Source organism: Gallinula chloropus (assembly GCF_964237585.1).
Source record: "Gallinula chloropus genome assembly, chromosome: Z".
NCBI lineage: Eukaryota > Metazoa > Chordata > Aves > Gruiformes > Rallidae > Gallinula > Gallinula chloropus.
Window position 1 is genome coordinate 82,139,918 of NC_140089.1, and position 144,179 is coordinate 82,284,096.

The following is a 144,179-nucleotide window of genomic DNA, read 5'->3' on the forward strand; positions in this document are numbered from 1 at the left end:
AAATTCCTTTGATTAGAAGAGAAGGGCTCAGATTCCACACAAAATACTTCCAGACTTGTAAAAATGTAAGAAGGTTTAATTCCTTTACTGCTTGAGGGGCAGGGAATATATCTCCAAAGAATGAATAGCTGAATGAGAGTTCCTTAATGAATTTGTAATGAACAAAGCCTTTTCAATTCATACCCAAGGAAGATATTGCTGGAGTTGATGTTGAAATTTTAAATAAGAAATTGTGTGTCTGTTCTCCACCTTAATTATCTCCTAACAATATTTTTTGCCATGGGAATTGACTATAAGATTTTAATCTAATGATTTGTTTAAGACAGAAAACTCTTCAAATAAGATTTTTGGTTAATTTTTGAGTGTTTATTATTTCAGTTTAGGACTATATTTAGCTAGCTGCAGTTGTGAATGCAAGACTTCCTCTGTCCAGATCTCTTTTCAAGATCCATCAAATTTATTTTTCAAAAAGAATTAATACAAAATTATGATACTGACCTCATGTTATATTGAACTCATATTATGTTAAAGTCCTGCTGTGAGCGAAGGGTTGGGCCAGACGACCTCCCACCCCACTAACATAAATTATTCTGCTTGTTTGGCAGTTATTTCATCTAAAGACTTGTCACCTATTCTATTTCATTTTATTATTTCTTTTCCTTTCATTCCATTAGCATCAGTAGCGGTGTTCTGTGAAGAAATAAGGGCCTGATAGTGAATCATTAAATTTTGAATGATTTTTACATCGTGCATGAGAGGAATTAATTTGAGTTGCAACTGGTCAAAAATAAATTGGATTTTTTTTATATTGCATTTAACACTTTTTATAAAAAAAAATAAAATCCCCCTAACATTAAGTTTCTCTCAAAAACAAATACATGAAAAATATTTTTCCAGATGATAAATTTATACACACATAGATCCTTACAAATACACACACACACATTCAAAGATCTTGAGATAAACAGTTTTTCGGTCCAAAGAAGTTCTGTTTAAAAAGTCAAGTACTTAAAGGCTTTAGGGGCCAATTTAACTTGTATTCTTGTCTTTCATGCTTAAAAGTCTCATAGTAATTGAAATGCAAGGGATTTAGAATTCTGATTACAAGACTACCACTGAAAATTAAATTTAGGCTCCTAAATCGTTTATGCATTTTGAAAAATAAAAGGAAACCAAACCCTTTGATACTTTAAAATGCACATTTGTTTATACAAGTTTAAAAGATTTAAAATTAAGCTCTTCCATTATTAAACTTAAATGCTCTGACTATACCTGTTTAATGAAATCAAGAGGGAAAAATATTACATTTTAAACTGGTCCAATTACATAATATTTTTTAAAGAAAATAAAACCATTTTTTCTAACTTCTTTCTAAGAAATTAATCAAAATCACTGCCGAGTTTATGATGTGTTGAAGCAGAGAATACATACATATAAATATATTTGGTTTTGCTGAGCTACTTCTGTGCATGGTAGTCCTCTACCCACTCCAAACCCATGGTGTCTGAGCTAACTTGAAATGCAGTTCGTGAAAGTTGAGCAGTCCAGAAAACATACGATCCATCTAATGTTTTATGCATACCTATAGGTCGATAATGTTATTTATCATTACAGCATACTGGCATGTAGACAGAGCCCGAGAGAGGACCACAGGGCTATAAGCCGAAGGGAAGTAGAAACAAATGACAGCCCAGCACTGCAGTGCATCTATTTGGTAGCAATTATCAGTTTGTGAGTAACTACCAGAAAAGCTGTGGAAGAAATGACCTAATGACCACAGGTGGTGCTTAGAGACCTTTGCAAGTTGTGTGGAATAATACTGGAAGAAACTTGCTAGCTACGGGACAAAGTAAATTATTGTGAACTAAGCAGTACCAAAAAATTCTTTCAAAGCTCATGTGTTACTTGCAGTGACATTACACAATATCAAGAGGTGCTTCAAAATTAACATAAGAAACAAGTGTCCAATTATTTATGGCCATCATCTCAAATTTCAATCATATAAATCAGTTGATGTTTTCCCATGGAAGTAATAATAAACGTACTCAGGTTATATTACCTAATGTGCCACATGTGAAAGAATTGATCACTGCAAATGTCCCTGCTGTAAAACCGTGTATCCACCTCCTGTAAGCATAACTACATGCAAATTCTAATTTGCAGTATCAGCCATAATGATCACAATCCAGGGCTGGACTCAAGTTATTGCTTGAGAGTGACATGGGATGCTTTTCTGGGTTTCTTTTGGCTAGTTATTTCTTTGGCAGGACTGTGACTGCACTTTGTTATACAGAGGATTTCACATTTGAAGGAGAGTCTATGAAAGAGGAAAAAATTTTAAACATGGTTGTTGGACAAGTGAAAGATTCAAGCAATCCGGAAGTCCTTCCTTCAGGAGGGCCCAAATAAATTCTAAGGAGGCCTTAAAATTAGAAAATTCCCTGTGTATAATTAAAAAAAAAAAACCTTTCATTTTGTTAAAGTCATTTTGGTCATGGCAATGAGTAGTCTAGTTGCCACAGACAAAATATGAGGATAAGCTCCTACCCATCTTGATAAACAAAACTGCATTGGCCCTCTGGATTATAGGATCTATACAAACTAGTTGTATTTCTGAAAAATTGAAGAGGGATTAGTTCTGGTATTACAAGAGGATGGTTCATGTCTTAGCTTCATGCTGACTGTCTATGTTTGTCAGTCTAAATAGTAAGTCTTTACTGATTTCACAGAGATTGGAAACATAGCTGCCTTTGGCTTTTTCAAATGACCTGCAATGACAGTAGTTTATGTGCTTCAGTTATGTGCTTAAATTAGGATGGCCTGAATTGAGCCAATGAGAAGAGGTGTCTGGACCTTACTTCCACCAGAAAGGACAGTTTGGGAGAGGATGTGAACCTCAAGCCATGGCTGGGCAGCAGTGGAGGGTACACAGTAAGCTCGCTACCCTGGACTTCAGGAGAGCAAACTTTCCCTGTTCTTTTCATGGACCTTCTTGGCAGATTACCATGGGACAAAGCCCTGAAGGGAGGAGGAACCCAAGGCAGCAGAAAATTTTGTATTACGAAGATTTTGCATGCTTGCATGGTATCTTCTGTTTGATATTCTCAAATCCTTTTGTAAAGACAAACCTCAAAATCGCCTCTCACTCCTAATCCATTAATCAGTGCTTTTGCTCCACTTGCAAATTTGATCGGTTTTGGTTTCAGAATAAATAGCAACAGCACAGGCAAGAGTTTAGTACAGGAAATGCACTCCTTAGAAGACATTAGCAAGCTGTGAAAATCAACTTTTTGGCCTGGAGTAAGAGTTTACTTTTCTAATTCTCATTTTATATCACGGAAGGAGGTGAGGCAACATTTCCCCCAGAACAGAAGAAGATAATTTATCAGCTGGATTCCTACCGACTCTTCAAACAGCCTATTGTGACCTTTGGTTATTAAACCTTTGACTGTTAGTTAATTTCAGCAGTGGGGAGGCTATTAGCTGACCGGCTAGATTCCCTGCCCAGCATCTGCTAACCAATGACCTGTGATCTTGGCAATAAAACTGAAATTACATCTGGACAATAAATATATTTTGGCTTCTAACACAATGAGAGGTCCCATCCTGCCTTGATTTCTTGATTTTTTAAAGGTATGCCAGAAGACATTTTGCTGTGTCTAATGAAATAACCTGATTTTGGCCTTTATCCATCCATGAAATCTCTTTTTACATAGGCAATTGATGCTGGGGATTTGTGGCAGTCTTGGGATAGAAAGGAGGGAGATAAGTAGAGAGAAATACCAGTAGAACACAATGTGCAAGTCAAAAGAATAAAAATTATAATTTCAAACTTGTTTCAAAAGAAGAAGAAAACTTAGTTTTGGAAACACCATGTGTTTATCAACAATCATTTTAATGATTATGCCCTGAATGTGCAATTGTGTATTAAAAAGTGGGTGTAACCTGGTTATCAGAAAGGACTCAAACCATCTGTTCTATACTGAAAGAATAGTCTTTTAGCAATAGAACTAGAAATTATTCCTGCAATGTAAGAAACTCATAAACTGTGATATCTCTTCTAGCAATGTTAGGGGCTGTCAGGAAGGAGAGCAGGGGGTAAGATAGAGCTTCTTCTCAGGTCTGGCACAGGAGCATTCTTGTAGAAAGAAGACTTTGAGTTGTTGCCCAGATGGTTTTTGTTTTAAGATGAAAATGCTTATTCAGCAGCCTGACATGTTCATAGATGTGTAATGAGAGCTCAGAAATTTAAAGAAATCTACAGAAGTGTAGTGATCCAAATCCTTTTGAAATCCAATGTGATTTAGCAGCCCGTTTTCTTTAAACCTCTCCTCACATGCTTAACTACTATAAAATGTGCCCACAATTATCTCTACTCAGAATAGAGAAGCAACATTTTTTTGTACTTTCTGGATGACAAAATGCTTTAAAGAAGCTTTTTATATGTTTTCTTTATCTAATTTTTTATATATTTATATAGGAGTTTTTATAGGAAACTAAAAATATTCACATATTTCTATACTTTTTTTAGAAAATTATTTTTTCAAATAATTTCTCTATATAACTGTATGGTTGCTACTATGCTTGATGCTATTATATTTTTATTTGTTATCATCTTCCTTGTCACAAATACTTCTCTGAGCGATTAAAAGAATATTCTATGTAGATTTCAAAGATTGGTAACTAAACAGCTCCATTTCTTAGAAAACATATGAGTTTTTTAGAAAAATAAATTTAAAAAGAAAATTATTTTTAGGTGAAAAAGTTTCACTTAAAATTCACTTAAGCTTCACTGAAGTTCAATTTTAATTCCTAAAATACTAGGCTCTTTTTTTTTTTAAGTTACACTCTCAAACAAATGCCAAAAATACCCAAACTAGAAAGTCCTAAAACACAATCAGTGTAGACTGAAATAGATTTCCTGTTTTTTCTTGGTAAGAACAACACTGAGATATACACACAAAAGATATTTAGACCAACTTAATAGCCCCAAACGAAGTATTCACTTCTTCCTGCATCTACATGGCCAGTTTTTTCTTATCTCTTAATTTTGATTTGCTAATTTACATTAAAAGTTCAAAATCAAAGCCCAACACTTGATTTGCAAGACAGCTAAGAAGCTTACATTGATAACAAACAAACAAAAAGCTGCAACATTTTAAGGAACTCCTGTGACTAGGTATTGAGTCTAGTTTTATGAATATTTCAAATCACACATTTGTTTAAGAACAGACAAGGTAAAAGCTGTTCTTGAGTATTAAAATGTATTTGCTCAACCATCTCGGGTAACCCAAAATCTTCTAAAACTCATTCACAAAGCAAATGACACAGAGGAATTGAGCAGCTCAAGACCTTAAATCAGGGCCTGGCAAAATAAGTCTGACTTTAGAAAACAAAACAAGAAAATTGATTGCAGGTTGCCATGCTACATTTAATAATCAGTGCTTAAAACTCTGCAGTCTGGTTCCTCTTGTCTAATCTGTTTGTCAAAGTTCTCCTTGCATTTAGAGAGCACAGATGGAGATAGCCTTCAGTCTAATGAGCTTGTGGTTAAATTTAGAGGTAATGTATTTTCTTTTTGTTATAAGAAGTAAGATTGGATTCAAACACTGTAAATATAATAGTGACAGGCATGGGTACTGTAGTCCAAAGTTCTTACAAACCTTCCCTTTTAAGAATTTAAGAAGCTGGGGAAAGAAATAACAAACCAAAGAAATGCAAAACAAAGCAAAGCAAGAAAAAAAATCAGAAAAAGTATTTTAAAATTATTTTTCTATGCATTTTGTGATTCAGATATGTCACTACTGTGTTTTAAAGTGAAGAGCTCAGTTTTAGGTAGCAGGCTCTAAAGACTAATAGGCCTTCACTGAGTTCTGACATTTCAGAGAATGTATGAGACTTTGCTATATAGCTCTTTGTCTGTGGTATGTGCATAGCTATACATCTTCCACTGAGGCCTTCTTGCGGTATGTTTAAACTGTGGTGATTCAGCCAGTTTCACTAGAGTTGACTCCTTTGTGTGACAGCAGGATGGAGCTGTAACCTAAATCCAGCCAAAATAAGTTTAAGCTTTTAAAGGCATGGTTTAAGACAAAAGTCCAATCAACTGAGATTCCTTTAATCCGTGTTGGAAGAAAGTTAAGTGTTCAACCAGTTCAGCCAACCTAAGATCTCTGTGATGCAGAAAGAGTGTAGATTTTTCTCTGTTTGAAGAAAGCCAATTAAATTGCATCAGGTAGGCAGATGGTGTTTTCAGGTTAGGGGAGATGATTTCAGGCCCCAGTATAAAACCAAACCAAAAAAACCAAAACAAGCTAAGCCACACCAAGCCAAGCCATGCCAATCTTGACCAAGCCTTCAAAACTACGAGTTGAATTATCTCTACTTTTTTTCCTATGGAGAACTTCCCTCCCCCCCGCTACTTTCTTTGCTTTGTACTTTTCAGACCTTCCCCTAAGTTCAAGGTTGATGATGCAATTGTGACTGAAGGAAATGCAGCAGTTAGCTTCACTTTAGAGGTTTTTTTGGTAACACACCACATTACATTGGTTGCTTGTCATTGCATCCTGCCAGATTTTTGGCACCATAATTTTTTTACTTCAAATTTACTAGTATGAATTATTCATTAGGGGAAAAAAAAAAGAAAAAAAAAGAGAGAGGGGAAAAGAGGAAAAAAAAAAGAAAGGGAAGAATAATTTGCATTTCCTGATTGGAAGCCAGGGATTATTCATCATTGCCCTGTACATCTCTTATAAAGATGATAAATGAATGTATATTAACTGAACCCTAAAACAAAATAATGTGTTTTTCTAAAAGTTTTGCAAAGCTGCATTTCCATTGTAATTAGTTTAGTTTTTTTAATCAAGTGCTGTTAAACCACCATCAAAATGAAAGCTGAATTCTAAACTACTTAACAGAGGTGGGGTAAAGTAATAGACAATTATTTGGTGTGGTTTTCCTTCCCTTTTTTATACTACAGAAAATAAATAGATTTATCCTCTCTCTTTAAAATGAAAAAAAAAAAAAAAAACACAAACGTACCCACATGCACACAAAACCAAACCCAACCAAAACAAACCAAACAAAAAAAATCCCGAAGTAAACATGTGACCACCCCCCCCAAAACCCCAAACCCAACACAAACAAACCAAAACAAGTCAAACAAAAGAACAACAAAAACAAAGGCTTATTCAAGGAAAGAAAAAGCTTTTCTGATAAAGAGTTATGACAAAATTGCTTATTCTGGGACAAGTGGATGACTACAGCAGCAAGAAACTTACTACAGAGTTTTCCCTCACAGGAGACTTAATAACCATTTACAGTCCTCAAAATGTAAAATACATTGTCTTTTTCATTATTATTTTGCTGCCCACAATGCTGTTTTTCTTTCTCTTCAGCTATGCCTCTCTTACCATGAGGCGTAGTTGAGTTTTGCCTTAGCTAAACAAGAAACTACCCCACATAGGATGTGATCTTTCAATATAGTTAAGCTTCCTACTGGTAGTGAAAGTGTAATTAGGAGACAGTTGGACTGACTGTGAACCCAGAACAAACCCCCCTTTTTTGTGGGTAAATGGTTTGAAGAAATGTGGCTGGTTTATTTAAAATTAAAATTAAAAAAAAAAAAATTGCATATAATATTTACTGTTTCCTAAATGTTCCTATTTTCAGCAAACCACAACTATAGACATCAAGATAACCATTCAAAACAGGGCAACTGGAATTTCTTCAGTTTATATTTTCTGGAAGTAACTTTGTATTCCCTTTTATTTTATTCAGATCTTCGCTCTTCTTCCTTTACTTTTCCTTTTTAAAAGGGGGACTGTATAGTTTTAAATTTTGGGGGTTTGTGGGTTTTTCAAAAAATGACAAATATTTAAATTCTAAAAACCAAGAGCCAGAATTTTCATTACCAATATCAGTCAAGACAGAGCCTAAATTATTTCTTCTCAGATCATGATGTCAAACTGCTGTAATTTATTATTCTTACTATGATACAGCAATTATACCCTAGAAAGGAGGAAATCATGAGAAATTTCACTGACAATGAAAGAATTTCTCTGTTTTCATTCTTTCACAAAGAATAAAAAAGAGACTCAAAGACTGGGTTCCCAGCACCCAGAGGGAGAAATTGCAGTTGCAATAAATGGTTCCCTGGAGAAGCTCAGATCAGTACTCTCAGAAAGCAAGACATTTGAAGACTATTATTTCCATTAAACACCAAAGTAACTGCCTGTAAACTTGTTCAGTTATTTGTTTTTACTGGCCTGTAAAAGCATAAAATATAAATACATAAATAAATATTTATAATGCATGGATAACAGTACTAACACATGCCATAAGCCATGCCAGCAAAAAGAAAAAAAAAATCAAGCTTCATAGCTGAAGAGATGTCACTTGGCTTGATTTGTAATAAACAAGTTCAGTTATCACTATGCAGCTCATTATGACATACTATTTTCTATTAAAATGTTAGCCCTTTTAAATTGTACTACTCATTCCACAAGGGAAAAATCACAAACTTTAAGGACTAGATCCATAGAATCACAGAATCATAGAACTGTTTTGATTGGAACATCCCTCAAAGCCAACCCAGAGTTGCAAATACAGTTCCAATACCCCTGCCATAGGCAGAAACACCCTCCACTAGCCCAGGTTGTCCAAAACCCCATCCAACCTGGCCTCAAACATATCCAAGGAGGGGACATCCACAACTTCTCTTTGCTAATGTCTAATGTAGATCTGCTATCTTTACATTTAAAGCCAATTATCCTGTCACTACAATCCCTGGCAAACAGTCCCTCTCCAGCTTTCCTCTATACCATTTCAGGTACTGGAAGGTTGCAACAAGGTCTCCCCAGAGCCTTCTCTTTTGCAGGCTGAACAAGCCCAACTCTTACAGTCAGTCTTCCTAGGAGAGATGCTCCTGCCTTCTGGTCATCTTGGTGGTCCCCCTCTGGACTCACTGCAACAGTTCCATGTCTTGCTTCTACTGAGAGTCCTAGGGCTGGACACAGTACTTACTCCGTGGGGAGTCTCTCTAGAGCAAAGTAGAAGAGCACAATCACTTCCCCAGTCATACTGCTCTTGATGCAGCGCAGGACACAGTTGATTTCTGGGATGCAAATACGTATTGTTGGCTCATGTTGAGCTTTTCATCAACCAACAGCCCCAGGTCCTTCTTGGCAGGGCTGCTCTCAACCCATTCACTGCCCAGACTGTAGTTGTGCTTGGGATTGCACCAACAGATGTGCATGATCTTGCACTTGGCCTTATTGAACTTCATGTGATTCGCTTGGGCATAATTCTCAAGCCTTTGAGCCCAACTCTCAAAAGTTGGGCCCAACTCTCAAGACATTGAGCTGTTGACCACAGTTCTTTGACTGCAACTGTCCAGCCAATGACTAAGCCACCAAATGGTCCACCCACCAAATCCATGTTTCTCTGATTTAAAGACAAGGATGTCATGCAGGACAGTATCAGTTTTGCACAGCAGTACTGTTTTGCACATAGTAAAGTAGATGGTGTTTGTCACTGTTCCCTTATCAACCAATGTTTTAACCCTGTCCTAGAAGACCACTGAATTTGATAGGCATGATTTGACCCTAGTGAAGCCTCTTGTCAATCATCTCCTTCTTTTTAATGTGCCTGTGGCATAGTTTCCAGGAAGTGAATTTATGTTTTCATTTCAATTATTTCTCCAATCTATCATGATAGAGTTAACAAAACCTACCATAATTATGATTAGAGCCCTCAAAATGATTATGATATAAGAACTAACTATCAAATTATACCAAACCATCAGTCTGGAATCTAATTGCTAGTGTCAAATAGAAGTATATTTTGTTATGTCCCATGTTAACTTCATCATTCCCATCTAAAATGCCAAGAAAATGACAATCTGCAGTCTCAATAATTTGCCAGATTTTTCAGTAAAAAATGACCATTAGTGAATAATGAATGCTTTGTGCTTATTAAAACTACTCTATTTTCACCTTTAACTTTGCCATGAAGTAGGCTGAAGCTTATTTTGCACATAGGTAAACATGACTTCACAAAACATCAGGGTCTGAAACAAGTATTTCCACAACGAAGTTGTTTCAAACACTGAGGAGAGGGATAAAACTTTTCTCTACTTTCCCTCCATTAACATCATCCCTCATTGTCGCAGTTTTGTGTAGCTGTGCTGCTGAAATGGCTTCTGCAGGCAGCAGCCAGAAGCTCTCTGCAGACCCCAGACTGTAAACATCGGCCAATTCAAGGCCAAAGATGCTGCTGACCAGGGCCGATCCAATCGGACATGGTCACAGTGCCTCTCTGAATCATATTTAGGAGAAAAAAAAGCTGCAGGCAGGTGCATTTTGCCACCAGAGAAGGGAGTGAGAAGATATAACAAGAAGCACGGACACCAAGGCCAGGGAAGAAGAAGTTGGAGGGGGAAGAATGAGGCTCTCCGGGTGCCAGGGAGAGAGATTCCCCTGCAACCCTTGGAGAAGACCATGGTGGAGCGAGTGTCCCCTCGCAGCCCATGGATAAGGACAGGGAGCAGAGACCACCTATGACCTGTGAAGAGATTGATCCATGCCTCAGCAGGTTTGCCGGGGGACTTAGGACTCTGGGGGGGACCAGGTCACAGCAGTCTGGGCCTGAAGGTCAGACCCCATGGAAGGGAGCCCTGCTGAGGCCTGTGGGGAGGAGATGACTCCTGAATAGAGAGGACTCACACTGCAGAAGTTTGTGGAGGAACATCTCCTGTGGGTGGGACCCCACGGTGCTGCAGGGGAAGGATGAGTGTGTGGGATGGCCCCCAGATAAGAAGGAGGACAACTTGGGAGAAATGGACTGAAAATCCCCATTCCCTATTCCATGCCCCTCCCCACGCCACGATGGGGGGAAGAAGGGAGCTAATTTATGATTAAAGTAAGGTCTGTGAAGAAGGGAGGGGTGGGAGGAAGTAGAAGTATTAAGATCTGGAGGAGGAAAGCAGCTTGTGATGAACCACCTGAACCCCACTCCCCAGTCCCTGTCCCTCCCTGCGCCATGCTGGAGGGGGAAGAAGGGAGTAAAATCGTGATGGATGAAGTTTAAGTCTGCTAAGAAGGGAGGGGTAGGGGGAAGGAGCTTTAAGAACTGGCTGCACTTCTCATTACCTGACTCTGGATCACTGTGTATGTAGTTGTAGTAGTAATAAATTAGTTTTCTTTCTTTTATTCTGTGTTGAGTCTGTTTTGCCCATTGCACTAATTGGAATGTGATCCCTCTGTCCTTATCTTGAATTCTAAGCCTCCTAATATATATTTTCTCCCCTTTTCAGCTGAAAAGGGGAGTGAGCAAGAAGCTTTGGTGGGCATTTGGCCTCTAGCCAGGACCAAACCACCATACTCCTTCATATGGCAGAAAGCCACCTGTCCATGCTTTGTCCACACAGAAAAGGTCCAAAATTAAAAAAGCATTAAGGCTATACTGTTAATGCTACCGCACAGATGTGCTAGTCCTAGGCTTGAGCTAGGTCTGAAAACTGACTTCCTATTAGTCATGCCCATACTTCCGACAGGGAGAAGCGTTTACATCCAGATACTCACACCTCGGTTAGATGCTTGTGCCTGATTTTTCCTATCTGGATGACCTCTTTACTCATCGTAAATGTGAATCAAGATATCATCAGTTTGAATAACTGATGACTATGGTCTAATGTGTGAGCCTAAGTACAAAGAAAATGTAAAAGCAGAGCTATACCCTGAGAATGCAAACATGATTAAGTAACAGGAGTGGGTTTGCACAGCCAGTTTTCAATGATGGCCTAAATTCAGTCATTGAGATTTGATTTTAAAGAACAAAAACCTTCCCTGGTTGGAGAAATTTCATTCATAGCCTGTAGGATCACACCTTATTTTGTACTTTTAATATTTTCTCATATCCCTGTGCTGCACTCAGGCTAAAATAATCATCTCCTTTTCATTTCATATTCATGCCCTGCTTCAAGGCCTCCGAGGGAAATGAAATAACATGTGAACCACAGGACTAGTGCTGCAAACACACATATAAAGGAGAGCATGACCATCATTGCAAGTAAGTATGAAATACTGCAGTAAACAGACAAGCCCTTAGCAAAACATAGAGTGAACTCAACACACCCAGGTGAGCAGGCAGGGGAAGATTTATGCAGAGACCACAGGACTAGAAAAGAAATTAAAACCAGCTACGGGACAGGGATTGTTATATTGTTGCTAAGTACTGTAAAAAAAAATTCAGGTTTTCAAAGTGTTAAAAAAGTGATCCAGTGCAAAAAGAGAGTGAGAGCCATTGATCATTATGAACTGCAGCTCACAATTGACAAAAAGTCCTTTTTCTTAAATATGCATGGTTTAAAGTTTTCAGTCCAAGGGATTCATGATACTGAAATTCTCCTGACACATACATGTTAGAAGAAAAATGGCAATTTGCTGTGAATGACGTCTGGGAAAGAAGGAAGAGAAGGGATGTAAAAAGAAATAATTAAAAAACTATGTTTCTGATGGAACAGTTTGGATTCCTAGGTGGGACTCATTTGTCCGAACATAGATGAACTGATCAATAAATGCTTCTAGGAGTGATTCGCTCACTTTAAGATATATATCAAAGCTAGATTAATATAAATCGATCTCTCAAAATGTCTATCTCTCTCTGTTCTTGACTCTCATGAAGGAAGGCTTATGTAATGAGACCAGACTTAGGCCTCTAAATTTTGGACAACTGAAGTTAGATGAGATGAATCACATCCTTACTTATTTGTGATAAACTAGTCCTCAAATAACCCAGCTCAAAGACACACACACAATACATTCAGGTGATACCACAGTCAAGTGTAGGGGGGTTATTCTATCAAAGAGAGGAAGATATTGAGTAGTTTTGCTGCACAACAGAGTATCTAATAATTGATTACCTTTATCGATGTTGCTTCGATAAGCATAAATCCCACAGAAAGCATTGGTACTTGTTACTTGTTGCAAACATTATGTGATTTTTTATAAACTTGGGTGATGTGGCCTCAGTTTCCAATTTAGGCAACAGCTTCACCTACTGAAATGCTGTGAAAGACTTCAGAAATGGGAAAGATGTAGACCTCTCAGGCGGGTAAAGAGCCATTCCACATTCAAAGACTTTGTACTTGCACAGCGATTTTGGTGCAGGCTCTTGAGATGAATGTTATGTAAGAGTCTCTTTTTTTTCCTAGTCAGCAGTTTTTCTCTGTTAGTCCCACACTACCCCTGACCAATTACATTAATGCATGTTTGTCAATACTGAATTTCATTTGCTGCATAACAGCTCAAAGCCCAGCAAATCTTGTTGAATTTTCCTTGCCTCTTAAGCCTGAGTTCTTGCGTCTTCCCAGCTTTGTGTTGTCAGCAAAACTTAACACATTTACAATCGGTCTCTTGATCTAGGGCAATTACAGTGAGAAGCAATAGCAGGTGCAGGAAGCTTAACAAGAGACGGATGTTGTACTATCATTGTGGTCTCCAATCCTGCACTAGTATCAGGATTGTCAAATTGGTTCAAATTAAATTGACATGGTGGTAAAGTAGGTATCGCACAGTTGTTATAAATCTGAGACTTTCTTGTCTCTAATGGTTTGAGAGGAAACAAGGAGAAGGAGACAAGCATGTGCAGAGGCAGCAGCAGAAGGCAAGAATGAATAAAGGGAACAAAGGGAGAAAAGTAAAGGTATTGATAGGCTACCTACTATATCTGTGGACTGTCACAAGAAAACAATTGGTGAGGACGTGCAGAGTTCAGAACACAGGAAATGCATGCATTATTATTCAATATTTTTTGTTATTCCCAAGGCAGAGAATGAACAGGTTAGAGTTTATAAAAGATTAAAATCTTGGTAACTTAGTGACACGTCACCCAGCTTTTCCCAATCAGGCCAACCCCTGGAATGCAGAACCCTGAACTCAGAGCATCTGGAGCACTTTACTGGAATAAAGTAGCTTCTAGGTGAAGAAATTTCATGAAAGTTTCCCATATCTTAATGATTAATCTGGGTCATTATGCTGCTATAAAAGTGGCATTCTCTAACTGTAACTGAACACTTCGAGAGATTTGAATCTTTTAGCATTCAATGGACTCTACATGAGTATTTTTAACACATGGAACTCTTCAAAGGACTTATGGAAAGGATATTCCTTCTGTCAAGTAGAAAAACAGTAAAGAGCCTTCCAGACTGATACATTCTTGGGCACATGCGGTGAGAAAAGTCTTGTCCTTCAAATAAGCCTGATAAACTATAGACTACTGACAAAGTTATTCAAGTTAGGAAGATAGTCACCTTAAAATCCAGATAAATAAGTATTTCTAGAATAGGAAGAAGTTACCATGTGGCAGCTAAAACTTGAGTCTTGCAATTGTGGGAAAATAACCCCAGGTACCAACATGTGCTGGGGGTCAATTGGCTGGAAAGCAGCTTCAGTACAGAAGGACCTAGGGGTCTTTGGCATACAAGAAATTGAATATGAGACAGCAATGTATGCTTGCAACAAAGAAGGTCAACAGCATCCTGGGCTGTATCAGGAAGAACACTGCCAGCAAATGAGGTAGGTAATCCTTTCCCTCAGCACTGCTGAGACATCAGAAATACTGTGCTTGGTTTTGGCCACTGCAGTACAAGTGAGATATGTGCATATTGGATGAAATTCAGTAAATTCTGATGAAGACATTGATGTTAAGCTGTCCACACAGAAAACGCATGTTTAAGTTTCCACAGTAGTTAACAGATGTTGATTTAAATACAAGTTGTTCAGAAAGCTACATACTTAGTCCTAAACCACACTTCTAAACTTTGTAAGCTCAATAGGTCTGTAGGTTTTATTATGCTTGTTTACTAGCTGTTTGATTCAGCTATCTGAAATGCAACACCTACTATAATTTGAGAGAATGAGATTGCATAACGCATCCACGTGGGTCTTGCAGGGCTACACGATGCCTATACTCTACTGGACTGGAACTTGGAAGCCAGAAGCAATTATCTAGAGCATGTTGAATGGCATTAGACACCTCTTTTTAACAGTTCAATCTCTTATTCTTTTGATTCTAACAGGAATTGAGAAACATAGTACAGCGGTATACCTTTACAGCTAAGTATCTAGATGTAGATTTTCAGTTTGTAAGTTGAATCCTACCAGTCTGTGAATTAAATCTCACTGAGGATATGATGGAATGAGTGTGTCCAAGGTAAGAACATATATTTCTCCTAAAATAACATAAGGACAAAAAAGGCATAAAACCAGACAACCTTATGCCATGTTCTTCACAAAGAAAACTCTCTTTTCTTTATCATTTGTTTACCTGAAAAGTTTACTCATATCTCTTGTTCTAAGACTTTTTGTAGGATGAAGTCTTTCTAATAGTGTTTTTTTTTAAGAATCAGTTTCCATTGAGAACTATAAGCATTAGAATTTTTTAGAAAATTCTATTTTTTTAAACTCAAATGGAAAATCAAAAGGAAATCTTTACAGAAATGCTTACCCATACTAATGAAGAGCAAACTTTTTAGTTAAATAAAGGCAATACCAAAAAAAGTAAATATATTATGGTAGATAAAGGAATGTAGTCATGATAGAAGACACAGGGGACTACATAGGACAAAAAGTAGCTGAAATGTATACTGTAGAAATACTTGGATGGCTTGTTGATTCTCCCAGGGAATGCTGGGATATTCTCCAGCAGATGTTTCATTGTTCAGACATTTAAAACTAGATTACAAAAAGCAATAAGACAGAGAATGAATAATCACTCAAAAAATGGATGAGATTGCCATTGGAACAGATGAACTAATTCAATGTGCCTTATTAAATATTAAGTATTTGATTGTTATGATCGTAACATACCCTATAATTCTTTGTAACTTGTTTGTATGTTCTTAAGACATTACTGAATGGAATAGTAGAAATGTGAATTTAATTAAAATCTGTCAGAATATTATATCTTTTAGATATTTAACTAAGAATTATTAGATCAATGTTCTGATGAGTTCACTGTCCTATGACACTAGTACCAATAAACTTCATATTGAATGTTATATTAAAAAAATATATATTTACACAAATGCAATAGAGGAGTTATTTCCTTTTCTTCTTCAAATTTTCTTCCCCTACAGAATATATCCTTACAACATTGACCTCAGCAAATCTTTTGGTTTTTCACTCCCCCCATGTCATCTCTAGGATTCTAGAAGACATTATAGTCTCTGTCCCCTGAAAAATAAATGTAGACCAGTTACCATGAAATGGAAGCAACTCAGGACAGACCACTGAAGCATAAATGATTTTTTCCTCTCAGGCCACTGTGATTTGTGTGCGTATGTGGGTGTATAAACTGCATGCGGTGTTACGGGAAAGCTGTAGACTAAGGAGAAGAAATGAGACTGCACTTGAAAATTAAAATTACAACCCCACCAAATGCAAAACAGAAAGATACCAGAATTTTAAATAGGTTGGTAGATAACATCAGCTCATTAGCAGTTCTATTACAGCTTACACTGGTTTGTTTTCTCTGAGCACAAAAAAAAAAAAAAAAGCGATATGTTTGTGTCTATGTGTCTGTTTGTGTATGGAAGTAAGTAAATTAGGCAGACATAGCACAAATTATTTTAGAACAGTCTGAAAATTTAAATGTACCCTTCAAGATAACTGGGAAAGGGTGTGGGGGGAAGACTGTTGAAACTGATTTTGAAAAACGTTGGTATATCTCAGGTGGACTTTTATCTTCAGAAGAAAGACTTCTACTGCCTTGAACTGATCATAATTTCTTCCTATTTTAAAACCATGGAGTTCAAAGTCAAGCACAGTTCCCAACAAATAGATGACAAGGCCTTGTTCTTGAGTCTTGGCCACAGCAATCAAGGTCAAGAAAGCAGAATAAAAGAAATATTATGCAATATAATTATTTGTATTTATAAGTAACAATACACCACACTGAAAGTCGTGGTGGTTTTTGTTCAGTTGGTTGTTTGGGGTTTTTGTTTTGTTTTGTTTTTTGTTTACTTTCTAAATTTCCTTAGAAGAAATGAAGTAACCACAAGGACAAATTAGAGATGTTCCAGCACCAGAGAGAAAAAAGCCTTTCCTACTTTAAGACTAGAACTTTAATTTTTGTTAATAGATGTTATCATGAAATGTTGAAGAACTCTGTTTGCATAAGTTCTTATTGGTATTGTCTCTGTGATAACAAGTCAATATATATCAGCTTAATAAAATGAAGACTGAACAACAGCCGAATGCAAATATTAAAGGAAGATCACCAGGAGACAGAGAATTGATTGTGGACAAAAGAAATGTGAACTGAACCTGAAAGAGTTTAATGGGATACTAGAAGGAAGAAGCAGTGAAGTTTCAATGATAGGCTCAAACAAGATGAAAGTCATATAATCTATAATGAGATGTAACTTTTAGTTATTTATTTGATTTCAATTCATGGGAATGTTGTTTAAAAACTTTAAAAATATCTTTCTTCAAAGTTTTTTTCCATTTAGAATTCTATAAATTTATATAGCTGTATGGAGTCTCATCCCACTGTTCATGCATGGATTGATGCATCTCAGAGTAGCACAAGCAATTTAAGTGTCCTCACTGCAAAATTTAATTTTTAGAAACAGTATTTCCTTTGGTTTGGGGAAAACAAATGGAATTGAAGACATGACCCATACTATGTATATCCATTTTTTTCAAAAGTTCTTTTGTACCTTGTTCACATTGAGTCAACAGAAACTGAAGCTAATTCTCTTCACTGGCTGTTGCTCATAAAAGCAAACTCTATCCAAGGTGAGAAAGTCAGGCAACCTCAAATTTTACATAAAACCATTTTAACTGGACTAAATATGTCCCTGCCTCCATTTACTGCCAGTTTTGTTGGCTAATACACACTTCCTACTGAATATAGACACCAGAATGAGTTTCTATGATCAGAGTAATACTCTTAATTGCCTTTGAAGGTTTGTTTTGTAGTTTTTAAACACTGGTGTGATGGACACAAGGCAATAAAACACACTGGCTGCTTCACACTCTCAAGGACCCAGGCAGATTTTCATCTCCTGGGTCCTACATGGATATGAAGGAGTCCATTTAACTATCCTGATTAGAATACAGGGGAACACTCAGCAAGTATGAAATGAAATATCTGTACTGGGTTTGTGAAATGACACTGTCCAAAGTTGCTGTACAAACATTAAATAATACACATTTTCTTGCTACATAAATAACTGGGAGAATGAATAATCTCCTTTCATACTTCTAAGATTAATTCAGGACATTAGAGACAAAGAGACATGAGAGAACTTCATCTAGTGGGGTGAGATGCATCTGTGTATGTGCATTGCATTTGGTCTGAATTATCCTTTAACCAAGCCAGACCCTTTGTAATTCATGCCACTGAAGCAAAGAATTAGATGGTAGTCAGAGTGTCAAAGTTAAGGGACACAGTATTTGATCTGCAACACATTTCTCTCCTCTTTGGATGATAAAAGGTGATGTCAGTTTATGGGAAAGATTGGACAGATTTACAGGAAAAAAAAAGGAAGAGAAAAGAGAAAATGACAGGAAAAAATAGAAAGAAAAATGAAGAAAAATAAAAAGGAAAAGATAAATGAAAAAAGAGAAAAGGAAATGTTTTACTAAGTACCTGAAAATCACTTCTTGCTCAGGAACTCCCTGAGCTTAAAGGGTTTGGAGGCCAGAGAAATACTAAAGAAAACATCATGTTTAGTGGCATAGCTTACCATAGAGACATCTGTAAAGTGAAGACCTTGGTCATCTGTTTAGGAATTGTGTTGTATGGAGGGTTCTGTACAAAATTATAATTAATTCTTAGAAAATGTGTTTCCCTCAGTTATCATGTGCCTGTGTCATGTGTCATCCAAAAATAAGCAACTTATATAGGTCTAGGTACTCTGAAAATAAAAATATGTTCTTCTCTCAATGAGTTACAAGGACAGTTATGGATAGTATAGACTCAAGTTTGATGAAGTAATTTACTATTACTCACTTATCATGGAAATGTTGCTAAATCAGGGAATATTTGCAACGTTTCATAGCAATTATATGCAAGAATCTGATTTAGGTCTCAGTTCCGTATAATCAATAGAGAACATCTCTACACCTGGGGTTTATTTCGCCAGAATTGGCTGTTATCCAGTGGTAGTGAAAGACAAGTCCCCTGTGGTACTTCAGGAGGTTGAAAAAAGCAAATAAACAAACACTGTGAAGCATTCAACACAATGATCTCAGTCTTGTCGTACATAAGTAAAGTCTACTATTCCATAATTTACCACTAACTATTGCACCTTATGCACAACAAAACTTCCCTTCCTCACCAGTGTAGTCTGAGACAAAGACCAGAGCAAATAAATAGCAAACTTAAGATGGTACATATTGAATCAACCCCCCACCCGCCAAAACCAAAAGCATCTGGAAACCCTAATTTAAAAAAAATCTATTAGAAGAAATATTTCTTGCACTTCTTTTTAATAGAAGCTATTAAAAAAAAACCTGCAATCAAAGGCAGGACAATAATGATAGGAGAAAAGGAGACAATGTGGGTAAAGGTACCAGAATGTTGACTTCTTTTATACGTACAACAGAGGGTTTCTTTCCTAGTAATGGTCAGTCTGAATACTTCGGCACATTGCACAATGAACTTTAATCCTATGATTTCTGGTGCCAAGGTATTAAGTTCAAAATATTGCTAGTTCAAAATATTGCTAGTTAGAAAGAAAATACTCCATGATTCTCAGCAAAGTACCATTTTTGCAAATATGTACGTTCTGCTTTATTAAAAAAAAAACCCAACAAAACAAACCTGTAAGTTTGTTTTAAAATAATATTAGCAAAAAAGGGGCAGGGAGATGAAAGTCAGGAGAAGCTTTGTGGAAACTGAAATAAGGCTTAGAAGGTGTGTAGAACCAAAGACAAGAAATGATGATGGGAGGAAGGATCCGGGGTAAATCTTTCTTTGTATTACTCATATATACATACCATCTGTTTTGTTGCTGAAACTTTGCTATTGGTTTGATTTTTTTTTCCTAAAGAGAAAAGGGGATAGTCATAAATATATGAGTAAGTACTTTACATGAAGTCCTTTACATACATTCTTATGTCTCATTTCTGCAGAAACATGACATTGAACAGACCCCTGAGGATGTAGTAATTCTCATTTCCTCAATCTGAACACACTAAAATCCCTTTCTTAAGTCCGATTCTGTACCACTCAGGTGAAATATTTTCCCATGAATTTGTTTGCAATTTGCTTTTAAAAATCAACATCCAGATTAATCCATTTTTAAAACTGCTGAAAGAAATCTTGTTCAGAGATAGGCAGAGAATTTCAGTGGATCTGCATGAACTCATATCATCCAGAGTTTGCATCTTGAACCATTGGTATCAAAAAGGACAAATTGTGTAGAAATGCAGTGTATTTCTACAGTGGCCTTGAAGATCCACTACTGATACTGACTGTGCAAATTACATCTTAAAGCACTGTTCAGGTATTATTTTTCTATCAAATATCTGTAATTGGCAATAACCTCTGAACCTTATCTTTCCCTTCTTTCTTTCCCTTCTTCCATTCTGCCTCTACTTGTGCATTCTTATACATGTAACTACATTTGAACATATTCTTGCCATGCAGAAATACTGCTTTAAATTTCATAAAAAATCCATTTTTGTTGACTATTAACTGAGATTGTCTCTGTAGTTCTTCACAGTTAGTTTAATTCTGTAGTATAAAACTATGGTGATAAAATAATCCAACTCACCAGCTTTGAAACAGTGTAATTGAGAGGAGAAACTGGTTAAATGGAATTAGACCACTTTTACATCAGGATAGATAAGTTTAATCTTCTGATTAAGATTTGAAGCTGATAGCATACAGATGACTCTTGTACTAGCAACCAAATTATTTAATATTTGTATTGCGTCAGAATTCAGTAGACACAGATACTCTGTATGTTACCAGAATTATAATCTTCTTAGAAAGACAAAGTAGCTCAAAAAGTCTGGAGATGTTCTCTGCAGACTGCAATGATGATAGTCATGTTTGTCAGTGCTTACACACAAACACAACCTGTGACCTGAATACTTATATCAGAGTAGCTAAAATAAATCAGCCTTGAGGTCTGCCCAGCTCAGTGTCCTGTCTCTAACAGAGGTGTAAAGTGTGGTGTCTCTAAAAGAGGTGTCTTGTGAGGGTGAGAGATCAGGACAAGTAGATGAAGTAAAGGAAAGGGGCTAAGTCCTTTCTGAGCTCCTTAGTGCTTGGGGCTCAAGAGATTCCTGAACTGGGGCACTGCCTCAGTATGCAGTGGTCTGAGAATGATTTATTTGCCAGGAGCTTTTCCAGACTCCCTTGAAAATGTGTTCTTTGTCAGTATTTAGCATTCAAAACAGTTGTGGCAAAGAGTAACATATTTTTGTGTTTCTACAGCAGTCATTATCTTTGACAACGCCATAGAGAATGAAACAGACAAATCTGGAAGAGGAAGAAATTCCAATGTTCAAAAGCAGAGCTACAGATTAAGTGTCTCCAATATTCACTCTTTAGCTGCATCTCTGAGAAGTCAAACTTCTGTAGATCTAACAAAGAGGAAGATATATGCTCATATGTTACACTGAGTGCAGAAATAAGGAGTTCATATTCTGTCCATAAACTAGCAACTCTCCAAATGATTTGAACACTTTTTGGAGTGTTCTTTAAACAAAACATAAGCCCAACAGCATCCAGACATTTTGAACCATCTCTACTGTTAAAAAATAAAAAAGGTGGAGAAGTAAAGCCATTGACTTTGACAAAAAAAGGGGACAGATTGTCTTCTGGTAAAAAGCAGTGGCATTCACTGAAGTTTATGAACAATCCAGATTGCCCTAGACAGTCATCTGGCCTGGTGATGCCTTTTCGAACTATTTTAGGCCAATGTAGATGCTACACTCAAAGACCATAACGCAGGCACTGGCTTGTTCATAGACATCACAGTTCATATCCAAAGACAGTAGTAGAAATAAAGAACAATTTTTATGGGATAACTCATTTGAACAATTTGAGACACCTAAGGGAAGGTAGCAAATCAAATCCCAGGGGAGCCTACTTCACTCCACTGAGTACAATGGAATCTTGAGTGATGAGCTCGGCATCAAACAGGATTTGCTCAGCACTAGATGTTTTTATCTGTCTTTCAGTAATGACAAGCCTGAAACAAAGTAAAGTTTAACTAATCTGGAACGAAACCCAACTTGGCAAAGCACCTGCACTACACCCTCTCATGCTGAAGAACACAGTCCACAGTGTCCCACAAGTCTGACGTTACCCTGAAACAAGTGGAGTCTGGAAAGAGCTTGCCTAAATACATGTTTTACTTTGTTTATTTTTTTCCCCTTCTTTCAAGAATGGCATTCAGAGTTGCTCTTTCCATTAACTTTGTGAAACAAGCATCAGTTTTAATAGAGCTTGACATGTTTAACAACCAATGTAAACTACGCCTTCACATTGATTATATGCATTTTGGACAATTTTCTTTCAGTGAGGACTTTATGGGGGGAATAACATGCTTCTTATTTTTCTCAGTGTGATGCAGTTACATCCTGTAGGGCTTTGTATAACATGTGCACATCAAAACACATTTGGCTTCCTTAGCAATAATATATTTTGGGTTGGAAGAAAAATGAGCCGCTGCATGACTCATTTTAACTTTTTACAGTGGGTTTGTTTTAGCTTTTGTAAACTTTATATAGCTAAGACCAGAATTAGCTGCAAAATGCCAGGATAATATATATTTTTCCCCCATCATTTACAGTAATTTGAGCTATGAGTGGGTCTAAAACTTACTGGCTGGAGGCAACCAGTCTTCCTTCAAGGATAATAGATCCTTGCATTTATCCAGAAACTGGAATGTATTTATTTGAGAATTTTCCTCACTAGAATAAGAAAAATAAGTATTCAGCTTTTTAATCCAGTTTTAATTGCATGCCTTAGTCCTGTTGCTGCTGGTATTTGCATCTGTCAAAGAATCAACCATTGTTTCTGTGAGTTGTAACAGGGAGAGCAGAAACCCAGAATGCATGTGCACAGCTCTTAGTACATTATGAGCTGAGAGTCAGGTTTCCAAAAGCATGCAAGGCAACATACCTACTTTGACTTAAATTTACTATGAGAGCCAGGGCAGTAAGAACAGTGAGTGGAACATCTGTTAGGATGTGTTTATCCTTTGTTAGATCTCTACCAAGAATCTTGATTATAAAGAATAATCTCCACAAAAAGTAAACAGAAAACCTGAGTAACAGTGAAAGGAGGAGACCTTATGAAAAAGTTGTGTAGTGCTCAAAATATTCGTGGAGATGTTAATTCTTTCCTGCTATCTATTGCTTTTAAGAACTCAACTTTAAGAGTTATGATCTGAGTGATGATGACAGAGAAAGAGTAAGGGAGAGATCATATAATTTTGAGGCTTATTAATATTGCAGAATTGTCAAAATTTTTTTCCTAACAGAATCTTAGAAATGTGAATTTGTCATAATTTGTGGTAATATTTACCTGGGTTTATAGAGAGGATGAATCCTTCCCTAAAATATCAAGTGCTTTCCTCTTGTCTTATGGATCAGCAAATTTGCATTCCACCAAACTAATCCAGCTCTACCTACATAAATATGTGGAATTATGAAGATAGAAGAACATTTGTTTATGATTTGGATGCTGAGTGATTTGGATGCGTGGCAATATTGAAGTGCTACTAAGCAGATCCATTCTCCCCAGTTTAGGCTGTTGAACAACTCTAAACTGCAGAATACTGTAGAAACTTGCGTGCCAGCTAGAAGTTGACTATTCTTAATGATTTATGCAGCATGGGGCACAGTGGACATTGAAAGAAGAGTTAAATGGAAAGCCATCAAGCATAAAGAAATGTCTTTTGAGAAAGGATTTATAGAATGACCCAGTGGATGGACCTTGGCTGATTGTAATCTGCATATGAGGCCAAGGCAGGGGGGAAAGGGACTAACAATCAACACTAGAGTAATTTGCCTGATAATAGAAAATTAAAGAACTGGAGAGGCAAGCAGCAGCCTGCAAAATTCATGCAGATTTGGATCTGCTGTATAATTAGCCACAATAGTTAAACCAAAAAAAAAAAAAAAAAAAAAAGGCGAGAGAAAAAAAGAATGACATCAAATTAGAGAAAGATTTCTGTAATGTATAATAAAACTGCAGACTTCGTATAAAAAAGGAGGCTTAGATAGTGGGAAGAAATTTAAAAAAGCTAGCAAAGTACTCATAATCTGAACAGTAAAAAGTTTTGATATGATTAGACAAGCATCTGTGACTTTACAGTCAGTACAGGTTGTAGTGCAATAATGAAATAAAATTAATGTGCAATATGCTCGCACAGAACAAAACCACCATACACACATATACTTCAGGGATGAGTTTGAATGACACTCAAAAGAATGTGGCAGTAAGGGAAGGATTTGGAGTTTTGTGCCCTCCATGCATCTCTAATTATATTCTAAAGATGAAATGTACCAATATCTTATCCTGTTTTGGGTGATGTATGTGAAAGCTAAGCTGTGGAAATTAGGTTAACATAGTGTAATACTGTTGGCTTTGTCTTTCTTTGAGGCAGGTTCTTCCCATGGGATGAACTTAAGTCCAGGTCTGTGAAAGCTCTTGGCCAGAGGAACTGCTGCATTTTTTTTCTAATGCTATCACCCAAGTTTCTTCCCAAAGAGGAAAGACATAATGTTCTTTAAAGATATAGGACTTGATCAGGATTGAATCCAGAAATGAGGACTGCACAAGGCATTAAGATTAATCTGCTCAGTAATGTAAGCAGAAAAACATATATTTAAACTTTCAACTCCTGTTTGAAGTAGCAGGACATAAGTGCCTTTGTTGTATACCTCCAATACAGGTTAACAATATCTCAGAACACTGTAATTTTTATTTTACATCAGCATGGATACTTATCTTCATTAAAATCAGCATTCAATTTACAATGTTCTTCAGGACACTTTTGTGTTGTGTAGTGATCCTGACTATAGCTTGTAGCCCATTTGAAGGTTGTGTGCCATAGTTTGGGGTCCAGTGAATTAAGGGGAAAAGAATAACATTTCTAAGGTCTTAAAAACTGTAACTGAATGAAAGACTCTTTAATATTAGCCTTTCAATTTAACATTTATGCCATTTTTCCTTTTTCTTCTATTTCTTTCCCATTGTTTTAGAGTTAAGAACTATGATTTTATTTTCAGCTGAACAAATGGACTATGTCAATCTGATTCTGTTCATTCCTGCCTGTATGGTTTACACTATGATTGGTGAAAAAGTAATATTGCAACTGTGCTTTGAATTAATATATGTTTAAAAAGAGCTGATTCATAGACAAGACACTCAGAAATATGCTGAAGAGTCTCTGGGCTTTGTAAAACAGCTTGTATCTCTGTGTTCTCTTCTGAGCGTCTGAGTATTTGAGTAATCTAACACCAACACCTGGGCTGAAATCTAAGTAGGTTACAGATACACACTCAAACACAGTTTATTACAGCAGATTAAAAATTTACTAATTACCTTAATTGGTACCTTAGAACTGGAACAAGTGAGGACTATATGCATATATTCATCTACCAACTATAAATTAAGGTAGTGGAAATATAAGCCTATATTTTTTGGCTATGCATATATACTTTTAAATGATTAATTTATTTCTCTATCTTTCTCTCTCTCTTTTTTTTTTTTCTTTTAACTGATCAAATTTTGGCTTAACCAGCAGAATACAAAGACATTAGTATTAGATTAGTATTAGACAAATAATAAACAGCAACAAACAGTAAATAACAGGATTCTTAATATTAACTTGCTTTCTGTTAGAGCTGATACAAGAGTCTACATAGTATGTCCACCAGGGGTTTGTACAACGTGGAAAAGTGTTGATTATTGATAATTTTGTCTCTCTCTCTCTCTCTCGTATTCCTTCTTTGCTCAATTTCTTTACTATTTATTAAGAGGAAGCAAAATAAAAGGGTTGAGGAAACTTGAAACTGAATGACAGGTAGTTCCAAGTCACCAAATGTAAACTGCAGATGAATTCTACCCGTGGTGTTGTATTAGCTTTTATACCATAACTGAATAGTGTTTGAAGTTACAACTAGTTACATTTGAAATTTTCACTATGGTTTATATATGTATAGCTTTTAATAGAATTATTGCACTCCATTTTCAATGGGGCTATGAAAACTGTTGATCATGTTTTGGAGCACCTTGAAGCATGGCATACTGCAGAGATGAGATCTAGTCTTGAGGAAATCCTTTGTAATTAACAGGGGTCAGAATGACCAAGTTGAATTTCTTGTGAGTTAGAAACAGAAAGGAATCCTGGGATTTCAAACAGTTCAAGGTAGGTAAAATAGTCTCAGTTTTTGGACAAAATGAACCCAGTTCATAATGTGGTCCAAATCATATCTTAATTCAAAGCTGAAGAGTTATTTAATGGGAATAGACAGTGTCAAATTTTCAATATGTGCTTTTCCTGTGATTTTTTTTTTTTTAAATGAAGTTACCTTCTAGACATTGTTGCTATTCCATTGTGTTTCCTTACCTGGATTTCTATGCTTTGTATCCTCCACAGGAATATATTCTTTTTACCTTCAACACCAGTATTAGAATTCATGTTTATTCCCCATGAAGAGCTGGTTTTGTTTTGTTTTAGGACACTGAGATAATCAGAATTTTGATAACTAACATTTCACAGAGTTGGCTGCTACCATCTGAAAGTCAGACAACAATACAACTTCTCATTTCTCTGCCAGCAGTTTCCATGAAGAGATTTTTGTTAAATATTTATCAAATCCAGAACGTTTCACTTGGGACAGTGTTTAGCTCTTCCTTTCCAAATATAGTATTTTGTAGTTCTGTAGAATAATTAAGGAATTGGCTTTTTCCTCTTCTGTATTGGTTTGATATGTTTCCACTCCTAAAATTTAGCAGAATTACATTTCTCAACATCATCATCAAAATACTTAATGGAGGGTAGAAAACCAAAAGAATTAAAATAAATAATGAAAAAAAATCTTCAGTAGCTATCTTTAAATACTTTAATTCATCTCTCTAAAACATTCATTTAGTCATCACCCCATCCAGAAGACTATATTTATATTGACTTTCATGGCAAAATAGAAAAGAAAGTATGAGAGAATACACCCCATCAAATTTGAAAGTCCAGTCACTAACTTCAGATAAACCCCCAGATTTTCCACTTATGCAAATAGGCAGTTAAGTTGAATAACATTTATTACCATTGTAAAACATCAACAAAAGAGTTTGGATGTTGTCAAAATTAAGAAGCCAACCTTCAGCCTCAAGAGATACACTCATATACTTTCAAAGCCTTCATTTCACATTCAAGATGGTATTTAAATAGAAAAAAAGAGGGAGTTGTGGGGTTTTTTGGTTTGCAGGGTTTGTTTTTTTGTTTTTCTGTATTGTCTGTGATAGAGTTACTAAAAGTTAAAAAGCTTCTTATTTTTACGTAGAAATTGTAGAAATCATTTATGCATGATAGCATATAGTGGACACTCAAAATTGTAATTAAGAGGACTTAACATGCAAGAAATTTCATGCCATTTGTTTCACTTCATTTCCATGTATCTCCTGATAGCTGTGCCTTAGACTGGTTTTATTTTTTTTATCTGTATTACATTTTCTTTCAGATATTTTTGGCTTGGCTTAAAGTGTTATGTTTTATATTGATCAGCCCATGGACTTATCTGATTGTCTTTCATAGTAAAGTCCTCCATTTAATTAGCAGTGCAAGTAGAGAAAAAGAAAGTGGCTGTACTGTTTGTGCCACTTCCAAAAAAGTGGCTCATGTTTCCCTGCAGAAATTAGATGTTTAAGGTAAGAATGAAAGTAGAAAAAAACATACAGACCTATCTGCCTTTTGATATGTTCTTGTAATTTCTCACTGTCAATGTGCAGAGCCTTCCAAACCTCACATTTCAAAATACCATAGTCAATAATGGGGTATAACATCCATAACCTTATCCAATCCACTTTTGATTTATAATTTACAATTTTGGATGTACCATGGCAATGAATTTCACAATAAAATATCTTCTATGAGAAAGTTTTTTTTTTAATGATGCCTGGTTATTTTACCAGTTAGTCTTTATTATTCACATGGGGAATGATCTTCCTGATTTCTATTTCTTTACCATTCATGGTTATACATGAATGATAAAGAACAAACATATGTCCTTCCATCTGTCTACCCTTTAGCCTGAAGATTCCCACATGGTTTCATGTCTCTTCATCTGAAAAGCCCTACCAGGCATCCGATCATCCTCATGTCTCATTTTTGAAGATTCTTTAGCTCTTCTAAAAGTGACTTATACCCGAGACATTTTCTTGATGATATCAGTGAAAGATATCCTTGGCAATGATGGTTAAGCAATGACGACTTGCAGACAGCGACTTGAAAATGTTCCAAGCATGGTATGCACATCATAGTCTGTACCACTCTACCACTCTGCTCTTCCAGTTGTGGGCAAGTCAGTCTTACCTGTAACTCTTTTATCCACCCTATGCATAATTAGACTATGGTGGGGATTTTTTTGGAAGAATTTTGAGATTTTGAAAACAGGCCATAAACTCAGGCTGCATAAGATTAATCTGAATTTACAATCAGAAATTACAATTTTCAGTTCAGCTGGGTCTAATAGAAATATGACTACATATATTTCCATGTGTAGTAGAGTAATTGCTCTTCATTACCAGAAGTTAGTTGGACTGCCTTGGATATTGGATTAGTCAGTTCATTTTTCTGCTGTCTGTATCCAGATGAATTTATGGTAAGGTGAAAATATTTTTTTTCAGCAAAGAGTGGACTATGCCTCTGTTGCGATTGAAATGTCCAAAACATATGTATTCTGTTTCTTTTCCTATTTCCTTTCCCTTAGATCCTACCTACTTTAAAGCAGGCAGAGCAAGAGTTCTAGGTAATGTACTGAAGGATTTTTGCAGGATTTTTGCAGGACACTAAAAGCCAGTCTCCTTTGCCTAATTTTCAAAACCAGTTTTTGATTTAAAATAGAAGGATAGCCTACCCTTCCCTGGGAGAAAACTTGCATCCACTAATGTTCCTCCAGAAGTGAGTTATGAGAAGAAGTCTCAGATGGATTAGAGATGAAGGTTAAATTCCAAGGCACTAATTTGTCGAAAAGGTGAAGCTTGCTAACTAAAAGTAAAAAAAAAAAAAAGAAAAAAAGAAAAAAGAAGATGACACACACCAGATCTGGAATATCTTTTCTCATCACTCAGTATTGTCAGTACTGCTGGGCAACATAGACTTCAAGAACAAATACCACAAAATAAAGCAAGGTTCTTTCCCTTATGAAATATTGGTGCAGAGTTAAGCTAAAGGCAAATACTCATCTTTTTGACTTGTTAAGATATTTCTACATGAAATATAAATTTTAATTTAATAACTTAAGACAGAAAACTTCTTTCAGCTATTATATCATTCCTTTGCCTCCTTAACATTTCTCAGACCTAGTTTCTGGTGTAAATCAACACAGCTCAAATTATGTCAACTACTTTAAGCAGATAATATTTGCCCAGTATTTTATTCATAAGTGTACATGAGGTCAAAATTGCTTAGAAGTTAAAAGTCATCAGACAGTATTCTGACAGGAGACAGAAAGGATGTGGATATGTAGGACAAAGTGGAAAAGACCTCCATGCCAATTCTTGAACTCTAACAGCCCATGCTTGAAACTTACTCCTTTCCAGCTTCAGATATTTGAATGTTATTCTGATGTACACATGCATGTCCCAGAAGGAACAGAAAATAATGAGTCTTCAAATCAGAAGAACATTATTACATTGTTTCACAAAAAGGTCTTCTCTGTCAGTTAAGTAGTAGTAAGTTATCTTTGTCTGTAAGATATCTGCCTGAACTTAAGTAGCTATAAGTTAAACATCTAACCCTTTCAACTCCTTTGAATGTCAACAGGGAGACGGACACATCTGCATATCAGCTGGAGCATACTCCTGGAATTTTTGGTCCCAGAAGTTGGTCTTAAGCTTTCCTCCCTTTTTTCTCAGTCTCCTCAAAATGTCTTTACCTTCTTTACCCTTCTTATCTTGTCCAAAGAAGAGTTTTTTATTTGGTTGCTTTTTTTTTTTGATTTTCTTTGGCTTGGCACATCTTTTTTCTTCCTTACTTCCCTCCTTGTTTCAAAAACACCCACTAAGATTCTAGATTTGTTTACTTTTCCTTGTGATGCTTTGCCACCAATACAGCAGCCTTCAGAATTGTGGGAAAAGGTCCTTGAATGAAAGGATCAAATATTCTTCCATGTATCAGTTTCTTAAAAAGAGGAGGTCTATGTGTGTAGAATATTAACAACTATGTGATTTCCCATATCCAGTCAAAAAATGCAATTTGTTCTATGTCTTGCTTCTAGGAGGGCTGGTATGGCTCCTCAAAACAATTTGGGAAGATGTTAAAAACTATGATTGGAATTTGGGGGAGAAGATGAACTAGTTTGGTCTGTCAAGAATTAGACTGCCATTAATCATATTGACAGAAACACTGTCGCTTACACACCTTTCTAAAAAATACCTCTTGGAATAAAGTTATATGTAAATAAGTAACTGAAAATGCAGGTGTTGAAATGTAAATTTCTGAGGGACTTGGAGAACTTCAACAAGAAGGAATAAGCAATACAGGAGGTTCCTGCAATGTACTGATGATAACTTCCTTCCCAAGTAATAGAGGAGCCTAGGAGAGAGGGCTCAATAACAGATTTCTTCAGCTGATATTCCCTGCTTAATACAGCCCAGATTGTTATTGCTTAAGAGCAGCATGGGATGCTTTTCTGGGTTTCTCTTGGCTAGTTATTTCTTTGGCAGGACTGTGACTTCAATTTCTTATGCAGAAGATTTCACTTTTGAAGGAGAGTCTATGAAAGAGGAAAAAATCTTAAGGTGGGTTGTTGGACAAATGTAAGATTCAAACAATCTGGAAGTACTTCCTTCAGGAGGGCCCAAATAAATTCAAAGGAGGACTTAAAATTAGAAAATTCCATGTCTACAATTTTAAAAATTTCATTTTGTTAAAGTTATTTTGGTCATGGTAATGTGTAGTCTATTTGCCGCAGACAAGATATGAGGATAAGCTCCTACCCATCTTGATAAACAAAACTGCATTGGCCCTTTGGATTACATGATCTATATAAACTAGTTCTATTTCTGAAAAACTGAAGAGGGATTAGTTCTGGTGTTATAACAAGAGGATGGTTCATGTCTTAGTTTCATGCTGACTGTCTATGTTTGCCTTACTTTGACCATCTTGTCATTTTAAACAGTGACCACAGAGGAACAGTAATTTATGTGCTTCAGTTAAATGCCTAAATTAGGATGGCATGAATTAAACCCATGAGAAGAGGTGTCATACTGGACCTTATTTTCACCAGAAAAGAGAGTTTGGAAGCGGATGTGAACCTCAAGCCAAAGCTGGGCAGCAGTGGAGGGTACACAGTACCTGGACTTCTTACTACCCTGGACTTCTTACTACCCTGGACTTCAGGAGAGCAAACTTTATTCTTTTCATGGACCTTCTTGGCAGACTACCATGGATCAAAGCCCTGGGGAGAAGAGGAGCCCAAGACAGCTGGCTAATATTCTCTAAGCTCAGAAGCCATGCATCCCAAAAAAGAGGTCATCGCAAAAATGCCAGGAGGGCCTGCATGGATGAATAAGGATCTCCTGGGCAAACTCAAAAGCATAGGAAGACTGGAAGAAAAATAGAGAAACTGTCTGATCATCCAGGGATCAAGTTAGGAAAGCCTTGACAGAATTAGATCAGGCCAGGGACATCAAGGGCAACAAGAAAAACTTCTATAGATACTTCAGTGATAAATCAAAGAATAGGGGAAATGTGGGGTCTTTCTAGAAGGAGATCTGGTTACCTGGGATACAGAGAAAGCTGAAGTACTCAATGACTTTTTTCTCCTCAGTCTTCACTGGCGAGTGCTCTGCACCATCCAAGTCACAGAAAGCAAAGGACTGGGAGAATGAGGAACCACTGACTGTAGAATAAGATCAGGTTTGAGACCATCTAAGGAACCTGAAGATACACAAGTCCATAGGACCTGATAAAATGCACCTGGAAGAGGTGGCTTAGCCACTCTGCACCATGTTTGAGAAGTCATGGCAGTCCAGTGAAGTTCCCACTAACTGCAATAGAGGAAGCATAACCTCCATTATGAAAAATGCAAAAAAAACCTGGGGAACTACAGTCTCACCTCTGTGCCCTGCAGGGTCGTCGTGGAAACTATGCTCAGGCACATGGGAAGTACCGAGGTGATTTGTGGACTCCAACATGGCTTCACTTAGAGCCTTTGAGGTCCCTTCCAATCCAAACTATTTTATGATTCTATGAATTGATCTATCACTTTACTGTGTAACCATAACTTCTTTAATAGCCAAAATCGCTTTTAAAAATATGTCTTTGCCTCTCCTTGATCTCCATATCTCTTTAGATTTGGATAGCCAAGCTTCCTATCAGCCCTTCAGACAACTTCGTAAAGCAGTGGAAAATAAGCAACAGTACTGACACTTTGGGTTTTAGTCCATAATCTCCTTACTGCCTGAGTATAGTCTTGTGTATGGAGACTTTATAAGCCTTTATCAGTCAATTGTTTATATGCTTCTCCATACTGGAAGCAGTTTTGCCTGCAAGCATCTTGTGTAGAAGAGGGATGGATACATTTGTAGGCTCAGATCAATAATCAAGTTACCAAAGTTTAACAACTTAACACACATTGTATCTCTGCTTTTGTAAGTCCTTAACAAAGGTGAGATAATGAAAGGGCTTTAAGATAACTTTCATTCTGACTCATCTGTAGAGCCTCATAATGTGCACATTGAACACAACTGAATCTCAGCTGATGCTCGGTTATCTGATGAGCTGCAGGGACTTGGCTGTGTTTACACCCTGAGAATGGCAAATGTACCCATCAAGCAAGGTTTCCATGCAAATGCAAAAGAAGCAACGTCAGAGAACAAGATTTGATCAGAAATACTTAGTGGTTCTCACATCAGTTGGAAGCATACTAACGATATAAATGTAAAGCATGGTTCCAGTGACAACCTTGCCAAGGAGGTTAAAAAAACATGAAAAACCCTCTTCATTTTTATTTCTCACATCCCTATCACTCCTTTTTAGTCAAATATAACAATATACTTAATGCAGTAGAAGAGTTTAGCTAATACAAAGGCAGACTATTAGTGCTGTGCTATTCTGATTTCAGGCTATTGGCTATCATAGTAAAATATAGAACACCGAAGTTTTCAGTAAGCAGAACTCTCGGACTCTAATACATACTTAAGCTTATTGATTATACTGGTTTATGTGATAATAAAAGTACAAACATATGCACACACCTTTTGCAAATAAGAAAAATCATTTGTCTTGTGCTATCTCCTTCTTTGTGCTTTCACAGCAATTCAAAAGTCATAATAGATAATGGGAAAACAAAGTGTTTGCATTTTGTGAATGACCTTGGAAAATTTGCCAGATTTCTCTCTACTGCAGTTCCAGCATTGAGTAAGAAACATTCTCCTGCTGTAAACACTTGTGAGATCCTACAGTTCTTTATTAATTTTACTTAAGTTAAATATTACAAAGTGGTTAAATAAGTGTATTATTGTAAGCATACTTTTAAAATCTAAAAATATATTTAAGCAACAATATTTTTCATAATTAAAAAACCTAATTAGTTTTAATTTTTAATTTTAATGTATTTATGAAGGTTAAATCCCATGAAGATATACTACATATAAATACTTTTTTAAAATGAAAAATTAATATAAGCACATTTTAATATTGGTATGTTTAAATAAACTACCTGAGTGGGGGTTGATTGTTTTTTTGGGGGTTTTTTTAGTAGTAAACTGTGAAATTATTTTTTAGACGAGATTCTGATCTACTGTCTACCTATAAATGGGGTTAATTTTACCTGTATGTTCTCTTGTAGTTTGCCTATCTGAGCTTTGATACTTAAGAGAAGTGGGTATTTCTTTTTTGACTTGTAAGCAGATCTTCCATCACATTTGAAGAAGGCTGTTGTATTTGGCATATATTCATATTCATGAATATCATATGCTATTTAAAGACCAAAGTGTAAAGATGAAATGTAAAAAAAAAAAAATTACAAAAAACTGTTTGCATGTGAAATTATTCAATCCCAGACATTGGTCATATTATGCCTATAAGGGTAATTTAACCCCAGATGTTGCCAGCAGCCTTATCTAAGATCCCGAATGTTTGCATCCATCCTGAGATACCTACCAGTACATGGCCTTGAGTAGAATGGTTGGCTGGATCACGGTTTAGACTCTGCCACTATCAATCCAATCCATCTCAGTGGGGATTTCTTCTGGCTTTTGACATAACTGTTGAGGGAATTTGGTTCTTTTCATCTAACTCAGCTGTCACTACAAGTGCAGCCACTTTCCCAAAAAGCTTATGCATTTAACTTGTTGGTCCTCGATGGGCTGTATTCATGTGTCAGATGTTAAATCCATCAGAAAGTCACGTGATAGATAGGCTGCCTGCTCTGGTGATGTCATCTGGGTTTCCACTATTAGTCTCCATGGGAGGAGTGGCAATCCATTTTCTTCCAGCTCCATCTTGAACACAGGTTCAATGGAAGTTATAACTACGTAATAATTTGGTTAGTGTCTCTCGTGGTCTGCAAGATGCTCCTGCATCTGCTTATTGCAATATCTGTCTGACATAGAGACACATACACCCTCCTTCTCTTACCCCAGTCAGATGTTGTTCATCTTTGTGTAGCTTTAGCCCAGTACCTTTTATGCACCTCTAGTTATGACTTATGGACTTATGTGGGAGAGTGAAGCACTCAAATGCCTTAGGGAAAGTGATGTTTTCTATTTGTGTTTGGTGTAGAGGTTTTTTTCTTTAAATTTTATTATATTATAAAACAGCTTAATCAATGAACTGGAGGAGGTAGTAGAAACAGAGACTTTTGTTTATGGGGAAACTTTTGAGATTTATTTTGGCCATTTGTGAGTATTGCCAAGAGTTGAGCTCTGAAGAAGGAAGAAATGGAAAATGACCTGACATGCTTTTTTTTTGGTGTGTGATGAGTCAAAATTTTCTTTCCTTTTCAGGGGCTTTACAAAGCAGAAAAGTGACAGGATTGTCCTATTTATGATGTTTGTTGTGCATCTGAGTGAAAATAAATAGATTACTCCATATGAATTCCAAATAAAATATATGGCTAAAGTAAATTTTACTTATGGATATTGATTGTATTGACTGAAACCTCCTCCTTACAAATTCCCTTGTTTGTATAACACGAGTGTTATCACTTGGCTGAAAAAAGATGTGTATAATGAATTTAAGCATTGCATATTTTACTTAACAGTGAACTGAAAAGCTTTTATTCTTCAGAGATTTGTGTTCTGATTCCCAATAAGGTGGTGGTGGTATTATTTGTTGTCTTATTTTTTTTTTAATAGTACAATGTAGTATAATCCTAGGCTGGTTGTTTTGCAGATTGACTTGACAATATTGACTGCATTTCTGCACTCAAATAAACTGTGATATGAAAAGCAGAATGATTGTTGAAGACTGTTACTGTTCCTCAGAAGTCTGAAGAAACTGTATTTCTGATTTCATCCAAACCTAAGCTAGCAAAGAAAACCACTTTTTTTTCCTCCCTTTTTTGTTTTAAGAATTTTACTAAAGAATGATTGTCTTATGCTGATCAACCACATCAGTATTTGTTAATAGTGATATGGAAGGACAAAATGAAGTGCAAAAGAAACTAAATCCCAAAAAGCATTAGTCTGCATTCTCATGTGAATAAAGTTAAATTACTCTCATACTACTCAGCTGAGGTGATGGCATATTGTTTATTTTTTGTCTCTTGCTGCAATCACCTGTCTTCATAACACAAAAGGTTATATATCTCCTCACAGGAGAGGTTTGTTATAAGCATAATCATAATAAGATAGTGATCACCCCTTAAAATCTTCTGCACCTGCTTAGCTGCCTGTCTTCCTCTCAGTTGATTCCACAAAGTAGGTATTCCTAACTCAGATCCTAAGGTAGTCAAGTGAAGACAAGTGTAATGAATTTGGGCCAGCATTCCCAGCAAGTATTCAGGGAGAGGCTGTTAGCCCAGTCAACATATCCCTAGTCAGTAGACCAAGAAGCAGCAAAAAAACATCAGGAAGATGATGTGAGATTCAACATTAATCAGCAGATTATGCTCAATGGGTGCAACATTAATGATAATAGTGCAACAGGTACAACATCTGGTTCACCACAAGGATCTGCAAGTAGAGAGTCAGTTTTTAGAAGAGGTCATTTATGCAGACATGCAAAGTCTGCATAGATCATGAAAAAAACCCCAAAATAAATGATGTAACATGACACTTCAAAGCCAATTTCATTTACTAGCAAGTTAATATATATTGTCTACAATAATTAAATACTTTGTGCACATTGCTGGTAGAGATGAGAACTGAGGTGGTGGGGGGGCTTTTACCTAAAAGTTGGAATCTGGTTTATTTATAGTTGTTCAGTTTCTAACCTCTAGATTTAGAAGGGAAATTTTAAACAATGACCAAACTGTTACATATTCTATTAAACTGATACCCTATTTCAATCTACATTTTTGCCTGCAGTTTATGATATGCAATAGCTCCCAATGTTAAGAACTCCTTTGTCTCTCATTGTGCTGTAAATATACAGAATTAAAAAAAAAAAAAAAAAAACTTTTTCACGTTTTACAGTCTACAGAAATAACAGGTAGAATATCCAAAGTACTGGCTGGGTCTATACACTCTAGGTGATGAGGGGGGTGTAGAAGCAGTTTTACGCACAAAGCACTCCATCTCATGATCTGCAGATTTCACACGTGGAGAGATGTCGGTGGGGAATGATTTACTGAACTAACTCAATAGTGTAAGTTCTCACACATTCCATTTCTCTTTGAGACCATGCAAATATGTAAGTGTGTGTATGTATATATATATGCACACATCTATATATGTGCAGATGTACATAAATGATATTCTTCATGGCAAGTTGATTTTGTCTTGAAGAACCTGTCTTCAGTAAATAACTAGGGATGTCTATTTTTTACCCTGCTGAATACTTGGAGACTAATGCACCAGACAACTAACAGTTCACTGGGATCAAAAATCTTTGTCAGAATCAACAAAGTAAACCCAGGTTTCTTCAGTCACAATATTTTGCTGCTGCAGAGTGAATTGCTTCACCTTTGCACACATCAGTTTGACAACAATGAAAGTGTTTTTAATATTTGAAACCCCAGGTTTGACACCAAAATGTTTCAAAGGACCCGTCTAGAGAGTTCATTCTTATGGCATATGTACGTATGTATATTTGATATGTACATATCAAATTATTCTGTGCCTTAGTTTACTGATCTGCAAAATGGCTGAATTTGGCCCTAACTATTGGAAACATTCTGCCAATTCCACAGACTGCACAAAAACTTAAGGATTTGGCCCTGTGCTCGCAGCGAGTAAGCTGGAGTGCAAATGTTCTACATGTGCTATTTGACCTCTACAGTTGAGGATTTAAAACTTTAATTATAGGAACGAGAAGATGAGAACAGATTCTGAGTTAGCTACTTTTTTTGAATAGATATTCAGACTCCAGGGGGAATAGTGATTTGCAGGCTCATTGAGGGAGAAAAAGGATGTCCTTTCTTTCCTAGGTGTACGGGGGGAGGAACAAAAGGGGGCCTTGATACTGTTCCATTAAAATAAATCACTTCTCAATCCAGGCGAGAATTTGTATCAGAATATTTGATAATCGAAACTTTACCAACAAGAGCAAATCAGAGAGGGCATTTGATTATGCAGGGCCAGATCCTGCTAAGCCTCCCTTGGAGGTGTCTTACTGAATTCAGGAGCAGATCAGTATGCAGAAAGTTACCTGGATAAGGCTGTTAGACAGTGGAGTCTATGAAAGAGAGAGCTGTGTCGCTTCTTTGTTCTGGGGAGAGTTGGCAGTGGACAAATTACAAGAGTACTAATCATACCGCCCGACCTCCAGATGCCATTGAAATCGGTGAAAAAATTTTTTCCTTTGACTCCAGCAGAGACAAGACAGGATAGTTAGGGTTAATTAATTAATTACTTTCCAGAAAATACTTTGAGATCCTCTGATGTAGAGATCCTGTACAATGGTAAAGTGGCATTGTAATCCAGAGAGATGTTTAGAGAGCTGTCATTCGTTTATACAAGAATATAATAATTATAATTTAGTAAATCTGTTCATTTCCTTCCATTAGGACAGAAAGATATTTTTAGGGTTTAAATTCCCTAATCAACAACAGAAGCAGTAGTCTGGAAACAGGGAAGGGAATGAAAACAATTAAAAATTTGATCGATGGGTCTGTCTAGAAAAAAAATGTGACATAAATATGCTGAAACAATCAAATACTTTGCTGAGATGTTTTCTTTAAAAGTGTGTGTGTGTGTGTGTGCATGCGTGCTGCGTGAAAAAATATCCTTACTTAGTAGGGTATTTCTTTCTGGAAATGAGCTACACATAATATAGATTTCAAAAGCCAAAACACATACTATCATTGCAAACAAAATATTAAAAAAAAAGTTTTTCTTCCTTGTTTTACTGTGGGGTTCTGCCTTCCTCCACTACCACACTTAGTCTTTTAAAGTTAATCCACTAGTAATTCTTTACGTATGTTTATATGCACACTCATGCATCTATATGCATAGACATTCTTAAAGCTTTACTTTCTGTGTCACTTTCAGATTCTTAGAGAGAAATTATCCCAAAGTTCCCCTAAAAAAACCTCCTAAGCTTGAATATATATATATTTTTAGAAGACATAAAGAAAGTTAAAGTTCCTGCCCCAAATGATTATTAACAGTAACAAATGGCCTGTCTGCATTCCCTTTCAGCTATAGGTTGCAGTACATCTTATAAGCAGTCATTTAGTTTTGTAACACCCTGACAACGTAGTACAATATTACCATTCCCATTTTATAGATGAGAAGAACCAAGGCAGAACGATTAAACAAGTCACCCAAAGTTATACAAGGTCTGGGGCAGAGCCAGGAATAGAATCAAAGTCTCTTGAGTCCCTGACCTTCATATTAAACACAAGATCATCCTCCCTCTGTTTCTAGTTAGAGCATTCAATTCACCCCATCTGGTGTGCATGTGTAATTTGTACCGGAGGGGTAATTCATCCCTAGAGGAGGGCAGGCGGGGCTTGCAAGGGGTGTCAGCTGTGAGCTCAAGATTTGCATAGCCTGAACATTCATTGAAATGAGAATTTCTCCCAAGGAGCATCTCTGGCAAACACATAAAAAGGGACAATGCAAAATTCTGTTTAGACCTCTCCAAGCTTTTAAAAGGTGATTTTCCTCAACTACTTCCTTCCTTTGACTGCGAAGCTAAACATGAGGTTTATCCCTCAATAACCTCAGGCTTCGTTTACTACCTTGAAACTGTCATTTGGTGTTTGGGACAGGTGATTGTTTAACGTCTTCTTCCTATCCCTGCAGGGGACAGGTTGTTGATGGTGAGTGTGTGCTGATAGAACCAATCCTTTACGTGGCCTTCACATGCTTAATTAGCCAGTACGAAATGAATGCCTTTCAGCGATCAGTGTCATCTCTGGCGCTCCACAGCATTCCTTCCAAAGGAGTGCTAAAAATTGGAGGGAAATAATTGCAATAACATCAAAGAGAACCTTAAATTATATATGTGTATTTGTGTGTATGTGCATGTACATACACATTTTTACACAAAAATGCACATTATTTTTGAAGTTGAATAAAAGTTTCCATTTGATGTTTTAAGAAAACCTTTCCTGAAACTGGGGAATTGTTTGTTAGTTAATTGACAATTTAATTGATTATTCTTTCTTTTCATGGCATCAATTATGATGCAAAACTGATCTAAAGTGCTAGGTTGTCCTGGGAAGATTCCCAGCCAGATGGCTCAAACTCAGGCGATCCAAACTACAATAAGAACCCTAACTTTTTGATACTTATTTAAAAGGAAGTATTAAACTTATTCATGTTCAGCTATGGCTAAAAATTAAAAGCACACCTTAGCAGAAGGTGGACCACTGTGATTCTGAAATATTTCAGCTTCTGAATTTTAAAAACACTAATTAGAAAAATGGGACTGATTACACTCTCTCATCAGTCTGCTGCTGATGTAATACTGCTATCTTAAAGAGCTTTCCGTCAGGTTTATGTCACTGAAAGTGGGAAGGGAATCAGGGTCAGCATCTGTGCTTCGAGCAAAAAGCAAGATAATTTGATTTGTTGTTTGTCATTACAGCAAGCAAAGTGTCACTCACTTAAGTCCGTAAGTTTTACAGCAATTCTGTGACACTTCCTGCTGAGGCTGAAGTCAATGAGTGTTTTCCACATGACTTCAGTAGTCAATACGCTCATATTTGCTTTAATATTTTTCTTTCCCAGGGGTGCAGATCACTTCTGGTGACTTCCCCTAAGGGGTCTAATCAAGAAAACCTTTGTTATTGGCAATGTGCTTTCTTCAGTTTGGCCCTTGGCAGCAAGTAGCAGTAGGTGAGAGTGGATGGAGGGCAGAGTAGTATCCTCTCTCCTCTGTGGAGCTGCTTCTCACAGGCAGTCCTTGCCTCTCTCGCAAGTCTGCGATACTATCTGATCCAGATGTGTGGAGAGGCAATAAAATATGCCTTCATCCTCCTTCAATACCTTGGCAGAAACTTCAGTTTGCTGTTCCATCCCTGACCAAGTTCACAACTAAGGAGTGGTATCTAAGAAACACAATACTTCTGGAGGCCAATGCCTAAACAGGTGGAAATTGTACATCCAGCCCTTCCTCTTCCCCACTCCCAGCTTTTCCCTGAATCAATAACTGTGCAGAGAGATCTGCAATAATGCCTGCTGAGGCACGGATTTCTTCAGAGGAGATGGAGCTACTCACATGAGTAAAGCTGAGCTGGATTGGGCCCAAATTTAGTATTAAATCCTAGCAGTTCCAGAACTGTGGCTTTAACAAGGCTTATTTTAGATGAAGGCACATTTTTCAGTGCTCATAACAGCAGCAAGATTCTTATTATACAACATTTAAAAGCAATAATTTCTGCAGATTTAACCTCATAGATTTTCTAATACAATAAAATTAAATTTAAAAAACCCTGAATGCAGCAGATATAACCCCTTCATGTGCAATTAGCAAATTTTAAATAGAAACTTTAATATTAACATTATTCTTTATGCCTCGATGAGTGGAATATTATTTAAATCGATATGACATAAGAGGATATAAATAATTCCTAAGTGTCGATCTAAACTTGAATTTCAGACCATACTGAAATGGCAAAACATTATCAATTCCCTATTTCCCAATGTATCATTCATTACAAGCCTGATGACACTTTTTTTTCAAAGAGATTAAATTAGCATTAGAGAGCTGATAAACATTACAAATAAATTCAAAAAGCTATTCTGAAAATCCAGCATAACATAAAATAAACGTCTATGCTTCACCAAATTTCATCTTCTTTCTGTTGCAAGCAGACACATAAGTTGAGAGTGAAGTGGTGCTCTCTTCCCTGCAATAAAAATATAAACATATTAAAACCTGGCAATGTAATTTAATTAAGAAAAATTCTCTATTCCAAATAAACATATAGTTCATAATGGAAAGAATTATGATTGACAATTTTACTAAGGAAAATTAACTAAAAAGGATCTCTGGGCTGCTTTGTAAAAGTTACATGAAATAGTTGTTTTCTCTTCCGCAAGGTATAAGAGTAACCTATAAAATCATGACAATCTATGACCAGAAAAAGCCCTATGATCCATATATATTTTTTATCAAAGCAGTAGGGTCTGCCTGAAAAGATCAGATGCACTGCAGTCTTTTCATCGACTACTTTTTTTCACAATTTCAAGATTGGCTTTTTGGGGGCTGTTGTTGGTTTTGGGTTTTTTTGTGTGTGTGTGTGGTTTGTGTGTGTTTTTTTTATTTTCCCCTGTTTGTTTTTTTTGGGGGGGGTTGTTTGTTTTTTTGTGGCTCGGTACTTCATCAAGAAATATACATGAAATCTATGTCACTTTCTGTCTGCGGTGGCAACATATCCAGCAGTAGCACACCTGTATGATTTTTATGCAAAGTTACTTGAGGCTACTTTTAGAGCCTTTCAGGTGAGTAATTTAAGGCACAAATCCAGCAATCCTTTGCCAAAATTCCTTGTAAATTGAGTAGGATTTGGCCTTTGCAAAGTGACACTTGATTGCTACTTCTTATTAAGCAGATGAGAAGCAAATGAAAATCGTCAGATGCTACCTAAAACTTTCTTTCCTCAAGATGCTTAATAAAGAAGTTTATGTGAGTTAGGAAAACAGTATCTTGCCTAACACTTCTCCCTCTGTTTCCCACAGCGGTCTTCAGAAAGCCAGAATACCTGTCCCTTCTCAGGACTATCAGGGAAGTGGTACACTTCAAGATTGCTTGATATCTAAGGCCACAAAATGCACATACCCTAATAATCTCTTACTTATGAACAACACTTTCCCCATAACCTTAATTCAAGCTTAGACTTTTGCCCATCTCATTTTAAGGTTATGTTACAACCCAGTCTCCTCTTTGGTATTATTTTTTAGTGAAAAACCCACCTTCCAAAATTCTTCAAAACCTGAATTACCTGAAATATGTTGGACTTAGGTCATAACATGCAAAGGAGAGCAAAGAAGTGCTCTCATCTTGTCATTCCTCACTGATGGTGCTGAATGATGTGTTGCTTGACATGGTGGGCAGCATGAGTATGTGCTGTGACACTGTGACAGTCAGTAAGGCCAGGCATGCACACAGGTGCGTATATCTCTAATAATTACATTGCAAATTACCTGTGCCTTAAACTCATTATGAAATTATAAATGCCTGTACTTCCATGACCTTGCCATCATAAATTCTTACAGGCCCCATGGCCACATCTTCACCAAGAGTAAATTGCCAGAACGCTAATGAACTTGACAGGGCTGTACTGAAGAGACTGTAGTTACACTGAGTTAGTACCTCTTGGAAACTGCAAGTCAAAACAACTAAAAGAAATTAATATCAAAAGGAGTAGGTAGGTTAATGCAGGACTTTGAAGGTTAAGAGAAAGAAGAGGAACTCATAGGTAACGAGAGTAAGAGAGAGAGGGAAGGAGGAAGGGATGAAGGCCCAGAATTGGGCCTTCTGAGAATTCAGACTTCAGTCTGGCTGTTCTTGCTTAAATTTGAGGGTTAGAAACCTAAACAAAACACATCACACATTCCTCAGTTTAGTTACTCCCAAAAATATCACTTTTCATAGGTTGAAAGAGGAGAGAGAACTTTTCTACCTCAAGAGTTCTCAGAATAATAATACATTCTCAGTTAAAAAGCTTCAAAAGAAAGCAGGCACTTCACAGTAACAATGAGAAAATAATTTTTGTTTGCTAATAAAAAACAAAACTTGCATGCTTCCCAAACTCATTGTGGAAATGGAGGTGTTTTACATAGAGGACTTCTCAGTACGACTAGTTTTCAAAGTTTCCATGGAGAGTGAATAATGGAAAAAATAACAAAAATATCCTAGAACCAACATGAACTCTGTTCTTTCTGCAGGTAGGAGTAGAATGGCAAATAAGGGGAAGTGCTTCCAGACACACAAGCTAATCAACCATATACTCTGAAGCATAAGATTTGATTAACCTTAGGGTGTGCAGGTACAAAAGCTGCTCTGAAGGTAACTTTATTTTTCTTTTCTTCTTCTTTCCTTTGAAGTGATAGGGCCAGGTTTTCAGTCCAGCTCTGGTCACTATTTTCTATTCTGTATGATCAAGCATACAGTCTTTGTAATGACATCCACTATGCACACAGCTCTTTGAAAGCATGAAATAACTCACTGAACCAGTCCAGCCCTGTTAAGGACAGGCACAGTTCTTCCTCTTGACCAGGATGAGATCAGGAGAAATGAGCATTAGGGATTCTAAAATACATACTGCAGCCAAAGGCTAGCCCTTCAGTATATTTGTCATTCAAATAAAAGGAAATAGGCACTCAAATACAAGGAAATTTGTGAGCTGAACTATTAGATGTCTGAAGGCAGGCAACAGAAATGTGTTTGGCCTTATAGAGTATTTGAAAAAACAGACACACATAGCCCCTCTTTGCTGTCTGTAACCAGTCACATCAGAATACAACAGCAATGCAGTGAGCTACTCACAATGTTAACAGATCAGCAAAAAAATTAATATCATGAAACAATATTGGTTCCAAATTCCTATCTACTATTTCTCCTTTGTCTGAGTTGCAGCAGCATTGCTCACAATCGTGCCAGTCCCAAAAGCCAACAGCATTATCCTTCAGCTATGTGGAAGCAGGAAGGTAAGCTTTGTTTTTATTCTAAGGCTGGTGTAACATAACTGGGCCATGTCTGGTGATGCACTTTAATGGTTAGACTTTGTCCTGAAGAAAGAAATTCAGCCTTCTGTGGATTTGCCTCTCCTGGTCTTAAGGGAGTCTCATAGTTGGCTCCTATTATAGTGAGTGGATAATACTAAGTGTTCATTTAATAAAATATTGAAATGTAAATACTTAGGCACAGTTAGTCAGATTTCCTGAATAACCACCTCCATGGAGGGAATGAACACAGCTCTACACATAAAGCATTCAAGGGAAAAGCCATCAGAAAAGGTTTCTCTTTTTCAACGTCATGCAAATTAGTTTCTTAGCTCTGTAGGGAGGAAGCACAACCAGCCCTGCAGTCTGTGGGAGAAGAATAATACTCCTAAATCCTAAACAATATCTCCCTGTGATACTGGCTGGACTGGTAGATCTAGTTCAGAATTTGAGAAAAAAAGTGGGAGGCAATAGATGGAAATATTATCTTGGCTGGTAGATAAAAAGAGCTGGTTACTTTATCCCAAGCTGTTTGGGGGACGTGTAACATTGGCTGGCTGCAGTTCTATGCTTAGTATATTTTGCTATGAAAACTAGCACCTCTGTAATGAAGAACCAGCAGCTTATTTTATATACATAACCACACCTTTGAAATGGATTAGCTCTGTTGTCAGACTGCTCTAAAAAACTTTTGGAACATGCAATGGTGCAAACGACAGGGTTTGGGGTTTTTTTTTTGTTCATGATTCATACAACTCACTTTTGCACTGAAATGCTTCTATCATTGGATCCAGTCTAGCACCTGGTGTGTTTCCTGTTGTCTCAGTCCACTGCACTGAACAAGCTTCTCTTTTGGTACACGGAATTCTGTTCTTACTCCCTTGCATTAGAGTCCTTGTGTGCCCCTCTACTCTCACATCTCATTTTCTTTATTTTCCCTCTTAAGCAGGGATGCTCTGTACCTGCCACTCAAATGACTTCAAATCTCTGTTCTGTCTATCCTGCTTTCCTTCCTTGTCCCTTGCTTCTTCACAGGGAAAATATGCATATCAGCCATTACCCTTTTCAGTTCCCTGAGTAGGGCAGATATTTCTCTCTACCAAGTTTCACAGTCCCCACATTACCGATACCTAAACTGCTTCATGTTTACAGTCCCATTTTTATTCCAGTCCCCACTATAGCTTTTATTTATTTTCAAACTCCATAGGAAAAAACGGTCAATTTTAGACAATACTAGGAAGAGGCATAAAACTGAGTCTATACATGTTCACAGGAAAAATGGAAACAGATGATTCTTCCTTTTAAGAAACACAGACCGATAATATCCAGTATCCCACTTGAAGGAAAAAAAAAAATGTAGTGGCAGTGGTAAGCCCAATAGTAGTGGCAATTTGAAAAAGATTTTTTTCTTCCTTCTCCTGCTCCTTCTTTCTCCTTCTTCACCTTCTTCTTCTGTCTCTCCATTCCCTTCCCTTTCCTTTGTCTTTCCCTTTCCACTTCCTCTTGCCTTTTCCTTTCCCCTTCCCCTGCTTTGTTATCCATTTGAATTCCATGAAAAATTAGTGCAAATCTTCATGAGCTGATTTGATGTTCTATAGAAGATTATGCTGCGTGACTATGATAGCTCGCTTACATTATAAACCGTGTAAAGATTTATTATAGAGGGTGAGTTTAATGGCAGTCATGAATGGTGTCTTTGACTTTAACAAAACTGTTGAAGCTGGTAGAGCTACTAAAGTGATGTGAAATTCTTCGCATCCTTTATTCAAAGTAAGGTTTTTCAAAAAAAGCCTATTGACTATCCAGCTCAAATGCAAAAAAAACCCTAACCCAACAGCAAAAACAACAAACACAAAAACAAAAAAGCCTTTGTTAAAGAAATGTTACTTCTCTGTATTTGCTTGCCAGTCTTACTCAGCGAGAGGAACATTGTCTTTCAGACTTTATCACTGTGACAGCATGCCTACTAAACTTTCTGTCTCTGCCTACAAAGGTCCTCTTCAGTTTTATCGTAGTAACTTGTGTTTTTTCTTCAATAGTGTCTTCAACGACTAGGCAATTTTTAAAACCTGTAACGTATTTTCCCCTTTGCAGTCAGTTGGGGATTTGGCTCTAGAACCAAAGTATCTATACCTGGATGGTTATGGTTGGTCTAATGTTTCTGTTCAATGCTCAGAAATGAGTATTCCCCTTATTCCCTTTGCTTCAAAGACCAGTGAGAAATAACTGCCCTATTTATTAAGGCTTCTTGTATATTACTGACTTTTCTATTCCTCCAGCATGGATATTTTTGAAGTTGATGGAATAAAGACTCATAGATAATAGAATCTTCAAGATTGGAAAAGACCTTCAATATCATCAAGGATCCAAGGCAAAGAAAATAATTTAGAGTTTAAAATGAACTCAAGGATCTTTAGTCTTTATTTGATAGCTACTTTCTAATTTCTTCTGAAACCAATCACTAGTCAAATCTCCTGGTTTTTACATCTCACAGTGTTAAGGATTTTGCTTGAAGGCTAAACAAAATTTTTACCAGTTATCAATAACGTACAGAGTAATCTCTAATACAGAAAACACAGCTGGAAGATATGTCGAGAAATAAAGTAGTCCTTTAATCCTCAATGACTCAAGCCTACTTCCTCAAGAAAACATTAATTCTATGCACATCATTCCTGATACATGTTAATATTTTCCCAAAGACCTCCAGTGATGAAGAGCCTACAGCTTTCCTTCAGTAACAGTTCTAGAACTTCAGTATTGTTGTGTCAGGGATTTCTCTTCTTTTTTCTTTTTTTTTTTTCTCCATAAAATGTCTCTGTCCTCTTGTGTACTCTCCTTGATGAACAGATACTTTACTTCCTTTTTAAGATTTAAAATTACAGCTAAAGTTCTACAACTGATGAGTGTTTTCTCTGCTAAGACTAAGTGCTTGCTTGTATGTTCCCACAAAGTAAAGCCAAAAGGGCTGCAAGCAAGAATCACTTCAGAAATTGCTTTGTAATTCAAAAGATTATTCAGGGTCGTCTCCTATATCAACCAGATTTTTCTGCAAAAAATATTTTTGTTTATGAAAGATGTATTATAAAACCCAGCACATTTTCCTTTTTCTTCTCCCTTTCCAGATTTTTGTATAATAAACAAAAACATCCAGATAAATAATTAACAAAAAATGACTTATTTATAATCAGAAATGTTTGGCTACCAGATGGTCCAGAGTATATCTTCATATAATAGGATCTCAAGTACAGATTTAACTCTGTAGGAACAAACAGCAGAATATTAATAAAATGTCAATTAGTTTAATTTAGTCTCATATCTATTGAATATATATATTGGCACCTACATGGTTTTAATTTCATTTTGGGATTCCAGCTGCTATTGAAGGCAGAAAACTTTTAAACAAGTAAATTAAAAAAAAAATAATAAATTGGAAAGACAAACAAATATGTCAAAGGATGGAAAGAATGAATTCTAAATTAAGCCGACAACAGAGCAGCCCCGAGGAGAAGGACTTAGTGGTGTAGGTTGATGAAAAGCTCAATGTGAGCCAGCAATGCACCCTTGTAGCCCAGAAGGCCAACCATGTCCTGGGCTACATCCAAAAAAACCATGATGAGCAGGTCAAGGGAGATGGTTTTGCTCCTCTACTTTGATCTAGTGAGACCCCACATGAAATACTGCATCCACGTCCGGGGTTCCCAGTACAAGAAAGATATGGAGCTGTTGGAGCAAGTCCAGAGGAGAGTCACAGAGATGATCAGATGGCTGGAGCACCTCTCCTGTGAAGACAGGCTGAGAGAGTTGAGCTTGTTCAGTGTGGTGAAGAGAAGGCTGCAGGGAAACCTTATTGCAGCCTTCCTGTGAGGGCCTGAAGGGAAGATGTAAGGGAACTATTTATCAGGGAGTGTAGCAACAGGATAAGGGGCAATGGCCTTAAATGAAAAGAGGGTAGAACTACATTAGTCATTAGGAAAAATCCTTTACTATGAGGGTGGTGAGGCCCTGGTACAGGCTGCCCAGAGAAGTTGTTGAACACATCTCTGGCAGTGTCCAAGGGAGGCTGGATAGGGCTTTGGGCAACTAAGTCTAGTGGAGGGTGTCCCTGCCCATGGCAAGGGGATTGGGATTAGATTATCTTTAAGGTCCTTTCCCACCCAACCATTGTATAATTCTACAATTCTATGACAAGATATTTCACTACAACGTTTTATGCATCTCTGTTGTTAAAATTCTTCATTCTTTCTGACATTAATTTCAGTCTTATCCTGATTCAAATAATTTCTATTACTAGTGTGATCCTGAAACATGCCTAAAGTCAGTGTTTCTCCCCCTTGCACTCACTGTTTTCAGACTCTTAAATGTTTTTGATGCATGGGTAGATTTTTGTATAGTTTATACAGCGTTATTTTCCCCAGACTTTGCTGACACCTCTGAAATCCATTCTAAAATCCTAGATTGAAATTCACCATTTTACGTATTTTCCTGAATTACAGTTGTGTTAAAGACAGCCCAGAGAAATTCAGCAATTATAATAAACTCACTGCGACTTAGCTACAATATTTTATTTGACTCTTTGAAATACAAGATATCTGAAGGATCAGGTTGGAAATGGTGATGAGGCAAATATATCAAACTGAAATTTAACTTCAGCTGCTGTACTGGATCTGACTGGGATGGAAATAACTTTATTCACACCTTTCTGTATAGCGCTGTGTTTTGGATTTGTGACTAAAACAGTGCTGCTAACACACCAGTGTTTAGCTGTTGCTGAACACTGCTTGTTGTGTCGAAGTTTTCTCTGTTTCTTACTCTGACCCTTTGCAGTCAGTAGGCTGGGGGTGAGAAAGAAGTTGGGAGGGACACAGCTGGGACAGCTGACCCAAACTGACCAAAGGGGTGTTCCACACCAGCATTAAACACTGGAGAGAGTGGGGCAGTTGTCTTCCAAGTTAGCTGTTGCTTGGAGACTGGCAGGGCATCAAACTGATTGTCAGAGGTGGCAATTACCTCTGTATCACTTGAGTTTTTCCCTCTTTCCTTCTCTTGAACCATGAGTTTTCATGATTTTGCTACTCTTATTTTCTTCCCCATCCTGCTTGGGGCAAGACTGAGTGAGAATCTGGGTGGGTGCTTAATGGTTGGCTGTGAACCACACACCACAGATGTTCCATCAGCTGCAGCAAAGGCAGCAAACTCCACCTGGGACGTCAGTGCTCGATGATTATCCAGGGCTGAACAAGATCCTATTGTAAAAGTACTGTAAGTTTCTGGTCCACTGGCCTATGCCTACCTATAGCATTAGCACTGAGTTATCTATATCAAGTCTCAAGAGCATTTAATTTTCTGACGCATGCTGGTTGTCACCAATACGCAACCTGAGCTTGATAAACCCATGCTGCTCCTAGGAGGAGCAAAGATTTCTATGCTTGATATAGGGCTACACTGCCTTATGCCAGGGGCTGTGCCTGCCTACTCTGATCTGAGTTCATCACGCATGCATAGGTCTGATTTTAAGGTCTGAGATAATTTAGGATTTGTTCCATCCAAGTTCCAAAACTCGTACTGAAGTGCTCCACTCTCACTGAGGTGAGAAAAATTACTATGTCAGTGGTGATTGAACTCTGAATTAAGAATAAGCTCAGATCTGTGCTTAAATTACAATGTACTCTTAACCTTTAATTTAAAACTAGAAATGTCTACACAGGTAGATGTCAGAAGTGACTATATTAAAGAAAAACCCTTAAGACAGTATTTTGGGATTACTTAACTTGCTATCTGTGCTGCAGCATGAAGTTCAGGCCCTGTACTTCTCTGAGAGTTTGGCAGAGAACATTCACAACTGTGTCCTGTGTAGGACAGCTCCTACATTTTAACTTAAAGTGCTGTGCCAGGAAAGTCTAACCTCCTGCCCTTGTAGTGCTGGATGTTAGAGTTATGTAGATAGTTCTCGCTTTCCAGGCTTTGTCTTTTTTACTTTCAGTGAGAACAAAATACACAATTTCATACTCCCTGGCTATAGTAATTTCCTTTAGGGAAGGATGAAGTACCAGGGTGAACATAGCTATCACTGCATTATCCGAGGCAAAAGCATGCACAGCACACAGGGAGTGCTAACAGAAAGATTCTTGGTCCCTCCTTCCCTCCAAGTCTTTTCCTGAGAAGAAATCCATTCCTGTTTTTCAGGCATACCATGCTTTTTGACCACTGGGCTATTCCATTTACCTTTTTTTTTAGAAAAAAAACCCCTCATATGTATTTTATGTCTAGATAAAATCCCATGTGCTTGTACTCTTATTAAAGCCTATATTGATATTTTCTCCAGGACCCAGGTTTTTGTAGTCCTGCATTGCACTGGAATTGCTGATGTCACTTAAATCTTGTGCTGCTAGGTGATAGTTTTGTTTATTTCTATGATCTAGATGCCACATATAATCCAGAATCACAATGGATATTGAAAGGTAGATTAACATTATCTCCAACATATGGATCTTGGAGGTTTGTTTCAATTATTGCTTGTAGGACGTTTCAAGAGAGAACAGAACCCCTTTTGCACTCAGGGATGTATAAACATGCAGCAAGGGATGGTACTTCCTCTGAAGAGTCTACAATATAAATAGACAACAGAGTGGGTAGGGAAAGCTTGCTCAGAGACTTGCCTAAAGTCACACTGCAGGGAAGAGCTGCGAATAGTATCTAGGTCTCCTGATCCCCTGAAGTCTATTGCTTTATTCACTAGGCCATGTTGTCTCCCTCCATTTAATTCCTCTCTCCTTTTCTTTATTGTACTGGATAAAATTCATCAGTGTATGCTCCTATATGCAAATAGAAATTCAGTTAAGGGCAGGTGGGAACCCTCAAAAAATAAGCCTGTGGAGAAACATCGCTTCTAAAGACTTGTTACAGTGCTCTTTGAATAGGGTAGCAGAAACTTTCACAACTTTGCCTGTGGGATATTGATACAGGGAATTTGAATATATTTTTATTTGGGTTTTTTGAGCAGAAAGTTTAAGATGTCAGACAGCTTGGCCTGTATTGTATGCGCAGGCATGTTTACTAGGAACTTGTCATCTGTGGTATAAAGAGTTGCATTGTAGTGGGAGGAGGGGGAAAATATGTTATTGATATTTCTCGTTATTTCTTTTAAATCTACTGCATGCCCAACATCAATTCAAAGAATTTCCCTTAAGTTCAAAGCTAATTGACATGGTATTCCCAGACATCTCCCTGTAGTGATCTTAAATTCTTCTGAATCCATTTATTTATTTTCTAAATTATCTATCTATCTATCTATCTATCTATCTATCTATCTATCTATCTATCTATCTATCTATCTATCTATCTATCTATCTATCTAATCTATCTATCTATCTGTCTGTCTATCTATCTATCTATCTATCTATCTATCTATCTATCTATCTATCTATCTACCTATCTCTCCTATTTATTTATTTCAAAACAACATTTTAGTAAAAATTCGGGGCCACATAACACACACTTCGGTACTGGCCATTCCTCATAACTCCCATGCCTTTTCTTCTTATTTAGAGATCTACAGGAATGTAAATAAAAATTTTAACGCACACATTGTTTTCTAAACTGGGGATCTAGTACAGCAGTGAGCTCAGACTGCTGCAAATCAACCCTCCTGGATTCTCTTCACTCAAAAGGCTTTGCTGCTGATCTTTGCAGAGGATGCTGAAGTGGATATGTTTAACATGTACAATGAAAACAAGATCCCTTTGTGACAGTTTCCATGATTTCTTTTGAATTCTGCATAAGCAGACTGTTAATGGAACCACTTCAGAGTGTCATCCCCACAGCACTTTCCTCACGGGTGCTGAGCACACTTGTAAGGAGGACTGTGCTATGAACACTGCTAGCAATGAATTTCCTTTCCTTTTGACACAAGTCCCACGATTTGCAAGAGAAAGTCCATAAACCCCATTGACTGCTATATCCCTAAATTGAGTTTGAATGCTGTATCTCGGAGAGGACTGTTGTGAGGCATCAGGAGTGAAATCTTTTTATGGACTCAGGGATGTATGTGTGAGAAAAACACTACAGGCAGTTACTCTGGTGGGAATAGCTACCTATTGGTCAGAAAGACGATTTCACAGATCGTTCATTTGATATCTGGAGTTCGGTCCTGCATCATTCCACAGATTAGTTATGTTAGTTGGGAAAAGTCAGCTTCCAAATCATATGGCATCTCTGTTCCCCCATTGCAAAATAGGGTATATCAACTACCCTTTGCCTTGTTCACTTAAACAGCAAGTTCTGCAGGCAAGACAGGATTCTTTATTATGCATATGAACAACATCTGGCCTAGTGTACCAGGTGCACAAATCATTTATTTATGTAATTAGTTAAAATGTGAGCTAAACTGTGATAACAAATCTGTGTAGACACTCTTAGTCCAGGCTGAATATGAGGTAAGTAGGGTAAGTTCTCTTTCTTTTAAAAGTTTAGCACATATTACCTTTATTTACTACAGGCTAAATACACGAGTTGTCTCAGATATACTGACACAGGATCATTTGTTTCCCCTTCTTTTTCATATGTTTGAGCCTTTATACACCTGACTGTAATGATATTTACAGTCTTAGTTGTACTAGACTTGACTTTGGAGTATAGTTAAAGCTCCTCACCCTGTCTTAGGCAATTGTTATTGCCCCGGGGATACTGTAGGGATAAGGATACTGCAGGAAACATACTTCCTCCAGAGGAACTTTTGGTGTCAGATCAATTAAATGTCAACAGATTAGGCAGAAATTTGGGGAAGTAGGAGCTGATAATCAGTGCAATGATTCCTTTTTTTTTTTTCCTTCACTGGTAAATGGATGTGTGTTCATTTATCTTGTGATCCATAGTAAAGTGAAGCAGGTTATCTCAAACCATCTGTACTTCGCATTAACTTGTTTGTCTTCCAATTAGAACGGGACAGGATAGATGAGATTTTAGATCCAGCTACAGTGCTCAGCTGAGATCTAGCAACAAAAAAATATCATTTTCCAAAGACTATGGTGCCTGCTGTGTTTTGGCTCAGAGATATGTGGATAACACATGGGACAAAACTAGTTACACAAATGGCCAGATAAGCCCAGAACAAACACAAAATACGCAAAGCTGCTATGGTTTTCCAGCTAATTAGTAAAAATACAACCATATAATTTCAGATACCTCTGCATCAAATTCTGCTCTTAAGAAGATGATGTGACTATAGAAAAGTATGCTAAACTTTACTGGATTCAAACCATCAAAATGGTTGATGGTGTGACATCAAACACAAGTGCGTAGCAATCATAGTAAATATTTTCATTCTAGAAATGCAGTAATAGCAAATCCTTGGTGTACATATCATTTCTCCCCCTCTGAATCTTCTCTAATTCAGATTAAGTACATCTTTAATAAAATTAAATCAGCATTTTGCACTTTTACTTCCTTCTCCCTATGTGGATTGAGCAGGAAGTTGGTAGCTGTTGGTTTATTTCCTTAAAAAAAATAATTACTTGTTTTGACTTTGTCAACATACATTAAGTAGGACTGCCTTTTCTTTGTATCTTTACTGACAAATCTATATTAATAACAATATCAATACTGTATTAAACTTGAACTATGGGAATAATTTGCAATCACATTGAAATTAGTAATGTCGCATATCGCATGACAAGTCATAGAGTATGGGAAGTAGGACTACTGTTAGCTTGGGTTATTATTACCTTATTATGGCCATTTAAATAGGCTGTAATTCTGGGAATTTAAAGGTCATTTTGATTTATTCTGTTTAGTTTGCTATGTGTTTAGAAAACTAATTAAGGAACAAACAACATGGTTATATCATTCTTAACAGCAAATATGTGCAAAGGGGTAACTCATTCTGAAACCCAACAGAATAATGAACATTGTTATAATTTTCAACATTGCTTCCTCTAAAAATGATTATTTTTCTCTTGCATTAAAAGGGTTTCATGCAATTTTGCTCTTAATATTTTGAAAGAGATGTCCTATGAATATTTCTCCCCAGTCCTGGAAGACTAAATGATCTCTATTTAGTTTGAGCTTTCAGAAAAATGACAAAAATAAATAAATATGGAGAAAAACAATAATCTCTGAAATAGCCTTTAATCCTCAGGACTGACCTACAATTTATTCACAAAGTAATGACTGTCAATTGCTTAATGTTTCCACAAAGCCTTACACTGTGATGGTAATTCTTCTGCACCGACTATTCAATGAAGTACCCAAGTTTACACTTGTGTTAAAAAAAAGAAAAAATCCTGGGGTACCTTTAGCTTCAAGAGTCTTGAGCTATGATTGAACTGTAACCAGGCTCAGACAGGGCAGAATAGGGACAAAGGTTTACTCTGTCTTGAGTATTTTGCAGAATTGGACCACAATGTATAATGCTGTTTAACCTGGCTCTGATTTAAAGCACTCTCTGATGGCAAATGTTGACCCACAGATCCCAGGGCATGGCTATGTAGCATGTTTGTGCAGAGGCAGATGAGGAGGATTTCAGATAGATTTGGCCACAAATCGCTAAATGTGCCTTGTTCTCCAGTAAAAGTCTTGCAGTACCACACTTTACTTCTACCCCTTTCTACAAGGTCAGTGTCAGTGTCACATAAATGCTACTTTCTTTACCACATTGACATTAATATGAAGGCTTCCTATCTGGAAAGAGCCAACTGGAAAAGAAAGGGTTTATTTATCCTGCAATTTCCAAAAAAGTAACATTTCTGACAATCAGTCAACATTTTTGTCCTGTAGTTTTCAGATTAAAACTGCATTATACCCATTTGAAAATGTTTCCCCAAGGATGTGGGGCCTTGTGAAATTCAAAGTTTATGTGCATTTTTCAAAAACAAAACAAAATAAAATAAAATTAAAAAAACAAAACCAGAATAAAGTCATATTTTTTCCTTTCCAAAACATAATAATAAAAATGTTATGTATTTTTGGCTTGTCCCTGTGTTGAGTCAATTCATCTTCCACTTAACAATAAGCGGTCTTCTAGAATCATAGATAATAAGGCTGCCAATGATCTGTGCTGTCAATCCAATCCATCTCCCTGCAAATGTACAGTCAATATCCAATATGAGTCCATTTCACAATATCTGATGCGAACTCAGTCAAATAACCATGTGAACTTCCATTTCCTTCTGGAGTGGGAGAAACAAAGGCAGCCTCCACACTGACAGATGAGGAATATGTGGCAAAGGTCTTCGGTCGGCTTTGTATCTCAATGAAATTACAGCAGAGTGGTTGAGTACATAACACCATTCTACTTTTGCGAGTCTGAAAACATGTTGGTAACACATATAATTATTCAATGTTTTATCTAGAAGGTGGTGTTTCTTCAAAGCTCAAGATTCTAGCAGTGATGCCAGACATATTTGGCAGGGAAGAAGAGGATGCCACTTGTGCATCTACCAGAAGCATTTCCCACAAATTTTGGGGATGTCATTGTAGTTCTTATTTAAAAAAAAAAAAAAGGTCCACCCATCTTATCCAGGGAGAACTGACAAGGTTATCACCAGAGGCAGGTTGCTGGGGGCCCCAGCTGACAATAAAAATGAGGGGGTGTGAATGTTAATATTCAAAGAGACAGCTACCTGCTGGAAGCACTTGCCTGGAAGAGATGCAGGGACTGAGGGGAATGCCTTTATAAATATAATCCTCTCCTTACCTTATCCCAGGAAGTTTTGAGGCCAACCCAAATCTGCAGTAGCTGTGATGTAAAAGACAACTACAGCACTGTCCTTTCGTTATTGTGCTCTTAATAAATTATACACGTAGAAACTTGTTAACCCTGGCAGTTGCTTCTATGTCTCCTTATATGCTAGACTTCCACCAGTAAATCAATCCTTTCATTGTAATGGCACTCACTTGACAAGATATGTTTGGTTTAGTGCACTGCTGCTATTTGTTCTGTGTGCAGCGTCACACAGGGATGTGATACGTAATAAAACCAGAACAAGAGGAGCAAGCTGATATGCACAAAGGACAGAGGGAGCAGGCTGTGCAACAAGATGGTGAATTATGGTGAATAAAAATAATTTAATTGTATTTTATTTTGCTAATTTACTTTAATATGACTCCTGACATATGATTGGACTGTGAGGCTGGACACCACTTCTTAACCCTGAAGTCATGTGTGCAGCACGATTAACTAAGGTAGTTTAGGGCTCCAGAAAAGCTTATCCTGGCCTTGGACTTGTTCATGTACGGAAAGACATTGAAGTACAGATGAATATTAGGGAAATATTAGGTTAAAACAGTTACAGGAATTTCAGTTTAATGCTCATTTACCTACAAATATATTTTGAAATAAAAGGGAAGGAGTAGAGCATACACCTCAAAACTCTTTTAAATGAAAACTTTTAGGCTAGCCCCTCTGTCTAGTATGAAATTCTGACCGGTCCTTGCTTCTTTTTACATCCCACCACAATGTCAGTGTGAACTGGGATTCAGCTGCAAATTGTAAAAAATTTCTTAACCATGAGAATGGAAAACTGAGTTAGCCCCTACTCAGTACCTCGAAGAAACTTAGAGTACAGGTATAAGGTCTGCTCCTTACTAAGTGACCTTGCTGGAAACAGATCTTTTGGTCTTTTTCTTTTAATTTTACACAAGTTTAGAAAGAGAAGGAAAGCCCCAACCAACCAACAAATGAACCAAACAACCAACCAACCAAAATGACAAAACCCCAAATAAAACCCTGTGTTAGAACAAAGGCTGGAATCAGTGGACCAAGAACACCTTTTGGTAAGGGTATCTGATATGACATAAATGAAAATGTATTCAGAAGAAAGAATCTCTTCTCTAGTCCTTTGCTCTGACCACAATCTATGCCTTTCCTAATGTTAAGCTATGGTGTATATAATTTGCCCTGAGCCCTTTTAACACCTGGTTATTTTTCTGCACCAGAACCGGAGTTCATGCCACCTCTTACCATAGCTGAATGATATCAGAGAACAACTGATTGTACAGGAGCCCAGGGCTGTAATTCTGATGCTTTAACTTACACCTCTGGATATGCTTGCATTATTTTTTTTCCTGTGGGTGAAAAAAATCCCAATGCTTTCAATACAACTTGATCAAGCCCAAGCCAACTTCAAGCTATGGGTTGCCTGGTTGTTTTACAATGGCATTAAACTTTCAGCAGAACAACAGAACAGCTAATAAGCTGTGTTAATGCTTCTCCACCTCATCCGGGAAGCTCAGATGACAGAGAGGGTAAGCTCCCATCTGTCTGCGAAAGGCTGCATAGACTTCCACTGAGTCATAAGCTGGACTTTGTTAATGTGTAATGAAATTAATTAAAACTTCTCCCTTCCCCCAATATTGGTTAAATATTATGACTCACCTGGTTGCCTTCTGAGCATAATAAAACTTGACAGGATTGAAGGAGGGGGAGAGACATGGAGGAAAGAGGGGATGCGAGATATTTCTCCCTCTTTGTGTCTTTTTGGCTTTGCAGTGCAAAGTCACATTCTGTCATGTTACATACACACCAAAATATTTAGAAACACACAGGGCAAAGATCAGCTTGCAAGCATGAGTTCATGAACTCTGCCAGCGTGCAGATCTCTCTGCCAGAACAGCACAGCATCCCAGAGGCAAGTCAAATGAAAACAGTCAGAATAATACACTCAGGCAACAGAAAAGGCAATTGTACAGCCAGGACCGATCCTGAACAGAATATATTTTGGCATATATTGAGACCTTGACAAAAGAAAGCCTCCAAGGTTACCAGCAGAGTTGACTTAGTTTTTTTATCTACGTTTTCATTATTTTTTTAAGGTAGAAGGAGTGTTTAATTATCAGTTCTCAAGCAAACGGTGGTTCGGCAAAATGTCAGATCTCCAGCTGAGACGCCACCAGTTTGTGCTTGGGATTGTGTGCCAGGCGGCTGTATGGACAGGCGAAGACCTCCAACTGTTTGCTGAATGAATTTCCACTCGTGCCTCTCGACATTGATTGAAAGCGAAGGCTGCTGTTGGAGCCCTCAGGCTGTCTTAAGAAATCCATCCCTCCCCATGCTAGATCCTTGATGAGTGTAACTCCAGCTTCAAGAGAGACCTGGTGAAGTGGGAGGAATTTAACCCTTCTGGCTCCTGAAAGCAAAGCACTATCATTGGTTTGGGCTGATATTCAAAGCAAAAGAACTGAAAGGAAAGAGAATAATGAAACAAGAAGAGGCCCCAAACTAATTTTTTTCCTCCTTCTTTTTTTCCCTTCCTCAGTAAAACATAAAATATATCAGCACAGAATCAGTTGTAAAATATTCTTTTGTTTTGTATGTTTAAATTAGACCTTCTTCTCTGAGTCCATTTTAATAACAGCACAAAAATGAAGGGGAAAAGGAAGCCCATTAATTTGGCATGGAGAGTTAACTACAACCCTTGCCAAAGGAAGGCAAATCAGGCTAAATATAGGTTGGTGTAAATCTGTCTTACTCTGGTAGTGGTGCTTGAAGTATTTGTACTCACTGAAAATCAAATTTATGTGATTCGCTGGCAATGGAACTCTGATTGTCAAACCCTGAGTTTGAGTTAAAAAGAATGTCAGTAGGTTAATGTATGTTTTAATAGAAACACCTGACACCCTAATCCTACCAAGGTATAAATGGGTGCTGTCCCATTAGTGCCATGCCTATCTGTTCTTTACAGGAATGTAGCCCATGAAATTTAACAAAAGTATTTGTTCATCACAAGCAGCATTTCAATCTGCTTTCCTCACACTCTGTAGCATTGCCCCGAGAACTCAGTCCTTTACGTATTTCTAATAATGAGAATAAATTGCCACAATAGGTAAATGAGACTTCAGTCTATTATATTAAAGAACTAATGTATGCTATTCCTTTTTGTTGTTGTTTTGGTTTGGGATTTTTGGTTTTTTTTTCCTTTCATGCTTCCCTCTCTGTACTCTCTTGCCTCATATTTCATGGGCCATATTTTCATTCAATATTTGTACATCATGTAGCACAGTGGGGTTCTGATATGTCACTTGGAAATGTTATAGTAACAGCACTAACATCTGCAGACAAACTTAGAAAGTCCCTGACAACACAGACTACAGACGCATCAAGTAGAAACATTAAGGAAAAAGACCTTCTAAATAGTTAAGAAAAAAGCTGGAGTTTATGATAGAGAAAGAGAGAGAGAAAGAGAGAAAGAGAGAGAGAAAGCGAGAGAAAGATAGTGAGAAGAAGGAAGGAAGGAAGGAAGGAAGGAAGGAAGGAAGGAAGGAAGGAAGGAAGGAAGGAAGGAAGGAAGGAAGGAAGGAAGGAAGGAAGGAAGGAAGGAAGGAAGGAAGGAAGGAAGGAAGGAAGGAAGGAAGGAAGGAAGGAAGGAAGGAAGGAAGGAAGGAAGGAAGGAAGGAAGGAAGGAAGGAAGGAAGGAAGGAAGGAAGGAAGGAAGGAAGGAAGGAAGGAAGGAAGGAAGGAAGGAAGGAAGGAAGGAAGGAAGGAAGGAAGGAAGGAAGGAAGGAAGGAAGGAAGGAAGGAAGGAAGGAAGGAAGGAAGGAAGGAAGGAAGGACAAAGTTATAGACATCTGTCTCACTGTTAAAGCTAATCAAAACAACCATTAATTAACATAGGATTTTTTTTAAAATTTCCCCCAACATTTCTGAAATAGTCATTCCCTTCTAAACCAAACTACATAATGGCCTTTTCCTTTGTTCCTTTGTTTTTTTTATTAAAAAGAAAGGTTTCATGTAATAAAATCCCATTTTACCTGCATCTAAACCTAAAATACAAGTAGCATGCATTTAAAAAAAAAAAAGTAGCTTCGATCAGGAAAATAAGTTGTTTTGTTCTGTACTCTTTTGCATTCTAAGTTTCATTAATTTTCATTATTTTAAAGTGTAATTTTTGTCTCCCCTTTCAGAAACCCAGAAAATGTATGTAAAAGTGAACATTTTCACTCAAAGGAAATGTTTTGTCTGCAAACAGAGTTTCAAGTATAACACCAAACCATACCCACTTGCTTTATTGGGCAATGGATACAACGCTAATTAATCTTCTTGCAACATTTGATGCTTGAACTACTCCCTACTGAAATTAATGAAACACCTGGTATTGACTTTAGTGGATTCTGGATTGGTCCCTAAAACAGACTGATGAAAAGATGAGGGAATCTATCCTTGGTTTCTGCCTCTGACATTAACCTCAGCCTCTGGTCCTGCAGTTTCTGCTCATACTTTAAAGACAAGTAGCTTCACCAAAACAAAGCAACTTGCACAGATGGGATAGAGAAACATTGGTGCTGTTATCCAGTGGTGGAAGACAGTCTTCAAATACATAAAATCACTGAATCTTCCTTTCTGGCCAGAAGCTTCATGCATCATTGTCCTCTCCTCTGCCACAGCAGACACAGACAGGACATTAGGCAGACAGATCATCCATCCTTCTGACGTAATGTTTGAAATATCTGACCCTACTCCCACAGTATTGTCTTGTGCCAGTCCTGTGCGAAGGACACAGCTTGAGTTCTATCACTCTCCTGGGGGTGGTCATCTTGCAGAAATCTGTATGATGGTTTGTGGTTCTGGTGTCTACCCCTGAATTGCCTCAGTTTTCCATTTAACTTGCAAAATCCTTGTACATCCCTTGGCACCAGAGCTTCCCCTCGGAAACACACTAAACTCTCCATGTGCACACCTCCCACCCAGGAACCCTCGCAGTCCACCCAGCACAGCCTGAGGGGGACAGAGATGCACTTTATCAGGGTACAGGCACAGAGATTTTAGGCTGCTGGAGGATGCCCTAGCCAGTAAGAGATCAGAAGGAAAGGTGTGTGGTAAAACACCCCTTGCCTCTGTTAAAAAGAGTGAGTCATATGCATTTAATTCAAAGAAGAGATGTATGAGACTGCCCCTGATGAGGGGTCCTGGCAACCAGATCCTAAATGATTGAAGGCAGCTACCTGCAGTCTTCATCATGAGTCTGAGCTTGACATATCGCCAAGATTTTTTGACAAACCCCAGTATTCAGTGTGGATTTTTTTCTCCTCCTTTCTTATCCCTTGACTTTTCTTTGTGAAAACACTCTTTGACGTGCCTTATACTTTTATTTCATCGCACAGAACGGCTGAGGTGCCCTAGAGGTCCAATAGTCTATTGTTTGAGACAAGGACTGCTAAGTTACTAACTCTTCTTTTCTACCATCTTTCACATTAAGTGATTTAAATGGCAGGTAAAAGGCCACTGTCATGAGGCTAGTACCTGTAAGTAATTAGTAAACACAAGTCATCTGAATTTGCTGAAAAAAAAAAAAAAAAATGCATCATATCTGCAACTTACACTGCTTTTTCCTCCATAGACTGCAAATATGAAAGTCTTGCTCTTGCAAAAAAAAAAAAAAAAGATTCTTTCAAAAGTTTGGGGTTTTTTTTATTATTATTTTTGCTGGAGAAATTAATTTATCTGTTTAAAAAACCCCAAACCCAAAAAACCCACCAGAAACCCCAAGAAGGAACCAGTAAATTCATTGTGGGTATTGGTTTGCACTCTTAGGAAACCAGGCTATTTTCATTACAACTTGAGTCCGTGTGTTTTCTGCCTGTGACCATCAGAACCACCATACCATTCAGGAACCACAAAAGATATCTTTCAGACAGATGCTTCAGGTCATGCATAAAATTTAGCATGTGAATTCTCTTCTGCTGAAAACAGGAGTTTGCAATGTTGAAGGAAAAAAACACATGCTAGTTCTGCTTCCACACTTAATAGCCAATAATATAGTGAAGCAGCTTGTCCAGTTGGATTGGGACATAAATGAATTACAGGTTGATCCACATGATTTCTAGAAGTTAGACTGAGAGAGCAGGAAGCTGCATAAGCATGCACACTTCTGACCTCAAGTTTTTACAGCCTTTATTAGAGTGTAATAGCTAAAATGGTTTCTTTTCTTCTAGTTTAAGGCCTGTGCCCTCTGGCTCAAGTATGACTTCCACAGTATAATGAAGAAATATTTCTAGAAGTAGTCCTGTAAATGTAACCTCCTGTTATATGTTTACTCACATCAACAACATTATTCCTGCAAATAGCTGTAGATAAGACAAGTATGGTCTAAACATAGTATAAAAGCTCTGTGAATGTTCATTTATCTGAGTTTTGTCACAATACAGATTTTTTAAGTCTATAAAAAGGTCAGAAAAAAGGAATTTGGAAAATAAAGACACAAGATTTCTTCCTCAGCTTTAATGGCTGACCCTACAGTGTTCTTTCTGGAAAAAGGACTTTTAGCCTTCAGTATAAGTTTGGGATTGTAATGTGTTAAGGAAAGTGGAATCTTGTCTTGCCTGCTTATGAGAGACACTTTTGCTTCTTAGAGGACCACAGGAATATTTCAGTTAGATCATGCAAGGTTTTTTTTAAGCTTCTATTGTAAATAAACATTATTGTAGTTCATTACATGCTACTAGAAAGTGCAGTCTGTTATATCTAGTAGAGATTTTCCCCGCTGCTGGTGGTGTCTGTGCACAACACAGTTTTCTTCAGAAAGATTAATCTGGAACACAAAGAAGGAATTTTAGCAGACAAAGCACTAGACATCCTGTGGAAACCCACATTGTAAACTTTCAGTTTCCTGCTTTGGGGGCCCTCTTATGCCCCCTTACCTTACCCATCTCTGTTTAGCTCAGCAGTTATTCAGCTTGGAGAAAGGAAAAGGTTTGAAAGTAAAGATGAGTACTCTACCCTGAGGAAGAAATTGAGAGATTCTGTTAAATTCTGTTACCTCCCCTTTTTTCATTTGTCACCTCCAAGAATAATCTGACTTCTCTCCAATGTATCCATGTCTCTTCCATCATGGAAAGTAGAGAATTCCAGTTGCGTCTCAACAGTAATGCGCAGAGGGGAAAGATCACTTCCCTCAAGCTCTTGGCAATGCTTTGCCTGATGCAGCCCAGAAGGCTGTTTGTCTTCTTGGTGGCAAGATTACATTGTTATCTCACAGCCAACCAGTCAATCAGGACCACCCCAGGTTCGTTTTTTTTTTGAAAGGCTACTTCCCATCCTCCTTTCCCCCCTTCCCCAAATGAAACAGCAATTACAAGAATAGGAATAGCATACAGAGAACTGTAATTAACAAAGTTATACCTTTCCCAGTCAGGAAGCCAGACACACCAAGAGCATTACAGCAGAGGAGAGACATGACCCCCACTCCTCTGGGGAGCTGTGGACCAGGGCTGCCAGAAGGGTGGTGTGTCTGGCTCCTGCGTTTGTTTTCTGAAAGGGGAAGGGAGTGTTTGCTGATCAGCTGTGCTTGTATTTAAACTGACTTCAGGAGTCTAATTGTGTTTTCTGGAGTGTGTTTGCTTGCTGTCTTGACATGGTTTGGACTAGAGTATGTTTGTTCTGAGTGATTTTGGAGTTTGTTTGCTTTAAGGGAGAGTAGGGATTTATCTAGACTGAAACTTGTATGTCTGTGCCACTTACTTCACACAAGGCATTTCTATTCCTCAGAGCATCTCTTTCTCTGGAGCTCTCTCTATTTTCCTCCTATACAATCAAGGTATCCAATGTAGAAAGGGCTCACCACTTTTTTTGCTGTTTCATTGCAAAAGGAATTCTTTAGGAAGGAAGGAGAAAATTCCTTTAACATAGTTTCTAAAGAGCCCTTTGATCTTTGGTTTTGTTGTTGTTTTGGCTTGTGGTTTCTGTTTTGTTTGTTTTTTCCAAAACAATAAACTAGATATTTCATTTGTAGGTTTTAGACATAATCATAGTACCTCTAACACTGAAAAAAAATCCATAAATTTATATCCTGTGAGGAATGTGCAAAATAGAATTGATAACCAGAATATTTAGAGTTAATTATACACAGTCTAAAAGCTTGTATCAACAGTTAGCTTGCCAAGGGTAAGCAAGGCCTTAGCGAATTGTGTTGTACAAAGATCCAGACAAAACCCAAAGCCTCAGAACACAAAAAAACCTTGACATGTAATTTGCAGGATTTTCAGATTATGAGGTTGGGAGGAAGAAGGAGAAAAAAGAAGGAGGAGGAGAAGGAGGAGAAGAGAAGGAGGAGAAGGAGAAAGAAGGAGAAAGAAGGAGAAGGAGAAGGAGAAGGAGAAGGAGAAGGAGAAGGAGAAGGAGAAGGAGAAGGAGAAGGAGAAGGAGAAGGAGAAGGAGAAGGAGAAGGAGAAGGAGAAGGAGAAGGAGAAGGAGAAGGAGAAGGAGAAGGAGAAGGAGAAGGAGAAGGAGAAGGAGAAGGAGAAGGAGAAGGAGAAGGAGAAGGAGAAGGAGAAGGAGAAGGAGGAGAAGAAAATAACCTCACTGGTTTTATTTGTTCTTCTCATTGGTAAAAGCAGGAGAGTTTCAAAGTAAAACAGAATAGGAAACTGAAAGTTATTTTTATTGTTATGGCAGTAACCCTGACTGTCCCACAGTGCAAAACTCCCACTGTTTGTTGGGGTTTTTCCGGGTAAGAGAAAATAAGCATCAACTGCTTCAATGTTGCCTTTGTCTTTTTGTTGGCTGGTTAAAAAGCATTGTGAGTGCCGAGACAGGGATGTATTAAGCAAAAGCACAGATCAAGGAGGCAGAAAGAGGAGCCCCAAACTTCTTCCACAGGAGAGGATTACAGGCAGGGAGCTCTGAAACATCACCCGTAGTTTGGTGACCGGGGCAAAACAGGTTTCTTTCAAGGGGGCGAATCCCTAGTATCCCTCTCGAAGGGACTGGGAGAAAGGGATCCGTTGAAGGCGCGGGGGCAGCGGCGCCGGCAGCTCGGCGCTGGCGGCAATGTCCGGGTTCGCCACTAGATGTCTCTGACTATTGCGCGCGGTCTCAGCCCGGTGCGGGCTCGGGGAACAAAGGCGGCAGAAGCGGGGCTGGAAAAAAGTGTGGAAGGGCTTGTTTGTTTGGTTTGGTTTGGGTTTTTTTGTTTTGTTTTGTTTTATTTTTTCTTTTTTTAACGTAGATTTAGGCTTAAGTTTGCCGTGTTAGGTAAATATCCCACTTTAAAAACGACCATGATCCTGCATATTACAGCAATATAATTTTTTTCCCCCCTCTCTATATATACAAACTTCCTTTTATCACAGTGGATTCAGGTGTGTTTCTCCTCATTCTTATGGCTTCCAAAATCCATAAGTAAGGTTGTTTTGGTTTGTTTTTCTTGTTTTTATACAATAAATGAAAAACAAGTCTCAGACTCCACGCGGTATCTCTTGCATCAGTTTAACACAACAGATCTGTGTTGTCCCAAACCCACACTATTTATTTACAGATGTGCCAGCTAAAGGAGTCAAGCATCTTTAATAAAAACACCTAAGGAGATTTCGTGCACGTGCAACAAACAGTTGAGAATGACTTACTAGTCAAACTCAGTTGAAAGCAGAGCGTGCATCACCCATCCAAAACCTCCTGGAGCTTACAGTTTTTCCTAAATGGAGTATGTGATGTTACATGCCAAGCTTTTCCAGCCCGGAGTGCTGATGATAAGGAAAATACACTTATACACAAATGCATGCAGATCTGTAAGTGCTTGGGTTTTTTTTCGAGTGTGCAAATATAAAGGCCAGCTCTTTGCTGCCTTTTTCTTGCTAAACCATGTATAGTGAGTTTCAAACTGTGTATAAAATGGAATTACTGTGGACCTGAGCTAGATACAGACGTATAATTTAAAACAAGAGGGAAGCTTAAATAATGTACTGAATGTAATGGCATGTTTACCTCAGGAGCTATTCAATCTGTAGCTGTCTTTTTGTGTGCCTTACGGGTCCAAATGGGAAGAAATATCTGGAAAGGGAGGCTAAAGTGTTAGCACTTTGTAGAAATCTGCAGGTTTTACTTTTATAAAAAGGTTCCCTCCAGAGCAGAGACAACCTGAGTCTGACAACTCAAGTGCCACCTCCAATTTCACCAACGCCTTAATAATGTTCTGAGGTGGGTTAAAGCCTCTGGCATTTGTTAAATATATCACTTCATCAAGATAATGATCGTTGGAAAGGTTTATTCATTGCCATTGTTGGCAACAAATTTTTCTCTGTGCTGTGCCAACCAGACTGAAGGAAGGCATCTCCCTTTTCTGTGTTGTGATTAAGTGTGCTGGGATGTCAAACTAGAAAAGGACCTCTTGGTAGAGAGCAAAAGTGATAGAAATAGGAACTGAGATTCTCAGGGAGATAAATGAGTAGGCGAGATTTATTGATGAAGCATAGATAGTGCTAAGAGTAGAAGTTAAAATAGCAGAAAATGAGGTTCAAGGGAGTAAATTGAGGGAAGAGATTTTACTACAGGGAGAAGCAGCAAATAGAAAGTGTGTAGCCATGATAAAAGGGCATGAAAAACATGGGCAAGAAACAGAGATGTGAAGCTATAAACATCTCCAGGTCCTCCCGTGTGTGTAACCCATTTTAGCAATCTACCTGAAGTGTCATTACTGGAAATGAAATTTGGTATTTACATGATGGCTTTGAAAGGCGGTGGGCCACATGTATTGCCACTGTAATCCCACTGGTGTCACCACAGACTGTGAAGTTCCTCTGAGGCGAGCACACTTGGATGTTACACCTGCAGTTAATAAACCTCAGCACATCTCAGCCCCTCTTTTCTGATCAAAGGCAGTGGTTTGTGATAAACCAGACTGAACAGCTGGCTTGAGGATTTTGTGGCTGCTTTCAGGAACTGGGCAAGGTTGGCTCCACTGTTTAGCTAGTGTATTTCTTAACTTATTCCTCAATTTACACCTACAACAGATTTGACACAGAGCTGTAAAAACTTAGCTCCAACAGCCTTTGCTCTAGTTATTTAGTCCAATGATAATTATTTATAGTGTTTTTAAATGCAGAGTGTTAGAAGCATAAATGATTACATTCGCTTGGATGTGTCTGCAGATAAGGTTTGTAACAATTGTAATGAGCTTTGGAGGAGAGAGTCTTAGCTAATTCTGGGCTATTGGAAGGCAGTAATTCAGTACAGAAACAAAGGCATCAGATGGGAAAGATGTCATCTGAACTGTAAACACAAAGAGGATTGACTTTTATAAGAATGAAGTCAGATGGATAGATTTCAGTTGTGTTAGAAGAGCATAAACTTCATGTAACTCTTTCTGCATTGGTGAAGTTTGAATCAGAGCTCATTGTGGCTCAGTCAGCCTCTAGCTCTCCTTTAAGTCCAGGGAATGATTCTTACCATTCACTTGGTTTAATACTGATCACAGAGCTGCTCTAAAGATTCTATAATTGAAAACTAATCGCTCAAGGTACCTCGGTCAGAGATTTCAAACTAGTGCAGTACTGCAGTAGCTAGCAGGGCAACATGGTTTATCCTGACTGACTCAGTGGAATTAGGATCAGGAGCCTGCCCTTTGCAGTGGAAGCACAGTCCAGAGCTATGATCCCAGGTATTACAACTGGTAAAAAAAACCCAAACTAGCTCCAGCACTCAGAATTTAAATAAAAACCCAAACCACACATTAACTGCCTGGAAAACTGCTAAGGACAGGAGTCCACCCAAACAGAACTTAAATGCCTTAGCCTTTGCTATAAGGCAAGCAGGTAAGGCACCAAAATTTTTATTTCAAACTCATAAGGGGAAAACCAGAATTCAAACAGAGCAGACTGTGCTTCCTTCTATTGCAGTGGTTAGTGTTGAATGTCTCCAATATGCTGTCCTCTCCAGGCGATACTTTAAAAACAAATCTTACCTTTATGGTGAGTTCAACCTATGATTTGATTTGCTATACCAGTCCCGACAATATTTACCAGATCACTAAATACTTGATGATTCTTAGTTAAACCAAGGTAAATGTGAGAAAAATTAAAACTAGGCATGAATATTCAACTTGCTAGCAATTTCATCCAGCAAGGAAAAATATACTTTGTCAACAAGTGAAAAAAATAGATTTGGTTTTTGGTTGTGTTTTCTATGATTCCCAGGCATCTGGTTTATGCAGAAAAAATTAAGAACTTAGCATTCTATCTACGAGTCATTGCAATAATAACATGAAAGGTCCCTGTATTCATATCTTGCCTGACCAGTGAATTCCTTCAAATTATGCTGTTTTTCTGCTATGGCCAATGCTTTCAAACAAAGCGCATTCAAAGCCAACTGCAAACTCAACTCTACCTCAATAATTTTTTCACATAAGTACCTATAGAGAAACAGCCACAGACACAGCTCAGCAAATCAAGCAATTTCCCTCCTCTGGGAAAGAAGAAAAAGAAAAAGATTATAGCTGTCCTGTCTAATCTGAAATATTTGAGACATACTGAATTACTGCACTGATGAGACCTATGATTTCCACGAGAAAATGAGACATGTAGGCTCCCTCTGGGAAGGTGTTTGACTTTAACAGAAACATGCATGTTCCCCCAGGCTGGGATGCGACTGGCAATGTACCATCGATCCGTAAACCAACTGATTTCTTATCCTGCTTGCCATGCACAGTGTTATCACCGAAGAAGCTGTTCCGCATTTAGATCAAGAAGCCACTGCAGACAAGCTCTGGTGGGGGTTCATGAGTGTATCTGATATCCTAGATGCTATATTTGAGGAAAGGAGAGATTAATGCCTTTCAGAAACTTCCAGCAGCCTGTGCTGTACTCATTTCAAGATTTTTGTGGGGGCCATCAATCCTATGCAGTCTACCAGCTATCTGTCAGCCATGAAGAGAAGTTAGAGAAAGGGCTGTTCCATCCCAGATCCTCTCCATTCCCACTGTAGCAGTGTCTGTAGCCTCCAAATGGAGAAGGAATGAAATTCTCGTTCCCCAATCCAAATAGTAAAGGTGTACAGGTGAATCATCATGGACAGTTTGGCAACCCTCTGCATTAAGAAGACATGAAGAATAACAAAATAAAACAGATTGGAGAACCTGAAGTATTGCGTAGTGACACATTCCTCCCACTTGGGCTCATCCCCTGGTGTTTTAGGCTCTCCAAATACTCTGCTCTGGTAGATCCATATCACATACCTACCAACATCCTTACCTCCTCAAGCAGTGTAAACCTAATCAGCCTTTAATAGTGAATCACTGTACAGCCTGTCCTTGGATTTGGGATTAAATGAATGAATAAAAAAATTAATAACTAAAAAAAAAAAGGAAAAAGGAAGCCTCCTTCAATGCATAAAGTCAAACCATAGTATTGTTTGTTATATTTACAGGTATGTTCATAATCTCGGATGCAGAGCACAGAATCAGGATACAACAATTCCCGTTTGACTGTTATTTCACCATTTAACACCAGTCAATACACTCCATGTCTTTCTCTGTCAGATTCCTCACCAAAAGGAAAATCAAAACCCCAAAACAAGACATGTCATAAATCTCAAATCCCATTATTGGAATTATTTGTTAAATGCTTTAACATCTATTGACAAGGTTTTGTGAGAAGCTGGTAGGTTAGTAGCGGTCCAGCTATGAACTCCCATGTTCTCATCTGAAAACACACAGGCAATGGTTTTTGAGGTGGAGAGAGAACAATACCACTGGAGGAATGAAAGAATGAATGCTGAAAGAGAGAAACAGTGAATGAATAAGTAGGAGAAGCTGACTTTCATCACTGAAGGTAAATAGAGTGTTCTTTTTAATTCAGGCCCCAAAAACAGTGGTGTATGGGTTAAAAAAAAAAAGAAAAGAAAAGGAAAAAAATATACAAAGAATGAAATGTAGGAACTTCTAGCCCATTGTTCAGGTGACAGATGACTTTGTAAATGTCACACAACTTTTCCCCTCCCATATGAAAAAAGAAAGAATTTGATCAATTCCTCCCTACTCCCCCCTGCTTCCCCAGGCAACTTCTGCAACTGATGCAAAGCATAGCATTCAGTGTCAAAGCCTGTTACATGCTGCTATTTCCTAATAATATTAAAATGAAAATGAACGTAGCTCCCAAACAATCTTTAAATCAATTCTAATATGATCAAATTGAATATCTCCCTCTTTCTTTTCTCCCTCCCCTCTCTGTTCCCTGTCTCTCAAACGTTTACTACAGCATTTTGTCTGCAGCAATGGATTCAATTATCACATTGCTGATTGGTGTCCAGTCTCTCAAGTTTGACATAATTGTTCTGTTCAAAGGGTTGCTGTACCTATCTTTTTAATGTGATTTTTTTTTTTTTCACCATGACCTGAAGCTGAAGCATGTTTTTGGTGTAATTGAACTGACCGTAAAAAGATAAGAACTTTTACAGTGATGAGGAAGGAGGTGACTTCTGCCTTTTCTGGTCTAAGGCTATATTTTCCAGACCTTGTCTTTATATATGCTACCCTTGATGATTACTGTAACTGTTGTTTCTGGATGCTCCCTCCCTGTTTCTTTCTGCTTCTATGGAATGGCCAGGATGAAATTGTCCTTTGGCACTTTTCATAATTCTAACTGGCACTTGACTTCTTCTGGATAACTAAAGGCATTTGAAGAAAGCTGAAAAAGTGTATAAAATAGTTGCCCTGCAGCTTTCTTTTTTCTTCATATATATGAAATGAAGATTGTTTTATGATCAGACATTGTGAAGTAGACAAAATTCAATTTTAATGTATCAGTCATTGTAGCTTGGAAAGCCTGATGCTATGGTGTGCAAACAAAAACTTCAAAAACCTGGCCAGCGGTTGGTTGATTAAAAATGGTCTTGTAACAAGAAGTTAGAAAAGTTATCTAAGAAGTAGGGGAAGAGAAAGTTGGTTGTGTTGGTTTTAATAATTAATATAGATTACTTTGTACAGATGAAAAAATAGTGAGTATTGGATCCCAAAATATCACATAAAATGAACAATCAGAGCTCAAAAACTCTTTTCAGTGGAATTCCAGAGAGGTCATGGTTCATACCTATTATTATTAAATAGTTTTAACAAGGATCTGGGGAAAAAAATAAAAAAGTAAGTGGAAAATCATTACTGAGAGTATTTTCAGATGACATAAATTTGGATATAGCAATAAATAATGAGCAAAATAGATGACTTACTTGAGGCTCTCCAGATTGCTTGGTAAGCTGGGTATAAACAAACAATTCAGACCAAGTGTGCCATTACAAATCCAGGGAAGAAAAAGAATTAAAGCTGACTATACAAACAGAAGAATAATGCAAGGAGGTAGTGACCCAATTTTTAAACATGGCTATAACTGCTGCTCTTCCAGATTCCCTTTGTAAAGTCTTTTTCACATCAGGGTTCAGACATAATTTTTTTCTTACATGTCCCCATATGAATTCAGTATTTCATTTGATTTGACTCAGCAGAGGTAAAACATATGTGGAGATTTGATTAGTCTGTAAGTATCCACATAAAGAACATTGTGGACAAAGCTGTAACGATGTTCAAAGGCTGGTTGTTAAAGCTACAGAAATTCAAACTGAAAATAAAGCATAGATTTAAACACTAAGGTGATTAACCACAGGAACTATTTACCAAAGATGACACGTTTTCCATCTCTAGGTGTTCTTAAAATGGGTTTGCTATTCTTTTCCTACTTCGAACATAGATTATGGACTCAATCTAGGAATTAATATAAGGAACTCCCAGGGCTTGCTTTGTGGAAAGAGGTTTTCCCTTTTTGAGAGAGCTGAAGAAATTATACTGCCAGCAATGCCTCGTTTGGCCCAAGATTTTGCAGGCTACAAAAGTTACCATGAGGCATTTACCCACACATATTCTGCACCAAGTCCAATCCTGTTAGCTTTGTGGACATGGCTCAGAGGACCAAGATTGCACTACTAATTTTTGTCTGCTTTTAAGGTAGAACCTATTTTCCATGATACTCTCAATCTATTCAACTCAGTCCTGAATTTGACACTGCTTCAAGCCATTTATTATGATTTAGAAATTAATCCTCAAGACTTATGACACAGCTGCTTTTGTCACAATAATCACCTGAGCACAACATGTTTCTGTCGTGAAGTTTGATAGGTTAATTGAGCTTTACAAAACTTGTAACAGGGTTTGAGATGCTTGGATAAAAGTGGTAAGTATTGGGTAAAATCACCATTAATTTCCTTTAAAACCTCTCAGGTATAGTGGTGCCCAGTTACAACATCAGAGTACTGTTAGTATATACTTTAGCCCTCTATCTTTTTTTTTTTTTGAGATTCAGCACTGAATCATTAGGGCTGGAATAGGGACCCTAGTGGGTGGCATATCTTATGCTTGTGCTTCACAGCAAGACTGAATTCATTTTCCTTAAGCCATTACTGTTAGACTGATTATAAGTCCGCCCTTGAAAGCTTCTAAGGGAAAGTGGTTCTGTGACCTCCCTTGGCAGTTTGTTCCATGGCTCTAGCTATCCTAATAGTTATAAAGTTTGTCTTAATCATTAACTTAAATTTCCCCTTTGTTGCAGCTTCATCCCATTACTTCTTGTTCTGACCTTGGTGACTAATTAGAATAATTGGCCTCTGACCTCCTTCTACTATTCTTTATGTATTTGGAAGAGAGATGGGTGTAGACCAGAAAATGTGGAACCATATTCTAATGCCCTGACAGCCACAGGAAGACATACAGCCTTGGAACTTCTTTTTGACCTACAGTAAGGTTAAAAACCATGGGTAGAAGTTAGAACAGCATTCCATCTTTAAAAAAGCTCTCTCTTGTACTAGAGTTGTTATGTAGGTTGATCAAATTGTCCATATTAACGACCCAAAAAGGGTTTGCTGAACTGAAGTGTACTTCTGCCCACAACTGGTTGCTCAAGTCAGGTCCCCCCTTACTCAGCCACAAAGGACATAGAGAGACATTAGTAGTGTAGGTCAGTACCAAGTTTTCCAACAGACGAAGCTGCCTGGAATCCACTGCTATAGTACCTGGATGCTGTCAAATTTTAACAGATCCATTCAAGAAGGCTGGGATTTTTCACCATCCCTGCTTTAAGGAAGAAGAGTAGAAAAGATCAGATTCTCAAATATAATTGAGGTGATATTTTTACTGGCTTTGATAGAGAAACTATATCCATGACTGTAAGATCAAATTTTTTTATGTTAATCGCACCCTTGCCATCCTTCTGAAATTTAGCTGTTTAGTTTAGCATTCAGCATCTTCTTCATAGTCACAGGTGTATGTTTTTTTATTGGATCCTTTCATTTATGAGATTAAGGACTGTTCAGATTCAAAATATTTGTCTTTTCTATGACAACTATGGAACTGTTTTTCATTAAATATTTTTACAGTTTTAATATAAATGTCACCGTACGAAAGTGGATCTTGGATACATGGTCAGAAGAATCTGTTTCTTTCCTACAGAGTTTATGATTTCTGTTCTGTACAGACTGGCATGTGCGTAATCCTATTTTCCAATGTCATGAGTTTAACCAAGAAGATCTTCAATCCAAAAGATACTAACGATATTGATATCATAGAGACTTTGGTAGACTCTTAATGTAAATCATTAATTTATCATGTATCCTTAGTCCTCCCATCCAGAAAATATGATGACGTTAGAGGAAAAAGAGCATCTGTCTAGAGGAGAAGGACATCTGTCTTCCTCTTATTGAATTAGTACCCAATGGTTAGTTCAGCCATTGGCATTGTCTGAAGTTTCCTTAAAATTCGACAGAAATCATGTCTTTTTAATAGAATTCATAAAAATATTAATCAACAATTTAACATTGTCAACTTTTTTTAATAAATAAAAAAAAATTAGCTATTGTATACATTTACTTTCTATTGCACTGTGGAAAAGGGTTACAAAAAATTGGTATATTACGTACCAAAAAAAAAATCCCAGTGCCTAATAGTTTGTTTCCTCTGTGACTCTTGTACTGAGGGGACTAATCATAATTTTCTTTATATACCTCTGTAGCAGTTTTATTTCAAAGACCTCTGCTTCCTCTCCCTTATCTGTGGAGATCTAATATTACTGTACTTAGTTGTGCTTCTCTGCCACATCGACATTGCTGGCATCAATGAGATCTGTAACTCATTGATTTCAAGAGTAGTATATGGGAACAGACCTTTCTTTCGCTAATAAATGGATTTTTCCTCTAAATTGTGAAGGAAAAGAATTTGGTTCATAGAACAGCACGCTGAAATTCAGTAGCTAGGCTCACAAGACATGGGTGAAGAAATTGAACAAGATTTCCTTCTGCTCCATTCTTCCCTGGAAGGTATTTACCTGGGATAGTACAGCAATGGCATATTGAAGTCTTGGTCCTAAATTAGGTAGGTAGATAAATAAATTTTACCAGTGGGACAAGATTTCATGTTCTGCTTGACAGTTGTGACAGAAGGTAACTTCTGAGTTACAGCACCTTATCATTCATGGCATGTCACAAAATATTAACACCCTTGACTATGATTAAGTAAGTGACACATCATAATAACTTATCATATATCTTGAAGTAAGTTAGAAGTCAGTGCTGGCCCCATTTGATGATCTCAGCTCCTGCCTAATGTGAAAAAAAAATTACATTGTTTTCAAGCTAAGAGCCAACATCACATTGAGACACACATTGAACAGCTTCTTTATTTATAATTAAAATGAAATGGAAATAGTCCTATCAAAGACAAGGAAGAACTCTATAATCATCAACACAATTCTTGTTTGTGCAATGCACATTGCTCTGAAATGGAATTATAGGTTTTGTATACAGGTCATTTAACTTGGGGACAGAGGAGGGTAATGTTGACTCAGAAGGTCTGAATTCCCATCGACTGATGGTCATTGTCTTAACATGGGAAGGAGGCTGCCAAAGTGATCTATGATTATGCAAATATGTTTGCTATTCGAAATAGACCCAAGAAGAGATAGTATCTTTTCTTCTTTATTGACAATATTTTTAGGGTTATTAAGATGTATTTAATGAGAAAAAAATCCTTTTCTATCAAAAATATGTATTGTAAATATTAAATTTCTGAAAACGTTACTTACACGTTGAATGCATAGAAAAAGAAAAGCAATTTAAAAAAAAAATCAAAATCATGTGGGTTTTTTTGTTGCTAAAACTCCAGCTATTTTTACCTGACCTGATCATTCAAAAAGACTACAGGTTTATGGATATATTTTTTTTCCCACAACACACTGCACACAACAATTCTGAAGATTTTTGATGAAAAGTGTAATAAAATATCTATTTTTCAAAATCAGTCATACTGAAATGCAGACTTTCCCAACAAGCTTTTATCTCTATTCATTTGAAACCTTCAAAGGGAGGTATCAAACAGTCTTAAGAGTGTATTTTTTATCATTTACATTAGTTACTTTGCAATTCCATATTTCATTATTCTATGCAGCTTGTATCAGGTGTCCTGAGATTCTTTCTCTTTGTATTATAGAGTGTCTTGATCACAGTTCATCTAAGGTAGAGGATCACTTAGTTTTTCTTCACAGGACTGCAGCTGAGATCCACATCTCCCGGGAGACCATCTGTGATACAAGGTAAGTGACTCCCAAGAGGATGTCACACAAATTTACATCAATTAGTACATTCAGACACCAGAACTATCAGGTAACTTATGAAGGGGAGTGAAAATAAATAACTGAAATAATAAAAAAAAAATTAAAAATCACAAAATAACCCCTCCTCAAGATTCATTAATGTGCTCTTTGCATTACCCTGAAGGCCTATTAAACTAGAATGGAGAAACTTGACCATGGGAGAGGTAGTATTGCTGCTTCTGAGTGACTCTGATACCACTCAGGTGTATTTCCATAAGCTTGGTTCAAGGCTCATATATTTATACGAAGTGCAGTGTATTCCTACTTCTCGAAGGCAAACAACCCACACAACATTTAACATGCATAGTATCTATTTTACAGTTTAATAACATGATACCGTTTAAGATGAAAACCAGGTAGAGGCAGTCAAAGGTTTCATAGATACAGCTACCCACACATGGAGAATCCTCCAGGAGTCATTTCTGTCATCCCAAAGTAGGGACACACAGTGTGCTCAATTGTTTCAAATGTCCTTAGTGTCAATCGAAAATCACAGAATCACAGAATGGCAAATGAGTGAGGGTGTAAAAGTTTAGCATAAGTAGTGAAGCACCCAAAGTTCAAATGTAATAAACTTTTTAGTTTTGTGTTCCTGCTTTCACTGAGACTCTTCCATTGCTGTATTTGATTTTCACATTGACCACTCATATGTTATTAGCATATACTATGATATGGGTTAAAGATAACCTCTCTGAGTAGAGCAGAAAAGGAGGAGAAGGAAAAAGTCTGTCAGGGAAATATGAAATTACACCTATTGTTCAGAAGCGCAACGGTCATTGCTGATACTATAAAGCAGTCATAACTCAAATACCTCTGTGGTACATGTACGCTCCCAGTACATTTTCATACTGCTTCCTGAGTACGTAGCAAAGTACTGTGACATTTTTGGATAAAAAGAAGCTGAAAACAGAGAGAATAAGTGGCATAGTCATGACCATACATATGATATGGGGCAAAGCAGGAACTTGAATGAGGATGTCACAATTAAAGCATCAGCAACCTAACTATCTCTACTTCTTAAAACAGCAGACAGACAGGTACCTGCCAAGAAAACTAGATATACAGTGTATTAAGAGGAGTTTGTATGGGCTCAAGCTGAGGAAATCAATTACTTAAAATGCTTGAAAACAGATGGATAAGTATAAGTAAAATCCTCACATTAATTATTAACTCCTTTTAGCTTTTTATTTTATCAGCAGAATGGAGGAAAAGGGAAAAAAAGAAAAAAGATGTCTTTGTATTTGGAGTGATGACAAAGATTTTTTTTTCCCCAAGAAAGTCTGTAACAAGGCTTCATCAATTATAAATGAAACAAGACAGGGGCAAAAAGAACACTTGCAGGTTGTTCCGTTTTTTGGGTTGGGTTTTTTGGCTGTTTTGGTTGGATTTGTTTTTTTACTCCATTATTCTTCCTTTTCTCTCTTTGCTCTTGTGCTCCTTCCTCAACCAGGAGCAGCTCTGCTACAGCAAATGCACACTTGATATGCAGCACTGGTCCATGGTCAGACAATTTTGACAGCTACTCCCTGCAGGTTTTTTGGGCGGAGGTGTGAGGGGGGGGTTAGGGGTTGGGGTGCAGTGGGAAGAAAGGAAGGGGGCTGTGTAGACAGGATTGGGTATAGAACATTTTGTTTCAGTAGCCTTTTGCCTCTGAGTGCATAGTTGTATTTCCAGCCTGGAACCATCAAAGTCACATGTGCAAAAACATCATCCAGTATGGAGATTTAATGACAGATATTAATATTATTCAGTCACAGGGGAGGAAAAAAATAATTCAAGATCTGATGATAAGTTCTCTTCTTTCTGCCTGCATCATGTCTACTTTCAATTCTGCTGAGGAACTAGTTTGCTCTTTCTCAGTGCAAACCTCCCTTTTCTTCTCTTTTCTTCTTTTTTTCCACCCCTTTCTTTCTTTTCTTTTCCTTTTAGGTTCTCAATTTTTCTTTTTTATCTTCTACCTCTTTGTTCCTCTTCTCTGTGGACCCCTCTGCCGAGATCAGATTTCTTTTGTTTTTGCCAGTTTCATTTTCACTTTCTAAAACTCATTATTTCTTTTGATGACCAGCATTCATCCTTCTAATAATTCAGATATAAAGAAAGACAGTATGTAAAGAGAATAGCTAATAACCTCCTCTGTTAATGTTTCAGTCTGCAACAGGAACTGACATCCTCAGGAGGACATGGTAACAAGTTTTGGAGGAACTTGTGAGGGACCTGCCATGGAAATTAACAGGAGAGACCCTAGTCACAAAGAAAGAAAAGCAAATTTTTCCCTGGTCTGGTGACAGCCCCTTAACTCATTTGCGTTTTCTTCTAAGAGGCATGACAGAAAAAGCCTACAGATGGGAAAAGAGGATGCAAGGATTGATGTTCAAATATCGTGAAAATGGACCAGATCCTCAACTGGCATAAATCATCACAGACCCACAGGAATCAGTGTAACAATGCCAATTTACACCAGATGAAGACCTGACCCAATAAATCTATCATGCTCCGGATAAAGGGGTGATTGGGGAGAACCATATGGGGGGAAACACATAACTATGAATTAGTGTCTGGTCAAATAGGCAGTGAAATAGAAACACAACTCCTGCTTGTTGATAGCTGTGAAAAAGGCTTGCATTGGAGAGAAATCACATCCCTGGGGACGCTCTGTGCCCTTGCTTCTGCTGCTCTGACGGAAATGATGGCCAGTGTAGTACCGCAAATGCTTGCCTGAAGGTTCAAAGGAGATTGGGGCATTGATTCCACTTATGCATAGGGGGCTATTAAGAAGTAGCTGTTTAAATGGAAAAGAAGTAATCCTCCTGCAGGAACTCTTCCTCACATGTATCCACTTTTGGCCCTGAAAATCCCAGTCAGGGAGTACACTCCATGTACGGTATCTCCTCTATCTGCCATTCTGAGTTAACTTACAGCTCTCTAGCACTTGAGAATTTTGTGATGGTTAAATGAAATACTGCATCTGATTCTTCATCATTGGTATCTCCTTAGTGTTTAAAAGAATGGATTGAGGCTTGCTTGTGTTTTTGAGCTATGTGATTTAAAGAGTGTGACATCTCTTCAGTGTTGCTGTAAGACAGATAAACAAAGATATGAACAACTTTCCTGTACTTCTTTCCAATAGTACTTTCCATCCCCTATAACAATACAGCTAAGAGGAAAGTGGGAAACAGGAAGAAAAAGAGAAAATGAAAAAGAAAGCAAGTAGAATGAAAGAAGGTGGGCACAGAAGTAGGTTGGTTTGTTTGTTGGTTTTTGTTTGGTTTTGAAGGTAGGATAAATCTGAAGTTTTGCTCTGTTCTCAATGTCCTAGGTTGACATTTGCTTTTCAAGAGCAAATGCTAACAGCTTTGAAGTCTACAAGTAACAGTCAGATGTTAGTGATTCCATGGAGTATTGGAACCCTCCTTTATAACTTGCTGGAAAGTTCTTTGGGAATTTTTTTCTCTCCCTTTTTTTTTTTTTTAATTTCCTTTTTTTTTTCTAATGCAATTTATATTTCATTATAACAGAAGAAATAAAGTACATATCAACCAAAACTAAATAGCAGCTACTTGTCAGAAACTAACACAGAGACACTATTTACCCAGTGACAAAAGTGAACAGTCCCATTTAAAATAAAAAAGGACAGAAACAAAAGCTATCAGATCTAAGGGAGAGGATTGAAAAATGTTATACATAAATGGGCAAAATTACATTTAGGTTCCAAAGGAAAATATTCTGTTTTGTTCATCTCTGGAAAACTCATCGGAATAAGTAAATAGGTAATACTTCCATTTGTTTTACTGATAAAGCTTGAAAAATTATCAAGGTTCAAAAATGAACATTATCAAATGTCATTTCCCTGTCAAAGCAGGGAAATTGTGTCACAATCTGACCAGGACAGCAAAGAAGCACAGACAACCATGTTTAGCAGGTCATGAAGATTTTTAACAATTTAATTAAGAAAGCAGCAAAGGAAAGTAAGGAACTGACCTTAGTGGCCAAGAAGGTCCTCTCCAATTTTATGTCTTTAATGAATAAAAAACCTGCTTTTGTTAAAGTAGTTTGGTGTAAATCTTTCAATGTCCATTGTTAACAGGCAAACTCAGGCAGACCTACCCAGCATGAGAACTTCACTCTGTAAACGCTGACACTTGGTTTTCCTTCAGAAACATTGAAGGGATGAAAAGAGCCTAATCTGCCTGCCTACACTGGGTCTCTGTGGCATATTAAACTACCTTACAGACAAAACCCCATATATTCATCCTCTGCAAAGGCAGTTCACGGGGATACTCATGGAAAGGAGCACAGTGGGTCTGGATCTTGCTTAATTCCAGAGAGGCAAAGGAATAATATATTAGGTTGTTTCTTTTTTTGCTTTATACTGTTTATTGAGTTGAGCACATGCACAAACTTGACTGCTGAACACAGCAAGATGAGTGACAGAAAAAAATCCACAACCATAAAACAACTTCGATAGTTCATCTCTTTCGGTAGGATATCATAGAATGGTCTGGGTTTGAAGGGACCCCAAGGATCATAGACTTCCAACCCCCCTGCCACAGGCTGAGCCAACAACCTCCATGCATGATGTAGACAAGGTTTCCCATGGCCCCATCCAACCTGGCCTTGAACACCTCCAGTGATGGGGCATTGACCACCTCTCTGTGCAGCCTGTTCCACTCTCTCTGTAAAAAACTTCCCCCTAATATTTAATCTAAACGTTCGCTCCTTTAGTTTTACTACATTGCTCCTTGTCCTGCCATTATCTAACCTTTTAAAAGTTGATTCCCTTCCTGTTTATACGCTGCCTTCAGGTATTGGAAAGCTACAATGATATAGTTGTATTCTTTCTCCTGCTCTTCTGCTTTTGTTTCCTCTTTCTTTTTTTTTCTTAGCTGTATTTTTAGGCCTGTTCTGCTGTCTATCCCTTTTATATTACTACTAATTCTTCTGCCCCTTCACCCTTTTCTTCCTGCCCTGTCCCTGTACAGCTGCAAACAAATCCATTCACCCTCCTACCCCACCACTGTTATATTCTGATTCAGATCACTGTGAATTTTTCCGCCCACATAGTCCAGATCCTTTAGTTATTTTATGTATGACCTGTATTTGGGGCAGCAGCTCCCATTGTTTCAACTGCTTCTAAACAAAGGGCTACTTAATTGTTCCCTCATTTAGCTCCAAGAGGAGGTGGCTGCTAAACACACCCACTTCCCTGAGGTTTCCCCCACCATAATGAAGCTATTTTGTTATTTTCTTCAAATTTAAAATGCAAGAGAACAACGAGCTAAATCTGTTTTGGCAGATGAAACTCCATGGAGGGGATGAAGTATCAAGCAGTAAAAAAGGAAAAAGAAAGTGAGAAAAAATGACTACTGAATAGAAACAAAAATGTAAAGATAAATGCATATTTAAGTTATAAAAATGTTCTAAAAGGTCCCCAAGGAGGGATGCAGGACTTTATTCAGAAGAAGGCAGTCTTATCAGCGGTTACAGTGTATAAATATTGAAAAGCTCCCTAACAGGTTAGCCACACTGCTAGATGTCAGCGCGTGCTTTTCAAGATCCAACTTGCAGCAAATTGACTGTGAAAGGAAGGCCAGAAAAAAGAAGAAAGAGAAAGAAAGGAAGGAGAACTGCTTGACAGAAGGCCTTCAAACCCCCTTTTTTTCCCTTCTTATTCAGCCATACTGCATATAAATGCACTTAAACATCTCTGAAATGCCTTCCTCATACAACCCCTTCCAACTTCTGTCTTGGACGATGATTTTCTCAGAAACCTGCCTCTTTTACTTTTGGAGAGAGAGAAAAAAGAAAATATTCTCCTTGCCAATAACACCTCTGTGAAATCTCCTCAAAGGACAGCCCTTCTTGCACCTATGCGTTTCCTCCACAAGCTGCCATCTGCCATAATGCATCTCTATTTTAAGCTTTAGAGTCATGTGACTTAAATCCACATAAGTGTTGATTGTACATGATTGCCTTTATTGATTCTTCCTGGGACACAACTTGCCTGTATCCGGCTTTATATATAGTTTTACTTTGAACTTTTCCTCCACTCTTTCTGAAATACTTTCTGTTCCTGTACTTCCAGTTTTACAGTTATTCTCTTTACTGTGGTGGTGCCTGGGAATTTCAGGCAGTTAGAAGAAGTCTTGTTATGCTATATGTACAACAAGTGTTTCCCCAAGAACATAATGAAGACCTCTGCCTTGTTCTGAAGAATACCTTACACTGAAATAACTAACAGCCAGTAAATCTGAAGGTGACTTAAATAAAGGGCAACTTGACTATTCTAAAATGGGGGAGTGGGGAGAGGCGGGTATTGAATGATAGTTTGAAACAAGTATCTCTTTGCTTTTTTATGGGGATAAGTAAGACTCTCAGTCCTTTTTGGTTTGGATCATTACATTGCAATAGAAACTACATATTGATGCTGTTTCTACCTGTCTTTTGCTAGACTACTTTCAGGATGAGGGTTTTTTGGATATCTCTCTTCATACTTAATTGAGATGTTTAGAATGACAGTTTGGTGCCTAATTTTTGCTGATCATCAGAATCTATCAAGAACTACTCAGTTATTCCTCTGATTTGTTTGTGTCCTTCCTCATCTCTAGCAAATGCGGTTGTGATACTGCTTTCTATCACACTTGTGATAGCGTTAGTGCTATTTTGGGCATCCCTATACGGATCTGAATTTTAATATATAAATTATGCTCAGCTTCCTTCAAGTTTTCTTAAAACTAAAAACTGATTAGTGTCTTCTCCAGTGTTTATGTTTTACATCCTTTTTCCATGCAGGGATTGAACAGGTATCCTGAGTGCCAGAGCAGCCCTGATCAAATCAGCATGTTACTCCTATACTTAGAGTTAGGCACCTGGTTACACTATCTGCCTAGTGAGCAGCTGAGTGAGTGAAATGGCTCATGAACATTCTGAGAACAAATCTCCAGATTTATCTCCAGAAATAGTTGCTAATGCTTTAAAAATATAATTTCCCTGTATTAAGTCAGGAGGGAGTGTAACTCCTCTTTGGTATTAAAAAATAAATACACACTTGAGAAGAAAGATAGATCTAGAATGTTTTCTGCTTTTATTTTACGGTCTTCTTTTTCTTTTTTTCTCTTTTTTTTTTTCCCTTAACCTCCACCCCCCCTCCCTTCCCTTCTTTTCTTTAAATGATGGACTTGAACTCAGATCATTTGCAAGACTTTTGGATACAGATCAGCAACTATACACAGAGAGTATGAATCTTGAATCTTCCATTTCACACTCTGCCTGAACAGGGTAATAGCTTGAGGTGCTGTCAGGACCTTCATCTGCAAGAAATGATGAGAGTAGCAAACTTTCTGTGATTACACAGCTGGGGAACAGGCCACAGGATCTTTGGATGACTGAACCAGAGAGAACTAAAAAAGCATTTGATTTTTACTGATGCTTACATGTGTGCATGCTGGAGCTGATAAATTAAAGGAAGAAGGACTTTATATTCCTCCTCTGGATAGGAGGGAGATCAGATGATAAAGTTCAGGCTGAAATTCAACTAATTCAGTGTGTGACATTGCTAAAGGCTGCTTAGTAGTCTTGTTTGGGGATGGGGTAACCAGTGACCCCAGTTGTCCTTTGTGGGTGTATAGAGAAAGAAAAATTAGTGAGGACACATGACTGCCAGGCTTATGAGAAAGAATATATCCTGGAGTGGTACCCAGGAGCTGGGGGGGCGGGAGGTGGGGTGGAGGGGGAGGAGGCAGGGAAGGAAGGTTTACAGATTCTTCCTCTGTCTGGGAATCACCCCAAAATCTTGGGGAGTCAGTATGTTTTGTCATTCCTACAAAGGGATTTGACAGAGATTTTTGCTCACTGTTTCATTATGGATTAAATTTAAAGAAAATCAAACACCTTGGACATTTGAGTGAAGAGATCTCATGGCATTTAATGCAGAAGACCAGTGACACTGAAAGATACTTTACCCACAGGTTTTTCTCAGGCAACACAATCGAAATACATTTGGCGTGTAGGTAGCATGCAATCATATATCAAAACTAGCTAAAAAGAAAAAAAAAAACAACAGGCTATGTAAAGTTATAGTCAGTTCCACACATCTGCTGCAGCAACTAGAAACAGGATTTTTATTTTATCTGTAAAGTGGGAGAAGCATTAACATTTAAGGCAGTTGTTTTCAAGAGGAGCCTCTGAATCACCTGTCTTCCGCTCATCATTACACATTAAGAGTGGGGTTGCAGAAAGCAGTCCTGGATGCACCAGGCCCAGCAGAATACTACTTGTGAGCTAATTCATTATGGGTGTTTTTTCCTTTTTTTTTTTTTTTTTTGGTTGTAATTTAGAAGAATGCAATTAAAACTGAACTTGATAATTAATTCTGAACTGGTGAAAACCAGTTCCAGAGATTATGACTATAATGCTATGTAGCCATTGATATAAATATTCATGAGGTTTCATTGTTATATGTTTTTTTATGAAGCACACAGCTTATCTGAAGAAGTAAAATTAAAGTACTATTATTTAACATTACAGTGTAAATAAGACTCAATAGAGAGAGAGAGAAAAAAATACATGCACAGTAAAATGTAACATACATATTCTGTAAATATGTTTATGTTTTTTTGTTCATTTAAATGTGTGTTCTGTATGCTCTATCATGTACTTTTCTACATTATGTACAGACATTGTATAGTAGGATTGTTAGACACTCTTTTACAGGAATACAGAGGGTCACAACATGCAAAACTGCTGCACTCAAAATCACGTGCAAACCCAAAACCTCCATTATTCATAAATAAACCAAAAATCTAAACAAGTTTGGATCTCAATCTGGGCACTACCTTGTGACTGAAATTAATAAAATTGTCCTACCACCAAAAATGAATCAACATATAAAATTAATCATGTGTAGTCGATGATGGAGTAAGAAAATGCCCTGTCTCATTCCTTTCTTGTTCATTTGAGCTGCCTCCAGAACAAAATCCCTTTTAAAGATGAAATCTTCAAAAATCCCAGAAAAATAAAAATATGCTGACAAACAATCCCTAAAGGAAACAATACAGCTTAAGGAAGGTTCAATACTTGGCTAGATTGGAACAGACAAGGAAGTAACAGAGAAGAAAAGAAAAATAATCTGCAAAGGAGAAGTTCGATATTCAGCATACTGTTTGAGCTAATTTAATTTTTTATTTATTTGTTGTTGATTTTTAAAAAATGTATTTTATTTTAAATATTAAAGAAGAATTACAGTTGCTTAAACAAAATTGCCCCATGTAGTATTGGAGACCTGTGGAAGCTGGCTGTAGCTCAGGCCCTCCAGTCAGCAAACGCAATATTCAAATTGGAGCAAGATTTAAATCTCCTGCACTGGTATGTTCAGTTCATTTATTGTAAGGCACTGAAAAGTCAAATTCAGTATTATGTGATTAAGCTACATCTGTCTCAGCACAAGCAGTAACCATATTTCTTTAAGTTCAGCAGGTGTTTTGCAAAGAATCTAAAGGATTTTGCACAAAATTAGTGCCTATAATAAAGCGCCAGTGATGAAGAGACAGCTCTTTATATCACTGATATATTATAGTTTCGTTCTAATAAATGTCATTGCCAAATATTTCAAAACCTAAAACAGGTTTGCTGACTGAACTGTTTTGCAAGCATATTTGCTATGCCTTATTGCAAAGATGTTCTTTTATAGACATACAGTTTAGAAATTTTATTTGACACTGCTGACTACTAAATTAGCAGCTTTTCAACTTTGGTTGACTCGTGCAACACAATTGAGATAAAAGGTAAAATGCATAACTTCAGCATTAATTCTTGTTGGCAGTGTCATAAGAATCCTCAAGATGTGTTAATTGAGCCTAGAGTATGTGAAACAAATGATAAAGCCCTCCTCCCACCTTGAGATCCTCTCTCCCTCCCCTTCCTCTCTCTCTCTCTCACTTTGTCTGCTCCGTCTGCACTAAGCCTGTCATTACGATATATGAATGCAGTCGGAGTACAGTATGGTTTTCACTGACACATGTATCTCTCCTCAAAGAAAACAAGTCTTTGGTATCCCCTGCTTCTTGCAAGGATGTTTGGGAGAAAAGAAGTAACCTTTCCAGTTTTCTGGTTCTCATTTCTTGCATTTACTGCAGGGGAGTTACTTTGGGCTGTGATTTTAAGCGTGTACTGATTCCTAATGCATCAGGGTCAGGGATACGCCCCTGCAGACACAATCCTGTTGAATTTCCAGTAAAAGAGGCTCAAAAACTTCCCACAGAAATTTGCAAAAATTTCAAGACACAGAAGCTAGTAGTCTTCATTTAAAGTCAGATTTGTAATATGATTACACATTTTTTATCAGTATTGATTTTTTATATAAAAAAATCTCTTAAAACATAATTTTCAATGAGTTTTGGGCATTTATCCTTTCAACAAAAAGAAAGAATTAATAAATGAACAGAAGCAAAATTATCTAAATTATACAAAATTATTGAATTTGGGGAAGGAAATATACAAAATCTATTTTCTCTGGGGGTCTTTTATTTGGTTGTTCCCCACCAGCCAAAAACTGAAGCAAAACTATGACACTTTTTTTTTCATTTGTGACAAAGTTTTCCAGCAATGTCAAAATGCATGAAGAATATTGGGATGTTATGATGATGAATGTAAAATTAGAAAATTAAAACATTAAGAAGGAGGTTCTGATTATGTCATGTGCTTGTCCAGCAAAGACCTGAGGTGGTCACTTGGAATCCTGTTACTTCATATTGACTTTTTTTTGTTTTGTTCTGGGTGGTGGCATGTAGGAGCTGAAGGTGAGAGCTATGGAGCTTTATTGACTGTTATTTGTGTTGTAGAAAGTGCTAGTTATTAAACTAAGGGAACATGAAAAAATTAATCATTTCTGGGTGAAAAATGTAACCTGCAATCAAAAAAGAAAAAAACAAACCAACCAACCAAACAAAAAAGTGCAGCTCGAAACTCTGCAGTTCTGTGTTAAAATATGCTTCAAATACTGCCTTGAATCTTATTTAGCTCATCATTATTTTGCTGTGTGAGCAACTTGCATTTAAAGACTCAAATTTGACTGGCATAGCGTAAAGTATCTGAGGTATTTAAACCAGGAATGCAATTATTTTGGGTTCTCCCCACTGTTGCTAGAGAGAAATAAATGTTTCTCAGTTCCTGGGTGACCCAGTCCACCCTCCAGAGGCACCTATTTCTTTCTATTGATTATGGAGGGACCCTACTGTGGCCGCGCTTCAAACTTAGGCATCTCAGTTAGGGTCCCATAGCTATCTAGGATGCATCCAAGCCAAAATCAATACCAATAGCAAAATCTATGTCAGACTTCTGGAAAGAAAAAGAATGCCAGTCTCTTGCTCTCCTCCACTAACCATGTAAACCAGAGGGCTTCCTTCACTGTGCACTTTCTTTGGAGCTCTCTGGCTGCTCTACACGGAGAGTGCTGAAAACAGGAAGAAAATGCAAAGATCATAGCTCCAGAAATAGCATCTGAAACATGTCCCTCAAGTGCAGTTCCCTCTGCAGAAAGCCTGTCTGGGTTCGATGGACCTGGTTTGCAATGAGCGGTGACTGATGGACAAGACTAAGAAATCTTGCGTACATTATATGGTGTTGCAGTGAATGGATGCCTGGAATTTACTTTGAAATGAATTTGTATGCTGTGACCCTGAATCACTGCACAAGAAGTTCTTTGAATACCCACTTGACTCCCAGGTTTTCATTAAAGCACATAAAAATGAACACTAGGAAGCATTATATTTCTTGTATTTCTTTTAAGAACAAAAATAAGCAAGGTGAAACAGAATGCCGGACAAAGCCAGCTGTAAGCTTTGTTCTCAAAAATCTCTATTTTTATTAAATATTTCATTCACATATTCAAATATAATTTTGAAAGTTGTAATTTTTTCTAGTAGCATACATTTATGGAAAGATAAAATACTGTAAGCATGAAAAAAATGAAGACACTGGTTAAGCATTTCATCTGTTATGAGGTAGGTCTTTTTCTGGTCTTTTCTGGTTTGAAGGTTACAATAATATTTTCAATGAACCACTCTTTCTAGTTGGAAAAAGCAAATAAAGAAAAACATGGTCAAGCAGAATGTGAGGAGGCTTCCATCTTTTCCATGTACCTAATCGTTGTGCTTTGATAAAAGTAAAAAATGGGGTTAAATTGCCTCAAATCTTCTTTTCTTTTTCTTTTTTTTTTTTTTTCTCTTCCTTAATAGAAAGTCAAAAGTCTGCATGAGTTCCATATAGGAAAATACACTTTCTCTGTAGTTAGTAGTTAGTACTCTGGGAAGAAATTGTATGATATTTGAAACATGAATCTATAAAAAATAGAAAATATTTTAGAATTAATGCTTTTGCCAATGCTGTAGGAAAGAAAATATATTTAAAAAAATCTCCTGATTTCTACAGTTGCTCATAATGCAATGTGTCAGGGAAACATCAGATAGGTACTTGATTTCATCTCTGTAAGACCAGAGTTTGCAGTCTAGCTGAATCTTTCACCTTGTTTTCAGTAACATACTTCAAGAAATATGTCCACCATCTGTAGAGATTTTGGAAGAAAAAATTATTGTAGAGCTTAGAAATATGTCTTTGGGGTGCAATAGCACTGTCAAGTCCTACACGTCCTTCTTCCTCTCTGTTATGATAGACAGGACAAGAAGTTGCTCATTTAAATTGCTGCAAGAGAGATATCAGCTATGAACTGAGAAACTTTTCCAATGGTGAGGCTAGTTAGGGGCTAGAATTTAGTTTCATAAAGAAATGGTGGAGTTCCCAACTTTGGAAGACCCTCAGAATAGTTTAGGCTGTTACCTCAAAACAACAGGAGTGGTGTCATATTTGATACATGCTTGGGCCATAGAGTCAGCCTGTCTGACCTCTTGACATCTCTTTGAGACTGTGATCTTATGAAGAATCATCTAAGAATAAAAGTGCAAAGGTGAGCACTGATGATAAGAATTCAATTTCCAGCTCTTCCTGGACTTTGTATGTACTGCAGCAATTATCTTTCATCTTTTCATACCAAACCTTTGTAAAACAATAAAAATTCCCTGGATTGTCGGGCCACAAAGTTGCTGATGAAATTGCATTGAGAAAATGTCCAGTATAGTGGCAACTGAAGCTATAGAAGACACAGGACAGATCAAATATTTACATATAATAGCTACCTAATCATCCTGAAAATAGTCTGCATTTTACATACTCAGTAATAGATCTAGGTGTGAAAAGAAATACTATCATTTGTGGTTTACATATAAGAAATTATATTGGGTTTTAAGAGAAGAAAAATACTTGGAACAAGGATGTTGAATTTATGTTTAACTAATTACCTGTGAGTTAATTTAGGTGAGCTTTTCAGTTACTTCTATTAAAAAAACAGACAGGACAGAATGGATAAATAGAATAGATACTGATGCCAGTGGTTACTTATTTCAATGGGCAAATAATTGTAACCTCTCTTTGACCACAAATTTTGTTAATAATCCTAGGTATATCTTAGACTTTTATCTGAGAGCTGTTTGAACTATGCCTAGGCAATGTTACCTGTTTTTTACCCCTGAAAATTATGTGCTTACACCCTTGCCATAGTCTCTTCAATCTAGCAAATAAAAGGCACCCATCACTGCAGTTCAGAGCTTGCATGCAGCCTTGTACCATCCTGTGTTGAGCCTTAGCAACTAATAATGAGAATGGGGCGAGTGTGGTGTGTGAATGAGCTCGGATTTGTTCTGAAACTAAAGTTAATTTAAATTCTTATTTTAGTGCATCTTTTTTTCTTTTCTTTTTTTTTTTTTCTTTTTTAAGAGATATAAATCCTCTGTTATTTACGGAATACTGGCTACATAAAGGGCATATGAAATTTTAATGAATCAGGCTTCCAAAAACAGAAAAAAAAAAAAAAAAGGAAACCAGACCCTTTGCATGTTATCACAAATACAGGCATATTTATTATTTAGCAGTAAATAATGTAACCCAGACATTGAGTCACCACATTAGGATGGAGATGAAGTAGTGACTCTACTACCAAAGTACAACTCATGGCTCATTATAAACCTAATTCTGAATCACTCCTCCCATCCTTTCTCCCCAAACAAACAAGAAAATGAATGACAAATAGCTTGCTTTTATTTAAAAAAATATTTTTACAAGTTTTTCTGCTGGGAAGACTTTCTTTGTTTTGCCAACATTGAATTTAATGGAACAAGTTCATCCAGAGACATGAGAGGAGCTTAGGCCATTTTCCCCTTTAGGGACATGTTTCCTAATGGTCATGGAGATAATTTCAAGGATCAAAAATGACCCTATACTATGTCAGCAAATGGATTATATTTAGCTGCCTGGAAGAAAAATAAAAGAGTGACCCAGACTCTTTACAAGAGTAATTTACAATTTATCATTCAGGCTAAAAAAAAAAAAAAAAAAAAAAAAAAAACCAAACTTTTACATTTAAGAAATACCAGACACTTACTTCCCTTAATCACTGTTGGAAATGCCATCCCTAAAGAAAACATTAATCCAAAAAATTCTCCCTATGGTCAGAGAACTGTAACCCATGAGAGAGCATTTTGTAACTTCCATTGATAACAGATGAAAGGAGACCCAGGAGATAGAAACCAGAGAATACTTCAGGACCTAAAAATGGTTAGGAAAACCAAATCCATGTTTAAATTTCTCAACCAGATAAAGTGCCTAGTGAGGAACAAGCACTTTTCATTTATATCCTTTTCTCTTCAGACTAACTCTTCAATTTCATGTTAGGATGTATAGATAGTTGAGTGCCATGATTCTATTATATACTTTACTTCTTAGTGCCTTTCTAGGTCCTATGCCCACTTACAAACATATGATTAAATGAGGGCAGAAATATGATGTACTCTGTAAGGCTTCATAAATAGAAGCTACAGCCATTGGAAAAAGTTACCTAGTCTCTGACAGTCATCAGTGCTAAGGCAGCATTGATCAGAAACGAAATGGTCTATGAACAGTTTGACAGACAAAAACACATGCACATTCACAGAGGGATAGAGGTATGGATATATAGAGGTGGGGGGGGGGGGGGTGTATCATGGTGTTAACCTGAGACACTTTTAGTTGCTGGCAAACAGACTATTGGAAGGAAAAGTTGTATCCACAGTCTATATTTTGCTTAACTTTTCTACATGATCTTTAAATGCTGTTTGATAAGTAATTTCATAGAATCATAGAATGGTCTGGAAGGCACCTCAAAGACCATCTAGTTCCCACCCCTTGCTGTGGTCAGGAACACCAGACCAGGTGGCCCAAAGCCCCATCCAACCTGGCCTTGAACACCCCCAGGGATCCAGGAGCAGCCACAGCTTCCCTGGCCAATTGTTCCGGTATTTCACCACCCTCAGTGAAGAATTTCTTTCTAACGTCCAACCTAAATCTACCCTCTTTTAGTTTAAATCACTACATTCTATGATAAACAGTCCCTCTCCCTCTTTCCTTTAGGCCCATAATATACTGGAATGCTTCTATAAGGTCTTCCTGGGTCCTTCCCTTCCCCAGGCTGGATGAACCTGACTGTTGTAGCCCTCTCGATACCTTCCCAAGGAATTCCCTTCCTTTTCAGAGGTTCTATAAGGATGAATTTTTTTTCAGATTTAGTTTTTAGTTTTATGCTTGTGTTTTCTTTTTAATCTTCCTTTACAGCACTGCAGGCTACCCATTGTCCACTATTACATTATTTGCTGCACCTTGCACCGTGGAGATGTGGTATTATCAGGGGATTCTAGGCATTACTGAAACACAAATTATGATAATTACAGTATTGCAGCTGCTCAGCTGGTATTTTTGTTAGGAGCCAAAAAAGTTTCCCTCTTCATTCCTCAAACCCTATTTCCATCTTTATAGATTTGCAGATGTAAAGAAGAGACAAAAACAACAATTGTTTTCTGGAAGGGACAATACTTTTATAAATCCCTCTTGAAGCAGTACTTGGTTTCATAATAAGTTTGGTTATTTTTCCTCTTGCAGTGCTCACTGAAGGGGCCACACATGTTTGAAGGAGTCGGGGTGTGGGTTACAGGATTGAGAGAAAAGGCAGAGGAAGGGAGGCTGATAGCTTTGTAACTAAAAACGATGTGCTCAAATCCTTAAAAAAAAGATATGTTTATACCCTCAAGCCCCATTGCAGATCAGATGTTCATAACCTTATGTATGGAACCAGACATCTTCTTTTGCAACAGCAACCTTTCAGGAGGTGCCAGTGATAGCAGCACTATTCATATAAGGAAGCAGAACTAAATTCCTCAGCTCCTGTCAGGGCAGGGAGGAGGCCGGAATTTACCTACCGTTGTTCAAGCATAGGGTGATAGCAAGGCTGCAGCTGCTTGGCTCCCTCTTAAACAAACCTCCTAACCAGCCACCATGGAGCATCTCTCGCTCTGTTCCCATGGCAACACCTCTATCCTCTGGTGCCCATGGTGTCTCTAATGCTTTCGACTAGTTGGATTCCTTGGCACCTGCCTCCAGTGCCAGGTCTTGTCAAACCTTATTAGACTGAGAATCCATTTCAGCTGCACTAGTGGGAAAAGAAAGCAGACAAATTTAGTTCACCTGAGATCTCTTTCAAATCCCTGTAAAGTCAATTTCTCAAGTTTCCAACTAAGAGTTGAACTTGCCTAGGGCAAAGATGTGCACACTCACAAATACATAGGGTCTGCCTCTGCCCCATGTGCTGTTTCTTCCTTCTGTAGTATACATGTGTGTGATCACACTCTCTTCTGCTCAGAAAGATTCTCTTGCATTTGTTTGCAGCAAGAAGCCTCATAAAAACTGGGATTTAATGCATAAGCAAAGTGCCATATGCAAACAACGTGGCCCTCAAATTTAAACAGTAGCTCATCACAGAGTGCCTTGCACATATGTAGTTATAGGAACTCCCTATCCCTCTCCTACACTGACACACCAAAACTTTCTCTGTTTTACACATGTTGGTGTGACCGACACACTTTGCCTTGCCACACACTCACTCTCCTACACTCACTGTAGCGCCTGTAAAGTCACCATGCTTGCCTAAAGACGTATAAAATTTTACCAAAGTAGCGGAACAACATAAAGCACATTTCGCATGCTTGCTGACTAGGAGGAATAGTGTTGTAAGTGCACCTGGCTATGTTTATACGCCATTCTTATAGCCTGCATATCTAGGTATCTAGACAGGTATAAGCATATGAACATGTGGGAATGACCTATATGCTGGTATCTGCCCTGCATTTTTTGGCAGTAAGGGGGATATCTGTTTTTACCTTGGTCCCCAAGCTGACTTTTTCAATCAACATAAAGTTCAGAGTTTGAATGGAAGTGTTTAACAGAGACATGCTGTTACTCTGGCCTCCAACTGTATTTAATATTGTAGACTGATTACTTTGTTTAGTCAAGTCTGAACAAGATCTGTCGAGTGGTGTCTAATCTAAATCAGTCATCTAAGCTCTTTCTATAGAGACAGAAAGGAAAAGATCTGTAGAAGATGATTCAGCACACTAAATTTCCCTTTAGGCATCTTCTTTGAAAAGGAACCTAGGTGATGGTATATTTCGCTAAGCATATAACTTATATGCCTAAAAATGGGGTGCATTTGGTACCCTTTTTTGAAGGAAAAGCCCGAGGGACCAGTATGAAGCTACAACAGAGGAGCTGTAGATTGGACGTTAGGAAGAGGTTCTTTACTGAGAGGATGGTTGGGCACTGGAACAGGCTCCCCAGGGAAGAGGTCACAGCATTGAGCTTGGTTGAGTTCAGGAAGTGTCTGTCAAGAAGCACTCAGCCACATGCTCTGCCTTGGCTGGTCCTCTGTGGAGCCAGCCGTTGGACTTGATAATCCTTATGGGTCCCTCCCCACTCAGGACATTCTATGATTCCATGAGTCTATAAAACTTGTTTTCTGTAGATGACAGTAATAAAGAGCAGAGGACTCCTTGATCCTTACAACTCACCATAAAACCCAGCTACTACTGAATGAAGACAGTGACCTTGGGACCATGAGAAACAGTAGACGGGTTAACTCAACACCATAAAAAGAAGTAAAACTTTTTTTTTTAAGTAACATTTTATCTTTTTTGTCATTACTGAATTAAGATTTTCTTCACAAAATATTATTCCTTATAGTACTGGTAATATATCAGCTATACTAACAACAAATTCTTGAGTTTGTATTGATAGAGATAGGTATTTCCGTGCTCAGGTTGACTTTAAGTCAACTATGACTCTAACCCAGCTAATCACCAGAGTATTTACGTAAAAATTCTCATAATATTTTGCAAGTAATACTGAAAAACCATGAAACTTGACTTAAGTGCAATGTCTCACAGTATCTTTTGGAATTCCACTCAACCAAAGTATTACTTTTACTATAAGAATTATCAGAAACCTGTGAAGACCTGTCTTTGGCTCAGGTAACATCTGAATATCAATGTAAATGTCTCTTTTTTATGTATTAGGTATCTTCATGTCAACATCTTTTATGCAGAAAATACCTTCAGGACATTCACTTTGTTAAAAAGAGGAAATGAGAAAATGAGGAAACAACACTACCTTTCCTATTTTTCCTCTGAATACAGAACTTGTAAACCATTAAGATTGTTATCTGTCTGATAAAACATTGTAATAGTTCTATTCACAGGAAGGAAGTCCTACACAATCCTCCAAATCCATCCACATGTACTATAATCTGGGCTAGGCAATGTGTTTTATACTCTGATTAAAAGGAGATAAAAAATTGGTTGGCTGGTTGCATCTATGGAGTAGTAACCAATAGCTCAGTGTCCAGTTGGACACTGTGACAAGTGATGTCCCTCAGGGGTCTGTACTGGCACCGATATTACTTAATATTTTCATCAATGACATCGATGATGAGGTTGAATGCATCTTCAGTATATGCTACAAAGCTGAGTGGTATAGTTGACACACCAGAAGGATGGGATGTCATCCAGAGGGACATGGAAAAGTGCGAGAAGTGGGCCTATGTGAATATCATGAGGTTCAACAAGAACAAGTGCAAGGTCCTGCATTTAGGTCAGGGCAATCCTCATCATCAATACAAGCAATGTGATAGAGAGCAGCTCTGCAGAGAAGGACTTAGGGGTGCTGCTGGATGAGAAGCTTGACATGAGCCAACAATGCACACTTGCTGCCTAGAAGGCAAACAGTATCCTGGGCTGCATTAAAAGGAGCGTGGCCAGCAGTTTGAGGCAGGTGATTCTGCCCCTCTACTCTGCTCTCATGAGATCCCACCTAGAGTACTGTTTCCAGTTCTGGAGTCCCCAACATGAAAAGGACATTGAACTGTTGGAATGGGTCCAAAGGAGGGCCACAAAGATGATTGGAGGGCTGCAGCACCTCTCCTATGAAGACAGGCTGAGAGAGTGGAGATTGTTCAGGCTGGAGAAGAGAAGACTCAGGGGAGACCTTATAGCGTCCTTCCAGTACATGAAGGGGCCTACAAGAAAGTGGGAAGGGATTTTTTAGAAGGACATGTAGTGATAAGTTGAGGGGGAATGGTTTTAAACTGGAAGGGTGTAGGCTTAGATTGGATATTAGGAAAAAAATCTTCACTATGAGGTTGGTGAGGCACTGGAACAGGCTTCCCAGGGAGTGGTGGATGCCTCCACCTTGGAGGTGTTCAAGGCTGGGTTGGATGAGACCTTGAGCAGCCAGATCTAGTGAGACGTGTCCCTGCCCATGGCAGAGGGGTTGCAACTTGATGATATTTAAGGCCCTTTCCAACTCTAATCATTCTATGATGCTGTGAGAGTCTATGATGATCAGTTCAGCCTCAGTCACCATGTTTTACATTACTATATTTAGGTGAAAGGAACTCTAACTGAAGTTTACAAGACTTTTTAACCTTTTTCCTATCTGTCCTGGAATATCTTTTGGACTAGATGGAGCAAGAAAAACTACCTCATCTTTAAACAGATCATAGAATCAAAGAATGGTAGCAGTTTGACAGGAACTCTGAAGACCATCTAGTCTGACCATCCCAGGTAAAGCAGGATCACCCAGACCAGGTTGCATATAACCACTCCCAGGCAGGTCTTGAATCGCTTGAGAGAAGGAGACTCCACAGCCTCTCTGGGCAGCCTGTCCCAGTGCTCTGTCACCCTCAGAATAAAGAGTTTTTTCCTCATGTTCATATAGAACTCCAGTGTTCCAGTTTGTGCCTGTTGCCCCTTGTCCTGTCACTGGGCATCACTGAGAAGACTAGCCCATTCCTCTAGACATCTACCTTTTAGATATTTATAAGCATCAATCAGATACCTCTCAGTCTTCTCTTCTCTAGGCTAAACAGACACAGTTCAGCCTTTCCTGATACAAGAAATGTGACAGATAATGGTAATGGCTCTAAAGATAAGGAAGAATATGCAGAAATGCACAATACAACCATACAGAAACTTTGTGACTTGCTGAGACGTTTCAGTCCCAAACATCAGGAAAGCAGTTAAACTTAGTGTACTTATTGGAAATAGGTACATGTTTCTTCCACTGTAACTCCACATATGCTTTTTCTCTCAAAATATCATCCTGGGATTTCTGTCAGGGAGAGACCACAAATAAATAGAAAGATAATTTGTTAAGACCATAAGTGTCCAATCTGACCTCTATGTAACATAAAGCAAAATTGTTTACCCAGTAATTCTTGCATGAGTCCTTATTGCTGGATGTGCTAGAGGCAGACTTTTAGAAAGACATCCAGGTCACATTGTCACCAGTATTCTCTGAGGCTCCTCACTGAGCTTAACATATCTGTCTCCTCAAAACATCATCAGGGTCTTTGGAAAACCATCAGAGTCCTTTCAAACCTAGATGTTTGCAGTATGATTATAGCTTCCAAAACCAGTGACGCAGACAGCAGGCAAGGGGAGCAGATCCACCCTTATTGTCTGAAAGTTTTGCAACAGATACATTAAGTCTTACTGAGTGTCTTCATTGAGGAATGAAGGATATAATTTAGCATGTAGCAGTACCAGGATGGCAAATGACTGAAAACTAATTGGTTTTCCCATCACAGAGAACATCAGTGATTGTACCAGTGTCAGTTTCTTTCAGAAAACATTCTAGACAAACATTATTTGTAATGTACAGCAATAATAATAGTAATGATACATTGCATTTGTACAATGACATCCATCTTAATGGATACAAAAATGCTCTAAAATCTTGGTTTCTTTCATATGGCTGACCCAGACCTCAGATATTTGGATAACAAGTTGTGATCATAGCTAGCAAAGAACTGAACAAATCTCCAGAACTTTGATGATGTGTGTCCCAAAGTTCCTTGCCAAGGCCTACTTGTTCATTATCTTCTGTCAGGTATTCCCCCCAGTGAACGTTAGCATAGAAAGCACTGAGGAAGCAAATGTTCCAGGATTGGAGAAAAAATATTTTATTCTGTACCACCTTGGTTCAATTATAAGTTTTAGCATAGTATGATTATTTTAATTCCTAATGCTGGTGTTTATTCACTGCTTTGCTTCTATCATACATGGTCACTTATTTTCACGGTAGGTATTGCTAAAACTTGGTGTTTTAGTTCTTGTTCCTGTAGTGTGAATGTTAAGAAAAAACTAGTATTACTACTATTAACCATCATTAATTGTCAATGCCAATCAATTACATATAAAAATTGAGCTAATACCTAAGGTGGTATGTACCTTCTGTAGGTGAACCAAGGAAGTCAATTAAGTGCTTCATCTCACCTATTTAACTGTGTAAATGCTAGATGTTGAGTCTACACCGGTCACCTAAGTTCTCTGTATTTGTGATCCACATCCACTACTAATAAAGTTCCTTAAGATATGCGAACTGATGCAATTCTGAAGGATTTTTCCTCAACAGTTTGCAACAGACAAAGCCTAGGTATACACAACTCACATCTGCAGAAGGAATGTTACAAAAAACAGCTTGAAACTCTGGGCCTGAGTGGCTGTATTCTTTCATGTAGATTTAACAAATATAACTGTATATTCCTCCTTTTTACTCCTTTATTCTTTTACCACCTACAGAAGGTTCATATTCCTTGTGCATCTCAGAGGTCCCAAATATTTTATAGGATGTGGCAATGGAATGAAAGATTTCCAGGTAAAGCCAACAGTCACTAATCAGGAAAGAGATCTCTAGATATTGTTGCCATCCAAAATATCCATCTCCAGTACCACCATTTTTTTCCATTAAAGTACTGTTCCAGCCCGCATTTGAGAGTGAAAAGACCAGTGAATGTAGAGATGTGACCTCAGTTCAAGGAATTAGAACATTTTAGTCTTGTAACATTTGATCATAAAGGCAAGAACCCCTTTGAAATAAATTTTATATGTGCACATTGAAATATCTGCATCAGACAATGTGAACAAGAACAGAAATTGCTGAGATAAAACCCAATGGGACCCTCAGGTGGCTTGACATAGGATAAAACCATAATTTCAGAAGACTGAGTCCAGATGCAAAGTTACTTTGTTCATTTGATGCTGCAGTCTTTCTTTTCAACTTAAGATGGTTAATAAAAATCTAGTTTTGCTAAACCTTCAGTAGGCTTTCAGATCAGGGAAGGACTGTACATATTGATTTTTAGAGAAAGGCTTTACCAGACTTGCAGTTTATAAATACAGAATCACAGAATCACAGAATTGTAGGTGTTGGAAGGGACCTCGAGAGGTCTTCGGGTCGAACCCCCCTGCCAAAGCAGGTTCCCCAGGACAGGTCACTCAGATAGAGGCGTCCAGACGAGTCTTGAATATCTCCAGAGATGGAGACTCCACCACCTCCCGGGGCAGCCTGTTCCAGGGCTCTGTCACCCTCACTGTGGAAAAGTTCTTCTGCATGTTGGTGTGGAACCTCCTATGCTCCAACTTGCAGCCATTGCCCCTTGTCCTGTCTCCACAGACCGCTGAAAAGGGGCTGGCTAATTCCCCTTGCATTCCATGCTCAAGATATTTATAAAAATTAATTAGATCCCCCCTTAGTCTTCTCTTCTCAAGACTGAACAGCCCCAGCTCACTCAGCCTTTCCTCATAGGAGAGATGCTCCAGGCTGTTAATCATCTTCGTAGCCCTTCTCTGGACTCTCTCAAGGAGATCCATGTCCTTTTTATACAAGGGAGCCCAGAACTGGACACAATACTCCAGGTGGGGCCTGACCAGGGCAGAGTAGAGGGGGAGGATCACCTCCTTTGACCTGCTGATACACCCCAGGATCCCATTGGTTCTCTTAGCCACCAGGGCACACTGCTGGCTCACGGCCAACCTGTCATCCACCAGGACCCCCAGGTCCTTCTCCACAGAGCTCCTCTCCAGTGGGTCATCCCCCAGCCTGCACTGATACATGTGGTTATTCCTTCCCAGGTGCAAAACCCTACACTTGCTTTTATCAAAACTCATCTGGTTTTTCCCTGCCCAGCTCTCCAGCCTGTCCAGGTCTCGCTGAATGGCAGTGCAGTGTTCCTGCGTGTCACCCACTCCTCCCTGCTGTTTATCATCGGCATACATGCTGAGGGTGGATGCTATTCCCTCATCAAGGTCATCAATGAAGATATTAAATAGGGCTCGATCCAACACCGAGCCCTGGGGAACACCGCTGGTCACAGGTCTCCAGTCAGACTCTGCTCCACTGATCACCACCCTCTGGGCTCAGTCCGACAGCCAGTTCTCAACCCACCTCACTATCCATTCACCTATCCCGTGCTGTCTCAGCTTTGTTATCAGGATGTCGTGGGAGACAGTATCAAAAGCCTTGCTGAAGTCAAGGTAGATGACATCCACTGCTCCCCCTCCATCCACCCAGCCGTTGATGACATCATAGAAGCCTATGAGATTGGTCGAGCATGATCTCCCCTTGGTGAATCCATGCTGACTGTTCCTCATGACCTTCTTCTCTTCCAATTGCTTGGAGATGACATCCAGTACAAGCTGTTCCATCACCTTTCCAGGGACAGAGGTGAAGCTGACTGGCCTATAGTTGCTGGGATCCTCCTTCTTGCCCTTTTTAAAGACCGAAGTGACATTGGCTATCCTCCAGTCCTCAGGCATTTCTGTTCTCCAAGACCTATCGAAGATGATAGAGAGTGGCTCAGCAATCACCTCTGCCAGCTCCCTCAGGACACATGGATGCATCCCATCCGGTCCCATGGATTTGTGTGCATTAATCCCTTTGAGACGCTCCTGGACCACCCCCCACCTCAACCAGAGGGAAGCTCTTCATTTCCCAAACACTCCTACTTTCATCCAGTGTCTGTGGGTCCAGGGGGGCCTTTGACGTGAAGACCAAAGCGAAGAAGGCCTTCAGTATCTCCACCTTCTCAGCATCCCCCATTGCCAGGACACCCGCTTTGTTCAGCAGGGGACCTACATTATCCCTGGTCATCCTCTTGCTATTCACATATCTAAAAAATCCCTTTTTGTTATCCTTTATGTCCCTTGCCAGCTTCACTTCCTAGTTGCATCCCTACAGGCCCTGACAACTTTCCTGTATTCTTCCCAGGTGCTCAGACCCTTTTTCCACAGCTCATAGACCTTCTGCTTCCCTTTGAGTTTACTCATTAGCTCCCTGCTCATCCATGCAGGTCTTTCCTCTCTTTCCTGATTTCTTGCTCAAAGGGATGCATCGTTTCTGTGCTTGGAAGAAGCGCTGTTTGAATGCTTCCCAGCTCTCACAGGATCCCATTCCTTCAAACAGTGTAGCCCATGGCTTAGCCCCTATTAGATTTCGGAGGAGATCAAAGTTAGCTCTTCCAAAATTTAGGGTAGCTATCCTACTTTTTGGCTTGCTTCTTCCACTCAGGATCTTGAACTCAACCATTTAATGATCGCTTTGTCCTGAGCTGCCCCCAACCGTCACTTCCCTAATGAGCCCATCCTTGTTAGTAACAAGGAACCTATGCTACCTAGACCACCAAGTAACATGAACCTGCATCTATCAATCACCTTACTGCCATGCAGTTTGTTGTTTAGCAGGCTCTATGCACTTAGATTTAAGGTTTTTCAGGATCATAATAGAAAACGCTTGTTCCCAGGTATTTGAGAAGCTTGTAGCTGAAATTGAGGATGAAATTTTCCATTTATGTTATTCCAGCCACAGCCCTTCTGCTGTGCATTAAAGCAAAATGGGCAAGAAGAAAGGCACAAATTTCAAAATGGAGAAAGGAGGAGGAGCATTTACTTTTTCAGATTTAAAACTGAAAAAAAAAAGGCTAACTGAAGAAATACTGTGGTTTTATACCCATACAGTGTTTTAGAAATGGGCTCAAAAATCATTAAAAGGAAAAGAACAAATCCCAAAAAGAGTCTCATCTTTTTCTTTTCTGCTAACACTTCTGGATTTAAAGTTTTAGTTAAATGTGTTATTGTTTCAATTTAAGTCTTGAATGTGAAATGTACAATTTAGTTTAGTTAAATACACTGAAGCCTCTGAAACATCACTGCCAGGGCTCTGTATGGAATTAACAAGTGCATGTACAAATTACATCTTATTATTCAGCAGATGAGTTTTTGCAAGGTTGAATTTTCAGTTATCAAGGTTATCCATCTTTCTGCCTAGACTATTTGTGAGGGAGATATAGAGCCCCTATTCCCCAGGGATTAAAACTTTTCTGATGAAAGGAACATCACCTCTAAACTCAACTAACACAAGAATGTTGTGGTCTCAGGTTATCTTGATGCACAGATGATTCTGAGATTACAAAACAAAATATGATTAGGAATACCTCTTCCTGGTTGCACACAAGCAAAAGGAACAAACTAATGCTGTCTGAAACTTGTGACTCCACTTTGGAAGAAAATACGAGGTAAAAAAAAAAATAAAAAGAAGAAAAAGTATACATGTTGAAATAAAGGCAAAGAAATTATTTACTTCCGACAGAAAGGACTCTCCTACTTTATCAATCAATACACTTTGCTCCTAAGATAGATAGCTAAAAACTAGATGCTTAAAAGTTTTGAGACCTCTGAATTAATTTGGGGCTCCCAGGCACATAATTACCCAATGGGAAGCCTTGAAAAGCCGAAACACTATACAAAACTGTCAGTAAGAAACATTCACAGTACCCTACACTTAATTTAGTTTCCTGTTATGTTCATGTGTTATGAATTCTTAAGGAGAAATTGAATTGAGTGATACTAATGTGATTTTATGCAATTATCTTTAAACTACATAATTGGTACAACTAGATAATCTGAACTGTGGTTTGTCTTAGGAGGCACCAGAGATATGGGAGAAACCATGCCTTTCAATTAGAGTGTAAGAACAAAATAGCCCAAGCTAAGACATTTGCACAGCCACAAATGAGGTCTGTGAGTAAGCAGGTTCCTTGGCTATCTTTGATAATTAGTTTTAAATGAGTAAGTTCAAACTACAGTGAGTTGCTCTAAAGTTATGAGTGGTCTAGAAATCAGAGGGGCGTTTTTGGGTTACTCAACCCTAAGAGTAAGCTATATGTTAGAAAGTCTGGCTTACACTGCTGATGTATGCAAACAGGGCCCTGAGGGGCATAGTGACCAAAATAGTTTAAAAAAGCATGTCTCTGACAAACTCAGTGGTTTTTAACACTGTCCTCAAATTTAATGGATGAAACACACTTTTAAGCTGTAGGCTCAGTTGTTGACACCCACACTCAAGCCTGCCCTGTGAAGCACACCAAGAGAATTTGGGGAATCTTAGTGAACAGAGTCCCTTATGGGAGGGACCCATAAAGATCATCAAGTCCGACTGCTGGCTCCACACAGGACCAGCCAAGGCAGAGCATGTGGCTGAGTGCTTCTTGACAGACTTCCTGAACTCAACCAAGCTCAGTGCTGTGACCACTTCCCTGGGGAGCCTGTTCAGTGCCCAACCATCCTCTCAGTAAAGAACCTCTTCCTAACGTCCAATCTACAGCTCCTCTGTTGTAGCTTCATACTGGTCCCTCGGGCTTTTCCTTCAAAAAAGGGTACCAAATGCACCCCATTTTTAGGCATATAAGTTATATGCTTAGCGAAATATACCATCACCTAGGTTCCTTTTCAAAGAAGATGCCTAAAGGGAAATTTAGTGTGCTGAATCATCTTCTACAGATCTTTTCCTTTCTGTCTCTATAGAAGGAGCTTAGATGACTGATTTAGATTAGACACCACTCGACAGATCTTGTTCAGACTTGACTAAACAAAGTAATCAGTCTACAATATTAAATACAGTTGGAGGCCAGAGTAACAGCATGTCTCTGTTAAACACTTCCATTCAAACTCTGAACTTTATGTTGATTGAAAAAGTCAGCTTGGGGACCAAGGTAAAAACAGATATCCCCCTTACTGCCAAAAAATGCAGGGCAGATACCAGCATATAGGTCATTCCCACATATTCATATGCTTATACCTGTCTAGATACCTAGATATGCAGGCTATAAGAATGGCGTATAAACATAGCCAGGTGCACTTACAACACTATTCCTCCTAGTCAGCAAGCATGCGAATTGGTTAGAAATGTGCTTTATGTTGTTCCGCTACTTTGGTAAAATTTTATACGTCTTTAGGCAAGCATGGTGACTTTACAGGCGCTACAGTGAGTGTAGGAGAGTGAGTGTGTGGCAAGGCAAAGTGTGTTGTGAGACAAAGTGTGTCGATCACACCAACATGTGTAAAACAGAGAAAGTTTTGGTGTGTCAGTGTAGGAGAGGGATAGGGAGTTCCTATAACTACATATGTGCAAGGCACTCTGTGATGAGCTACTGTTTAAATTTGAGGGCCACGTTGTTTGCATATGGCACTTTGCTTATGCTTTATGACCCAGTTTTTAGGAGGCTTCTGTTTGTGAACAAGAGCATGTTCCAGTTCCTGACCACCCTCTCATCAAAGAACTGCTTCCTAGTATCCAACCTAAACCTTTACTCTCTCAGCTTCATGCCATTCCCTTGGGTTCTATCACTGGTCACCAAAGAGAGGAGATCTGTGCCTGCCTCTTCGCTCCCGCTTATCAGAAAGCCGTGGACTGCAATGAGGTCTCCCCTCAACCTCCTTTTCTCTAGGCTGAAAAACCTGGGGACTTCTGTCTTTCCTTATAAAGTCTTCCTCTCCAGACCCTCCACCATCCTCATTGATCTTAAAAGTGTGCACAGTTTTAAAAACTGAAACTTAGCACATCCTACTGGCCTTAATGGAATTTCCTCTGGTTTTTTTTTTTGAAAGAGGGAGCAGATTTTCTAATAAAACTCTAATCATACACATTTAATTTGTTTAGAGTGTATTAAGCACTCTACAGCCTCTATAATACTAGTAGATTAAGCTGGTTATTCAGTGTTGAGACAAATATTCAGGCCTGGTTTCTGCTTCAAAGAGCTTACTGTCTAAGTTTAGATGCATGACATGGAAATGAGAAGTGACAAGTGAACAAAAGAAACAGCAGGGGAGAGAGTGAGCACAAAAGAATACAGTTTACAGAATTATCATAGAGTTTCTCAAAGGCATGTTTCATCTCACCTAAATTTAGTCAAATCAAAGTTATACATCTAGTATTATCAAATAGAAGACCATTTCCACATGTGGTCAATGGAGCTAACTGGATGCCTGCAGAATTGAGAATTTAATTTAGAATATTTTCATTTAAAAGGATCAGTGATTTTCCGGATATCATTATCTCTCTCCTCCAACAATGGAAAGACCCTTGGCTTGTCCTACTCACCTAGCTTCCAGTTTGTTAGGGTTTATATGACAAAGACGACCATATGAAAAGATGATAAAGTAACAAGGCAATGATAAGGAATTGCCTTAGTGAAAGATCGTGGAGCTTCATCTTGTCCTATACACTATTTTAGAAGTGTTTTAAAGAATGACACAGATTGATCCCATTCTCCTCTCTTAATACACTTAAATTTAGTATCCTGTCAGCAGTGGCTTTTCTATGGTGAGATCCTTCTTGTCTCAGAACAGTGTTCAGTGAGAAAACTCACCCAAGCTCAGCCTTTTGCTTTGACAGATTGCCTCATACTCACGAGTAGCAACGCAACCACGCAACAAAGTCATTTAGTGAAAAGGTAAAGGAAACGTTTTCTCCTAAACACATTAATATCCAGTGGTAAACAGCCCCAGAGATCTGGCACAATGTGGATTTTCAGACTTCAGATGACTCAACAACTCCAAGTTTTGTGTACATCCAGCTGAAGTTTACATTTTATTCAGCTCATACAAGCTAAACAGGATAGGGCTGGCATTGAAGGAAACCTTGAAAATTAAGCCTCTGATCTGAGTTGAATCAAATCTGATTCCAGGGGTTGGGCAGAAGAAGGAGAAAAATGTGACAGATGCCAAAAATGAAATTTCAATTGTACTTCTAGTGTTAGAAGTAATTGCTGGCTTAATATATGGGATTGCTTAAGTTTGTATAGACATTTTGACATGAAAAAATCTTGTTTTCGTCAGGGAGTCTGCAAGCTAAGTTATGATTAGGAGAAAAAATATTAGCAACTATTCAGACTCTGCAGTCCTTAAAAAACAGACATCATACAAGTAATTCAGAACTCTTGTCTGAGATATTTTCTTCTTTCTATTGACTACATAAGGAGTACAGACAATTCTAGGCTTCTGAACACTGCATAAGAAGATATTTAAGACCTGGCAGTGTCTGAACCAGAGGGTGAATTAAGTCTTCCCTGTGGGTACCACAATCTTTTCAACATTCAGAAGGATACATCTGTTTCCAAGGTTGTTAGTCTATTCTGAGGAAAAGAAGGGTACTGAAATTGAACTTAGGCTGTCTGGATATGGTCCATAGTGACTTCAGAGTGGACGAATATCTTCCAACATAAGGCTCTCATCTGTGGCTAAAACATCTTTCTTCTGTAAATGTCACCATTCTTTAGTCTGTAAATACCACCTACATCACGTGTAAGGATTGGTTTTAAAATGGACAGATTTAATGCTCCTTGCTAAGTTTATTACCATCTAAAGGACCACATCTCTTTCCCGCCTCCTTCCTTCTTTTTCTTTATGCAGCAGTGACAAATGTAGGTGTAAAGGAATAAATACTTTTCCAACAGCCTTTACACATCATATGCAGGTGAATTTAAAATAATTAAGAATAAATGCTGGAAAAAGTTTTTTACTTGCATATACAGAAATCAAAATGAATTCTTCCTTCACACCTCACACCCAAATCCTTCTACAAAAGTGTAGTGTATTCACCACAAATTACACATGCTGAGACACTAACCTTAGCTTCTTACAGATTTTTCTCCACTGTGGTATAAGCACATAACAGCCTCCTCTTTAGAAACTGAGTCTAGGTATTTGCTGGACAAAAAGCAACCTAAGATCAACATCTACACCTTTATATTACACGTGATCAGTAAAAAATGCATATAAACATTGCTGTGTGTTTTCAGTATAGACTCAGATTATGGAAGTATGCTTAAAGAAAAAAGACTCATGTAAAATTAAAAAAGTAGGAGTGTTATTCCTCTTAAATTTAGACTTTCTAGCAGGTAGGCAAGAACAAAAAGATGAAATGACCTTATCAAAAAAGACAAAGCGATCATTAAATGGTTGAGTTCAAGATCCTGAGTGGAAGAAGCAAGCCAAAAAGTAGGATAGCTACCCTAAATTTTGGAAGAGCTAACTTTGATCTCCTCCGAAATCTAATAGGGGCTATCCCGTGGGCTGCTCTGTTTGAAGGAATGGGATCCTGTGAGAGCTGGGAAGCATTCAAACAGCACTTCTTCCAAGCACAGAAACGATGCATCCCTTTGAGCAAGAAATCAGGAAAGAGAGGCAAAAGACCTGCTTGGATGAGCAGGGAGCTAATGAGTAAACTCAAAGGGAAGCAGAAGGTCTATGAGCTGTGGAAAAAGGGTCTGAGCACCTGGGAAGAATACAGGAAAGTTGTCAGGGCCTGTAGGGATGCAACTAGGAAGTGAAGCTGGCAAGGGACATAAAGGATAACAAAAAGGGAGTTTTTAGATATGTGAATAGCAAGAGGATGACCAGGGATAATGTAGGTCCCCTGTTGAACAAGGCAGGTGACCTGGTAATGGGGGATGCTGAGAAGGTGGAGATACTGAAGGCCTTCTTCGCTTTGGTCTTCACGTCAAAGGCCCCCCTGGACCCACAGACACTGGATGAAAGTAGGAGTGTTTGGGAAATGAAGAGCTTCCCTCTGGTTGAGGTGGGGGGTGGTCCAGGAGCGTCTCAAAGGGATTAATGCACACAAATCCATGGGACCGGATGGGATGCATCCATGTGTCCTGAGGGAGCTGGCAGAGGTGATTGCTGAGCCGCTCTTTATCATCTTCGATAGGTCTTGGAGAGCAGGAGAAGTACCTGAGAACTGGAGGATAGCCAATGTCACTCCGGTCTTTAAAAAGGGCAAGAAGGAGGATCCCAGCAACTATAGGCCAGTCAGCCTCACCTCTGTCCCTGAAAAGGTGATGGAACAGCTTGTACTGGATGTCATCTCCAAGCAATTGGAAGAGAAGAAGGTCATGAGGAGCAGTCAGCATGGATTCACCAAGGGGAGATCATGCTCGACCAATCTCATAGGCTTCTATGATCTCATGACAGGCTGGGTGGATGGAGGGAGAGCAGTGGATGTCATCTACCTTGACTTCAGCAAGGCTTTTGGTACTGTCTCCCACGACATCCTGATAACAAAGCTGAGACAGCACAGGATAGATGAGTGGGCAGTGAGGTGGGTTGAGAACTGGCTGTCGGACTGAGCCCAGAGGGTGGTGATCAGTGGAGCAGAGTCTGACTGGAGACCTGTGACCAGCGGTGTTCCGCAGGGCTCGGTGTTGGATCCAGTCCTGTTGAGTCATCCATTGATGACCTTGATGAGGGAATAGCATCCACCCTCAGAATGTATGCCGATGATAAACAGCAGGGAGGAGTGGGTTACACACAGGATACTGCACTGCCATTCAGCGAGACCTGGACAGGCTGGAGAGCTGGGCAGGGAGAAACCAGATGAGTTTTGATAAAAGCAAGTGTAGGGTTTTGCACCTGGGAAGGAATAACCACATGTATCAGTGCAGGCTGGGGGATGACCCACTGGAGAGGAGCTCTGTGGAGAAGGACCTGGGGGTCCTGGTGGATGACAGGTTGGCCGTGAGCCAGCAGTGTGCCCTGGTGGCTAAGAGAACCAATGGGATCCTGGGGTGTATCAGCAGGTCAAAGGAGGTGATCCTCCCCCTCTACTCTGCCCTGGTCAGGCCCCACCTGGAGTATTGTGTCCAGTTCTGGGCTCCCTCGTATAAAAAGGACATGGATCTCCTTGAGAGAGTCCAGAGAAGGGCTACGAAGATGATTAACAGCCTGAAGCATCTCTCCTATGAGGAAAGGCTGAGTGAGCTGGGGCTGTTCAGTCTTGAGAAGGGAAGACTAAGGGGGGATGTGATTAATTTTTATAAGTATTTTGAGCATGGAATGCAAGGGGAATTAGCCAGCCCCTTTTCAGCGGTCTGTGGAGACAGGACAAGGGGCAATGGCTGCAAGTTGGAGCACAGGAAGTTCCGCACCAACATGTGGAAGAACTTTTTCACAGTGAGGGTGACAGAGCCCTGGAACAGGCTGCCCAGGGAGGTGGTGGAGTCTCCATCTCTGGAGATATTCAAGACTCGCCTGGACACCTATCTGTGCAATATGTCCTAGGGAGCTGCTTTGGCAGGGGGGTTGCACCCGATGATCTCTCGAGGTCCCTTCCAACCCCTACACTTCTGTGATTCTGTGATTCTGTGAGAAAGAGTAGAAGTAATGGGTTCATACTTCCATAAAGTTTTTGAAAAAGAAAGAAAAAATTGGTTGGCCAGACATAGGCTTTGGTTGAAAATTTTATCATAGAATGATAGAATGCCTTGGGTTAGAAGGGACCTCAAAGATCATCTGGATACCCTCTACTAGTCCAGGTTGCCCAAAGCCCCATCCAATCTGGCCTTCAACACTGCCAGGGATGGGTCCTCCACAACCAATCTGGGCCACCTGTGCCAGTGTCTCCCCAGCCTTACTCTTCCTAGTGTCTAATCTAAAACTACCATCTTACAGCTTGAAGCTGTTCCGTTTCGTCCTATCATTAGGTGATACAGTCCCTCTCTCACTTCCCTGTAGGACCCTTTAAAGTATTCCTAGGCCATAATAAGGTTTTCCATTGAGCCTTTTCTTCTCCAGGCTTAACAAGCCCAACTCTCTCAGCCTGTCCTTTTAGGAGAGGTGCTGCAGCCACATGATCTGGCCCTCCTCTGGATTTGACCCAACAGCTCTATGTCTTTCCAGTACTGGGTACCCCTGAAGTGAACACACTACTGCAGATGAGGTCTCACCAGAGTGGAGCAGAAGGGCAGAAACACCTCCCTTGACCTGGTGGCCATGCTATTGTTGATGCAGCCCAGGACCTGGTTGGCCTTCTGAGCAGCTAGAGCATACTACCAGCTCATGTTGAGCTTGTCATTGATCAGCACCCCCAAATCCTTCTCCTCAAGGCTGCTCTCAATCCATTCTCCAACCAGACTATACTTGTGCTTGGTAATGCACGGACCCACATGCATTTTTAGAAATTGAAATATTTTTGAAATTTGAAGTAAATGTTGATTTTATGTACCTTTTATTCAAGTTTTTACAATAGAATTTGAAACAAAGAATCTTAGAAATATGGGGTTTTTTTCAGCTAAATAAAAGAGAAAATCCAAAATTGTATACATTAAAAACCAAAGTTTTTATTTTCTCAAACACACACCCCCCAAAAAAACCCCCAAGGAATCCTAAGTGAAATCATGACAATGCACCTTACTGCTGATGGCCTGAGTCCTCTTAACATAGGAGCTCAAAATTTCACCAGGGTTTAAGGAGCAGGCTTCTCAGCCTCACCTTTTGAATATCAATGACCTCTTTTTATTGTTCTTGATTCGATCTCCTGGATTTTCTTAACATGTAATTAACTTATCAAGTCAGATAAAAATGGATCACAATTCTGCTCTTGGGAATTTCTTTACCATCCTTAAATCAAATTCTGCTGTATATTTTCTTCAACGATCTTATTTCTTTCTACAAAAAGGTAAAAAAAAAATTAAATCCTGCAGGAAAAAAAAAAAAAAAAAAAACAAAACAAAACTTAGGAATATAACTGGAAATACCCAGTTGAAGTGTGGGGTTTTTTGTTGGTGTTTTGTTTTTTTTTTTTTTTTTAACTTGATAAATCAACTTGAAAACTGGAGTTCTTGTAAAGCTTCTTGTGTGCAAACCCTTTTTGTTCTAGACAGAATTTCTTTGCACTTATATTCATTGACATATTATATTAATTTTACAATTATTTTGGCTGTTAGAGGTTTTGGATTTTATCTGTTTAATGAGTAATAAATAAACAAATAAACAAAGGAATATTGCTTTTACTGCTATGTGATGTAAGAAAAATATCTGGAACTTGGAAAAAAGTCTGTCTGCACAGATAAATCCTGAATGTTTAGTTCTATTCAGAACTCGAATTTCTACCTCCAGCTCTGCTGACACATATTTCCTGAGTTTCAGTTCTTTTCTTCTCTATGGCTCAAATTTCTCATTTGTAAAACAGGAATAAGTATACTTGCTCTGGTTATACGGAAGATGTAATTACAACTTAATGAAAACTGACAGAATTGCCAATTTCAGCTGCATATGGCTTGAAAGGAGAACTGAAATTGCTAATTTCTCATCAAGAAGAAAATCTGGTTTAGATCGTTACGACACATTTGAAACATTTCAATTGACTTTTTATCATTTGTATTATGATGTAGTATGTTATAGAATGGTATTGTATGGTATGTTATGCAATATTAAAACACAGAAATGGAAAGTAATTTCAGAAGAAAGAGCCAAAAAGAAAGAAATAGCTTATTTCAACAATGTCAAAATGTAGTATTTTGAATTGTGAGAGCTTTTATTCCATTTTTCTTCAGAACAATATTATATTGAATCTGACCCAATTTTGTAAAGTGTTTCATTTCTGAGTGAACTGTGCATTCCTGATGGGAATATGGTTTTGTCAAAGACTTTTCTACTTCCATGAAAAGTGCTGTGAAATATAAGAGTGCAAAGTGTTATATAAAGACCAAGAATTACTATAATGTGTCTGATCCCAACCAGACTAAAGAAGGATGACAGCACAGATAACTTGCTTGTCTCCTTTTAAAGAGCTATTAAAGTACCAACCACACTCCTGTTTCTTGATCTCTGAAGGAAGGCTGTGAAGATCCATTCTTCATTCCTGCATCAACTGATACTGAACGAACATGTGAGCACTGTATGTAAAAGAACCTTGTGCACTATAGCTTTATGATTCAGGGATGGACTTTCTGTTATATTCAAAAGGATGAAAATACTACAGTATTTCCTGTTGCTGGGGTTTATTGCTAAGGGTTGCAAGAAAACTATTTGAAACATGGGAATAAAGTATTATAGCTCCTCTTTCCTATGTGAGCTCTAGTGTAACTATTAAGGGTGTGTTTTGTGATCTTACCCCTTAGATGATGATATGAATCAATAAGATGTCTTTTTTGTTTTTTCTATTATTATTTTAATGAAACATATTGGAACTTAAATAGTTGTAACTGTCTCTTCTATTATTGTGCTCAAAGCTGAGTAACATTGTCACAAGCTGTTGAAGAGAGAGTGCTGACTTGAAGAGAGAGTGCTGACAGATAAATAAAAAAATGTTGTTTTATCAAGTTCATTACTTAAAAAATAAGGCTGGACTATACACAAAGAAACAATTCTACATGTAGGTTAAGTATGATGGATGAAAACATGTAAATTTTCTAAGATCTAACATGCAAGCTGAACCAAGCCATAGACCATACTAATACTCAGAGTAAGGTTGAAAGCATAAAACTTTCTCAGTCTAAGTTGCATGAGAAATGTCTGTGTGTGATCAGAATAAGGGGTACTTCGATCAATACTTGAGTGAGAGCCTGGGTCATCTGCAGTAAAGCTGTTGCCTGAGCGCTCAAAATAAACACTTGACTCTGCCGGCATAGGATGTGTATTCTAGGAAGCCGAAGTCTATTCTCACAGGGTGAAGCATCATGAAAAATCCAGTAGTTATGAATGAGTGACACTAGCAAGGATAAAACAACAGGGGACCTCAACCCTCCTGCTTCAGGGCATGAATTGTTTAAGAAAGATGAAAGGCATTTTTACCCCTTTTTCCCTGAAGTATAATATTGAACAATTGGTTCTTCTGGCTGCATGTCAGAGTCTGTTGCTCTCAAGTATCAAACACTGACCATCACTGACGAGAGGGCAGTAGGAGAGTGGGACCCTTGGGTGCTAATTCTCGTTTTCACACAAAAGCAAGGCATGCAGGCAGATGGATGCCTCAAAGCTGGCGAAAAGCTGCATGGCTTCTTCTGAGAGATAGAGGTTGAGACATGCAGATCCCCGTGTCTCTACGTTAAATAAAGTTTTGTCATCCTCAGCCTCTGAAGTGATTAAATTTGTCCCAGTATCATTACAAAACAGAATTAGCAGCAATTCATGGATCTGTAGTAGCCTGGGGGTGGTTTCAGCGGATACGGCAACACCACTCTAATAACAAGGGCTGAGAATGACATGTCACAAATACTGTTGGTGCTGCTGTTGATTTACGTCAATGCAACAGTTCCATGGCAGCCATCATTCTGTTTTATGCTGATTTCCTGGCAAGTATTTCTGGGTATGTAAATGTTACCAAGGTGTTGGGATATACTGGTGGGTCACGAAGAGAGATCTATCATTTTGTGGAAGCAATAATGTACTGAAATTGGACACTAGAAACAGGTTTTTGACAATCAGCTTTCAAAAAGGACAAGTAAGTATAGAGAAGAATGACAAAAACCCCTAAACATCTTTTGAAGAACAGTAAACCTATTTTAAAATGTAGTAGTGCTATATTTATGGTGGAAAGAGATAGGATTGTATGATTCTATGAGTCCTGTTCAGGTCTCTGTGTTTCTGAAAGTCATGCCACAGTTTCATTTCTGCTATGTTCAAGCAGGTCAGTCATAAACCAGCCCTCTTAGTTCTTTATTTCCTCTTTTTTGATGATACAAAGTATTAGAAATTGAGCTGGTCTTCCATGTCTTCTTCTTTTTTTTTTTTTATGTCCCAAACCATAAAACCCATCAGATTTAGTATAACTCACAGCAAAATACTTTTTTGATGCAATTCAAGGACAGGTTCATAGTGAAACAGAAGTGAGCTTTAGCTAATCTTTTGGCTTAGATAGAAACAGTACAAACACTGATTTCATTTCCCCACCTCAACGTAAACACCCATCCAGTCATTGCAGCAGCTAAGAAAGAGGTAAAGGTTGCATTGATAGAGACAAAGACTGTGGCTGGTATCCATGTCAACAGATAGAAGGTTTCCAAAGCTCCAATTTAAATGTATTTAATGCCAACAAAAAACAAAACAAATGAGCAAGAAGACTAAAAGGCATAATTTTTTTCATTTTCAACAGGACTTGGATTAAACCCAAGCAATACTTCCAATTCTTCCTGACTACCTCTCTTCATATTCATTTTCTTCACCCATGTGAAAGTATGTGCTTCCCTTCTGTTAATCTGTAGATTCGCTACATCAGTGCAGCATGTAAGAAAGTGGTAAAACCTACATGATATATTAGGGCTTTTTTATCAGACTCTGAAGAACAGAATCAAATGTGACCTTTGAAGTGTTTGGAGAATTCCTTGTATAGGACCCATTTTCCTTCATATGAAATAGCCTGAAAACACACTTCTCTCACAGGAAGTAAATTTCTACTCAGCAGAATTAAGCAAAATGATCCTTCTTTTGACAAACTGAATATAGTCCCAGACTTGCCAAAAATCAGAATTGAGAATTAAAACAGAACCTTACCATAAAAACATGAATCTAAAATATCTAATTTTATTTTATAATTCAATCTGTACCATTTAACAATATTCTTACTGTGTCCCTACCCCAGCTCTAAATTTAAACGTAGTTGGGAGAAGCATTACAAAAACACAGCAGCTTTAAGTTTCCTGCTAAGACCCTGTGTAACCTCTCAAGTCCACTGTTATAATTGCCTGAGCACTTATAGATTTTTTTTTCTTTGCAGCTTTCTTGAGCTGACATAAAGGTTGACAAGCCTGGCGACATAATGGCTATTATTTCGAGTAGTTTCTAAACAATATCATTTTTGTGCCCTTCTGCTTTCAATAAAATTATAGGTTCCTTTATTTTTTATGAAACAATGGCTCTTAGCTTCCATGCTATATTTCCCAGGCAAATTTCCTATGAGACTGCTTTGAGTCGCTATTAATGCAATTATCGCTGTTGATGTCAATGGCAGCATTGGCTATGCTGAGGTCTCCATTCATGGTGTCACTTGTGAGGACAGAGTTATAAACACTGTCTTGTTATTTAGCCTGCCTGTGTAAGCCAAATAAATAAATAAATACAAATACGACAAAATAAAATAAGCTGCTAATTCAAAATACATCCAGATAAATAAGAGCAATATTTATAGAAATGCACTGGTGAGAGATCAGCTGTGAATGTGAACGAGGAGCTGATAAATTCTCATTACCTGCTTGGGGCTGACAACTGAAATGACCTTCTAGACATCCGCTGGAAATTCAATCAGGTACCTGCAAATAGCAGACATCCCCTGCAAAAATCCAACATGTGTAGGGTTTCACTCAGTGTTTAGGTGTTCCATCCCTGTGCAATCAAGAGTGGAGGAGGCCTGTCAAGATTTCAAGCCTCTCTAAAGCACAAGAAAAGTTTAAAGGGCTTGCTTTACTCCTTTTCCTTCTTCATGCTACTGTGAGGTTTGTATGTCTTAGTTTCTAACAATGGAAGAAAAATTTACCTTTTTGTTTTGACAAAACTTTGGTTTTAATGTCCTTTAACACTAGCCAAAAAGAGCTCATAGTTATAAGCAGGAGGGTATTGTCTCCATTCAGATCAGTATGCAAATGCTTAAAATAAAGAAGGAGGTGATAAGGGTGTTGGTTGCCTCAGAGACTTTGTGCTGGTTCCACCAATGTTGGAAAAACTACCTCTGCAATCACAGCTCTCTTTCTCTCTAGTCGTCAACTAGTGTTCTGAAAACCCTCAAACTTTCTTACTGAAACTCATTAATATCCTGTCCCATCTAAAAATTTACCCCAGATTCCCAATAAGCATAAATCCTTTGCTGAGATCTCAGTGTTTTTCTTTTATTGGATTGCAACTCAAATTGGCTGAACCAGAATAAACCAGGAGTTGAGAATATCCAGAATAATACAATCACAAACTGGTTTGGGTTGGAAGGGACCTCAAAGACCATCTAGTCCAATCCCCTGCCATGAGCAGGGACACCCTTCACTAGACCAGGTGGCCCACAGCCAGATCCAGCCTGGCCTTGAACACTGCCTGGGAGGGGGCATCCATAGCTTCTCTGGCCAATCTTTGCCAGGGACTCACCACCCTAAGTGAAGAATTTCTTCCTAATGCCTAGTCTAAATACGCCCTCTTTTAATTTAGAGAGATTACACCCTATTCTATCACCTCACATCCTGATAAACAGTCACAGAATTGTAGTGGTTGGAAGGGACCTCCAGAGATCATCAAGTACAACCCCCCTGCCAAAGCAGTTTCCCTAGAACAGGTCTCACAGGCAGGTGCCAAGAAGGGTCTTGAATATTTCAAGAGAAGGAGACTTCACAACCCCCCTGGGCAGCCTTTACCAGGGCTCTGTCACCCTCACCATGAAGAAGTTCTTCCACATATTGGTGTGGAACTTCTAGGCTCCAACTTGTGGCCATTGCCCCTTGTCCTGTCCACACAGACCACTGAGAAGAGGCTGGCCATTTCCCTCTGTCCCACACTTACGATATTTATAAACATTGACCAGACCACCTCTCAATCTTCTTGTCTCAAACCTGAACAGGCCCAGTTCATTCAGACTTTGCTCGCTGGTGAGATGCACCAGGCCCTTAAATCATCTTTGTGGCCCTCCGCTGGACTCCTTCCAGAAGATCCCTGTGTTTTTTGTACCAGGGAGCCCAGAACTGGACACAATACTCCAGGTGGGGCCTGACCAGGGCAGAATAGAGGCGGGATGGGGGGTGGGGAGGGAATCACCTCCTTTGACCTGCTGGCCACGCTCCTTTTAATGCATCCCAGGATCCCATCGGCCTTCTTGGCCTCTGGGGCACACTGCTGGCTCATGGCCAACCTGTCATCCACCAGGACCCCCAGGTCCTTCTCCACAGAGCTCCTCTCCAACAGGTCATCCCCCAGCCTGCACTGATACATGTGGTTATTCCTTCCCAGGTGCAAAATCCTACACTTGCTTTTAGCAAAACTCATCTGGTTTCTCCCTGCCCAGCTCTCCAGCCTTTCCAGGTCTCGCTGAATGGCAGTGCAGTATTCCTGTGTGTCACCCACTCCTCCCCGCTGTTTATCATCGGCACTTGCTGAGGGTGGACACTATTCCCTCATGAATATGTTAAAGAAGAGCAGACCCAATACCGATCCCTGGGTAATACTGCTAGTCACAGGTCTCCAGCCAGACTCCACTGATCACCACCCTCTGAGCTTGGCTCATCAGCCAGTTCTCAACTCACCTCACCATCCACTCATCTATCCCACACTTTCTCAGCTGTGGTATCAAGATGTCATGGGAGACAGCATCAAAAACCTTGCTGGAGTCAAGGTAGATGACATCCACTGCTCTCGCTCCATCTACCCAGCCAGTGATGACATCACAGAAGGCTATGAGGTTGGTGAAGCACAATTTCTCCTAGGTGAATCCACGCTGACTACTTCTCATAGCCTTCTCTTCCAATTGCTTGTAGATGGCATCCAGAATGAGATGTTCCATCACCTTTCCAGGTACAGGGTTGAACCGGACTGGTCTGTAGTTACTCAGATACTCCTTCTTGCCCTTTTTTGAAGACCAGAGTGCCACTGGCCATCCTTAAGTCTTCAGGTATCTCTCCTGTTATCCAAGTCCTGCTGAAGATGATAGAAGATGACTCAGCAATCACCTCTGCCATCTCCCTCAGCACACAAGGATGCATCCCATCAGGGCCCATGGATTTCTGTGTGTTGATCCCACATAGATGCTCCCTCAACCAGAGGAAAGCTCTCCATTTCCTGAACTCTTTCTTCCCTCCACAGTTCAGGAGTCCCAAGGGGGAGTTTGAAGTGAAAACCAAAGAAAGAGTTCAGTATTTCCACCTCCTCAGCATCCCCTGTTACTAGAACATCTGCCTCATTCAGCACATTTATCCCTAGTCTTCCTTTTACTGTTCACATACTTAAAAAAATCCCTTTTTATTATCCTCTGCCAGCTTCATTTCCAGGTGGACTTTAGCCTTCTTCATCTCATCCCTGCAGGCCCTTACAACATTCCTATATTCTTCCCAAGTGCTTAGACTTTCCACAATTCATAGACCTTCTGCTTCCCTTTGAGTTTATACATGAGCTCCCTGCTCATCTGCACTAGTCTCCTGCTACCCGTCCCTGATTTCTTACTCGTAGGGACACACTGATCCAGGGCTTGGAAGAAGTACTGTTTAAATGCTACCCAGCTCTCGCAGGTGTCCTTACCTTCTAACAGCCTAGCACACGGGATAGCTTCTATTAGGTTCCAGAAGAGATCAAAGTTTGTTCTCCTGAAGTCCAGGGTAGCAATCTTACTTTTTGCTTTGCTTCTTCCACTCAAGACCTTAAGCTTCGCCATCTCATGGTGACTATGTCCCCAGCTGCCCCTGACCTTCACTTCCCTAACAAGTCCATTCTTATTAGTAAGAACAAGATCCACTACCACCCACCCCTCGTTGGCTCCTCCACCATCTATATCAGAAAGCTGTCTTCAACACGTTGCAGAAACCATCTGGACCATACGTACTTGGCCCTCTTACTTACCCAAGAAATATTTGGGTAATTGAAATTCCCCATAACAACCAGTGCCTGGTATCACAAGGTTATTTCTAGCTGTTTGTAGAAGGTTTCATGAGCTTTCTCCTCCCGATCAGAGGGCCTGTAGTACACACCCACAGCAGTGTCACCCACACAAGCCTGCCCCTTGATTCTCACCCACAAGCTCTCCAATGGTACATCACCTTCCCCCAGGTGGAGTTCAATACATTCTAGCTACTCTCTCACATAAAGAGCAAGTTCACCATCTCACTTCCCCAGCCTGTCTTTCCTAAAAAGCACACAGCTATCTGTGACAGCATTCCAGTCATCCAAGCTGTCCCACCATGTCTCTGTGATCACATTGAGATCATGGCCTTTCAACCTCACAAACATTTCTAATTCTTCCTGTTTATTTCCTATGCTGTGTGCATTAGTATACAGACACTTCAGGGAGGCAGCAGGTACAGGTATCCCTAAAGGGATGCAAGAAGTTTTCGGGTGGGGAATAGGCAACAGTACCTCCTCTGAGGAGATCTCACAATATGCTACAAGGACAATCCAGAGATTTTTCTCTGCAATCACCTAGAACAACAACATCCCCAAGCCCTTCCTTGTCCCATTGACCTCTACCCTCTTCCCCCATCAATTCTAGTTGAAATCTCTGAACTAATCGCTCAACCTCACCAAGCATCATTTTATCCCCTTCCCCCTTCATACCCAGTTTCAAGCCCTCTCAATGAGCCCAATTAACTCCTGGGCTAGGATCTGCTTTCCCCTTGGAGACAGGTGAGATTTGTCCACAGCCATCAGGCCAGGTGCTGAGTAAACCACTCCAGAGTCAAAGAACCCAAAGTTCCTGTGCTGACATCAGCCTTTCAGCCACTTGTTCAAATTCTGGTTTCTCCTAGGCCTCTCCGAATCCCTCATCTCACCAGAAGGGTTAGAGGAAAATATCACTTGTGCTCTTCCCTCCCTCAACCAAGAACCCTACATCCCTGAAATCTCTTTTGATAGCTCACAGACTACTCCAACTTTTCTGTAGGTCCTTTAGGTGCTGGAAAGCTGCTAAGGCTCCCTGGAGCCTTGTCTTCTGCAGGCTGAACAAGATCAACTCTCTCATCCTGTCTTTCTAGCAGAGATGTCTATTATAATCCCAAAACAATGTTAGGCAACTCTGAAAAGAGAGAGGCTGAGCTGACACTTTTGTATGATAAAAGGGAAATCAAAGTAGAGACATTATTAACAGAATTCATAGTATTTCGGAGAGCTACCAAAGAGCATGACCATACATTTCCAAGGAATTTAAGTGCCGTAATGGATCAAGCTGTTTAAAAACTCAAGGAATAATCTAGGAAAGGATGATTTATTTTGAAAAATCAATTTGATTTGTTTAGTTCAGTAAAATAAAGGTGGAGAGGAATAAACAGTTCCTCATTAAAGAAATAAGCACTATCATGATAGTTCATTTAGTTTTACTTAAGTCCTGGTAAACTGAGGTATTTAATACAAATGGCTAAGCAAAGGCATTTTTACGGGAAGTTAAAGATTGCTAACCATCAAAGTGTTGCTCTGGAAGAGCCTTCTAGCAGGACCAGTTAGTACTAGTGACCTAAGTAATATTAGATTTTTGTTCTATATTTTGCTTGCTGGGTTGTTGGGTTTTTCTTCAAAATTAATTGTGACTGGTTTCTTGATGACATTATACACCTAGTTTCCCGTGACAATGAGGGAATGAATTCTGGAATAGAGGTCCCTTTCCATCACGTGTATTCTTACGCATTATAGTGATAGATACCATTACATCAAACAAGCTAGAAACCCAAACATCTCCTTGATAGAGTGGATATATGTTTACATATTCTGAAGTAGCTGATGCACTCAGAAATTTTGCAGGTGAGACATTTCCAAATGTACACAATTAACAACACTGCAGTACCTTCCACCTGATTAAACCAACTATATATAGCAGAACCGAGAGTTCATTCAGGCAAGCAAAATGGTGCTTATGAATTTTATTTGAATTTTCTGCTCCAGATCCTTACTCTTGAACATATCTTAATAATTTAGTTGAACAACAGATTTGTCTGCATAAGACTGTTTGGTAACACATTCTATTCTACTAAGTAGTCATTAGGCTGCCTGCCCTAATGACTATGATACAGATGTAGAATTCAAGGAACCTGAGTTTTATTCTGTCATTAATTCAATGCACAGTTTTTTAAAAAGTGACTCTCTTACAATGAAAACTTGTACATCTTTGGGTTGTTCTGTGAGGTAGGTGGATGAGAGCTGTCATGTGCATCCAGACACTATTACTGTAGAAAAATGCTTGTTTCTCTCTGTTGGATATAACAGGAACATAGGCTGCTGGTCAGATTTACGCATCTTTCAGAGAATTAAATTAGATCAATAAATCTGACTGTATATTTGAAAAAGGATATTTGCCTTTAGAGGCAGTAATTCATAACCTCAAGTCTTTTTTTTTTTTTTCTAGACGGCGATGGGAATAATGTCTAATTAAAAAGAAAAAAAGAAAGAAAACAAAGAAAAAAAAAAAGCAAGGAAAGAATTCAGAAATTCAACCAGACAAGGAAAAATTCCTAGGGAAACCCAAAGTAAAGAATAATGCTAAGGTCAAGGAGTCCGGCTGGAATATCATCCATTAGATAAAATGTATGATCCATGACATTAATAGCTGCAGATATGGAGAAATTTTGATTTCTGGAAGCTCCTTTGTCTTGAATTTTACATCATAATGTTATTTCAAATGTTAACCAAAACAAACAAGGCAGACCAGAAATGCAGGGCATTTTTGGATCCATTCAGTTTTCTTCTTCTCCAGATTTAGTACATTCATGAACTGCCTACATTAATGAAATACGTAATTGGTTTTTGTTGAGTGAACTGGAAAAAGTGTTCAGCTTGGCACAAAATTTAATTTCTTTAGGAGATCTGTTCCATGAAAAGTCCCAGTTTTTGCCTGCACACAAGCTTCTCTCACATGAAAACATAATGATAACAAACAAAAAGCCCTCAGAACCTTCTGTAATCTAAAATCACAGAAGTCACATGAGTCATATCAGTAACTTGATCAGATTCATATCAGAAGTTTGGGCAAAGTGAAATGATTTCAAAGAATTCCCTTAACTCTAGAAAGAAAGGACATTTTTCTAGCTCAAACCGTGATAGAGACTGACAGTAAAATTGAGATCCTAAAAGCCTGACTGGGAAGACAAGAACACCTGTTTCAGCCCTCACAGCAAAAAAGAAGGAAAATTGTAATATCAAGAGATGACATATTTGAAGGTTGTATTTTTCTCAGTTCATTTCCATGATGTTGGACTCGCCCTCCCTGACAAGGTCTGAAGAAGATGTAGTTTATGAGGGTGGTTCAAGTATGATAAGCTGCAAGTTGAGGACAAGAAGGGTTAGGTGTCCTTGAGGAGCGGATGGGCTCGAGTGCTCTGCAAGGATAGATGTTATTAAATTGAATTATTATTATTAGCACTTGTACAACATAGGGAATGGATGAGTGAAAGAAGAAAAAAATGTGAAATTAAAATGTAGTGCAGAAAATACTGCAAGAAAACTTCTAACACTTTGTAATTATAAATACAGGTTAAAAATTAAAAAAAAAAAACAAAAAACAAAACAACCACAAACTTGAAGAAAACACCAGCATGTCATATAATCTTGATACCTCCTTCAAATTCTTTCCTAGTATCTTGAAAATCATCTGGTCCACCAAAAATTACACTAACCAGCCCTCCCACAAATGCCTCCTTACCCCCTTGTAGCTGGGAGCTATGCTGTATGTCCCACTGGACAGCACATAATAGGAATCAGAAGGCACTTGCTGATACAGGGTAATTGTGGCAACCTGTTCGTGGAGACAGGCAACATCACTTCCAAATTTTTAGAGAGAGATTGACAGAGACATATATCTTTATCTCCTGCATGTGTCTCTGAGTGCATATATATGTTTGTGTGTGTATGTGAGCACGTATGAAGAAATATATATATCTAGGAAAGAACAGCTCTGTTTGGATTTGTTAAAAACTAAATACACTCCATTAAATAGGAACCCTGCTGTTTCTCTTGGAAACACAGTCATGCAATAACCTTATGATACTACAACTTGTCATTTCTTGCCTCTTTTTCACTCCCAACCTGAGCTGTTTGGCCTATGATTCATGTATTTTCAATGCTTTTCATCACTTATGTTTCAGATGAAGAAGAGGCAGAGGAAGGGATCTATTATTCACAATGGCTTTGATGAAACTTGCTAGCATATACACCAGAATATTTTCCAAATTACATGTCATGGGAAGGGAACATAGGTTAGCATTGAGGGGGTAGTAGTCAGAATAGAAGTCTGTGCAAGGTAGGTGGTGGCAGTTGTGGTTGCAAGATAACAGATTATCTAATACAGAAATATCTCTACCTCTCCAAACCTGTTAATGTCATGAAGGTTGACTCTTGCAGACTACCCTTAACTGACTCTCAGAATATAGTTTGAACTTAAAGTCATATTCAACTTAGCAGCTGGCTTCTTTTCTGGAACTGGCTCACAATTGGTCAAGCTCTTTCCTCTGAGTTTGTTGGTATATAAATGGTACACAGACTCATACAGGTTAGCATACCCTTGAATTCTGGGTAAAAATACTTCATACAGTTTCCTAAAAATACAACATTTAACAGGTGAGGTAAAAGCCACACACACAAGCAAAACAAGGAATTCTTTCACTACTACCTATTGGCTGGCAGGTGTTCAGACATCTCCAGGAAAGCAGGGCTCCATCACATGTAATGGTTACTCAAGAAGACCAATACCATTGCTTTGAAAAATGCATATATTTTGAACAATGCATATACTCTGAACATGATGTCATATGGCATCAAATATCCCTTTGATCAGATGGGGTCAGCTGTCCTAGCTGTTTGTGCACCCCAGCCCACTCACAGGGGGGTGGTGAGGAGCAGAAAAGGTTTTGACTGTGCAAGAACTGCAAAAATGTTTGTACGTAACGATGTTTATCAACACTGTTTCAGTCACAAATGTAAAATATATTCCCCATACTAGCTATTACGAAGAAAACTGACTTTATTCTAGCCAAAGCCTCAGCAAGGTACCACTACTGGAATGCAAGAAACCTTTAAGTGATTAAGGAGTATTGACACTGATGATGATCTATAACTAATATTATTTTCTGTACCTCATCTTTAGTCTAAGTATCTATATGACAATTGCTTCAATAATTTTGACCAGCTTTCTCATCACTGATCCTCGTAAAAACCATTTAATAAAAGATAACCTTAATGAATAATATCTCATGTTTGTTACAGTTCATGTCTTTGTTATGGTGTTCCCGACAAGTGTCTGTGTTTTATCTTTGCAAAACATGTTTTCCAAAAAGCTAAAGATATTATTAGAGAAACATGCCATTTATAATCACTGCTAGTCATGGACAATATGAAGAAACTCTCACCCTTGACTTATCAACAAGTGGGAGAAGTCTTATCATTATGCACAGCATCAGATCATTCCACAGCAATAGCAGAGCTGACAGCCTTGTATGCATCAGGTCCTCCATGCCATAATAAGGCCTGACAGTTTTAGAACAGCATGTATTTCTGCTGGCTAAATATGTCAGAAACCTAAAAGGAAATTGCCACAAAAAAAAAAAAAAAAAGAAAAAGAAAAAAAAAAAGAAGAAAGAAAAAACCTCCAAAACCAACAATAAACCCAACCCCAAAAAAAACCCCACCAACTTTTTTTCCTGCCTCCTGGAAAGCATTGTAGGAAAAAAATAAAGAAATAAAAAGTATTAATAAAACTACACTGCTTGAACTTACAATGCCAGATGGGTCAAAAATCAGGACAAGGGACAGACAGTGAATGAAAGAAAAAGAAGGTGGCAGGTAAATGAGAATGACACAGCTCCCATTAAAGCTAATTGGATACCAGTCCATGGTGCTCTTGGCTTATTTAGTCTAACCTAAATCTCTACTGAAGGAAAAGTTCACACTGAGGAAAATCAAAGCCAGAAGACCAATTGTCCCCAATCACATTCCAAAGTTTGAGAGTCCATTTATCATACCTCGTTCTTTCTCTGTGCATACTCATGTCTTCATGAATTAATGCAGGCCTACATATGAAAATCAATGTTTCTTACACATATAAACACCACGGATCTGAATCAATCTCTCAAAGCCAAAGAGGGTTAAATATTTAAACAAGCTATGTATTGAAATGCATTTTTAATGCCGTGAAGTCATTCTGATGAAAGATTACTCAAGAGCCTTCATTACTGAGTTTAGAGAGTAATGTGGTATTATTGGAACAGATGGCACAGCTGTGTGCAGCCTCCGCCTCAGCCCTCCCCCCCGGGGTAAATCCAAGTGCCACTCCTGTGCAAAGTCATCCGCTGTCAGCCAATGGACTGAATGGATGGATGGCTGCGTCTAGCTTGCACATCCATACGTGACAGACAGGACGGCTAAAGTCTTTAAGAAAGGGCTCCTTAAAGAGAACAGCACCTTCTGTAATGCCTTGTTTCCTATGTGCCGCGGAAGGCAGGGAGGGGAAAAGGGAAGCAATGCTGCAAGCATTGAGAATGAACTAGCTGTGCTGCTCTGTGTCTTAATTGCTAGGATTATGTGGTATCATTATGTCAACTGCAATTGTCTCCGTTAATTTCAAGCTGGCATCTCTTCCACCCACCACCCCCTCCCCGCCTTTCTTTCTTCCCTTGCTGAGTGAGTGAGTGAGTGTGGGTGTAGGGAGAGTGGCAAAGAGAGGGGAGAACCATCCGGACACATTTTGATGATTATTAATTAAAAAAGACAAAGAAAGAAACAGGCGAGTGCAAAGTGAATGTCTGTGCTGTGGCAGCCCAAGAAAGGATTAGCTCCATGGCTATTAACAGTGTCACAGCTGCAGGGAAGAGGAGCCTCACACCTCGGGAGAGTAATTCTGGAGCTTTCCCTTGCATTCAGCTTTCAGTTGGATACAGGTACAAAGAATGTCAGTTAATGATTAAGACTCTGACTTCTAGATTTATAAAACAGGGTCAGACACAACCCCTTCAGCCTATATTTGCAATACTGCACAGAAAGAAGGTGCACAGAGCCTCAAAATGCCTCTCTCCTGCTTTTGTACTGATTCATTTAGTTGGTTTCTGATGAAAGATTTCTAGTTTAGGTGTGCACCTCTTTATCTACTATGTGAATAGCTGAGTTTTCTGAAAGGTTAATATTATGGCTACTCAACCACACTAAGCCATACTACATGGTATTTTGGAATTGAAACTGGAAACCAGGAGAGTTATGTTTGGGCAGCATCTACAGAAGAAAAATCAATCTTGCAGACTACATCAAAGGATCATTCCACAGACTTAGGTATCTAATGTGAGTTGAAGTACCTATCTAGGTGCTGAATATCCATGCTAATTTTTAATTCCAGAAACTAGATGTAGAGATACAGAGCATTTAGTGATGCCCATTATGTTCTGTGGTTCCTCCAGAAGTTTTCTTTCTTGTATCAAAAGTCTCTCTCCTTATTTAAAGTCTTTCTGTTACTCTGGTGATCCTCTTGTATCCAAGACTTCTTCCAAGTAAAAGTGGCAAGGATAGAAGTCAATACTGCTACTATAGGAAAACTCATTTCACATCTGTTAGGACTGTATTTACCTTTTCCATAGCCACATGGATGCTTCAGAGTCAAGCTGTAAGCAAATAAAAAGTCTTTCTCTTCCTATACAATTTACTGATTAAGTAAATTCCTGGCGCACCCCCCACCCTCCCCAATCCTTCAGCATGCAATCTCTGAACCATTGTTATTGCTATTAGTTCAGTTTCTGGAGCCATTTTTTTTTTCCTTGTTTTTTTTTTCTTTTTTTCTTTTTTTTTTGGGGGGGGGGGGTGGTAAATAGTGATTTCTGGATTACTAGGAAATGTATTTGTCTTATTTACCTTTGTAATGATTTGAAGCATAATTACCAAACAAAGCAGCAAACACAAAAACAATCCTCGCTCTGTTAAAATTCTTAAATTAAGATTTCAATAATATTAGACAAGTAAGTAAAGCATCAAATGAGGTCCAGAGAGACGAAATACATTATAGTAAGAAGAAGGATTTGCGTAATTTAAATTCTTTGCTTGTCTAAGTGGTTGCAAATAGCCCCAGATTTAGGAATCCAATATAGGTAGATTTATACCAGCAGCTGGGGTTGCCAAATGTAAAACAACATGGTTATTTCTGGTAAGTACCTAAAATCTGTATTCTTTATGCACTCAAATTGCTAGGTAATGTTCCTTAATTTTCACTTCACCAAAGAAAGTTATGTTAACTCACTTTTCATTTGGAGCAGGCTAAGAATATATGAGCAAACAGTTACTTTGCTCAGCTGACAAGCAATAACTCCTCAAACTGCCACAGCTCTATTGATCTCTAAACAATACTAGATGGCACTGTGATTTGTAGGCATCACAGAAAAGTTAGAGTTTCAAGTGGGATTTATAAAAGGACACAGATATGGCAATATAGTTTTTGATATTCAGGATTCTACGGCACTGAATATTTGATCTCAGGAAGGATAATATTTGTAAGGCAAAAAAGAAAATAAATTGTTTTTTGCATGTTTAAGGAATTTTTCAAGCTGCAAGAATTTGCAAACTGGATTAGAAACAAGGGCTTTCTAGTCCTGCCTTGGACAAAATCTAACATTTTCCATTCAGAGAAGTTTGCAGCACTGATTCAGGAGCTACCCAAAGTGATATTTTCTCATTCAGTAATGTAAACTTGGAGAATGTTGTGGGCAAATTTAAAATAAGGACCTAATCCAACCATTATACAAATGCACTTTAACTTTTCCACTTGCTTTATTTGGTTTTAAATCAATGGCATTCCCTAGAAAACAAAAGGCTATAAGGGAGATTAAAGAAAATGGAAGGATTCAAACTAAGATACAGCACTCAGAGCTGTGATGATCATCAGACATTTTAATGGCCTTAACAATTGCTGCAATTTGTGTTGAACTGATCTGCCAGGCAGACATGGAAACAAGTGTAGAAGCTACTTTGCTAAAAGGACTCTCTAGTAATAGGGTAAGATACCACTGGAAATAGAGGCTTCATGTGAATTTTAGCATCTTTGAAAAGCCAAACAACCCTCTGCCATAATTTACATGGTTTATCTTCACAGACATTGTTAGTTTTCCTTATTTTTCCTGTATTTGTTTTGAAAACAAGCAACCACAAACACCATGTTTCCATAGGTTGCTGCAGAAAGTCCTGCTTGCTGGCTGGTAATGGTCCCAGCTGACTGGCTTTGAGCTAAATCTGACCCAAAAATGTGTCGCACCAATAGCTTATTAGCTAGAAAATTACATTTTATCTTGGTTACTGCAGTGTCCTAATGAAACCACACAGTTTCTGTACCTGTGGTAGTTTATGTATTTTAAGTTTCAAGCAGGGGCTCTGCCTGTGGGGACATGCCCCCACATTTGTGTAACTGCTTCAAACCACCCTTAATTTCCAGAAGTGTTCACTTCTGATTTCCACTTTATTTATGTGGTTTCCATTCTATTTACAAGGCTGAAAGCATTAGTATAAAGAAGCTGGCAAACAGAAACCCTCTTTGGCTGGAAAGGTAAGGGAATTTTTGTCAGTTATTTTACCAAGGGTAGAGGATGATTAGCACTAGTTACAGCCTGAGACACAGAGAAATTTGAAGTAAAAATGCAAGATATCCTTTAAAAATAACTGTTGCAGTAGTAATGTTATTTGTCTTGAAGGAAACAAACAGAAAAGGTTTTCCATTTATCGGAATTGTTTTGTTTTATTGTTTTTTTTTATTAAAGTAATTTCATAATATACTCAAACTTCATAGAAACATTCATATTTTACACTCTTCTGTCAGTTGGGGTTCAGGCTAACCAATGCTAATTGGTCAGCATTGGGCAAACAACAGAGAGAAACACAGAAATGCTGATCAGTATTACCAAACATATATATGTATTTAGGAAGGAACTACAAGAAAACATGCTAATTTTGCTAATGGAGGGAGAAGGTCAGAATCATACCTGACCCCCAGACTGTCACAGTGCTTGACCCATAAGGCACTTACTTTATTTTATTACTCCTCTGAGTGAAATTGTCAGTGTTCCGCTAAAGTGAAAAATATTTAACCTGCAGTGTAAATAACCTAGGAGAAGACCCTAGCCTTTAAAACAGCAGTGGCATCCCTGTTCACACTATGGAGGTCTGAGAAACTACAGGTGTGTGATAGAGAACAATTGCTCTGAAGTCCAAAATTGCTTCTGATTTGCTACAGCAGCATATAGGCTTTTATGTATAAGTCTTGTGAGAATGTTCTGTCCACACACTCAAAAACTCTGTGAACAGCAGCCATCAAGGGCAGGTATTTGAACTTTATTAAGGAAGACAGAGCTATTAAACTGGAAGTGCCCTAATGGACTACAGTTTCAGCTGTGCTTCTCTGTGGAATGAGCAGAACTGTCTGACAAAGGGGGGTGGCTAGTTATTTCTCATTCAGAAGGACATTTCTAGTTAAAATTCATACACTTTCAAATCAGTGCTTCAGAAGTATATGTACAATTTTTCAAATATGTCATTAGACTTTTAAAAATGCTATCATCAAATCAGGCATCTTCATCTCATTGGCAACTGATGACAAAATGAATTCTTTTCCATCCAATATCTTTAGTTATTACTCTATATTTGACTTTTATAAAAAAACAAAAGGGAACCCTGAAACTGTGATATTTCCAGCTATGTGTTCTTCCCCATCCCAGCCTCTTCCCACTATCACATTTTCTTCCCTTCATTGCTTCTTTAACAGAAAATCAACTACTCAGGGCTAGGTTTTTTCCTGATCAATGACTCTCAGGTGCTAGGACCCTGAAGCAAAACTTTTGGCACATGGGGCAAACAGATGTTTTTGCAAGTGAGGCCTTGAGTAATTCCAAGAAAACATTCCTGCAGGTGAAACTGAAAAGTGTCTCTTATGTTAGAAAGAGCATATTTACAGCAGTGGCTCTCAACCTTGGAGAACTGGAGTGCCACTTCAACACTGAATAGAACCACATGCTAATTATCCTTCCACTGCATTATGCTGTTGCATCATTTTTGAGTAACTATCAGAAACCATTGTATGGTGATTTAACATATCGTTAGGTCCAGGATGAAAAATCTGTAGAAGGAAAAATAAGAAAATGGTATTTTTACCCAGGATACTTATCCAGCACATGCAGTAAGTAAACATCATTATATTTTGCATTTTGAATTTCCAAACACTTCACTGCCGTTTGTTTTCAAACTACCTTTACGTCAGTGGAAAGTTCCTGCTGATATATCTCTATATTAGAATGGACAATAAAAGTTAAAAGTTTAAATAGCACTGTGAACCTTAGCCCGAATATCTAATTGTTGTTTTGTTCTTATCCCAATGATTTTCCTCATGCTTTGTCACATAAATGCATTTCTTGCTTCTTTCCCAAGGCTTTTCAACTACCATGGTCACACTGTCTGTGTGATACTTAGTCCACAACATCACTGAACCCTCTGGCCAATTTCAATCAAATTTGACAGAAAATGTCAGTCTGAGACATAATTCAGATACTACAAATACTAGGAGGAAAGGCCAGGAGGATAACTACTTTTTTTTTCTTTTTTCCCTCCCTTATTAGTTACTGAAAAAAGGGTATCGTAAATTCACTCCACAAGTAACACTCAGGAAGCTCAATGAAAGAGAAAGGAGAGAGATGCAGATGTCATGAGATGTGAAAAGAAAAACAATGCTTCAATTCAACATTACCCTTTATCTAATACCCATGAATCCATTTACGAGATCTCACATAACCCACGCTAATTCAATCTTTTCTTCACAGAAAGTGTTCTTTGACTACCAGTTTACATAAGGCACGCTTTGGACCACACATCATAATAATAATGTATACAAAATAATAAAGAAAACAGTTCTTATAAGGCCACCAGTGTAAGTACTTTAAGACCATTGTTTGGGCTGAAACTGAAGGTCTTACCAAGTTTCATGGTCCAAATAAAGGAAAAAGTCAAAGCCAAAGAAAATTTGCTAAATCAACACTCATTTAAGTTAGGTGATTTAGAAAGAGAAATAAATGGAAATCTTATTGTCCACACTTAGAAGTTCTTTGAAAGGAGCAGGCATAACAATGCATTGTAACTTTGGTGAACAGTGGGAGATTGCTTTTATACAACAAAAAGGAAGAAAAAACCCCACACAACTTCTAGTCCAGCTAGCTGAAGGTGATCCAATCTAACTTCAAGTAACAAAATTAAATACTTCCAGTTGTAATCACCTCTGTTTTCAGCAGTATTTTAAATACAGAAGCTTATCGAGGTTAAAGTATCAGGTGGGTGGAATATACATTTGCTCAGCATTCATCTTGTGGATTTCATACATCTGCTAACTAAGCTGAAGAGCCTTCTATTAGCAAACTTCTGCTCCTTATAAGGACATTTAAAGCAGGATTCATCTCAGTTAACTTTAAGTGCTGTCTTAGCCAAAGCTAATTGGCTTGGCTCCCTTTGTAGTTAGTGCAGTCAGAAATAGTCTTCTCGAGAGGGTGATTCATTTCAGCTCTTGTAGAGCCTAGTGAATCACTGCTAGAGACACCTCTATGATAAAGCAAACAGTCTCAGACTTTGATAACTGTTAGAAGTGTAGATCAAAGGTGGATGACTGTCTTAGGCCCAGTCATATCCTTAACCTTTTTCTGTTTACCTAACCAGATGGAGCTCCTTGAGTCTAGCAATAAAAGCAAGCTTTCACTCAATTTTGTTGTTCTTCTCTGTTTTCTTTCCAATTTGCAGTCCTCCTTATTGATCTGCAGAGGTAAGAAATGAGCACAGTATTCCAATTACAGCTGTACCAGTGTTAAATAAAGAAGTATTTCAATTGGCTTGGTCCAATTTACCCACTTTGTATATTCAGTGTTCATATTATCCCTTTTGATCACTACTATGAAGGCCTTTTCAGAATCACACGTTCTCAAACTAGAGTTTCCGTACTTTCTAACACTAGCTTATATTCTTTATTTCTGGAAGCATAATTTTCTATTTCATAATGTACCTTTATACATGTATGTACATTCAAATGAATACAGATGCATATATTTATGACTGTATTATATTCACTTGCCAAATGACCAGTTCCAAAGGCTTTTGCTCATCAGTTTTTGATGTTCCTGATTAAGAAAACGTTTTTGAGGATGATGTTCAGCTCAGAAACACATATGCTTTATGTGGCTTTCTCAGTTTCATTTCAGTTTGAGACCTAGCATGTTCTGCAGACAACATGTTGACTTTATAACGCTCTCTTTTCTTGACAAGACCGTTTCTGATGTCAGATTGAATCTTTGGAAGTATAAATATTGGCTAATCAGAATTGACATCATCACTCTTCACTGGTAATTTACAAAAAGGCATCAAATTACTGTAGGTCTATTTTTATAAACCAATTTTATTTGATATTAGTTATATTACCTTCCTTTAATTCTATGTTAATTAAATCTCATATTAGCCATTTTATTGTTTGCCTTAGGTTAACTTTAAACTGACAAAAGGACATTTATCAGGGTCATCCCATTTTCCTTTTTGTTGCTGTACCTTGAATTTTTCTAAATCTTTGGCGATTTTTCTATGCCACATGAGTCCCTGTTATCCATTATATCCCAGACAAAACTTCACCCAACTCTTTTGGAACTCTTTAATGTGAATATTTGGATTTTGTGGATCTACTCCTTTACTTTCTCTACAATTACTGTTTGAATGCAAAGTATTTCAGTTTTATGATACAGTCTATCTTTTCCCCAGCTACAAGGTAGAAATACATTGATTCATAAGTACTAGTCAATTAAAATTTCCTTTTTTTTTTAAGACAGGTTGCCATTCTCCTTTCTCCCTTGTCCACCGTATCCTTCTTTAAATGGTTATATCCACTTATTTAAAAATTCTAGTCATGCAACTCTTCCCACCAGGTTTCAGTAATACCAACTAGGTCAAATTTATGCTCATAAATGAGCAATTCCAATTCCCTGTGTTTATTATCTAGGCTCCAAGCAGTGGTGTACAGGCAATTAAATAATTTCTTCTCCTCATGTCCTTCGGTGTCTTGATTAATTTCGTTCTCAACATTCTGAATGTGTTCTAAGTGAGTACATGTTTGTTCCTGCTTTTCACCTTTTTTTCCCCTTAGTTTAACACCTGCCTGACTACAATTATTTAGAATTATTTCTTTGTACTAATTTGGTTTTAATCAGAATAAACTAATTGGACGAAACTAAAACCTTACATAAGGATATACAGGTTTCAATTAAACTCTTATCTAAAGTTATTTTAATTCCCAAGATAATTTCTGGTCAGAAGTGAAAGTCCAGAGCAGCCACTAGCTAGGACATAGGTTTTAAAATCAATTTCCCATGAGACTGTTGCAATCTGCAGATTTCTTTTTCTTTTTTTCTTTTTTTTTTAACTAATCAACTTTCAGTCTTTCTCATTATACACTTTGCAGTGGATATATGTTCGTATATGTCTTTAGCTCTGGATGTACCAATTAAGTAATAATTTAGAGTTTTATGTTCTATATAATATAAAACATATTTGAGCCAATACAATTTTGGGTTTTTTTTAATACACATCTTACCCTCATTTAAATATACGCACACACACATATACGCAAACATGGAAATTCGTTCCTAATATAACACGGGGAAAGGTTTTTAAATTTATATTTTATCATGTGCAAAAATAAATTTGCATTCTGCTCTTTTCTAACCAACTTGCAAGTCCAGAAGCTTTTTTCTAATTTCTGAGCGAGAAGTCATCCAAAATTTAAGATCTGTCATGTAACACCAGAATATGCACAAATTCGGCTGACCAAAATATTGTAAATTTAGGAGGGACATACTTACAAACAATTATTTCAGAACCACATTTTTTTTTAATTCCCACTTCCAGAAACTTCTTATTTAAATGTTGTGCCTTACAAGACAGAAACGATTTCCAAGAAAATTAGGTGAGTATTCTTTAGTTGTAACCTTTCTTTAAGAATATGAACCATCACTAACAGCTAAAACAACTTGCATGCTAGCCTCAGAGTTTTCCACAAGCTTTTATCAGTGTCTCTAGTGCCTTGGTGTGGGAAGAGCAGATTGTCCTACTCTCTGCTTTTTGAGCATATTACTATGCTATTCCTATAGCAAAAAATATCTCAAAACCCTTAGCTGTCTCATTCAGATGGACACCTCTTTTTATAATAATTTGAGTGGAACCATTATCCAAAACTGGACATTATATTTATGTCTTTCCTGTTCATTGCTCAACTGTGATTTTAGACTCTTTTCCTGATTTTCCATATTGAAGATCTTTTGAAACCAGAAATGGCTGGCTGTGCAGAATTCTTGCTAGTCTTTTTCTTTCTGACAGTACATTTGCCTAGCACTCTGTCCATAATAGGCCATAATAGTTGATTGATAGCATCGGCAGTGAAATTAGGACCCAATATTCCAAATAAGCACTGCCTGCATCCAGCACCCCCTATTTCAAACCATGGCAATACCCATGAAATAGGAAGGTATTATAACTGATATAGTTTCACTAAAGTAGAATGTCCTATAAGTTAATAGTGGTTTGTAAATTGCATTTTTTCCATGAAAAATAAAAAGTACTTGGAATTAAGCAGGTTAAATAAATGTACATCATTGTGAAGGAGATGCTGCTACAGTTAAGAACATTTTAGAGTTTGGTGAGGACAGGAGGAAGAGAAAAGCTGTTTCTCACGTACTGAAAACATTCAAAGCCTTGTGTATGTTTGGTATCACCCAAATGTAATTTGAGAAGCTCACTTCTAATCTAGTTTGGGCTCTGATGATAACAGCTTCAATTTATACAATCAGAGCCATTGCTAAGTGACTTTGCCTTCCCCTACATCAAAGGTAATTATTATTTTTATAGTTCAATTAGCAAACATTACATTTCTGTTTTCCTTGCAAAGATGGCGCCACCTAATTTAACAATAACATACTTATCCCTTATGCCCTCTCAGGGACATGATGTTATTATAATAGACTCTTCTGGACCTATTGATTCCTGGGAGCAAGTTTCCTTCCAATTTGCACCTTTCAACCCTTTTCTTTAAACTTACACTAATAGGGCAATTTGCCAGTTGTAGATCATAGCTTGCATTTTTTCAAACAGAAATCTATACAGTGTTTTGCACCAGAACAGTGCTTTTAATACCTTTTTATCTTACTTACCAAAAGAGCAAAGATGTGTCTGTTTCTGTGTATATAGATCTAAGCAAGAAATTGCTTTTCTGTACTGTAATAATTATTTTCCTGAGATTTCCAGAAATGTTCATGCCCTGTCCTCAGGTGTAACCAAGACTTCTGAAAATAAAATATAATAATAATAATAGTAGTAGCAATAATAATAATAATATGCATTCAAAAGCAGCAGAAGAAGGACTACTGCATTAGGATAGCTCTAAGGGGTTTATCCAAACCCTGTAAGACTGAGATCAGAATATCTGATTTATTCACAGAAGTTTGACATTGGGTCACCCACCTCTCAATTGAGCTTTCTAATCACTCATGCAGGTGAACATCTATCAGTCACTCAGTCTACTATGGGTTGATGTATTTTCCTAAAATGGAATAGTCTAAGTTTATCTCATGTATTCTTAAGCTGTAATATAGGCTGCTTGTTGCTCTGTCATCCTTGGAAAGCTAAATGTAAGAGAGAAAGAAAGAAAGAAAGAAAGAAAGAAAGAAAGAAAGAAAGAAAGAAAGAAAGAAAGAAAGAAAGAAAGAAAGAAAGAAAGAAAGAAAGAAAGAAAGAAAGAAAGAAAGAAAGAAAGAAAGAAAGAAAGAAAGAAAGAAAGAAAGAAAGAAAGAAAGAAAGAAAGAAAGAAAGAAAGAAAGAAAGAAAGAAAGAAAGAAAGAAAGAAAGAAAGAAAGAAAGAAAGAAAGAAAGAAAGAAAGAAAGAAAGAAAGAAAGAAAGAAAGAAAGAAAGAAAGAAAGAAAGAAAGAAAGAAAGAAAGAAAGAAAGAAAGAAAGAAAGAAAGAAAGAAAGAAAGAAAGAAAGAAAGAAAGAAAGAAAGAAAGAAAGAAAGAAAGAAAGAAAGAAAGAAAGAAAGAAAGAAAGAAAGAAAGAAAGAAAGAAAGAAAGAAAGAAAGAAAGAAAGAAAGAAAGAAAGAAAGAAAGAAAGAAAGAAAGAAAGAAAGAAAGAAAGAAAGGCATAATTGCCTTGGTTATTAGAATAGTCATCTAGAACATGAACACTTTTTTCTTCTTGATTTGATTTAATCAGGACTAGATATTTAGCTTGATCTTTCATTACATAATACCCTCACTACTTTGTTATGGTGGAGGATCTTTTCTAGAATTTGAACTCTGCCCATGGATTCCACTGGATACCTGAGACATTTGTTGTAATGAAAGTTTAGTTGAAACATGTATGTCTCTATGGGAAATGTAGTTTTCTAGCAAAATATTTTCTTGTTAAAGGGTCTTTTTGTCTGGGGCAACGAAGAAAGCTAAAACCAAAACTCAAAGTCCTAAGCAGTTTCTTCGAAGGCTATTCTCTGTTCTTCAGGAGTCCAGGAATTGAACACATTTCATAGTTGCCACATGTACTCTGTGTTGTACTTTATATTCTCCAGGCTCCTGAGATGGTGGTGAATCCTGAGAATTGTTGACAGGCTGCTTCTTGGGGGTCACAAAGACTATTCCTTCATATTTTTCCTAACACCAATTCAGTTAAACTTTTTCTCACCTTTGCTTTGTCATGACACTAGTAAGATATCCTGGTGTTATCTGAGAAACCCCTACAACCTTGCTTCTGCCTTAACCTTTAGGCTCTAGCTAAACATATTTAAGTAAGTCTCTGTCACGTTCCACTAGAGCATGTTTGCATTGATTATGCACAATTATATCCTTGCATCATGGCTATTCACCTGTGCACACTAGCCCCTACCAGAGTGATTTATTACCAGCTAAATTGTTCCTAGCGAAGCCTGTTTATCACTGTCACATGTGCAAGCAGCAGATATGAGTATCTGTATGATCAGCCTCTCTGTGTATGCGTGCGTGTGTATGCATGTGAAGGTGTGTGACCTGGGGGTAGCTGACGGCAGAAAGGCCCATGGACTTTTCTGATTAGCTTCAAGTCCATCCCCCAATCTTCTGCCAGCCATCACTGCTTTCCAGTTTCATGTCGTTTCTAGCACAAAAATTGGTGATTACAGAAATCTCTGTTGATCCTGATGTAACTTTATTGATCCCTTTTAACCTCCATCCATATAACGTTGTTGAAGAGGTTCTTAAGGAAACAAGACAATTAATCAGAACCCCAGTTAATTAAAGATCCACAGTGACACTGGAAACTTTCAGAAATGATGGAAGGACCCTGGAAGATAGGGACATTTTGACTTTCAGGAAACATGCTTACTCTAGGTTCTTCTAGCATCTCTCCCAGATTTTAACAGAACTGAACAATTCATGGGATCAATCAACTCCATGCAGAGAATGATCCTTTACAAATGCATGGCTCTTACTGCTCTTCCATTAGCAAATAAGGGTGCAAAGCAGCATAGCAATGATTTGCTTCATATCAAATTTTAAATAAAGATACATCATAAATTTTAAATAAAGATACATCATAAAGCATTAACATTTTACAAGCCAGATCTTCCATTGAAATATCTTAAAGAAACCAGCTGAATGACAACATACTGTAGAGATTAAGAGCCCATATGTGCCCTTCCCTATCTTTACTTTCTTTTCCTTCACAGCATGCTACCTCTCCACTTAAAATCTTGTGCTTAGTTTTACCTAGTTGCTTCACTTTCTGATGCAATGGCTGTCAGTGATGCTCCACTGAACTGGTAGTCTCAGACCAGTGAACACAACATCAAAGTGCACATCTCACAGCTGGCACTACTGGGTGCCCTGGTTGGCAGTCCCAGCTGAATGGTGGGGGATCTGCCCCCTTGCTCTGAGAAATGAACCCTGAAGAACAGTTTTGCTACATGATGATGGAGTGTCTATGTATGACATGAAGGAAGGATGCAGAGCAGGGACTGAAGTTTCTGTTTTGCCCTGTCCCTTTTCAGTGGCTGAAACCATACAGAATTGCCTTTGATGTGAAACGTGGTCAAAGAACAAGGTCTAGATTCAGACTTTCCTGAGTCTGTAAACAGGATGGATCTATTTGATATGGATGCATTTTGTAAAAATATCCCCGTAGTACATTTAACAGTGTCTTAAAGTAAATAAATATGTTTAATCTATTGATGAACAAAACATACAGGCATTTTATCCCAGTGGCCTAAAAGCATTGTGCCCTCTACAGACAGAGTGAAATACAGAGCATTACTCATTCCAAATCTTAAATGGATTCATCATATCTATTTTGTTCCAGAAAGTAATTGACTTTGAACTGGTTTTAATGCAGAGATTGCCAAACTATGCTGCCAAACTCTTGTAGCTCCAGAACTGATGAATTTTATTGAAATATTAACACTGACTTTTATGGGACATGGAATCATCCACTGTCGGGGTGTCAGAACTTCAGAAGAAGGTTTGTGTTTCATAGGTAGTGTGATACTATTCTAGCTAGATTTAAAGTCAGCTTATGCTCCTTTTTTAAAAAATGGCTAGTTAAAAGATCTAGTCAATCACCAAATGTTGGCAATAGAGAATGTTGGTTTTGTTGTGAATGCTCTTTTGTACTGCAAACTGAACCTTTTTTGATGCTCCCTATCCATGTCTTCGAGAAACATTGGTTTTGGAAAAGTTTAGAAAACTTTCTTAAAAAAGAAACTTCTCTGCCCAATAGGCAAAAAACCCAAACAATTGTGCTGTCCAGCAGTCCAAGCAGAAAGGTATTTGAAGTCATCCAAAAGGAGATTCTACATGGTTACCCTTTGATATCTATGTTGGGCAGATAAGATCTTTTTCTGCAGGCCTTCAGAGACACAAAACACCCAAAAGTTATGCACAAATTAGATACTTAGCTATGCAGAGTTGATTCCATTACAGACACATAACTTTTGTTTTTGAGCATAAGTAGAAGGAATTGTGACATCTTTAATATTCTATCTAAGTGACTTGGAATTTGCTTTCTTCTTGGTATGGAAGAGCATGACTGGCCTTTCAGCTGGATTTGCAACAGCCATTAATATTGACTGGCTCAGCACAGGTGATATATTGTCTAATTCTGTAATAATGTGTTTTTCTAAATTGGATATTCTCTGTTATGGAAGTGGAGAGATGCTGAATTAGCAGCTAATGAGCTTTTCCTACTTTTTAATTTACAATAGTCAGAAGTGCTCAGAAATGGAAAAAGGCATCTTCCATGCTACAGAGAGGGATATATCAAAATAAACAAACTAAAAAAATCTTCCCTTTAAAATATATCTAAAAAAAACCCAAACATCTTTAATGAGTTGAATTAGTCAACCTAAATGAATCACTGTAGAAAATACAATATCTCTTGGGTAAGATTCCAATTCAGATTCAAAGACCTAAATCTAAGTTTCAACATTGCAAATACCTATGCATGTCCTAGTTATCTTGACCCTATTAGAGACTCTGCCATTCACGAATTACCAGTTTTGTGTGCCTAAGCATAGTTTCCAGGAAGATCTGCTCCATGATCTTGCTGGGCACAGAGGTGAGACTGACTGGCCTGTAGGTCACTGTGTCTTCCTTTTTCAAAAAGGGGGTTATATTTCCCTTCTTCATTCAGTGGCACCTTCACTGGACTACTATGGCTTCTCAAATCCCACATGGTTACTTACTTAACTTTTCTCACTGTCTTTAAGGTCGTGATGTGCTGGGATGACAAGTGACGTTTCCTCAACCTTATCTTTTAAAAGGCATAGAATGCTTCCATCAGGGCTGCAGTCCAAACTGTCATCTTCATGGAAACTCTTGATATGTAGGTAGCAATTCTATGAGAGAATAAACTGTCTTTTCTGGATTCGGTTTGTTTTTTTTTTTTTTTTTTTCCAGTGCATAGCTTTTTTTCAGTGTCTATTGCATTCTTAGGGCATAAGGACCGTGTTAGAGGAGTAATACTAAATAGCAACGTTATTACTATGTGGCTTCCAATAATTTCCTGGCACAGAAAACATTTAACATATTTACCTAGAAGAAGTCTTTTCTGGGATCAAAGCAATATTTTTTCTTCATAATTTTTTTGTAGATTCCTTAATTTTATCGTCATTATTTTGTCTTGTAAGGAGTCTGTGTATAAATTCCCTCCTATATCAGAGAAACAGAAGACAATCAGCTGCATGGAGGTTTTAATGGTTAAATGATAAAATTAAAGTTCCCTATTTTAAAGTGTTACAATCTAGACTGAGGACAGAGACAGAATGGCCTGTGTTGATGCAGTGTGGATGTGGAGTTTTATAGCATCAGTGTATAGAAGGAGTGATATAAAGAGGCCATTACTTACTCTGGGAAGGACAATCTTTTGCCAGTAATAACTGTTACTCAGGAAACAGACACCACCTGCCTTGAATCTATGATAAAAAACTTGTTGGACTCTAATGCTTAGAGGAAGTGTGCTGTAAAATGTCAGTAAATCAAATTATTAACATTATGTTATTAACTAGGGATGTTTAGGAATTTGAAGATGTCTGAAGATGGCAAGGTATCTACAAAATCTAAGGATGAATTAAGGAGTGAAAAATAGATTAATTTAAAATAGAATAAACTCAGGATGATTTTTGCCAGCAAGAATTTTGAGTAGAGGGAGAATTCCCTACCTTAAGGCACCCTACCAAAAAGTAAAAAAAATATAAACAACAAAAAAATCTAACAGTTGGGAAAAAAAAATATAACTATTAAAAGCCAAAGAGAATGCAATTTGGAGATTTTTTTCTATATTTGTGCAGGGTTGTGCTACTTTCTAATTATCTATAGAGAAACATTTTCATTATTTCATCGCTGGTTATCGACCTGCTCCAAAGTCAATCAAAAGTCAACAGAAAGATAAAGTGACATTTTTCTCTGTCCAGCAAGACTAGAAAGACTTATCTATTTTTTCCTATGTTGATTATACTACCTGAGCATTTAATTGTTTTACCTTGCAAAAAGCTTAGCTCCCTCTGGGTAGAAAGCTAAAAGATACACTAACTTGCTCAAAATTAAAAAAAATAACCCCAAAACCCCAATAAACAACAACACAACCAACCTTTGGCAGAGCCAAACGCTGAACCAAGGTATTAAAACTCCTAGCTTTGAAGCTTTTTTCTTCTTTCTAAATATGCTGTTCTGTTATCCAACCCAAGCTTAGACTTTACATTAGTTTACACTTTACACTAGCTAAAGGAAGCATTTTAATGTTTTAGTTCCAGAGCATACCCAGTGATTTCACCTCAGCTGATAAACAGTAATTCATTAATCCTTTGTAACCTGGTTGCATCTGAGCACCTGTACGTAGTCTGAATTTTAGGTGCACAGGGACATAGCTTCACAGTAGCTCGCAAAGTAACTTACAATGGATAAAGAAGTAATGTTGGAACATAGTTTTTCAGCAGGGTAATATCAATATATAGCTGATGAAAGAGAAACACGCAAAAAATTATGTTCCTAACACAATACAGACAATTTTTGAAAAGGAAAGACAAAATACAAAACTGACTGCAAAGCTGTCTTTATTGTTGAGGTAGAGATTAGCCAATTTTGGCTAGAGGTACTTAGTTTAAAAGAAAGCATGCTCATTTTAGTCTTTCCAGGAATTGTGTAATTCCCACACACAAAATGACTATGAATTGTCATGTCCACTCTATCTAAATTGCAATATATTTTTGTTTGACCAAGGCCAGACACTGCCAAAGAAAGCCATATTGCCAAGTCGGAGAGACTGACTTGTTCTGTATAGAGGGCTTTGTCTTAACTCCATGGTCTGACAAAAAGTAGGGTATGGTAAAATTCACTAGCATACAATATGAAGATATGATGGTATAGGTTTTTCATTCAGTTCCACAGATAAAAGGGTAGAAGGTTTCCTTTATCCCTCACTGTTCCTATTATTTTCTCTTCAGTTGTAATAAATTTACTCGTTTATTCTGGTTTAAACTTTGTTTTTGTTCAGTTGACAAATTAGCTACTATCAACCCTTCCCTTCCCTTCCCTTCCCTTCCCTTCCCTTCCCTTCCCTTCCCTTCCCTTCCCTTCCCTTCCCTTCCCTTCCCTTCCCTTCCCTTCCCTTCCCTTCCCTTCCCTTCCCTTCCCTTCCCTTCCCTTCCCTTCCCTTCCCTTCCCTTCCCTTCCCTTCCCTTCCCTTCCCTTCCCTTCCCTTCCCTTCCCTTCCCTTCCCTTCCCTTCCCTTCCCTTCCCTTCCCTTCCCTTCCCTTCCCTTCCCTTCCCTTCCCTTCCCTTCCCTTCCCTTCCCTTCCCTTCCTCTCTTACTCCCTTCCTCTTTCTTCCCACTCTTCAGTGTGTTAGATACAGACAAGTATGTTGCCAACTCTAGAAATTCCATTAATTAAAAATGATTCCTGATTATTTCTTGCACTGCAAGAACTTGACAATATATTAAGACTACCTACTAGGAAAACTAAAGTAAGAATGCAGAAATTTCATCCCTTAAAGCATTCACATCCCATCTGAACAGCTGAGGTGATAATCACTCTGCAGCTATGACAGCCAGCTACAGAGAAAGGTTATAGCAGTTGAGGTGTTCCTTTTACACCGAAATGATTTCCTGGACCACCTTATTTTCCTGAAATACAGCATTAGGTTTTACCTAAAGAGATGGAATATATCCTTTATAATAATATATTAGGACTCTGAATAAATCTTTGAAGTGATATAGTTTCTGGATTGCAAAAGACCTCCAAGAAGATGTTTTCCAAACTATAGGTTTCTAAAGGGTGAACTGAAATTTTTTATAAACTCATGTATTTATTTGATAAGGGAAGGAAATAAAGTTCACTCTAGTTCAAAACCTGTTACCTGTCAGATCAGAAAGAAAAGATTTTCCAGTAGTCTCCAACTGATGACAGCATAATTTTAGGTGAGCTTTTTTTCTGTTTGTTTGTTGTTGTTTTGTGGGTTTTTGTGTTTTTAAATGTATTTAGTAGTTGAATAGGAGAGTAATTTACTGAATCTTACTGAAGATGTGTTATTAGACACTCATTTGGGTTCTTACGCTTTCATATGTTTTTATGTATTTCAAACGGGAAAAGGTTAAAAAGAGAGTAGCCCTAATGATGGCAAGAACATACACAACAACATAGAATTAAAGAAAAAACAAAGTGGAGCGATGTAATAGCTTAAACAGACCCTGCCTGAATAAGAGCTGGAATATTGAGGGAAAGTGTGTATCAATTCTTGTCAGCTTCCTCTCCTTTGCTTAAGTTTAATGGAAGCTAACCAGGCAAAGTTTTGACATGGAAAAAAGAGTTCCTGTGGCCTCTGTTTGTCCTTAGAAATGTTTAGCATTGCAAGACCTGTTCTTTCCTACCTTTCCCCTTGTTTGTTTAAGAGGGTTTCATTGGATTTCTTGCATATCATGTCGCTTGGGTTTACAAAATATTGGCAAAGCTTTATAAGTAGCAAATCATTATTACGTGCTTTGGTGTTCATTGTAATACAATTAATCATCATAAATTTGCTTTGGTATATTCAAGTGGATGAAATAGCTAATTTCAAAGATGCCTTAATTCAGAAAACCATCCAATTTATTATTATGCACTCACCTTTAAGGGCACAGAAAATGTATTGTGCACGAGCTACATTGAATAGGCATTATTAGATACATGATGGACAGGATGAAAAAACTAACCAGTCTAGCATTCAGTTTCACATTGTTGATAATTTGTTTACTGCTAAAGAGTAAGTAATGAGACCATTTAAGTTGCTTATTCTAGAACTATGCTAACCTTTGTAGACAAATGAAAGGGAGAGATGTGCTTTGCATCCCAATCAGATTTGGTTTAATGGCCTAACAATAAAGCTTTATTTCTTTCTTGCTTTATTTGATATTTTTACCGAAATCTCATGGCCAGTTTGGTGGGGAATAAAGAGCAAGGTCTCACTGCCAGGTCTGTAACACCTTCAGAGAGGAAAACTTTTAAAAAGTGTAAGGAGGTTGGTTAGATGTATAGGATTGTGGGAATACTCTGTTGAGCTCTGGGGCCACTATTATAAGAAGGGCATGGAGAGACACAAAGATGATCAGAGGGCTGGAGCACCTCACTTATAAACGTGCACTTAGAGAGTTGAGCTTGTTCAGCCTGGAGAAGAGAAGGTTTCAAGGAGAACTTGCAGGAGCTTTCCAGTACCTGAACAGCACCTACAGGAAAGATGGAGAGGGACTCTTTACCAGGGCATAGAGTGACAGGACTTTAGGTAATGGGTTTAAAGTAAAAGAAGGTAGGTTTAGATTTTGTGGGGGGTTTTGATTTTTTTTGGGGTGTTTTTTTTTTTTTACTTTGATGGTGGTAAGGCACTGGAACCAGAGAAGTTGTAGATGCTCCCCTCCCTGGCCAGGCTGGATGGGGCTTCGGTGAACTTTAAGGTGCCTTTCACCCCAAACCATCTACTATTCTATGTATCACGTCATGTGGTCTGACAATATTCAGTCAGACAGTAACTTTAGATGGGACTTCAGTAATTCTTGTGTAGTGGCTGAGCTTTTACCCATGGATTCTAGATGAATCGTCTTAATTTCTCCATTGTCTTATTACAATAGTGGACAGCAGTTTTTTATTTTGACACACTGCCCCCACCCCCCAAAAAACGCCCCCTGAAAACTAAAACCCTAATGTTCTTTTCACAAAAACAAAGCCTAAATCAGGATTTGGAAGGAATCCTGTCTATGTTTCTGGAAGGCCTGTCCAAGACATGGGGAACCCAAATTTGGCCATCTGGTTCCTTTTCAAAATTAATATTCATGTCAATCTCACTGTTTCTTAATAACTCTTAATAATTCTAGCCTCTTGGAAGTTAGATTATTTATTATTTTGGATGGAAAGAGAATTGTGGATCAACTTAAATGAAACAAAAATTTTAGCCAAACTTGATTCCCATTTTAGTTTTTATCTGTTGTTTTGTTTTGAGTTTTTTGGTTTTGGTTTTTCTTTTGGTTGGTGTGTTTGGTTGGTTGGTTTATTTGTTAAGGTTTGGCTGTTATATGTGATTTTGCTTTTTTAAGTTTTTTCTGAATGGACTCAATTTTGTAGTAATTTTTTTTTATTTATTCTTCACCATTGAGTAGACATTGACAAGGCACTTATGTCCGTTCTGTAGCATTAGCAACAATTCTCTAGTTATACAAGCATTATAAGATACAGATTTTCAGATATAGCGAGAAGGGTGTAATGACCCCTGGGTTTTAACTTGGTTATTAGGCATGTAGT